Raw genomic sequence first — 121,896 nt, 5'->3', positions numbered from 1 at the left:
AGAACAACCTGTGATCCAGGAAGAATTAACTTCCAAAAGCATGTACAATTTAAAAAATTCCATGGAAAGTCTTGATCGAATACAGGAAGTTCATTCTTACGACCAAAGTGACTTCTCTGCGGTCAGGTGATCAAATTTCAGAATGCTAGGCAACTGGCATGTATTTATGATGGTTGCAGTGTCCTGGGATCATGTGATCACCTTTGCTAACCTGTCAAGTGAAGACAATGGGGGGCCTCCTGTCAACCCTGTAGCTGACCTGACCGAGGCCATTTTGAGGCTTCAGTGTTGCCACACGGAGCTGAGGGAGAGGGAAGGTGAAATAGAGATAGAGGGGGCTTGTAGTCAAAGCAAAATACTTTATCCTGGGAACTAAGGACATTCTCACAGGTGGCCGGGGAGAGGAGGAACAATGTCGTCTGACAGCCAGAGAAACTTTTACTTTTAATTAGGTGAAAACTGCGGAAATATTCAGAGTCAGTTTTCACCAGCTTATGCCAATATGATATGTCCAATAAACCAATTCTTTGAGAAACCTACTTGCCTCGGAGCTCGTTTATTATGGATGTATTACTTGGAATCCTGATACCAGATTGACTGTGTTACTAACTTAACAATTGCAGTGATTCACTTAACTGTGGCAAACAAGGTCATGAAATGGGGCAAGACTCACTTAGCAACAGAAATTTGGGGGTCAGTTGTGGTCGTAAATTGAGGTCTACCTGTATTTTTTCAAGCTTTCCCTCACCACAACCTCACCCACTGAGTTTCCATGGATGGGGCTCAGTTTTGCTTTAGGCATTAGAGGTCCAGTATTGCCTTTGAAGGTATACCCAGAACCAATGAAATCCAGTATTGGCCATAGAAATCCATTTGTACCAGATCTTACCATAGGGAGAGCTCACTTGTTAGAAATCTGGAAAATATTTAATTTCATCTCTTTGACACCTTCAGAAGGTGGAAGCTGCTGATTTTTTAATTAGTATTTGCAGCTGTAAATACTAAGAGAAGACTTTTGTTAGGTTTCCCTTCAAAATTTCACAAATATGTCCATCGTCATATTCCAGCTGAGTGTGATGGAAAATGACTTAATGATAAAAACCTCAAACTCAAACTTTGGATTTTCTTGAAAGCTTCTTTTAGATTCTTACAGAAATTTAAATGAGAACCAATGATGTAAAACAGCGTTTCTCAAACTTAGCACCTTTAAGATGTGTGGAATTTAATTATCAGCTAACTGGGGGGTTCTGGGAGTTGAAGTCCACACATCTTAAAGCATGTTGGCTAGGGAATTTTAGGAGTAGAAATCCATGCTGACTGAGGAATTCTGCGAGTTGAAGTCCATACATCAAGAGTTGCAAAGATTAAGAAACAACTAGCAAATTCTCTAAAATAATTCCACATTTTTTTTACCTATTTGTTTTGGACAGACTCACACAACTTTGTTGAAAGCACTGAATGAAACACGGCTTATCTAAATATCAGATTTTCTAGTTTTATTAAAAATTCACAATTTTTTTTAATCCAACTTTTCCCCCCTTTCATACAGTGAATGGTCTAATATGCACTGGAGGTCACACGAGCTTAGCTTTATTTGAACAATAAAAGACCTATGAGAAATTTAATATATAAAGAAAAAAACGTAGCAGCTGCTGACTGCATATTTGATCATAAAATTTAAATATTTTGGACTATTTTCTTTTAAAGACACAAAAATAAAACCTGTCGGGTCTATATAAGTCATATTAACAATTCCAGTAATGTTGAACAGGACTAAACATTAGCAAAGATGTTAATTTAACCCCCCCTTAACCTTGTAACACTTGGTTTAAAAGATTTTCCTGGCCTGTGGGTACCTACCACCCAAGTATTTTGTGCTATAGAATCGTTTATTTGGCAACCATCTGATTTTTTAAAAGGTATGTCTTCTTTTGTCTTGTGTAAACACCATCTCAACAACCTAGCAGAGTGAATCACAAGCCCTACATCTACAGGGAGGAAAAAAATCAAAGGAAAAATAAAGTGAAGATGAACGATTTTGGTTGATTGCTCAAAATACTTTGCTTTTGAACAAGAGGTTCTAAAACAGGATTATTATTATTTTTTGTAAAACATTGAGCTCCTGAATTTTAACATTCGACGTAAACAGTTGACTGTTTTTTTCTAGTTCCATAGAGTCTTTATTTGTTATTTGTTTAGCTTTTATTTTTTTGTGAAGGTAGAATACTTTATTCATTTTTTTCAAGTCATTCTTTTTAAACATAAAAGTCAAAGAGGACTTCTGTCTTTTGAGGATTATTGGTGTGTGTTGCTCGGAGAAGGTAGAAAGTTGATACTGAGGGCTAACATTTAAATATTTGTTACTCTGGTCACCCCATTCCCCCCGCCCTCCCCAAAAAACAAACCAAAAATCCCTTCCCAAAAGAACAATAAAATAAACTACATTTTGTTTGCCTGAGAGGCATTTCAGAGGCTTAAAAAGTCTTGTCATTGTGAAACTGCGTTCAACTTTCAGAGGCAAAATTAACAAGCAATAAAATCATAATTTTTAAAATTGCTAGAATTCTTTTAAGTTGTTCATTTTCCCCCTTTTTTTTTTCTTCTTATAGACCTTGGCTTGCTTTTTTTCATTTTTTCAGTACTAGTTTCTTTTTTCCTGATGGAAAGTTATTCCTCTCATTTCCTAGAGGGATCGTGTGGTGAGCATCCAAGGACACGCCATCCCATAATTATATATTGCGATATCGAAACACTTCACGAGTGTCTTTTTCACTCAGTACCAAAAACAAAACAAAACAAAACAAAAGCAGTCTTCCTTCATTCTGTTGTGTTAAGATTGTCCCCCCCCCCAGTTTTTATAGCAAAATTTCCCTGGGCTCTGAATAATTCAATTAATTCCCAAGATTAAGCCAAATGAAGGGGAGAGGGGGGGGCAAGAGCGAAAATAAATCCGGGGCAGAAGGGTGGGGTAAAATGTCTATTTCTTGGAACTCATTTCTATACATCTCGGTATACGCAGGGTGGAAATGCCTTCCAAACAAGGTTCCTGGTGTTTAAAGCTACCATACAACAGCCTCGTTCATTTCCGGCGGATGCGACAAGTGGTTGCCGTAGTTACCACCTCCGTTGACCGATATTGATGAAAATGGAGGACTTGGTCCAAAGACCTCTGCTGACATGGAGTGCAAGGAACCAGGTAAATTGGGTTCTGGGCTAGGTGAGTCTCCGGGAGGGTGGGACATGATGTCTGTGAAACGCTGAGCGTCGCTGGAAGGGTGATGTCCAGGTAAAGGGTGGTCCATCGCCCCAAGTGGGGTCCCTGATGGTCCTGAGGAGGGTACGAAGGGGAGGTCCACTGGGGTCTGCGCTTGGGAAGATGGAGGTCCTTGCGGGAAAAAATCATAATTGCTTCCGGGTCCATAATATTCACTCTGATAATCTAGGGAAAGGAGAAGAGAAGGGAAAGGAAGAGATTGATTTATTAAATTTATATAGTCCCCCAATTCATGGTGACTCTGGGTGGCATACAAAAATAAAACCCTGATACAAACCCCGATGCAGTGAGTCCTCAACTTATGACCATAATTGAGCCTAAAATTTCTGTGCTAAGCGAGATGGTTGTTAATTTTGCCCCATTTTATGACCTTTCTTGCTGCAGTTGTTAAATGAATCACTGCCGTTCCTCAGTTAGTAACACGGTTGTTAGGTGAATCTGGCTTCCTTATTAACTTTGCTCTGCAGAAGTTCACATGACCCCAGGACCCTGCAACCGTCACAAATATGAGCCAATTGCCAAGCATTAGAATTTTGATCATGTGACCAGTGGGGTGCTACAATGGTCATAAGTGTGAAAAATAGCAATAGTACTTAGACTTATACAGTGGAACCTTGGGTCACGAACGCTTCTGTTGGCGACCAAATTGGGTGGCGAATCAAAAAATCTACTCAATTTTTTAATCGGGTCACAATTCAAAAATCCAGTGGCGAACAAAATCGGTGTGGAAAGTTTCCCTTTCCATGCCAATTTCCGCTTCACTGCCATTTTTTTGGATTGCGGCCATGCATAGTCAGTCGTGCTTCCGGACACAACCAAATCAGGTTGCGACCAGACTCCAGGAACGGATTACAGTCACAACCTGAGGTTCCACTATATACTACGCGCATACTTTAAACTTAAATAGGATAAAATATATAAGAATAACGAAGGTGTGAAATCTCTTTTCTCCTATATTATTATTATTATTATTATTATTATTATTATCATCATCATTATATATTCACTATATCTTTTTATTTATTATTTAAAAAAATTATGAATGTATTATTAATTAAATAATAGTTATGAACCGAGAAGATTAGTAGAGTATTTCAAGTTATTTAGTGATTAAAATGTGATAGTAAATGGAAATGTGAGAAGTATCAGTTAGTAATGACTATTAGGACGTATCAAATTCGATATCAAATGTGAAGACGAATGTGTTATGTATACACTAGTGGTTTTGTATTTTTAAATTTGTATGTTTTTAATTCTTGTAAATAAAGTTTAATTTAAAATAAAAAAAAACTTAAATAAGATAATTCATTCTTTTTTCCAACTGACCGAAACCTCATGGCAATAGCAATAGCACTTAGACTTATATATCACTTTACAATACTTTACAGCCCTGTCCAAGCTGTTTACAGAGTCAGCTATTGCCCTCAACAATCTGGTTCCTCATTTTATCCACCTCAGAAGGATGGAAGGCTGAGTTGACCTTGAGCCTGGTGAGATTCGACCTGCAGACAGCCGGCAGTCAGCAGAAGTAGCCTGCAGTACTACATTCTAACCACTGTGCCACCGTGGCTCATAAGTTATGAAAAATGATCATAAGTTATTTTTTTCAGGGCTGTTGTAACTGAACGGTCATTAAATGAACTGTTGTAAGTTGAGGACTGCCTGGACAGCATCACCCTGTTAACTAAAACCTGCTATCCATACATTTTTGTTTTCATGGGTCCCTGCTCTTCCCAGTGCAAACTGGGGGAATAGCAACAAAAGAGTAGAGAGCTGAAGGCCACAACCGTAAAATCCAATCTCTTGGCTCCCATCCCGTCTTGATGTCTATCCATTCCCTGTGGACCAATCCTGCACGCTTACTCACCTCCATAGAAAGAAAACGGCCCGTTGGGAATGAGCTCGCCTGGCTCCAAACGGTCCACCAACGGTCTCATGCGGCGGGGACTGCGGAAAAATGCGTGCCTGCGGGCCCCTAATGCGCTTAGCTGTTTCATGCGCCTTTCCTTAGAGCGCCGGTTCTGGAACCAAACCTGTCAGGGAAGAAAGAGAAAAGAAAACTGGGTTGAAAAGTCAGTCCATTTTTTTTTCCCCTGGCAATTGGGAAACAGCCAGAGATCGTAATGAGCAAGGAACAATGCTAATTGCAGATAGAAACCAAGGAGCAAGCACACGATTGCAAGAATGAGAGGTTCGAAATTGTTATTTCTGTAAGGAGGTTTCTACAGCACTGCAGCTGCTAGAATTCTCTCCTTGCAGCTTTTCGAGTTTTCTTCAGTAAAGAAGGATCAAAAGTTCTTAACAGATAACAGATAATCAGAGTTGGAAGGGATCTTGTAGGCCATCTAGTCCAACCCCCCGCCCAAGCGGGAGACCCTACACTATTTCTGACAAATGGCAATCCAATCTTTTGGATTCTTGGAAAGAGGTATGAAGAAAAGCAAGGACGGCGCTCGGAAGCAACTCATTTTAAAAGCAGTAAACAATACACCAATTGAGGAATCTTAATTACATTAATTTACTACTGGTAGCTTGATACCCGTGCTTCGCTACAAAACTATGTGGTTGGGCTTAGTTTTGGGGGAGGAAAACAAGGGGAACAAAATTCTGCCTCTGCCTACCATCATCCATTGGTATACATCTGGCTAGCGTCCTGTCAGTGTGTGAGAGAGTTGAGGGCTGTTTGGAAACTGAAACAGTATTTGCTGTGTGAGCAAGAAGGAGACAGCAAGGAGCTTGGGCGTGGCTTAGCTCAATCGTTCTGCACTAAAGCTGCTTGGTGCTGTGAAACTAAAACTGAAGCTCCTCTCCTCTGCTTTTGGGAGAGATTTCTTTTCAGGTGGGGAGGTGGAGTAGAACTCCTTAGCATCAGAGCATGTTAATTACTGTATAAGAAATACTAATGCTCTGATGGTCGTTTGGAAAAATCCTTTCTTAGTGAGCACCTAGAAGCCAAATTTCGTGCCAAATTTCAAGTTTGTAGGCTTTAAGGTTCTGGAGATTTTTGATGATGTGTGAGTGCTTTTTCACTTTTATACATATAGATTATTATACGACTCTTCTTTTATTACTTTTATTGTTTTTATATGAGGTTTTATATTCTGTAAACCACCTTGTCATGGGCGAATAGGGGGCAATATAAATTCACTAAATAAATAAATAAGCCTCTCAGAACACTCCAGCCAATTCTGATAGGGCAATCCATCTGTACAGGTAGACCTATGACCACAATTGAGCCAAAAAAAAGTTTTTGTTGATAAGTGAGGCATTTGTTACGTCAGTTTTTTTCTCATTTTACAACTTTCTTGCCATGGTTGTTAAGTGAATCACTACAGTTCTTAAGTTATCAACACGGTTGTTAAGTGAATCTGGCTTCCCCATTGAATTTGTTTGTCGCAGTGTCGAAAAAGGTGATCACATGACCCAGGAACACTGCAACTGTCATAAATACATGTCAGTTGTCAAGCGTCCGAATTTTGATCACGTGACCACGGGGATGCTACAGTGATCATAAGAATGAGAAACCGTCACACTTTTTTCAGTGCTGTTGTACCTTTGAATGGTTACTAAATGAATTAATTCAAGGACTATCTGTATATGAACAGAGCATAAATCCCACTCCATTCTAGCACTGATGATGTTACCTAGTTGGGTAACTTCAAGAAACAACCAAGCTCAAGGAGCAACACACACACACACACACACACACACATACACACACACACACACACATCAATCCTGAACTACAAATAATCTCCTCAGTTGGTCTTTAAAAGCGTTTGAAATGTTAACAACCCATATTAAAGAAATGTTCGCTTTGGAGATATATTGGTTTTGGAAGTAAAATAGTTCATCTGCTGGAATTCTTAGAGCTCAAAAATTAGGAATATTTTTGTTCTAATAGACTGGTATGTTTCTAAGGATGGTGGGGTATCAGTGGATTTTTTTATCTGAACGGACTCCTGATTCTGTTATCAATCTGGGATGCAATACACATGGGTTTCCATGATTAAGCCGATTTTCTGGGTTACACAAGATAAACTTGTGTAACAAGAAGATAAACCATACACAAACCTTTCAGGCTGTCTAGCACTGGGTGCAAAACTAACCAGCTTCGTAGGGGTTGCTGCAGATATTTTACTCCAATCCAGTTTATGTACGTAAGTTGTTCTCCCTCCTGTAAGAGCCCGCAAAAAGCTTCCACATTTCCTGACATTTTCTCATGGGGGACTCCATCTGATCTAACTGGGAGAGCAGAGCACTTAAGAACGTAAGGCAACATCTTTTCTTGAGTGCTGGGCTGATTGATGTCTTTCTTTCGAGAGAATTCAGAATTCAAATGCAGAATTCAAATCAGGCTCCTTGCTAATTAAAAAACGGGAATAAAACGGGTCTCCCATTCATTCCCACTGAATTGCCCCCAAAACAGGCTTCTGTTTTTCTACAAAGAGCAGGTGCAGGAATTGGCTATTGTCTACTTTAATGAAAAGAAGGTCTAGGGGTGACATGATATCAGTCAACCAATATCTGAGGGGCTATGGCAAAGAAGAGGGAGTCAACCTATTCCCCAAAGCCCCTGAAGGCAGGACAAGGAGCCGTGGATGAGAAGAGAAGCAACCTTAGAAGTAAGGAGAAATATTCCTGGCAACAATTAATCAGTGGAATGACTTGCCTCCAGAAGTTGTGAATGCTCCAACACTGGAGGTTTTTAAGAAAATGTTAGATAACTATTTGTCTGGAATGGTATAGTAACTCCTACTTGAGCAGGGGGTTAGACTAGAAGACCTCCAAGGTCCCTTCCAGCTCTGTTATTCTGTATTTTCAGTCTAAATTATAATGCAGTTGCTGATCACGTTATAGTTACATGTTCTGCAGATTTATAAGTACAGAAATTTTGAGAGAGAGAGAATGAGAGAGAGTAAACACCATGATTATAAAGAGGATTTGAATATAATCTACCTATAGTGGCACTGCACACTTCTCCATATTTGCAATTCCACATCCCACAGCACCATAAATTTGTCACTTTGTAGAATGAGATGGGTGGCATATAAATGGAATCCATCAATCAATAAAATGAGAATAAATCTGCCAAAGTGCTAAATAGATTGTATGCTACATCTCCACCCCAAACTTAGCCAGGTTTAACCCTGATCTGCCACCTCTACTTGTGTGCAAGCAAACTGCATACCACTTAATGGAAATAATCAGCGGGTTCCAGTGAAAATGTCTTAAATTGTGGTCATGCAACTGCTGGGCAACGCCAATGTTTGCCGAATGGTCAAAATGTGGTCATGCGATGATGGGAAGTGGGGGGGGGCAGGATGCCAGAACTTTGAATGTGGATTGTAAGTCATTTTTTCAAGGCCATGATCATAACTTTCAACAGCTGTGAAGCAACCAATTGTAAGACAAGGAGAATCCTGTAGAATCATCTTCTTTACATGACCCCATAATCCCTTGCAGGATGGAGTCTGGGCAACCGAATGGAGCTGAGTGTTTACTGGCTGGGTGCCCTTCCTGTCACCAATATAGAGTTATATTAAGGAAGGAAGGAAGGAAGGAAGGAAGGAAGGAAGGAAGGAAGGAAGGAAGGAAGGAAGGAAGGAAGGAAGAAAGAAAGAAAGAAAGAAAGAAAGAAAGAAAGAAAGAAAGAAAGAAAGAAAGAAAGAAAGAAAGAAAGAAAGAAAGAAATCTCCCCAGCCTCTCAGCTACCATACCTGAGTGATACTGTCCTATTGTCTGAGTTGAGGGATGATCCAGTGAGTGGTTGATTACTGACCCAAAGGGTAGAGATCCTTTGAGCCCAATGGTGGGATTCAAATGTTTTTACTACCGGTTCTGTGGGCACAGCTTGGTGGGCGTGGCAGGGGAAGGATACTGTAAAATCTCCAGTCAGAGGTGGGATTTGCTGGTTCTCTGAACTCCTCAAAATTTCCACTACCGGTTCCCCTGAATTGGTCAGAACCTGCTGAATCCCACCTCTGTTTGAGCCCCATTTTGAGATCAGGGTCTCGGCTCCTGCAATTCACTTCTGGCTCCTTAGAGATCGCTGGAACAACCCAACCGTTGCTGCATTCATGCAGCAGCCCATAATATCACCCCGAGGTTGGGAAGTGCTATAAATCAGGGGTATGAAACTGCCTTTTGCATCTGTTTCTAAAATTTCCCCAAGCAGGACAAAAAGAAGGGAAAGTGGAACATTGAGTTCAAAGGAGAAGAGGACAGAATGAATACATCAAGCCGAGGTTAACCTCCATTTTTTCAAAAATTCTGCTCCCCGCTTTTCAGACGAGGGTGGAGAGCCTTGCGAAGAAGCAAACCTGGATCTCTGCAGAAGAAACTGCGGAGATTGAGGGCTCCGTCACTGGAGGTTTTCAAAAATAAACTGGACAACCCTTTGACCGGGGTGATATAAGGATTTCCTGCCTAGAGCAGGGGGTTGGACTAGAAGACCTCTCCGGTCCCTTCTAGCTGTATGATTCTATGTTAAAAGACATCATGATGTTTCCCCTTAACTTTCTTTTGGCCCAAATCCCCAGAGCCACAAATAGTTCACTTTGCAAATTTCAAGCAGTAGACAAACTTTCACCCCAACTGTTAAGTTAACTGTTTGCCAAACAGGCTTATCTGAGATGGTAAGGGACCTTCCTTCGTGAATAATACATTCATGCAACTTGAAACGTGGTGGCTGGTTGTGTGCGTGTGTGTAGTGTGTGTGTGTGTGTGTAGACATAACCTTTTCCTGCAAACCAAAGTGACTTCTGTTAGCTTACAGTAAAATATGTTGGACGTGTAACCATAAAATGGGTTAATTCAATCATGACATCAAAAGGCTTGTGTGGACAGAGCAGTTGGGTTAGATCTTGATTGCGTTTGGAAGGTGAGAAAATTATTTCAGTGGTGTGCCTTCCACACATTTCCCCCCTTCCTTTGCACCAAAGGGTCTTTGCATCACTAGATAATCCTAACATATGGGGTGGGGGGGTGGGCTTCTTTCAATCAGACCTCCCACTACTTGAAGTTATAATGCGTTTTGTTTGGTTTAGGCTTTGCATAGTTCACCGAATTTTCAGAACCACAGAATCAAGGAATTGCAAAACTGAAAGAGATTCTAAAGAGTCTACCATAGATAGAGGAAGACCATCAATCTTCCTCAGAATATGACTGTCTAGCCTTTAAAAAAAAAAAAAAAACTTCCAGAGAAGGAGAGCCTGCAATCTCCATTTAGAACCATAGGCCTGGAAGGAACTTTGGAGGTCTATCAAATGAAGCTAGCAGAATTATTATCGGATGCCTTAAAACTACCCCTCTCTAGCTGGCTTTCAGGACTTTCATCATCTTAGCAACTAAGATGATGAAAGGCCTGGAGACTAAAACAGATGAAGAATGGTTGCAGGATTTGGATACGGCTAGCCTAGACAAAAGGAGGACCAGGGGTGATATGATATCAGTATTCCAGTATCTGAGGAGCTGCCATAAAGAAGAGGAAGTCAACTTATTTTCCAAAGCACCAGAGGGCAGGACAAGAAACAATGGATGGAAACTAATCAAGGAGAGAAGCAACCTGGAATTAAGGAGAAATTCCTAACAGTGAGGACAATTAACCAGTGGAACAGCTGGTCACCAGAAGTGGTGGGTGCTTCATCACTGGAGGTATTTAAGAAAAGAACGAATAGTGTCACTTTCTGAAATGGCATAGGGTTTCCTGCTTGAGCAGAGGGCTGGACTAGATGACCTCCAAGGTCCCTTCCAGCTCTATTCGAAATTGAAATTCTGAATTGAATTGAAAGATAAGAACTATCACCTCGCTGGCATTGCCCCGCCTGCTGTTCTCAGAGAAGCATCAGTATACAGAGAGAGATTCAAACCATCAATATCTAGGCCAGCTTTGGTAACTCCAGACTTGTGGACTTCAACTCCCAGAATTCCTCAGCCAGGCTACCATTTATTAGGAAACTAGGTTTCATGATAGCTGTCTATTTACTCGGAGCCAAGCTGCACTAAAAGCCTCCAATACAGGAACACAATGTTGCCAGCCAATCAAGACAAAAAAAGCCACAAAACAGACAGAAGATATTAGAAAGACCAATCAAGCAGAACACAGCAAACTCCAAGACCAAAAAACACAGACCAAGACTCCCAACCAATCAGGATGAAGAAAAGAAAAAAAACCATTCTGGCACAGCAGTAGGCTAGCACCAAATTTAAAACAGAAATGGCTGTGAAAGTCTGACTCACAGATGAACACAATACAGAAGCCTGATGATGGCAGATGAGATTCTGCTGAAACGTTGCTACAACTTTAAAAGCACAACTATAATGACGTGGGAAAATACCCGAACAAAGCTGAATACAATACATGTAAGTACCCGCGAAAACTTAAGATATATATATATGTATGTATGTGTGTGTGTGTGTGTGTGTGTGTGTATATATATATATATATACATACATACATACACACACACACACACATATATATATATATACACACACACATACATACATACACACACACGTGTGTGTGTGTGAGAGAGAGGGAGGGAGGGAGAGGGAGAGGGAGTGGGAGAGGGAGAGAGAGAGAGAGAGAATGGGATAAAAATATAATCAGCATAATAAAAATAGTGATGATGGCTTCAAAAACAGTGCAAACCATTTCCAGCCATAACAATAATAATGAACAGCTTACATCTTACAACAAAACCATTAATATCGTGAAACAACAACATCTGCCTATCACAGGTTTTATCCCAGCTGGATAAAAACGCCAAGTCCAGTCTAAACATCTGGACGACTTTGCAATGAAGTGTAATATAAAGCCCTCCCCCCCCCAATAGAATGGCTGTGGCGAAAAAAGAAGCAAAGAGAATACCAACAGCGGTAGGCACCTTGGGCGCCATCCCAAAACATCTGGAACACCACCTGAGCACCACCAACATTGACAAAACCTCCATCTGTCAATTGCAAATGGCAGCTTTACTGAGAACGGCTTACATCCTGCAGCGACACTGTTAGCACCACAACATTTCAACATCTGCCCTATCCTAGGAACTTGGGAAGAACTCACTAGGTAGATAAAAATGCCAAATATAATCTGAGCATCTGGCTGACTGTGTCACAACCATAACAATAATATTTATTGATGTGGATAATTGACTAATTGGTTGGAGACTTGATTGATTACCTGTCATCAAGTCATTTTTGATTTGTTGCCCATTACTTTTTAAGAATTGGTGTAGAGATTTTTCTGCATTTCTCTTTTAAACATTGCAATAGCTTTTTTGTTTTTTGTTTTTTTTTAAAAAAAAGGTGTCCGTAGGAGCAGCAGAAACGGCTCCTTGTTTTGGGGGCACAGATCTTACTGCTTTCTCTTGGGTTTTCTCCATAGCCAAGGGAGGAATTGGAGTTGATGTAGCTCCTTAACACAGCCAAATTGGATTAACAGACCAATCAGATTGGATTAACAGGCCTGAGTCCCCGAGGGGCTTCTAACATTCCCCTCAGTCAGCTGGCAGCCAAATTCCTCTTTCCCCTCTGATATAAAAAAAAAACCCGCCAGTTTTGAATAATCACATTTGCCTGTCAATTTTCAGTTTTTGCCTTGATTCCAAATAATTCTTTCTCTCCCATAGCTTGCAATTTACCTGTGCTAAGCCAGCTTCATTGTTGTTGTGAAGGAAACTAGGAGATAACAAAGGAGATAACAATAACAGGTTGGAAGGGACCTTGGAGGTCTTCTAGTCCAGCCCCCTGTTCAAGTAGGAGTGGAGGAAGGTGTGTTTTGGATATGTTCACCGCTTTGAGTTACTGTTGTGACCCAAACCATTTTCCAATAAAACAAACAATAACCAAAGGGAACAGAAACCTTTTAATGAGTCTTACAAATCCCCAGTTAATTAACTAATTAACTTTGATAAGCACAAACCTCGCCAAAACTGTGCGAGGCTGCCAAGAATCACAGATAAGAAATATTTCACAACACAAGAGTCTTCAAATACCAATTAAGATACTGCAATGTCCACAAGCCTGGAGTTTCAAAACATTTTTTGCTTCCTCCAAAGAACGTCTGATTCACAGCTGGCTTTTATCTTCTTGAAGGAGGGGCCATTACCTTGCAGCCTTACTCCCGAGTCGCCTGTGCTGCTGCAGCTGCTCTTTCCTCTGTGCAATCCTTCGTGCATGCACACTTGGCACAGGCTCCTCGGGAACCTCCTCATCGCTGCTGCCAGCCTCCACAATCTCTGAAGGCAGCAGTCCACTCCCTAATGGTCCTGGCCCCTCATCTGAGTCCTGGCTCTCCTTAGCTGTCCGTACCTGCTGCCAGCTAACCACAACAGTTACAGGTAGTCCTCAATTTACTCATTCACTGACCATTCAAAGTTACAAATGGATTGAAAACATATCTTATGACTGTCTTTCATACTTATGACCATTGCAGCATACTCGTGGTCACGTGATTCTCCTTTTTGCGGCCTTCTGACAAGCAAACTCATTTGGGGAAACCAGGTTCAGTTTCCAGCTGTATTCCTAACTTAACAACCGCAGCGATTCACTTAACAACTGTGTGCAAGAAAGGTCGTAAAATGGGATAAAGTCACTTAACAGCTGTTTCACTTAGCCATAGAAATTTTGGTCTCAGTTGTAATTGGAAGACTGCCGGTGTTTTTAAAATTAAGGAAGGCGAGATACAAAGAAATAAATAAAAAACACAATACAATTTTGAAAGCTATAAAACAGGGGTGTCAAACTGGATTCCTTTGTGGGCTGGATCAGCATTGTAGTTCTCCACGAGCCAGCTGGGAGGTGGGGGGGGAGATGGGATGGACTCCTCCTGCAGCACCCTACAGGCCAAAATGGGGCACGGGGGGCATATGAGGCCCCCGTTCCCCATTTTCGGCCTAGACGCTCTCCTGCATCGCCCTGCTGGTCAAAATGGAGTGCGGGGGCCCCTTGTGCCTCATTTTGGCCAGCAGAGTGCTGCAGGAGGCCATCAAGGCCAAAAATGGTGTGTGGAGTCTACATGTGGCCCCCTGTGCGCCATTTTGACTTGCAGAGGCACCGTGGCTGGTCCTTTGCTATTTCCAGGCTGGCTCCGCGGGCAAGATTTAAGGACCCCACAGTCCAGATCCGACCCAAGGGCCTTGAGATACCCCTGCTATAGCATCTCTTCATCAAAGTTCCTACCAGCCTGCCTTCCATCAAGGACCTGTATCCTGCATGAGTCAAAAAGAGGGCTGTGGAAATATCTACAGACCCCTCACATCCCGGATATAAACTGTTTCAACTCCTACCCTCAGAACGATGCTATAGGGCACTGCACACCAGAACAACTAGACACAAGAATAGTTTTTCCCCGAAAGCCATCACTCTGCTAAACAAATAATTCCCTCAACACTGTTCAACTATTTACAAAGTGTACACTACTATTACTGTTAATCTTCTCATCACTCCATATCACCCATCCCCTCCCACGTGTGATTGTAGGACTGTAACTTTTTTCACTTGTATCCTTCCGATTTATATTGACTGTTTCCTAGTATGATTTGATTGTTGATTGTACCCTATGACTAACATTAAGTGTTGTACGCTATGATTCTTAATTCTTGATGCATGTATCTTTTCTGTTATGTATACTGAGAGTATTTGCACCAAGACAACTTCCTTGTGTGTCCAATCACACTTGGCCAATAAAGTATTCTATTCTATTCTATTCTATTCTATTCTATTCTATTCTATTCACCCCAAATTCTCTAGTCCAGATACACTAGATAAAGTGAAAGTCAATTAAAAGCAAAAATTCGTTTTGGACGTCTTGTTAAGTTTATCTATCTGCATCTGCACAGCTTAAAAATCCACTACTGTGCAGAAGACAGAAAATTCACACAATAGTAGGGCTCTCAATTCCTCGACTGACAGAGGCAGCTTCTTTCAGCCTCTTCCAGCTGTGGCAATGAAAAGGTAACCAAGGGCCATATTCAAGTACATCCATTTTATTTATTTTTAGGCCAAGCAAAGCTCTAATAAATCTGTTTGGGAGAGTCTAATTAAGACCGATAAGATCACCTTTCGTAGGTATTTATGCAAGTCTTGTATTTTCCAATGATTCTAAGCAGACAATATTGTTTTATTTTCCAAACAGCCCTGCCTGCCTGAAGTACAGGCAGTCCTCGACTTACAACCACAATGGAGCCCACAATTTATGTTGCTGAGAAATTTGTTAAGTGAGTTTTGCTCCATTTTGCGACTTTTCTTGCCACATTTGTTAAGCGAATCCCTGCAGTTCTTAAATTAGTAGCACGGCTGTTCGGTGAACCTGGTTTCCCCGTTAACATTGCTTGCTAACTGCAGCAGTCATAAATGTGAGTCAGTTGTCAATTATCCGAAGGTAAGTCACATAGGGATAGGGATAGTGCAATGGTCATAAAAATGGCCATTAAGTCACTTTTTCTCAGTGCTGTTGTAACTTCGAACGGTCACTAAACAAACTGTTGTAAGTTGAGGACTACCTGTAGTTAAATTCACACACACGTCCTTGGGAGCATCCTCCTCTAGAGATGAGGTGAACTCTATTGGCCTTTTCACGAGGCCTTGAAGACTTAGCTATGGCACCGTGCATGGTGGCCAAACTCCACAACAGAGCTCCTGGAATGGATGCTGATTTGGTGGCTTTGGAGGTTTCATCTCAGCTGCTGCTTAAGTATTTATTACATTCTTATTTACGTTGGCTATGAACTGTTATAACCATTAATCAATGTTACAAATGTTATTAACCTTTTTAGCTTCCCAGAAGCCATGGTTTCGAGGCGGGCAGCTATATCAATTGAAAGTAAATAAAATAAATAGGAGCAGCCATTGAAAATCACTGCTTGTTCCTCCTACCCATTTTAGCCTTCGAGGGAACTAGTAGCTTCCCCAAATGTTGAGGGACAGCAAAGGAAAAGAGAGGGAGGGGGAAAAAAATAGCATAATGCAACGTTGGGCAGTATTTTATTCTGGATTTTTAAAAAACAGTTTCCTTCTCCTTCCCTTTCTCCTCCTTTCTTTCTTCTTTCTTCTCCTTCCCCTTCTCCTCTTCTTCCCCGCTTTAATATTTTTAGGGTGAACAGCAGTAAAGATTTGGAATGAACATTCCAAATACATTGAGGGAAAACTTTCTAATATATCTTATGTATAAAAATACATCCCTATCTACCGTAAGAAACACAGGGTAATTTTGCTAGACTTTTGTAACAAAGGCTGGGAGAGAGAATGCAAAGTGGTTTGGGCTAAGCTACACATTGGATTCCTGTGGATTTTGCATGCTCTTTTAGCCTAAAAGGACCATTTTGCTATTAATTTCAGTGAAATGGGAAAAATAAAAGAAATATATTGTCCATAGCTGGGCTTTGGGAACATTTGTTCCTCTAAGTCTCCTCACTTTCCTCTCTTTTTCTCTTCTCTCTCTCCTCTCGCTCTCCCCTCTGTCTCTCTTTCTCTCCTCTCCCCCTTCTCTCTCTCTCTCTCTCTATTTCTCTCTTTCTCTCCTCTCTTTCTCTTTCCTCTCTTTTTTCTCTTCTCTCCCCCCTCTTCTCTCTCTCCTCTCTCTCTCCCTCCTCTGTCTCTTTCTCTCCTCTCTCTCTTTGTCTTCTCTTTCTCTTCTCTCCCCCTCTTCTCTCTCTCTCCTTCCTCTTTCTCTCCTCTCTTTCTCTTTCTTCTTTTCCTCTTCTCTCTCTCTCTCTCTCTCTCCTCTCTCTCTCTCCTCTCTCTTTTCTTTATTTCCTCCTCTCTCTCTCTCCTCTCTCTCTCTTTTCTCTCCTCTCTCTCTCTCCCCTCTCCTCTCTCTCTCTCTCTCTCTCTCTCTCTTTCTCTCCTCTCTCTCTTATTTCCTCCCCTCTCTCTCCTCTCTCTCTTCTCTCTTTCTCTTCTTTCCCTTTCTTCTCTCTTTCTCTCTCTCTCTTTCTCTCCTTCTCTCCTCTCTCTCTCTCTCTCTCCCTCTCTCTCTTTCTCTCCCTTCTCTCTCTTTCTCTCTTCTCTTTCTCTCTTCTCTCTCTCTCTCTCTCTCTCTCTCTCCCCCCTCTCTCTTCCTTCCTTTCTCTCCTCTCTCTCTTTTTCTCCTCTCTTCTCTCTCTGTCTCTCTCTCTCTCTCTCTCTGTATATTTTCAGCTGTCTGTTTTTCCTATTTTTTTCCTGATAAAACACCACCTGACAGCATACATAACAAGAGAGATAGCAAAAGAGAGCATGAGGACGGCTTAAAATCTGAATTGCCCCTGGTGTTCTGGCCTAGTGCCTGTGCCTTTAAGGATGGTGTGACACAAATCTTCTCCCCTTGTGCTGTATTGTGGTGACATTCAGGGCCTGTCTCATAAAGAGAAGGCAACCATAGAGAGGAACAAGAGTCACATTTCAAATTAAACCTAACCCCCCAAGGCTGAATTCCACACCCAGCAGCCTAACATATTCACACATAGTAATTATTGTGTTCACACAACAGCATCTTTCAGGTTGCCAGGCCAGCCAATCACAATAATTTTACTTTTAACAACTGATATTGAGATGCAATTAAGCTGGCTCCCAAGCTGGGGAGATCTGCTTCATTTCTAGATGTCAGCCGATGGAGTTTCTGTCAAATTCACAAGGGCAGAACGCAACCTTATTACTCCGGTCACTTGACAATCTTCTACAAAATTGGAAAATCTCTCCCCCTCCCGTACATAACACACAGAAAGGTGCAAGGAAACTAGAGAAGAAGATGAGCAGCAGCAAAGCGAATGGACACAGTTATGGTAACAATGAGGATTCCTTTGGAAGACCAAAAGAACCAGGTTAGCATCAGATCATCGTGGGGAAAAAATAATAATCTATCGACGAGTAATCAACTTATGACCACTGTTGAGGTATTCCCCATTAGGAGAATCAGTGCACTCAGGGAAACGTAGTGAGAGTGATGTTGAATAACATGTAGGTTTTACTTCCAGTAAACGGGTGAACAAAGTCCAACAAACAGTCCAAATCATACACAGTTAAAGCAGTTAGTATCAGTCCAGAGATAATCCAAAAATGAAGTCAAGTATCATAAACAGAGTTCAGTAAACGGAGTTTGCTAACAGTTGCAAGACTCACAGCAATCCAAGCAGAACAACGATCAGGCAAAACGGTAGAACAGGAAATGCAAAGAAAGAGAAACCAGGTTTCTGGCTCTATCTTATGGCTGTTGGAGGAACCTCAGCCAATCACAATTACAGCATTCTCTTAAAGATACAGTATTAAATGACTATCCTGGTTTACATATTGCCAACCCAACTGTTAGGTGACTATCATTCCTAACAACCACAATGGAGCCCAACATTTCTGTTACTAAGTGAAACTGCTCTTAAGTGGATTTTGCCCCATTTTACAACTTATCTTGCCACAGTTGTTAACTTAATCACTGCAGTGCTTAAGTTATTAACATGGTAGTTAAGTGGCTTCCCCATTGATTGTACTTGTCAGAAGGTCACAAAAAGTGATCACATGATCCTGGGACACTGCAACCCTCATAGATACGAATGAACTTCCAAGCATCCAAATTTTGGTCACATGATCATAGGGAGGCTGCAGTGGTTGTAAGTGTGAAAAATGGTCATAAGTCACTTTTTTCAGTTATGTTGTAACTTTGAATGGTCACTAAATGAACTGTTGTAAGTCGAGGATTACTTGTACAGGTAGTCCTCAATTTATGACTATAATGGACCCATTACCGTGGTCATTAAACAGGTCACCCCATATGACCAACTCGGTTTTATGACCTTTTTTATTCTTCCTCTTTTATTGTTTTGGGGTTTCAGGGGAAATACAAAATTCTTTTTAGAGTGGTTGTGAAGTCACTGCTGCAGTCATTAGGTCGTAAGTCACACTGGTCACAAAACAGGTCACTCACATGGCCAACCTAACTTTACAAACTTTAATGGTGGTTGTTCAGTGACCACTGAAGTCATTAAACAATTGTTCACTATGGACCAAAAACCAGAAATACACACTGGTTTTGGCAAAAAAAAATGTGGTAATACGCAGTCACATGTGATGACTGCCATACAGATGCTTCCCCAGTTATCTCCCCAGATGTCAGCTCGGAGGAAGATGAAGTAGTTCCGAGCACCTCTGGAGGAGAGTTGGTCAATGGGTTCAAGCAGCCATCTGAGGGGTGTGTGGCTGAAGCACAGCTGCAACCGGACAGCCCTGAGGCTTCAGGTGGGGAAAGCATATAGCTGCAGCCAGTCAGTGATGAGGAGGAGAAACTGCCTGCTTCAGTTGATCCAAGAACATGTAGGGCAGAGAAAAATCAGGAGCAGTGGACATCAGCCAACCTGAATGGTGGAGAATGGAAGGATTTCTATTCTTCCATCATGACCAGAGGATTGCAAGGAGTATAAATCCTTCCATTTCTCTCCACCATTCAGTCAGAACTGAAGAAGCTTCTTGGATAAGAAGCAAAACGTCTTCAAGGAAAAACAAAGAAAGTCCAGTTGTCTTTTGAAAAAAACACCTTTGGGTACTTCTACTATTGTACAAGCCATTTGAGAAAGACTCTTTATCAGGTTTACTAATGTCAACCATGAACACTCCAATCCGTATTAAGCAAACCCAATTAAAGAGAACAGTCAATCAGTGGAATGGGCTTACGTTCAGAAGTCATGGATGCGCCATCATTGGAGGCCTTCAAGAAGAGATAGGACAGTCATTTGTCTGAAATGGTAGAGGCTCTCCTGCTTGAGCAAGAGGTTGGATTAGATGACCTCCAAGGTCCCTTGCAACTCTGTTATTCTATGTTCTAAGACCCATGGAATTTACAATAGTCCTGAGGCAGAACATTTAAGCCTTCATCATAGATTGCCTAGGAATTTATACAGCTTCTCATAACCATCTTTAAAGAGGTGCGATTGGTTCAGTGGCTCAAAGATGCTAGAGTTGGTCTCAGCTCCAGTAGTTCGAGTCCTAACAACGCATGGCCGAGTGAACTCCTGTCACTTGCCTCAATTTTGCACCCACCTAGCAGTTTGAAAGCATGTGGCATGCAAATAGATAAATAGGTATCACTTTGCTAGGAATATAACAGCATTTCATATGATCACGTAAATCCAGCCACTACCAGACTTTCCCCAATGCAACACATGAGCACCAGGCGACACTGGTGATGAGAGAAGGCCACGGCTGATGCCACAGGATGCCACTTGTCTTTTTGGTGCAGACCTAGTTCCCCCCCTCCCTGTGGTACATGCTGAATAAGTCTGTGAGCACAAACTGAACCAGCCAGCACTCTTCAACAACCAAATATCTACAGAGGGATAAAAACATGATCATGTGAACTTAATACCACTTTATAATGCCTTGGTAAGGCCACATTTGGAATACTGCATCCAGTTTTGGTTGCTATGATAGTAAAAAAGGTGTTGAGAGTCTAGAAAGAGTGCAGAGAAGAGCAATAAAGATGATTAGGGGACTGGAGGCTAAAACATATAAAGAATGGTTGCTGGAATTGAGTATGTCTGGTTCAGGAGGCTCCAAACTTGGCAATTTTAAGACTTGTGGACTTCAACTCCCAGAATTGCCCAGCCAGCATAGCTAGCTGAGGAATTCTGGGAGTTAAAGTCCATAAATCTTAAAGTTGCTAAGTTTGGAGACCTCTGGTCTAGTTTGATGAAAAGAAGGACTAGGGGGTGACATGATAGCAGTGTTCCGATATCTCAGGGGCTGCCACAAAGAAGAGGGAGTCAAGCTATTCTCCAAAGCACCTGAAGGCAGGGCAAGAAGCAATGGGTGGAAACTAATCAAGGAGAGAAGCAACTTAGAACTAAGGAGAAATTTCCTGACCGCTAGAACAATTAACCAGTGGAAGAACTTGCCTCCAGAAATTGTGGGGGCTCCAACACTGTAAATTTTTAAAGAAGAGAATGGAGAGGCATTTGTCCAGAATGGTTTAGGGTCTCCTGTTTTAAATAGGGGGTTGGACTAGAAGACCTCCAAGTTCCTTCCAATCCTGTCATTATGTTATGAAAAGACCCAGGCAATCCAAATCCTTCAAGTTGCCACCTCTGTGCAATACAGTATATACAAGAGTTTCTGGATCCAATTAAAATTGCATCGTACCTGGAAGGTGATAGTGGCTGGCAAATTCATCCCAGCAGTTTTAATAAAGGTAATAAAAACATTTAAATAAATAATAGACTGAAATAGCAAAGACCTTAAGACCACTCCCACCAACACTGTCAGGGAAAGCCACTAGAATACAGGTAGCCCTCAACTTATGATTGAACCTGACATTTCTGTTGCTAAGTGAGACATTTGTTAAGTGACTTTTTGCCCCATTTTACGACCTTTCTTGCCACAGTTGTTAACTGAAACACTATGGTTGTTAAGTTAGTAACATGGTTGTTAAGTGAATCTGGCTTTCCCATTGAAAACTGCATCCAGTTTTGGTCGCCATGATGTAAAAAAGATGTTGAGACTCTAGAAAGAATGCAGAGAAGAGCAACCAAAATGATTAGGGGACTGGAGGCTAAAACATATGAAGAACGGTTGCTGGGACTGGGTATTTCTAGTCTGATGAAAAGAAAGACTAGGGGTGACATGATAGCAGTGTTCCAATATCTCAGGGGCTGCCCCAAAGGAGGAGGGAGTCAAGATATTCTCCCAACACTTGAAGGCAGGATGAGAAGCAATGGGTGGAAACTAATCAAGGAGAGAAGCAACTTAGAACTAAGGAGAAATTTCTTGACAGTTAGAACAATTAACTGGTGGAACAAATTGCCTCCAGAAATCGTGAAAGCTCCAACACTGGGAGTTTTTAAGAAGAGATTGGACAGCCATTTGTCTGAAATGATATAGGGTCTCCTGCCTGAGCAGGGGGTTGGACTAGAAGACCTCCAAGGTCCCTTCCAACTCTGTGATTCTATTCTATTCTGTGCTGTGCTGTGCTGTGCTGTGCTGTTCTATTCTATTCTATTCTATTCTATTCTATTCTATTCTATTCTATTCTATTCTATTCTATTCTATTCTATTCTCCATTCTGTTCCATTCCATTCCATTGACTTTGCTTGTCAGAAGGATGCAAAAGGCAATCACATGACCCGGGGACACTGGAAACGTCATAAATATGAGTCAGTTGCCAAGCATCCAAATTTTACTCATGTGATCATGGGGCTCCTGCAACAGTCGTTAGTGTGAAAAATGGTCCTAAGCCACTTTCAGGGCTGTTCTAACTTTGAACGGTCACTAAACGAAGCATTGTAAGTTGAGGACTACCTGTATAAACGGAGAGAAAACTCCACTCCTTGCTAGCAATGATAATGTTACCCAGTTTGCGTAATGAAACGTCTGCAAGGAAATAACCAGGCTCAGAGAGCACCAGGGACCCCTCATTTCAACCCTGAGCTACAAGCACTGTATTCTCTTTTATTGGTACTTTAGGTCTGCCTATATTAAAAAAACACGAATTGAGCAGCTCGCAACAATGGCATAAATGCATGCATCATGAAAAAAAGCAAAAAAACAATAAAAGTGGCTCCCCTCTCAATGAAAAACCACCTCCTGTGATGCTAACACCACCATCTGCAGGCTACAACCCCACCAGGGCTCCTAGTTAAAGGTGAGCCAGGCAGGGGCTGTAGCTGCCAAAAAAGCCAACACAATTCTAGGGATAGAAAGAGGGATAGAAAGAATCAAGATTAAAAAAAGTAAAAAAAACACAAAACTTATTTTTGACCTATACCTTCCGTATTTTTAATGTCTATCCATTGATACCAATTGTTCCAAGTTGCAAGTCATGTTGTATATGTAAGTATATGATTGATGAGAACCTGTTGAAATGAATCAACGTTTGGAATGTATGAATATAGCCAAGATTTGTTTTTGTACGGTCAGAGAACGATGGTGAATTGGACCGACTCATTTTCCTTTTCATAGATACATTTGTATTTTAACATTTTAATTTCAATAAAAGCTTTTTAAAGTAAAAAAAAAGAAAGAAAGAATCAAGTTCACGGGAAGTGTGAATACCACTTTATAATATCTTGGTAAGACCACATTTGGAATTCTGCATCTGGTTTTGGTTGCCACAAAATAAAAAAATGTTGAGAGTCTAGTAAGAGTGCAGAGAAGAGCAACCAAGATGGTTAGGGGACTGGAGGCTAAAACGTATGAAGAACGGTTGCTCGAATGGGGTAGGAAAGGAAGGGTTAGGGATGACATGATAGCAGTCTTCCAACATCTCAGGGGCTGCCCCAAAGAAGAGGGAGTCAAGCTATTCTCCAAAGCACCTGAGGGCAGGACAAGAAGCAACGGGTGGAAACTAATCAAGGAGAGATCCAGCCTAGAACTAAGGAGAAATTTCCTGACAGTTAGAACAATTAATCAGTGGAACGACTTTGCCTCCAGAAGTTGTGAATGCTCCAACACTGGAGGTGTTTATGAAGAGATTGAGCAAACATTTGTCTGAAATGATATAGAGATTTTTTTCCTTGAGCAGGGGTTTGGACTAGACCTCCAAGGTCCATTTTCTATTATTCTACATATCTTGGCTCTTTATGGCATTCCAGAAGATGGAGGTTTAAGAGAGTCAGGTCTTCTGGTCACCAGGCTCCTAGATGGAAGGAGAAAGGAGAAGGGGACGGGAGAGGATGGAGGTGGTTAAATGATATCATCGATGCAAAGAACGTGAATTTGGGCAAACTTAGGGAGACAGCCGTGCTGGATTTCACCCAAGGCAATTATGACTACAGGTAGTCCTTGAGTTATGATCACAATGAACTCCTGAACTTCTGTTGCTAAGTGAGACATTTGTTAAGTGAGTTTTGCCCCATTTTAGGACTTTCTTTGCCTCAGTTGTTAAGTGAATCACGGCAGTTAATACGTTAGCAACCTGGTTGATCCTGGGTCACAGCAATGGTCATAACTATGAACCAGTTGACTAGCGTCTCAACGTTCATCACATGACCACAGAGATGCTGCAAAGGTTGTAACTGTGAAAAATGGTCATGTCACATTTCTGATACTGTTGAAATTTTGAACAGTAACTAATCGAACGGTTGTAAGTCGAGGACTACCAATATTCATACCATCCCTGTTTTCTTTTGGCAAAGTCGAAAGAAGATTTTATTTGCAGGTTTTTATGTTTTAGTATCTTCAGTTCCTTCTCTTCTTATTCTGCTGTCTCCAGCTACTGCCACATCCACTATCCAAACTTTATTTTCTTTCCTACCAGCGATTGTGAAGTCTGGCACGTTTTGCGGCAAGGGCCGGTTTATTTGAATTCTAAAGTCCCAGAACACTTTTTTCTCTATTACTTTCTCTATTTTATGGTCCCATCAGTTCTTGCTTGCAGGCAAATAGTATTTCTTGCAGACCTTCAGAGGCTGCTCCATCACTGGAGTTTTTTAAGATAACAGATAACAGAAAATCAGAGTTGGAAGGTACCTTGTAGGTCATCTAGTCCAACCCCCTGCCCAAGCAGGAGACCCTATACCATTTCTGACAGATGGAAGTCCAATCTCTTATTGAAGGTCTCAAGTGATGGCGTTCCCACAACTTCCGAGGGCAACCTCTGGTCCATTGGTTGATTGTTCTCACTGTCAGAAAGTTTCTCCTTATTTCCAGGTTGAATCTCTCCTTGTTCAGTTTCCATCCATTATTCCTTGTCTGGCCTTCAGCTATTTAGAAAATAGCTTGACCCTTTCCTCCTCCCTGTGGCAGCCCCTCAAATATTGGAAGATTGCTATCATGTCTCCCCTGGTCCTTCTCTTCACTAGACTAGCCAGGCCCAGTTCCTGCAACCTTTCTTCATATGTTTTGGGCCTCCAGTCCCCTAATCATCCTGGTTGCTCTTCTCTGCATTTTTTCTAGAGTTTCAATATCTTTTGTATAGTGTGGTGACCAAAACTGGATGCAGTACTCTAGGTGTGGTCTTACTAAGGCTTCATAGAGTGGTATTAGTACCTCACTTGATCTCGATTGCATCCCTCTGTTAATGCAATTTAGGATTGCATTAGCTTTTTTGGCTGCTGCCAAAGAGATTGGACAATCACCTGTCTGAAATGATAGAAAGTCACCTGCTTGAGCAAAGGGTTGGACTAGAAGACCTCCAAGGTCCTCCTCCAACTCTGTTGTCTATGGAGATTCTCAGTCATCCAGGTCATGGTTGTCCCAAAGGTGCTTTTTCAGTAGGCAACTGGACTTTCTGTTTTTTTTTTTTCTTTGAAGACATTTCACTTCTCATCCAAGAAGCTTCTTCAGCTCTGACTGGATGGTGGGGAATGGAAGGGTTTATACTCCTTGCAGACAGCTGGTCATTTGCATCCTTTTTAGAGAGCCGTTGTGGCCACTTGGAGGTTTATCTGTGTTCTCAGGGTGCAAATGAGTGTGAAGCCTTCTTGGAACTGCTGAAGGGACTGTACTGTAGACTGGAGATTCCAACTCTGTTATTCTGTTATTTCTATTTCTGAAGTTACCTTCCAACACACCATTGTTGCTACTTTGTCATGCTGTTGTCCGTAGTCAGTCTGTGTGATCTTCTTGCAGCACGTAATCAGGTTATCCCCTATTTCTTCAGCTTCTTTGCAGAGGTGACCCTTGCTGTCGGTTGCTGCCTTCTCAATTCTCGCTTTGTTCTTAAGGCTTATGGTCTTGTGCAGCCACAGAGTTAATCCTTCTTGTCTCTTTAGAACTACCAAAAACCTCACGGTAACTACAGGGAGTCCTCGACTTACAACCACAATTGAGCACAACATTCCTGTTGTTAAGTGAGACGTTGCTTAAGTGAGTTTTGCTCCATTTTGCGACCTTTCCTGCCACAATTATTAAGTGACTCACTGCCATCGTTAAGTTGGTAACGCAGTTTATGGAGATGCTCAGTCCTCCAGGTCATGGTGGTCCTAAAAGTGCTTTTTTCTTTTTTCAAGAGGCAACTGGACTTTCTGGACTTTCTTTGAAGACATTTCACTTCTCATCCAAGAAGCTTCTTCAGGCTTGGTGAAGTGAATCTGGCTTCCCCATTGACTTTGTTTATCGGGAGGTCGCAAAAGGGGATCACATGATCTCTGCAATTGTCATAAGTATGAGTCAATTGCCAAGTATCTGAATTTTGATCCTGTGACCATGGGGACGCTGCAACAGTTATAAGTGTGAAAAACGGTTGTGTCACTTTTTTTCACTTCTGTTGTAACCGTGAACGGTTACTAACCAGTTGTAAGTCAAAGACTACCTGTATTGGTACTACCCTCCGCTTTCTTTTGGCAAAGACAAAAGAAGGTTTTGTTTGCAAGTTTTTATGTTTTATTAACTTCAGTTCCTTCTCTTCTCTTCTGCTGTCTCCAGCTACTGCCATATCCACTATCCATACTTTCTTACCGACAATTGTTAAGTCTGGCACGTTATTCAGGAAGTGCTGGTTTGTTTGAATTCTAAAGTCATAAGTCACTTTTTTCAGTGCCATTGTAACTTTGAACGGTCACTAAATGAACTGTTATAAGTCAAGGACTATCTGTACTCCTGGATCTTGGAGTCTTAGTGGACAACCAGCCAACAGTGTGTGGTGGCAGCCCAAAAAGCCAGTGCAATCCTAAATTGCATAAATAGAGGGATACAATCAAGACCAAGGGAGGTACTAATACCACTCTGTAAAGCCTTAGTAAGTCCACACCTAGAGTACTGCACATCCAGTTTTGGTCATAACACTATAAAAAGATGTTGAGACTCTAGAAGAAGTGCAGAGAAGAGCAACCAGAATGATTAGGGGACTGGAGGCTAAAACATACAAAGGATGGTTGCAGGAACTGGGCATGGCTAGTCTAGTGAAGAGAAGGACCAGGGGAGACATGATAGCAGTCTTCCAATATTTGAGGGGCTGCCACAGAGAGGAGGGGGTCAAGCTATTTTCTAAAGCACCTGAAGGCCAGACAAGGAATAATAGATGGAAAGTGATCAAGGAGAGATTCAACCTGGAAATAAGGAGAAATTTTCTGACAGAACAATCAACCAATGGAATAGAAGTTGCCCTCGGAAGTTGTGGGAGCTTCATCACTGGAGGCTTTCAAGAAGAAACTGGACTGCCATTTGTCAGAAATGGTGTAGTGTCTCCTACCTGGGCAGGGGGTTGGACTAGATGACCTACAAGATCCCTTCCCACTCTGTTAATCCTTTCCAGAATGAGAAAAGAGAACCAGTAACGAGCAACATTTTCCAAAATTCCTTTCGGTGCTGATGGGGGGAGGGGGGGGCGGGCATTAAGAATGTCAGAACATCTTTTTGCAAGATGCTAGAATAAGAGGAGGATTTGGTTTGCCTAATTGGGAGTTGTATTACCAAGCTACAAATTTGATGTGGGTTAAGGAATGGATAACATGATCTGTTGTTGGGGTGGCATGCTTTTTTATGGTATAAAGGAACTAAAACACAGGGGTACTTTAGAAGACATTATATACGGGAGTCTCTGTGGTTAAATTGGGAGAAGATTAAAAGACAATGTTATTTGAAAATTCCAGTCTGGCTATCGACTATTGAAGCATTTTCTTATCCTATAATATACAAGAAGGAACAAACAGTTAGATATGGTGAAATATTGAATGAAAAGGGTGAACTTAAATCTATACAAAAACTAGAGGGACAAGGTATAAAGATGAATTGGTTTTCATATGCGCAAATACATTCAAGGTATGATAAAGATTCTAAAACAGAAGGTTTCAATGATAAACTGACTGACTTAGATAAGATCTTGACAGGTACTGATGAAAAGGTGATAAAAAAATTCTATGGATATTTATTAGAAATTAAACTAGAAGAGGAACAAGTTAAAGAAACTATGATTACTTGGGGAAAGAATTTTGGATATGGGATTGATCTTGAGAAATGGCAAAAATTGTGGTCTCAAAATTATAAAATGACAATGTCAACAGCATATAAAGAAAATTTATATAAGATGTTTTACAGGTGGCACTTTTCCCCTACAAGAATAGCAAGAATGTTCAAGAATAAATCCGAAAAATGTTGGAAATGTCATCAGATACCTGGCTCATATTACCATATATGGTGGACTTGTGCGGATGCTAAAAAATGCTGGACTAAAATCCACATGTGGTTGGAAAAAATGACAAAAAAGCATATAGATTTGAAACCAGAAATATTTTTATTGGGAATTTTACCTGAAATATATAGTAAAGACTTGAAATACCTGATTGTAAATGTGTTAACAGCGGCTAGGATTGTATTTGCTAAAAACTGGAAAAATGAGAAAACACCATCAGAGGAGGAAATCATTAAGAAAATATTGGAATGTGCTGAAATGAGTAGATTGACATTTGAAATTAGAGAACAAGATGATAAACAATTTTATAAAATTTGGGATCTTTTCTATCAATGCTTAGACAATAAAATATAGTAATGAAATATGTAGACTTTTAGAAAATAATAAATATATAAAGATGTATTCTTTTCTAATTATATCTACAAAATGATTCTAGGATAGATCAGGGACGATGATACGAATTGTTATAAAACAAATTAAGTAAAATATGATCATTTTGGAAAACATGAATGAATAAAAGTATAGTCAAATGATTGATTAATAATGATATTAATGTATTTAATATATTGATTGAAAATACGAGATTATATACAATGTAATTATAATTGAAGACTATGAAATGGAAGCACAAAACAATTTGTAAACCAACCGGCACACTGTATGGACATATATGGAAGATGATTTGATGTTTTTATGTTTTCTTGGTTTATGTTTGTTTTAAAAACCAATATATATATATATATAATATTTGTTTTCTTAATATATATATATATATATATATATATATATATATATATATAAAGAATGTCAGAACTCTTCTTCCGTCTTTGCCAGCGTTGTGTGTTCACCTGCGGCATGGTTTGCTTTAATCGTAGTTTGCAAAACAAATGGCAGGAGTGTGGGATTCCCCTCACACCTACACACACCAAACCAAAACCAAACAAACTGTTATGACTTAGAGCAAAAAGACAAGCCTTCCATCTGGCACCTCTTCTACGGGGAGTCTGCAGGTTGCATGTCAAACAACAGAAGTCAATTATTTCTCATCTGCAAACAAAATTGCTTCCTTTTTTTTTTCCCAGGGATTATTTGACCAGGTGGCTGCTTTCCAGGTTGAGCGAAGTTCCCATCACTTGCTACCTGATCCAAATCAGATCCCGTATTGAGCTGAGCAGACACCTTCTGCTTCAAAGCATCTGCTCCCACTTGGAGGATCTCCCGACAGATGTTTTCCACGCCGTTGTATCCCCCTAGGTTACAATCATCATTATTAAAGCCAATTTAAGGGCCAGGGAGGCACGGCTAATGCTCACCTAGAGGTGTTTGCAGCTGGAATATGGAATCGGAGGTGTGGGGGAGGGGGGGAGGAAGCAAAATGAATTTAGTTCAGTTTTGGCTACATCTCCTCCAGCCTAATGCCCCTTTCCTGACAGTTTGAACTACAGGTCCCATCATCCCAATGGGAGCTGGGATTGGTGGAAACTGCAATCTTAAATGCTCTGGAAGCTTTGCAGGAAGCAACGTATCTGGAAATCATAAATACAGATTTGTAGCCCTTGCCTTTTTATTTGTTTATTTATATTCCATCTTTATTATTTTTGCAAATACCTTAAGGCAGCAAACACACCTAATATCCCTCCCTCCGCCTATTCTTCTCACAACCCCAGCCCTCTGAGGTGGGTTGGGCTGAGAGAGACTCAAAATCACCCAGTTAACTTGTATGGCTAAGGCAGGACTAGAACTCTCCATTTCCTAGTGATTGGCCCAAGGTCATCCAGTTGCCTTTCGTGGCTAAGGTGCTTTGTGGCAGCCCCTGAGATATTGGAACACTGCTAGCATGTCATGCCTAGTCCTTCTTTTCATTAAACTTCTTTTCATTCATATCCCCTTAGCACAGATATTTTTGAATATACAAGCTCAAATTAAAACTTGCAACAATTACTGTAGGAGAATTTAAATAAGTAAGTAAATTATAGCCAGGCAAGCATTATTCTTCCATCCCATTGTATATTTGTTCCGTGTGTATTTGTTAGCCATCGTTGTTCATTTTAATGTTTACTTGTGCTTTTAATGTTTTACATTGTCATTTTTATTTTATTTTAAGCCAGTTACGCAGTGGCCAGGTGAGCAACATATAAATTGAATACATTCTAGATCTAGAAAACCTAGAACTACGCCTCCTTTAGTCCGATCTAAGTATAGTATATAAAATCATACATTGCAATGTCCTACCTGTCAATGAATACTTCAGCTTCAACCGTAACAACACAAGAGCAAACAATAAATACAAACTCAAGATTAAATAAATAAGGCACAGAGTATTGCCTGTGTCCAACTTAATAATTCCTTTGATTAGACACTAATTTAAGTTGTGAGATAGTATTGGTATGTGGTTTTCTAAGAGCCATTTTAAAAGAAATCCCATTGTCTTACCAGAATGGAGAAATGAATGAATCCCTCTGCCTTAAATTATTTATTTTTTAAAAACATTCCCAGCCTTTATTTTGGGTAAGCTCAAGGCAACGTACATACCTGATGCTCCTATTTTCCCCACAATGGCAACATTGTGAGATGGTTTGAGTGGAGAGATAATAATTTGTAGAAAATTCACCTAGCATTAAATCAAACCAAATCGATTCGTTTTCTTAAAATATTGGAAGGAATATTCCAAGTATAGAAATGACTAAAAAAATATGCCACATGGTGCTGCATGCAAACATATCCCTCATGCTGTTCATGTTTAGAATTTGCAATACTATCAAAGAAAAGGATGAAATTATATTCCAAAGAAGTTGGATGTGCAAGATAAGAGAAAATAGAGCCAAATTTGAATTAATGAGCATAATGACTTGAGTTTATAAATTACGGGATGGGGCTATAGTTTAATATCTCAAGACGTTTTTGTGACTACTGAAATGGCAAAGCTTCACTGATTTTTCAGATTGAAGACTTTTTCCAACTAGAACTAAGGTGAAAATTTCCTGACAGTGAGAACAATCAACCAGTGGAACAGTTTGCCTCCAGAAGTTGTGGGTGCTCCATCACAGGTGGTTTTTAAGAAGAGATTGGACAGCCATTTGCCCAGAATGGCTTGAGCAGGGGGCTGGACTAGAAGACCTCCAAGGTCCCTTCCACCTCTGCTATTCTGGTTTTAAGGACTATGCACATACTTTAAACTTAAATAGGATAATTCGTTCTTCTTTCCAACTGACCGAAACTTCATGGCAATAGCAATGGCAGTTAGATTTACATACCACTTCATGGTGCTTTACAGCGCTCTCTAAGCAGTTTACAGAGTCAGCCCATTGCCCCCACAACAACCTGGGTCCTCATTTTACCCATCTCGATAGGATGGAAGGCTGAGTCAGCCTTGGGCCTGGTGAGATTCGAACTGCCAAATTGCAATCAGCCAGCAGTCAGCAGAAGCAGCCTGCAGTACTGTACTCTAACCACTGTGCCGTCACGGCTCATGAAGGAACCTTCTCCAACCAGGTGCCTTCCACCTATATTGCCTTACAAATCGTATCATTCTCACCTCAGACAATGGGAGCCTGTTTCTGGAGTCCCTTCTGGAAGAGCAAAAATGGACTATCTGCTCCTTGTCTCTCAAAACTCATCTTTTCTGATCCAACGTTGACTCAATCGTTTCCCTACAACCCCAAACTAGAACCTCACTGCTGGGCCTGCCTTGGGTTGGACTAGATGACCCACAAGACCCCTTCCAACTCTGTTAGTCTGTATCTAAATCACACTTAAATGCATATTACCAATTGATAGTAGTACAAGTGGAACAGGTAACCTACACCTACAAACGTCAATAGGCTAAAACAGTGTTTCTCAATCTTGAAGATGTGTGGCCTTGAACTCCCAGAATCCCCTAGTCATGGGCAGGGGGGGATTTTACTGGATTGGACTGGTTCAGGCAAACCGGATGTTAAGTTTTCATCCAGTTTGCCGAACCAGTATTTCAACCAACTGGCTGGCCCTGCCCACCCCTCCCCTCCCCTTCTCGGAGTCTCTACACAGTGCAGGTAAGTGCAGGATCTACGCAGAGGCTCCGGGGGGCAGGGGGAACAGCCTTCCGGAAGGCCAGAAGCTGGCCTGTTTCCAGCTTCTGGAGGGGCTCCAGAGGCCGGGTGTCAACTCCTAAAATATTTCTCTGGTGTTTTTAGAGTTGCCAACAGAAAGGGAGGGGGGAGCAGTGCAGCATGTAGTTGCAAAACCGAAACTGCATTCCATAAATGTTTTCAAAGATAGGAACTAGGTGACTGAAGTTTCTGCCATGCAAAATTCTAACTGGAGAGCATGATTGATGACTCTTAGCTATGGATGTGTCCCATTGGTGAATATGAATTACGATACATCCAGGCAGTACCGGTATGTTAACTCTCAATAAGTCCTTCTTAAGTTTTGGAAGTTTGGCTCGAGACTCATGATTTAAATGTGGGTAACTGCTGAAATCCGGACAAGTAGCCAACTCTGAGACACAATAATTCATCATCGTTACTGGGACACCTGACACCCAGCCTCTTCAATTGCTTCCAACACTGGGGGGAGGCCATTTTCGCCCTCCAAGAGGCCCGGGGGAGGCCTCCGGACCTTTGGGAGGGTGAAAAATGGCCCTCCTGGAAATTCCGGTGCAAACTCCGAACTTCAGCTTTTATTAGAGGTAGTCACACCTGCTGATGATTAATTGACCAAGGGCACTTGATTAGCAGCACCTGGGTGCTGCTTCATACCTATGGAAGCAGTGAAGGTGTACTTAAGTTTTGCACGCACGGCTTCTCCATTTTGGCTTTCCTTTCGTAAGATAAATGATGAGGTGGTGCAACATGCCAGGCGTTATAGTTCCTCTGAGGTTGTATTTATCTACTTTTAAGAACTGCTAAGGGAAATATGGTTTTTACTTATGCCCCGATACTTAAAACCGCAGAACTGAAAGTGGGCATACAGGTAGTCCTTGACTTACAGCAATTAGTTTAGTGACCGTTGAAAGTTACAACGGCACTAAAAAAAGTATATACATCTATATATCTGTTTTCTTAAGTTTCGCGGGTATTTACATGTATGGTATTCAGCTTTGTTCGGGTATTTTCCCACGTCATTATAGTTGTGCTTTTAAAGTTGTAGTAACATTTCCGCAGAATCTCATCTGCCATAATCAGGCTTGTGTACAGACAAATTCAATACACATGATGTGGGAAAATACCCAAACAAAGCTGAAAACCATCTGTATATCTGTATATACACATATATACATCTATCTGTCTGTGTCTATCTATCTATCTATCTATCTATCTATCTATCTATCTATCTATCTATATCATTATCTATTATCTATCATCTATCATCTATCTATCTCTATCTATCTATCTATCTATCTATCTATCTATCTATCTATCTATCTATCTATCTATCTATCTATCTATCTTATCTATCTATATCATTATCTATCTGCCTATCTTCCTCAACTTACAACAGTTTATTTAGTGACTGTTATTCAGTTACTTTAAGACATTGAAACAAGTGGCTTATCACCATTTTTCACACTTACGACCATTGCAGCGTCCTGACCATCATGTCATCAAAATTCAGAGGCTTGGCAACTGATTCCTATTTATGACGGTTGCAGCATCCCCAAGGTCACGTGATTCTCTTTTGCGACCTTTTGACAAGCGAAGTCAATGGGGAAGCCAGACTCACTTAATGACCAGGTTACTAACTTATCAACGACAGTGATTCACTTAACCACTGTGGCAGGAAAGGTCGTAGAATGGGGCAAAACTCACTTAGCAAATGTCTCACTTAACAACAGAAATTTTAGACTCCCTTGTGATCGTATGTTGAGGACTGCCTGTATATTCATTTTGTTCTAATAAAATTAGTAATCCTATCTCTGACGTATTAAACTTATTTTCTCTAAGAGCCCAAGGCAAATATAGGCAAATTATAGGCAAATATTTGCCTTTATAGGCAAATATTTATTTGTTTGTCTCTTGACTTTTATTATTTTCACCAATAACTCAAGGCAGTGAACATATCCAACACACTTTCCGCCTCTCATTTTCCCCACAACAACCCTTTGATGTGGGCTGAGAGAGAGTAAATAGTACAAAGCCTCCCAGTCCATTTTCATGGCTAAGGTAGGATTAGAACTCACAGTCTCTTGATGATTGGTCAAAAGTCACACAACCAGCTTTCACAGGACTTGAACTCATAGTCTCCTGCTTTCTAGCCTGGTGCCTTAACCACTAGACCAAACTGGCTTTATCCCTGCATCTTTTCCTCACAAAAATAAGCCGGGGCAGTAGCCTGGGATAGGTTGATTGAGGTTATTTCTTCAATTTATTTATTTAATAAAAAAACTAGCTCGATACCTGTGCTTTGCTACGAAACTATGTGGTTGGGCTTAGTTTTGGGGGAGGAAAATAAGGGGGGGAAATTCTGCCTCTGCCTACCAGCATCCATCGGTATTCATCTGGCTAGCGTCCTGTCAGTGTGTGAGAGAGTTGAGGGCTGTTTGGAAACTGAAACAGTATTTGCTGTATGAGCAAGAAGGAGACAACAAGGAGCCTGGGCGTGGCTCAGCTCAACTGTTCTGTTCTACAGCTGCTTGGTGCTCTGAAACTGAAACTCCTCTGCTTGCATTTTGCATTTGGAACAGATTTCTTTTCAGGTGGGGAGGGGAAGTAGAACTCCTTAGCATCAGAGCCTGTTAATAATAATAATATAGGAAATAGTAATGCTCTGATGGTCATTTTGAAAAATCCTTTCTTAGTGAGCACCTAGAAGCCAAGAGGAACATATGTGCCAAATTTCAAGTTTGTAGGCTTTACAGTTCTGGAGATTTTGTGATGATGTGTGAATGGTATTTCGCTTTTTTATATATATATATATATATTTATTTATTTATTTATATACCTGCCCAACTCACTCATGGTACCTTGGAGCATCTTACAGAAATAAAAGCTCCAAAATAAAGCCCAATGTATCCCTGCCCTCTCCTGGTGACCACAATCAAATAAATCACTGCAGGAAATGGACTGAACCTGGATCTCCCTAGATTTAATCCAGTATCTTCCCACTGGAAAAAAAACCTTTAAAGTCTGAGAATCTTTTGCAAAGGAATTACTAAAACTAGATACGATTCTAAGTGCGTTGATGCTGCTATGAAACTCCTTTTCTAAGGACAGCAATTATTTTTTGAACGTTCATTCTGCTTTTGACCTTAAGGAGCTGGGTGCGAGAAATGTTTAAAAAGCAAACCCAAAAACCAGGTTTCCAAACAATCAATTCCGCCAATGATGGGTGAAGATCTGAAAGTCTTCCATCATACAAGCCGCTGTTAGAAGTCCCAAATCTGAAATCCAGCCAGTCTTGAACCAACTTCAAAAGATCTGGACCGCGTGGTTGGCTACCCCATATCAGTCCCGCCCTCCCGCCATTTTCCCCCACCCTACCTGGATGACACGCATGTTGAGGCCGGTCTCCTGCGCCAGCTGCTCACGGATGTGCCGAGTGGGTTTGGGAGTGGCGGCGAAGGCGGCTTTGAGGGTCTCCAGTTGCTTGGCTTTGATGGTGGTGCGGGGCCCTCTCCGTTTGGCCCCCAGGTTTTGGTCATCATTCTCATTGCTGCCCACCTCCTTGTCGGAGATATTGGCGCTTTCCAAATCCTTGGCGTCATCCTGGCCGGGATCCTGCGAATCCGGGGACAGGCTGGGGTCGCTACCGGTTGTAGCTACAAGAGGAAGAAGCAGAGGTATACATAACAAAGGGGTAGAGGTTCTGCTGCAAGGGCCATGCAATCATTGATATACACAACACTAATAAAACACATACAAACACAAATATAAGTTTATGTACAGCATCAGCATATACGAGGGCTATCCACAAAATAGATTACGTTTTCGTCTGTAGCAAGAAGGGGCGGAGCTAGCACGGCCATCTTTGGTCTGTGCGTCCGTCGCTCAGTCTGCATCTAGTCGTGCTAGTGGGAGGTTCGTATCGTTGCCCGTTATTTCACAGCAAACCTTTGAAATGTGTGCTGCAATTGAAAATCCCGCAAGATGTGAGGTGCGATCAGTGATAAGGTTTTTGTTTGCAAAAAAACATAAACTGATTGAAATTATTGTGAAACGTTGCAAAAACTAAGAAAAGCAATTCAGAACAAGCATAGAGGAAAGTTAAGCTCAAAAATTTTGTTTTTGCATGACAATGCCCGACCACACACAGCAAATCGCACTCGAGAAGTCCTGAATGCTTTCAAGTGGGAGATTTTTCCTCATCCGCCCTACAGCAAGATCAGAGCTGTATCTCGCGGGATTTTCAATTGCAGCACACATTTCAAACGTTTGCTGTGAAATAACGGGCAACGATACGAACCTCCCACTAGCATGACTAGATGCAGACTGAGCGGCGGACGCACAGACCAAAGATGGCCGCGCTAGCTCCGCCCCTTCTTGCTACAGATGAAAACATAATCTATTTTGTGGATAGCCCTCGTACATATCTATCTATCTATCTATCTATCTATCTATCTATCTATCTATCCATCCATCCATCCATCCATCCATCCATCCATCCATCTACACACACACACACACGCATACATACATATATGCCAGTGGTGGGATTCAATTTTTTTTGCTACCAGTTCTATGGGCGTGGCTTGGTGGTCATGGCATGGCTTGGTGGGTGTGGCAGGGGAAGGTTACTGCAAAATCCCCATTCCCTCCCCACCCCACTAACCTGCTTTCCAGCTCCGTTCTCCTGTGCAGGGCAACAAAAGAAGATCCAGCCGATCATCTGGGACTCAATGGGAGGCAGAGAATAGATGGGGCGGGGCCAGTCAGAGGTGGGATTGGCCGGTTCTCCAAACTACTCAAAATTTCCACTACCGGTTCTCCAGAACTGGTCAGAACCTGCTGAAGACCACCTCTGATATACACACACATACACACACACAGAGATGCACACACATACAGAGTAGAGGGGGCGTGCATTAGTGAACTTATGTGCCTATCGTCCCCATTATTGTATTTGTATTCTCTTATTCTTGTTTTTGTTTAACAAATTCCAATCAATAAAAATAAAAAAATAAAATTTTAAAAAAATATGCGTGCCTGTATAATATGTAGACAGCACAATATAAAATATTAAAGTGAGGTAAAGCCGTGATAAAAATCACCATAATACGGGGCTACAGAGTCGCAATAGGATCGATGTTATAATTCAATATCTAAGGAAGCTAACCATGATCTATGGTGGGTGGTGTCAAAATCAAGGCCCGCTGGCTGCTTAGATCTGGTTCTGGGAACAGCAAAGGATTGGTCCAAGGTGCCTCTGCCAGAGCCTTGCAGGATGCCACTGCAGGCACAGGTGGGATTCAGCAGGTTCTGGAGAATCGGTAGTGGAAATTTTGAGTAGTTTGGAGAACCAGCAAATCCCACCTCTGACTGGCCCCGCCCTCATCTATTCTCTGCCTCCCGAGTCCCAGCTGATTGGCTGGATCTTCTTTGGTTGCCCTGCACAGGAGTACGGAGCTGGAAAGCAGGCTAGTGGGGTGGGGAAGGAATGGGGATTTTGCAGTAACCTTCCCCTGCCATGCCCACCAAGCCACGCCCACAGAACAGGTAGTAAAATTGTTTGAATCCCACTACTCTTGCAAGGCTCCCAAGCTCCATTTTCACTGGCGTAGGGTTGCAGGAGGCCGTCGCAGCCGAAAATGAAGCTTGCAAGGGCCCATTTTTGCTGGCAGACGTCCAGGCCACCACAGACGCCCCCAACACAAGTGATATCAAGCTGGCCACAACCACCCTGGCCACACACACACACACACACACACACACACACGGGGTCAAACCCAACCCTAACACGGCCTTCCATGAAATAAAGTTTGACACCCCTGATCTGTGGTATGCCCCCAAGCAATGTTCTGTCCTAACAGAATGGCTAAAAGTCTACACCAGGGGCTCCCAAAATTTGGCAACGTTAAGACTTGTGGACTTCAACTCCCAGAATTCCTCAGTCAGCAATTCTGGGAGTTAAAGTCCACAAGTCTTAACTTTGCCAAGTTTGGGGATCCCCTGGTCTACACACATGATGGCCAACCCGGATATTGCAACTCTCACGGTCAAAAACTACAGAGGCAGCAATTAGAAATCTGCAAATCATTCACCAAGAGCTTCTGATCCCGAGTTATGTCAGAGCGATGTGTTCAGAGAGATGCCCCATCTTAAAATAAGCGGGGGAAAAAAGCTTGAACGAGGACAGAGTTAGTGACAGGGAATCAAGGCAGCGTTTTGGGGTCAATATATTGGATTTGAGGCTCCATCTTAATCAACAGCTGAACTAAACTTCTGAGAAGAACCATCCATTTCACTCTGAAATCCTCACGCCTGTATTTTGCAGTGGTTGGTGGATCTTTAGTAACATTAAGCATGGTAGATCCTGAAAGACTCTGCTTCCCCCTGATCTCCGCTGGCTAAAAGCAGTGGAACAACCACTTTGATTAGCGACATAAATTCTGTGGTCATTAGTACTGATGGCATTACCTAGTTGGGTAATGAAACGTCTGCAAGAAAACAACCAAGCTCAGAGAGCACCAAGGACCCCTCAGAGCAAGGTTTTATTTGATTACTTAAATGTTGTTTTTGTTTTGACTTAAATTTATGGGCCACCCAACTTTGGTGGACTTTGGAGATGACCTGCAGCCTTGGATGACAAGCAGCCTTTGAGAATGGCAATACGTTTTGCTCCAAGCTAGCCACACAAGATGTTATGTGGGAGGATCCTATACATTTCCATACTAAACACCCCATCAAATATTCCCATGAGATTTTCCCTCAGGAAAATGTAAGGATCATTTCTGCTTAAATATATATTTTAAGCATTTTTCCTGGAGGCCAATGGAATTTGCTAGCACGTGATTATTTAGAGAGCCAATTTGATCTAGTGGTTAAAACACCAGGCTGGAAACTGGGAAATTATGAGTTCTAGTCCTGCCTTAGGCATGAAATCTGACTGGATGACTTTGGGCCAAACACCAGGAGACAGTGAGTTCTAGTCTCGACTAACCATGAAAGCTGGCTGGGTGACTTTGGGCCAATCACCAGGAGATGGTGAATTCTAGTCCTGCATTAGGCATGAAAGCTGGCTGGGTGACTTTGAGCCAAACTCTAGGTGACAGTGAGTTCTAGTCTCAACTAACCATGAAAGCTGGCTGGGTGACTTTGGGCCAATCACCAGGAGATGGTGAATTCTAGACCTGCATTAGGCATGAAAGCTGGCTGGGTGACTTTGAGCCAAACTCTAGGTGACAGTGAGTTCTAGTCTCAACTAACCATGAAAGCTGGCTGGGTGACTTTAGGCTAATCACCAGGAGATGGTGAATTCTAGTCCTGCATTAGGCATGACTGGGTGATTTTGGGCTGGTCCTTCTCTCTCAATCCAACCCAATTCACAGGGTTGTTGTAAGCAAACTAGGTCAAAGGAAGAAGTCATGTTCTCCAGCTTGAATTATTTATAAAATCATAGAGGCCGAAAAAAATAAATACCGAATATAATTAAAAAATAAAATAAAATGCGATCTCTGCCAGACCATATCTTAGATTTTATACAAAGAAATTCCTCCTTTCCTAAACTTCCATCTCCATTTTTCTGTTTTTTAACTTAAGAGAAGAAGGATTGTGTTAACAATTTCTCACATGGGAGTGAAAATGGTTCCCAAGTCGCCCTCCTTCTTCTTCCTCTCGCCCCACAAGCCTTCACACTTTACACGTGTACACACTGACACGTGGGTGTGAAACTGACCCAGGCACCTCTGTGTTAAGTCTGCCTGGCCAAACATCGGCCTCTGGCCTGTGAATGAATTTCTTCACCGCTGTCACCCAACGCCTGGCTTCCCCCTCCTCCTCCCCAAACATTTTCCAACAAAATCCACATTGGCCCGTCTGCCTTCTCTGATCTCCCTGGCATTTAAAAATGGAAATCCAATTTTCAGTCCCCCCCAGTGCTGCTTTTCCAAAAGGAAGGGACCCATAGACACCTCATGGCTTGCTCCACCCCATAGTTTACAAGCAAGTGTGGATGGCGAGTTGCACATCTCCCCGACCCTTGTGATCTGCATCGTCTGGTGTGACTTTATTAACACACACACACATACACACAGCAGCAAACTGAAAGAAACAAACAAGTCGGCTGAAATCAGACTCGGCAAGCAACACCCACCCCATCACTTCAAATATTTGTCTGACATTCAGTCAATCTTTCCGGGCCACTGAAGCTTTGATTCTCATCCGCGAGAAAGCTTACAGCCTTTTCTCCAATTTAAACACCCCCCCTACTCACCCCCTCTCCATTCCTAAATAACAAAATAGTTTTCTTTCCTAACTGTGATGCATAGAAGGAAGCCAAAGAAAGGGGCAACTACAAAGAGAAAAGGAGAGAAGGGGGGAAACCCCCCGTGAATGACAAGAAGGAAAGTGTGCAGAAGACTGAGAAATGACTTAGATGGAGAAGAAGGGAATGAAGAAAAGCCCAGCCAAGAAGACAAAATGGAATATATATCTATATATCTCTATCTCTATATACATGTACATCTACATCAATATCTATATCTATCTATCTATCTATCTATCTATCTATCTATCTATCTTCTTAAGTTTTCGCGGGCACTTACATGTATGTTATTCAGCTTTGTTCGGGTATTTTCCCACATCATTGTAGTTGTGCTTTTAAAGTTGTAGCAACGTTTCGGCAGAATCTCATCTGCCATCCAGAAGCCTGATGATGGCAGATGAGATTCTGCCAAAACGTTGCTACAACTTTAAAAGCACAACTATAACAACGTGGGAAAATACCCGAACAAAGCTGAATAACATGTATGTATGCATGTATGTATGTATGTATGTATGTGCATATATTGAAGCATCTCTCTCCGTTTCAGATACATTTTCTTCCAAATTAATGCCTGTAGAATTAAATATGCAAAGAATGGTTCTAACTGTTAAAGTATTCTAAAGCTTGACCTTTTTTCTAAGCATGGCCCAGCTCTAAATTCAGCATTATTATTATTTATTGTTTATTTTATTTATACATTCTGCACTATTATGGTTGTATATTGATCTATTTTACTTATTAATTACATTTCTCTACCACCCATCTCACTATCAAGCTTACAATATGAAAAAAAAACCAATAATATAATAATGTTTTTTTATGTTATCCAATTTACAGGACGCTGGGGGAGGGAATCCAGTTCAGACGTCCCTAAATTTATGCAAAATGAATATGGGAAAAAAAAAACCACTCCAAGAAGGAAAAAGAGGCAAATGAGGATACACCATTGACAATAATTAATCATGTCTCACAGGTCTCCCGATCCCCATGCCGGAGAGAATTGTTGTTGATATTGGTGCCGTTGTTATTATGATAATGTTTTTATTTTTACTGCTGGTATCCCTTTGAACGACTGATAACGGTGTAAGTGCAAAGGGTGATAAGTGATAAGGGTGATAAATTTGGGGAGAACATGTGGATTTACTGATCAGCTCATCAGGAATGTGTGATAGTTCGACAGGGTTTCCCAGTTTGGGGGTGTGATAGTCACGAAATCGCACGCACAATTTATCCCTCATTCATCTCCTTAACGTATCCATGTATCCTTAGATTTATCCTCACTTTATCTTTAACATAAGGATGCATCTTTAAATTTATCCTTAAATTATACAAAAGAAATGAAGAAAGCTTTCCAGAAACCAGGAGAGGAATTTGGGGTGGAAAGCATTTAAACTCTTCCAGTCCCCTAAAATAAATCCCTGGTATGAAAATATCACATCTTAAAAGCTTCTCTTTTTTGGTACGGCTTCTTGAGATTCTTGGATAAGAACAAGGAATCTCCCAAAAGTCTAAATCATCTTCTCCTGGATTAAAGAGAGAAGGGTTCAAATCACTTTTTGAGCTTTAAAATCACTGCTTGATCTATGTTATAGGTTCACTGTCAGAATAAAATGGAATATCCCAGATAAGCCATCCTGAGCTCTTAAGGTAGGTGAGGGGGAATAAAAAAACAGAAAGAGGCTATAAGTATGAAGAATAAATGTACCACAATAGCAATTGTAGCTATTGTGCGCTTATGAAATTCTAGATTTGGGATTTAATATTATAATGTAAAGTGTCATTTCTTGATAAAAAATATATAGTAATTTAACATAATATATAAAAGATATGTTTCCCTTATTCAGTTTTGTTGGACTCTATTATATATAATAATTAAACATAATTTAATGTGTCTTCTCTTGATGGAAATATGAATTTCATGTGTGATCACTCCCAGTCATTTATTCATTCCAACATTTTATTCACTCCAACATTCCCCCCGCACCCCCACTTCAAAAATATTTTTTTCCTCAGGGCAGCGCGCAATATTTTAAAATCTGCACTTTATTTTAAAAAACAATAAAAATAGAATTTAAAAAAAATCCTCATTGGTGAAAAAGATGCAGCATATCAAAGAGAGCAGGATTAAAATGAGATAGGAGCATCACAGTGATGTAAAAGAATTGAAAATGAAGTCCTTGCAAAAAAAAAAAAATTAAAAATCAGAGAAATTCAAATGCCTGGCAAAAAAAATGCCCTTGTGGCTAGAAAGTTAAAGAAATGGTGGCTAGAATTAGGTGTGTGATTTATTAGGGAAGTTTTCCAGAAAGCAGGAGGGGTAGCAGGAAGATGTCAATTCTAGATATTCACCTCTTGTGCTCCAAATTAGAGATCAAACTTAGAATCTTAAATCTTAAGGCCTTTGCAGTGATTTCCAACCTTGGCAGTTCTGTGACACGTGGACTTCAACTCCCAGAATTCTCCTGCCAGAATGAAATTGCCAAGGTTGGAAATCACTGTCTCAAACTCTCTCAGATCCACTACCAAATTTTATTGCTCTTCCAAGCTTGCAAATGTATTAACTGTCTCCTGATCTTTTTCATGGATTAGCAAAATCTTGATTTGGGAGTCTTCCATTCAAATAATGCTGTTTGTATCTAGGAACATCTGTGTTAATTTGAAAGATAATTTTCAAGGATGATGTGGAAGACAATTATTTGGAGAGCCACTTTGTTCTAGTGGTTAAGGCGCCATATAGAAGCCAGGAGACTGGAAGTTCTAGTCTTGCCTTCTCTGTGAAACCCGGATAGATGACTTTGGGCCAAATCACTAGGAGACAGTGAGTTCAAATCCTGCCTTAATCATGAAAGCTGGCTAGGTAACTTTGGGCCAATCACCAGGAAATGGTGAATTCTAGTCCTGCCTTCGGCACGAAACCCAGATGGATGACTTTTGGTCAATCACCAGGAGACTGTAAGTTCTAGTCCACGAAAGTCAGCTGGGTGACTTCGAACCAGTCACTCAACTCTCTCAGCCCAACCCACCTCACAGGGCTGTTGTAGAGGAAAACAGGAGGGGGGAAATTAGGTGTGTTTGCTTCAGTTACTTAAAAAGTAATGAAAGTGAGATTAAAAAAAAAAAAAATACAGCCAGTCCTCGACTTACAATAGTTCATCCCCTCCAAGTCTTACTCCCGAGTCGCCCCTTTTGTCTCAGCTGCTCTCGCCTTCTAGCAGCTCTGTGCATACACGCACTGGGAACAGGCTCCCCTTGTTCCTCTGCCTCGCTGCTCCCAGACTCCGAAGGCTCCGGAGGCAGCACCCCACTCCCAGATGGTCCTGGCCCCATCTCTGCATCAGATGCAGGACCCTCGTCCAAGTCCTCTCCAGACTCCCAGACGGGTCCTCGTTCTTCCCCACTGTCCGATTCCGCTGCCGTCTGCACCTGCTGCTGGTGAACCACAACACCGTTATAACTTGGAACAATCACTAAATGAGACTGATGTAAGTCGAGGACTACCTGCGCTGTGGAAATTGGCCATCCTTGAGAAATTGTGCTGTTGTTACAGGTAGTCCTCGACTTATAACCGTTCGTTTAGTGAGCGTTCAAAGTTACAATGGCACCGAAAAGAGTGACTTAGGACCGTTTTTCACAGTTACAACCTTGGCAGCATCCCCTTGATTGAGTGATCAGATGCTTGGCCGCTGACTCACATCTATGACGGTTGCAGCATCCTCGGGTCACCTGATCCCCTTTTGCGACCTTCTGTCAAGCAAAGTCCATGGGGAAGCCAGGTTCACTTAACAACCATGTGACTAACTTGTCAACTGCAGCAATTCCCTTAACAACGGTGACCGTAAATGTTGTAAAATGGGGCAAAACTCACTTAACAAAGGTCTCGCTCAACCACAGCAATGTTGGACTCAATTGTGGTCTTAAGTCAAGGACCACCCGCATGAAGGAGCTCCTGGCTGCTTGTTGAGGGATTTGGGGATCACCTTGCTTGGTGTGGATGCTTTTTATATTATGCTTTTAACCAGGGGTCCCCAAACTTGGCAACTTTAAGCTCTGCTGGCTGGAGAATTCTGGGAGTTGAAGTCCGCAAGTCTTAAAGTTGCCAAGTTTGGAGACCTCTGCTTTTAACTAATAATAAAGCTTAAAAATAAAATCCCTTATTTCCTGGCATGGTTGTTTTTTCCCCCTCTGGATCCAAAAAGAACCAATTGCCTGGACACCTCATCCCTGCTCTGACACTGGATGAAACAAGGGTCCCTCAGCACCTTTTCTGAATGGCAACTTTTATTAACGGCTTCGGTGAGCTGCGTTTCATTTCATGCAAAGCATAGATTGGCTCGACGGGTGAATGCCTCAGACGGAGCTCACAAAAGACGCTGCGGCCTTTTTCATAAAGTTTCTTAGTCCGACAACCTGCCGTGGGACTCCGTGTTCTATTTTGTTGTGATAAAATGCCGATATGTTCTCCCTCCCTTTTGGAAAACCTCTGCTTTTTTTTCTCTCTTTCTCGTGAAATAATCTTCTATATAGAGCAGGGGTGTCAAACTCAAGGCTGGATCCGGCCTGCGGGGCACTTAGATCTGGCCCATGGGGTTGCCCTGGAAACAGCGAAGGACCAGCCCGCGATGCCTCTGCCAGTGAAAATGGAGCTCGGGAGGGTTGCAGGCGGGGGGTTGCAGGAAACCGTTGCAAATGGAGCCTGCGGCCTTCCCAAGCTTTGTTTTCACCTGCAGAAGGTTGCAGGAGGCCATCACAGCCGAAAACGGAGCTCAGGAGCCCGTTTCCACTGGCGAATTCTCGGGCCACCACAGGCGCCCCCGACATGTCCACCCCAGTCCCCCAAGGTTAAACACAATCCTGATGCGGCCCTCAATGAATTCAAGTTTGACTCCTCTGATATAGAGGGTCCTTGGTTGTTTTCTTGCAGACGTTACATTACCAAACTAGTAAGGTGACCAATCGTCCTCCTTTAGGGGGGACAATCCTCCTTTTGTAAGTTCTGTCCCCCCTCGAAAAGTGTCCTCCTATGTGTCCTCCTTTTTGATATTTGAAGACTAATCTGTAAATCCCCATATTTGATCAATGCCGATCCGATCCGTTGTGTGTGATGTGACGTATTTATATTTGACATGACGATTCATCAAGGCTCGATACAGTGTGGCGAGACGCAATTATGAGGCGTATGAACTCGACAGAGGAGAATTGTTTTGAGAGAATGTGCCGTGCACAAGAGTGCGCCACGCGCAAGTGGCTTTATTTTTTTCCTTCAATTTATTTGTGTCCTCCTTTTCATTATGAAAAAAGTTGGTCACCTTAAAACTAGGTAACCTCATCAGTGTTGGGAGGGAGTGGGATTTGTTCTTGTTTTATATTCTGGTGGCTTGTCCTGTCAGTAAGAGTGGGAATAGCCTTGGAGGTTCTTTGGTTGGGCTGTTTACTGTTAGCCTGTCTGGGATATTGTTTACTTCTTGATTGTTGGCCTAACAATGGTTTAATACCAAAATTAACATTTAACCAATGCTCAAGAAGTAAATGATACCCCAAACAAGCTAACAGTAAACAGTTCAACCAAGGAACCTCCAAAACTATTTCCACCCACACTGACAGGGCAAGCCAACAAAATATAAAATGAGAGCAAACCCCACTCCTACTAGCACTGACGATGTTACCGAGTCAGGTAATGTAATGTCTGCAAGAAAACAACCATGCTCAAAGAGCGCCAAGGACCCTTTCATTTTAAGCTACAAATATCGATAATCTCCTATATTGTGAAAAACTCCAGTTCTGGTCCTCCATTATACAATGCAAACTTTAGGTCTGTTCAATATAAAAATCCTTCTCTTGCATTCCAGCTCCAAGCCGGAAATTGGATTCAGGAGCTGAAACGAACCCTTCTCATTCAATGATTTTCACTGACTTTTCCCTCCATTCTCCTGTGACTTGTTAATTATTTTTGCTTTCCTAGCTTTGCAAAGGCATCCCACCCCTCAGCGCTGTTCCATTGTTTGATGTGGTGTTTGGATGGTACATTAATTTGAGAAAGGAAAAGGAATGTCTTAGACAGTACACTGTTAAGCACGTATTGTATGCAAAGAAAAAACCTCTCTCTATATATATAGCTCGATACCCGTGCTTCGCTATGAAACTATGTGGTCGGGTTTAGTTTTTGGGGAGGAAAATCAGGGAAAAAAATTGTGCCTCTGCCTACCAGCATCCATCGGTATTCATCTGGCTAGCATCCTGTCAGTGTGAGAGAGAGTTGAGGGCTGTTTGGAAACTGAAACAGTATTTGCTGTGTGAGCAAGAAGGAGACAGCAAGGAGCCTGGGCATGGCTTAGCTCAACTGTCTGTACTAAGGCTGCTTGGTGCTGTGAAACTGAAACTCCTCTCCTCTGCTTGTGTTTTGCATTTGGAAGAGTTTTATTTTCAGGTGGGGAGGGGGAGTAGAACTCCTTAGCATCAGAGAGTGTTAATAACAATATAGGAAATACTAATAGCTCTGATGGTCATTTCAAAAAATCCTTTCTTAGCGAGCACCTAGAAGCCAAGAGGAATATACATGCCAAATTGCTTTAAGAAGTCTGGACCTCAAGTGATGCTGGCTGGGGAATTCTGGGAGTTGAAGTCCAGACTTCTTAAAGTTGCTAAGGCTGAGAAATATTGCTGTATACAAATGATACCAAAATAAATATTGGCCAGGGGTTTGTGTCTGGAAAAGACCATGCTTTGCGCTAACAGATTGAAAATCTTGTTCCTCTGATAAAGGGGAAAAAAATCAAAGTCCCAAAGGCATGCTAGCATTGGGCTCTGGGTCAACTTTCTGCAAGTCCACACAAGTATCACAGATGAGCCACAGTGGCGCAGTGGTTAGAGTGCAGTACTGCAGGCTAATTCTGCTGACAGCTGGCTGCCTGCAATTTGGCAGTTCAAATCTCACCAGGCTCAAGATTGATTGATTCAGCCTTCCATCCTTCCAAGGTCGGTAAAATGAGGACCCAAAATTGTTGGGAGCAAGAGGCTGACTCTGTAAACCGCTTAGAGAGGGCTGTAAAAGCACTGTGAAGTGGTATAGAAGTCTAAATGCTATTGCTATATTCCAAGATAGACTGCCTCTAACTCTGGGAGTTCTACTTATCTCGGTAAAAAAAATGGAATCTACACTTTTCTTTTTCTTGAGCTAATCTCCTTGTCAGTTCTTCTAAACTAGGGCTTGATTTCACCAACACCAGAACGTAAGCTGAGTTCTTTTTTTTTTTTTGTCACCGTAAGACGTTTGAAACCAAATTTCTGCCTTTGATTACCAACCCGCATCCTTGGATCAAGCAAAGTGAAATCAGCTTGGGTAAAGGTCTTCCCGGCCAAGCAAAATGCCTCACCTGAGTGCAAACTGTTCTCTTTGGCAGAGTTGCTGTTGCTCAGATAATCTTCTTTGCAGACAAATTTGTTCTCGTCGATGATATACAGTTCCTCGCCGGTCGACAGTTGCTTGTTGCACATCATGCAAGTGAAACAGTTCAAATGAAAGACTTTGCTCCTGGCCCTCCGGACCAAATCGCTCGGAGAGATGCCCTGCGCACAGCCGGCACACTTGGTACCAAAACACCTGGATGGAGGGGAAGGGGAGAGAGGGAAAGAGGGAAGGGTGGGAATAAGGAAATGGGAGGGGAAAGGAATGGAATATAAAGGGGAAGGAAGGAATGAAGGAAGAGAGAGGGAGAAAGAAAGGAAAAGAATGGAAGTTGGAAGGAAGGAAGGAAGGAAGAAGAGAGGGAGAAAGAAAGGAAAAGAATGGAAGTTGGAAGGAAGGAAGGAAGGAAGAGAGAGGGGAAAGAAAGAAAAGAATGGAAGTTGGAAGGAAGGAAGGAAAGGAGGGAAGAAGGAAAGAAGGAAGGGGAAAGAGGGAGGAAGATGAAAAGGAAGGAAGGAAAAAAAAGAAAAGGAAGGAAGGAAAAGGGGGAAGAAAAGGAAGGGAAAGGGGGGAGGAAGGAAGGGAGGAAAAGAAAGGGAGAAAGGAAAAGAATGGAGGTTGGAAGGAAAAAGAAGGAAGGGGAAAAGAGGGAGGGAGGAAGATGAGAAGGAAGGTAGGAAGGAAAAGCAGGAAGGAAAGGAAGGAAAGGGAACGAAGGAAGGATAATGGGGAGGAGGGATGAGAAGAAGGAAGGACGGAAGGAATGAAAAAAACAAATCACTAATGAAATTGACCAGAAATAATTTTGATTCAGATCAACCATTTTTCTGATTTTAAAAAAACTGAAGCAGAATAGCCATGAGTCCAACCCAATTAGACCTGTCAATCTACCCACCTGGTGCATCTCACATCTGTTGTGTCAACTCCGTTCATTTATTGGATTGATAGCCTGCTCTTTTATTTAGGAGCTGAGAGAAGAAAGACTAGCACCTCCCTCATTTTCCCCGCACAACAGCCCTGCAAGGCTAGGCATTCTACCTGGCCCGAAGCCACCCAGGGAACTTTTGTGCCTAAGGGAAAATTAAAATTAAAATTAAAAGAATTAAAAACCAGGTTGCTTTAAAAGATGATTGGAGGACTTCAGACTTAAGATACATCTTAAGGAGAAATCCACACATCTTAAAATTGCTGAGGCTGATAAAACTGTTTTACAGATACACAATATTTCCCTAGAAAATATTATCTTAAGCCAAATTGCTCTGGCTTTGCCCTCTTTTTGTTTTTTGAAAATCTATTCCCATAGGTATTGTCAGCTGAAGGCATTAAAAAAAAGAACACCATGAACTTGGGAGCATCAATTGTCGGTTTTTACAAATAATTTTCTTTCCTTTTCTTTCTCATAGCAGCCAGAAGACACATTCATAAAAATTTCATTTAAGGAAGGGTGAAATACAGCTGGGGGCAGCATCGAGCCAGTGTTGGCAAGTCTCAGGAAGAGAAACTGAACTGAGCCTAGTTAATATGGAATGGATACCACTAGGAGATCCCAAGGCCACAGAGTGGATCTGGGAAACGGCAAAACGCTCTTGATATATTTTGGTTCTGTTTCCAAAAAATAAAGGGTGTGCCTATTGCACCTTTTGGGGGTGGGGGCGGGGAACAGGACAACAATGTGACATTTTAAACATGCGTAGATAAATAAATTAGGTTGCTAAGTGCACATTCACTCAAAGGGGAGACTATTTCTCTCCTCCAGCTACAGAAAAAAAGATATATAGGAACAGAAAGAGGATTTCTGCTTATTAGCACCAAACTTAAAAACAAGATGGAGCAAAGACTAGTTACTTGCTGAGAGCATCTTGACAGCAAGAGGAAAAAAGAAAAGAAGAAAAATTCAATATAGAATAGAAGCCCAGACGTAGTGTTATTTTTATTCTTTTCTTTCCGATCCAACAAACACTCAAAGCAAGAAGTGAAATGGTAAAATACAGTAGAAAAAAAAAAATCTAAAGCATAAAATTAATGCTTCAATCCGTTAACTAGTAAGAACCCGGTGATACGAGATGGCTTTTCTAAATACCAAGAGAAAATACGGCTTAAACCAGGCCATCCTGTTAAACTCTGAAAGGATTTATTTGCATGTGTATAGCATGTTACATGAACCCAACGATGGTATTTTGATCATTCCGATTTAGAGGTTTAGCATCGAGCAGTCATAACGGAATACAAATTACAGTTTCCATTACATCTAATCAAATGCACGGCGCTACCTACTTACCAATAATAAAATCCCCGTGTCCGCGAGATGTATTTATTTATTCATTTGTTCATTGCATTGATGGCCCTTCTTTTTTTTCCAGAGCGCGGTTCTCTGAATCCAATTCCTTTTTTTTTCTTTCAAAAAGCAATTTTACAAGAGACTCTCTCTCTCTCTCTCTCTCTCTCTCTCTCTCTCTCTCTCTCTCTCTCTGTTTTATCCCGCGAAAACAACCCTGCGAGGTAGGTTGGACTGAGAGTTGAGCAGCTGATTCAAAAACACAGTTGAGGCTCTTGTAGCTCAAGAGGAATCAAAGCCACAAGAGGTTTTAATAGAAACTTAAGAGGTTTCTATTTGGTGTATTTGATCCTAACGGAAAGAAATCAACCATGGAATCAACTTTGGAAGGGGACAGATCCCGAAACTCAAATATTTTGGCCACCAAATGAGAAGAGAGGACTCCCTGGAAAAGACTCTGAGGTTGGGAAAGATGGAAGGCCCACAGAGAAGGAGACAGCAGAGGATGGAGATGGTTAGAGAATGTTATCCATTCAAGGAACGTGAATTTTGGCAAATTCCAGGAGACAATGGACGATGGGAGGGGAGAGCTGGGAACTGTGGTCCAGGGGTTGTGAAAAGTTAGACAAGACTTAGCAACAAATCTATTGTCTTGTCTGGTTTGTTCTTGGTGATCGTTTATTTATTTGCATGTATATCGCATGTTAACTTTTTATTCCACTAATATTTTCCCCCATAGAGTTTTAATATATGATTAGCCATCCAGAGCTTACGATGGCAAGGGTGGGCAAGCTGTATAAATCAATTGAATGATTGGACGACTGATTGATTCAATGGTTCAACCCCATCAGTCTCTGGATGAAACAAGCTGAAAGTGGGATGCCTGGAGCCTCTTTTGGTCACCAAACTTTCTAAATCCTTTGTGAGCTCCTAAAGAAGACAATGACCAGATGTTGGAGAAGCCTAGCTACGTCAATCCATTCAGCCACAAAGCCAAGTTACTGTTAATCTGGCCTGCCAATCCATAATCCACACCCTGGAGACTCCAGGCCTTGTTGATCTTGATGGATTTCTGGAAATTAAGCAAAGTTGGACCTGGCTAAAGTGTGTTAAAAGTGACCACCAGGAGATTCAAAAGCTGTAAGCTAGATTCAGTAGCCTATAGAACAAAGCAAAAACCCCAAAGCGTCACTTCCTAATTATTGCTAAGAAAACAGCATTGACGTGTCTGCAGAGTCACCAGAAATGAAGTCCAGAATTTATTTATTTTTAGGGGAGGATCATAATCCGAATGACATACTAACAGCATTGCATTGCTGTTAGTTAAATTAAGAATGTAGAATTACGTTCTTAAACATTAACACTTACAACTTTTACTTTAGCGATATCCTTCCAGATCCCATTTGAGAGCCAAATTTAAAATAAATTCAGCAGATGAGCAAAATTTCCAGATGAAACCTCTTTTTTTTCCTATCTTATCTATGGAGAACGGAAATAGGGTGCATGACAAGGCTGAAAAAGAAGAAAGAAAGAAAGAAAGAAAGAAAGAAAAGAAAAGAAAGAAAGAAAGAAAGAAAGGAGGGAGGGAGGGAGGGAGAGATGGGGGGAGGGAGGGAGGAAGGAAGGAAGAAGGAAGGAAGGAAGGAAGGAAGGAAGGAAGGAAGGATGGAATCTAGACAGTTGCAACCCAGCCCCTAAAAGCCACGTGGAGTCTTGGTAAATTTATTTATTTGTTAAATTATTTGTTGCTCATCTTGCCACGGGGAGGAAGTTCTGCATTTGGAACATTTTCAGTAGCATCCATATTTATTCCTTATCTGTTTCTAACCCCCATTTACTATACCTATAATAACTGTGTAATGCATATTAGTGCAGATTTGACTTCAAATTCTATCAAGAGGTAAGCAACTTGACCCCCAGAGCCAGATGCTGCCCCAAACATCTTTGGGTCTCCCTTTCCCTCACATCCACCGCAAACTCTGGTCCTAATTTCTGAAAATTGGTGCTTTATTTTCCTTCCATTCTGAGATGGGAAACTCTTTTTTTTTTTTAAATAGCCTAAGTGAGGCAGCTTTTCTCAAAAATGGGAACTACTCCACAACTGGGAAACATTTAGGTAAAGAGACCAACAAGAAATTCAGGAACCGACTTTAAAGAGATTCTTAAAATGCCCTTATTTCTAGCAGCATGTTCCATCTTAAGCGCCAGGAACTTAGCACAAATCAAGACATGTTGACATTCCCATTTTCCAATGTTGTTTTTTAACTATGCACCAATCCGCCCACAAGAAAGGTTGGGGAGAGGACATAATTGCAATTTTAAAATGTATTAGAGATGTGAATAAGTTTCTAGGAGCAATATTTCCAACATTAAGCAAAAAATCAAGAATAGGGAGACATAGCCTCAAACTGACAGGAGAGAAGTTCAAAAGTCCTGTCAGAAAGTATGACTTCACAGAAAGAGTAGTGGGAGTTTGGAACCTACTTCCGGAAGAAAGAAAGAAAGAAAGAAAGAAAGAAAGAAAGAAAGAAAGAAAGAAAGAAAGAAAGAAAGAAAGAAAGAAAGAAAGAAGGAAGGAAGGAAGGAAGGAAGGAAGGAAGGAAGGAAGGAAGGAAAGAAGAGAGAGAGAGAGTCAGAGACAGAGAGAAAGAAAGAAGCATTAACATGTACAACTTTTACTTTAGCAATACCCTTCCATATCCATTTGACAAATTCAGCAGATGAGCAAAATTCCAAAATAAACCTTCTTCTTTCCCATCTTATCTATGGGGATGGATGCACGACAAGGCTGAAAGAGGTGAAAGAAAGAAAGAACGAAAGAAAGAATGAACGAAAGAAAGAAAGAGGGAGAGGGAGGGATGGGAGACACACAGAGAGAAGCATTAATACTTACAACTTTTATCTTAGAAATATCCTTCCAGATCCATTTGAGAGCCGAATTTAAAATAAATTCAGCAGATGAGCAAAATTCCCAAATAAACCTTCTTCCTATCTTATCTATGGAGATGGGTGCACGACAAGGCCGAAAGAGGTAAAAGAAAGAAAGAAAGAAAGAAAGAAAGAAAGAAAGAAAGAAAGAAAGAAAGAAAGAAAGAAAGAAAGAAAAGGAAGGAAGGAAGGAAGAAAAGGAAGGAAGGAAGGAAGGAAGGAAGGAAGGAAGGAAGGAAGGAAGGAAGGAAGGAAGGAAGGAAGTCATGAGTAACTGAGTTTAAACATGCTTGGGATAAACATGCCCATCATCCAAAATTTTAAAAGTTAAATAAAAAACCTCAAAGGGCAGACTTGATGCCTCACTAGGTCTTTTTCTGCCATCACTTTTCTATTTTTCTGTAGTGTCCTCATCCCAAGGACAGGGCCATCCAATGTGTGGGTTTTAAATATTTTTATCGCTTCCTAGCCATGGATCTTCAGCAGCTGCTTTCAAGCCCTTTAGCAATTGTTCTGGAACTAAATTCCATGCAGATCTGAATGATTGACAGCTAACCATTTGCTTGACCCCAGCTCCAGAAGGAGAGGGGGGGGAATAAACCCCCAGAGGTTTCCTTGTTGAGGGTGAAAATGGGAATTGTTATTAGTTCTCCAAGCGGCGATGGGGCACATGCAAGGACTGAAAACGCCCCCCGCCCCATCAGAAGATGGTAGAATTAGAAGTGGGGTGCACAACAAGGCCAAAAGGGGCAACGGAATGGCTGCAGATTTCTTGCTGATAAAGAAAGAAAGAAAGAAAGAAAGAAAGAAAGAAAGAAAGAAAGAAAGAAAGAAAGAAAGAAAGAAAGAAAGAAAGAAAGAAAGAAAGACAGGACAGAGAGACAGACAAAGAAAGGAAGGGAGGGAGGGAAGGAGATACACAGAGAGACAGGACAGACAGAGAGAGAGAGAGAGAGAGAAAGAAAAAAAGAAGGAAGGAAGGAAGGAAGAGAGGGAGGCATTTGAAGCATAAATTAAGACTTGCAGCCAGTTACCATACTGAAAATAATTAAATATTCCTCACTCCACAGGGGTGCTGGAAAAATATCAAGAAAAATAAAGATGGTGTACGGTAGGTATCTGCATATATTACAATTCTCCATCAATTATCTTATTACATGGTTCTGGGCATGTTTACTCAGAATTGTACCCCATAGTGTTTAAGGGAGTTTACATGGGCAAATACATATTGAATAACAGTTTCCTTTGTTATTGTGACTATTCCTAATAGCTCCTTTAATCAAGAGGAATGCACAAAAAACAATGCACTGGTTGCCTTGAAAATATTCACAGGCATTGCCACAGTTTTAGGACCCAATAAAACAGATACTCCAGTCAGGAGTACAAAGCATGTCTACGAATAGCAAATACAGGATGGGTTTTTTTGGAGGGGTAGTTCTCTGTAGAATCTATTCAGATCTACCTCCCTCTCTATGAAAGAATAACTGGGCGCCGGGATCCAGAGTTGCCCAAAATTGTCTCTTTATTTTGTGCTGGGTTTTTTTAAAAAATATTTTCCGTACTGTTCTCTCTGTCCCCCACGCTTTAACAATTGTAAACCACTAAAAGTTACTTTTATTTTTATTTATTTTTTTAAAAAATATATAGTTTTCTCCCACTGTCTGTGTAGAAGAGTAAGTCCATTTTAGGGGTGTGTGTGTGTTTATAAGAAGGCATCAACAAGAACTTCCTCAGTCTTGTTGAAATCAGTGTGTGTGTGTGTGTGTGTGTGAGAGAGAGAGAGAGAGAGAGAGAGAGAGAGAGAGAGAGAGAGAGAGAAGGAAGGAAGGAAGGAAGGAAGGAAGGAAGGAAGGAAGGAAGGAAGGAAGAAAGAAAAGGATTCAGGACTTTCTTCTCGCCTCTTCGAGCCCATTTGTTTTGCCAGAGCCCTTGAATCGAAGCAGAAAAGCCACCCCTGTTAAAACTCTGCTTCATTCCAGGAAGGCAGCTATATCCTGAGTGATCAAACCTTGATGTTTGATATGGCGGCGGGAACCCTGAACCATTGTGGCTTGTTCAGCAAACCACAATGAAGCCCCATCCTTACAATCTAGGAATTCAGAGTCGCCTTGAACCCACAGGCGGTCGGCAAATAAATTCGATAAACAAATAAAAAAACCCAGGGGGATCCTTGCTGGCTCTCTCTCAGCTCCGTTGCTCTCTTGTCGAGGTTTCATTACCCGAACTAGGTAACATCATCAGTGCTAGCTGGGTCATTGTAACGTCTGCAAGAAACCTACCAAGTGTGGGAGAGGACCAAGGACCACTCATTGCAATCCTGAGCTACAAATACTGTCCTTTAAATAAAAAAAAAAAACTCAGTTGCATAAACCCAGGCAGGGGGACTGTGATGGGAGATCTTATCTACATGGTTCTCTGGCAGCAGATTCTTAATCGATCCCATCTTTGGATGGAATTGACTGGGAAGGCGGTGATCACCCCCGGAGCTTTGCGGCTTTGGAAGATGCCTTGGATCGGGTGGGATCTGGCTGGGATCTCAGGAACAAAAAATGGCTAGGAAAGGAAAGTTTCTCCTAACCATGATTGGGGACCCCTTTTCCGCCCCAAGGGACAATCCTGGTTCATCCTTGCTTCTGAGAATCTCAAGCAAACAAGGAGAGATAGCCTCGATGCCAGGGTTTTCCTCGCAGCCAGAGAGGAAACACACCATCACGGCTGCCATCTTGACTTTTTTGCCCACAGCGGGCAGACGTCCTTCTAAAAAGAACCAGGGCCAGAAGCTTCACACATTACTTTTATGGGCACAAATCCAAATTTGCAGGAACGGCTGGGCTGGCTTGCTAACCTACCAGCAAGTCGCATAAGCGACTTCCTCCAGCACCCCCTTCCCAAATCCTTCCTTTGAGGGGTCCCAGTGGAGGTGGGTGGGGCTAAAGTGGAGCCCAGTAACTTTTACACCTGCCTTACTCAAACCCGGCAGTATTAACCAAACCGGCTTAAGGAGTGAGTAACCGCGGGGATAACCGGAGAAGGGAAGGAGGTGGGAGAAGGGGGGTCTTTCAATTTTTCCCTGCTCTTTTTAGAAAGAGCTTTCATTGTCCACACTAGAGATATTTTGTCTAACGTCTGTGCGTTCACACGTACGTTTATTGACTCGCTTCTCCTTGTAACCTAAAAACGCCGCCACTCACCCCCACACCCCCCAAAATAAAATATTAATTTCAACTGCCGTTTTGCCTTCCTTTGCGCGGTCTTGTAGCCTAATCCTGCCGCTGGGCGAATCCCACAGTGGGCGATCCAAGCCTGTTCCTTCATCCACGCGTATTCTCGGAACAGTGGGGGGGATCTGGGACTGGCTAGCGGTCCCAGTTGAACCCGGAGATTGTTCGGTCTGGGCCGCCCTGCCTTGTCCCATCCTCCAGCCAAGCCAGAAGTTTAGGAGAAGGCAGGGCGGCCTGGAGAAAGATGTGGATCGGGGCCACCTCCAGCCCTAGGCGCTTTCCCAAAGCCACGCGGGTCATTTCCACACGTTCCCCCCTTGAACCCGCGGGCATGCAGTTCTATCGCCCGGTTTCTGCGCCGGATGGATCCCAAGTGGAAATCCCGGCTTGTGAAACGAGCCAGGCCGATCCGATTTTCCATTTTGTGGCCAAGTCGTCGAAGTCGGCGTTTAACCACAAACCACCATGGCCCAGGAAGCGGGGACAGTTCAGACAGAGGATTTGAGCGACGGCTTCGTGATGAAGATGGAAAAACCCCTCCACCCTCCAGCCAATATCCTCTTCGCTTGTGAGTCAGACCCCTCGGGCGAGCTACTTCTGCCCACCTGGCTGATGCCCACGACCGCTCCACCAACGCGCGTCCGGCCGCCCTTTGGCAGAACGCAACGGGGGCTCGATTGCTTCGTAATGCGGAAAGCAGAGCGACTCGCCGAGCGACCCGCCCAAAAACCGGAGCAGAAGCGCGGTGGAGCCTTCGCAACTTGTCTTTTGCAAGACTCCCGGCCTGGTCGGGTGATAACGGAAGGGGTGCGAGTTCATACGTGCTTCCACCACTGTGGGATGCAGGAGCGTCGTTAGAGGATCATAGAGCTGGTCTCTTATCATTCAGACGACTGGGCCAATCTCAGGAGAACTGTTAGACACGTGTCTTTTCTAGGCCAGAGGATAAGGCTGTTTTCTCCTACTCCCAATAGATTTCCTAGTGGCCTCCTTTCCAGATTCTCACCGGAAACAAAAATTGCTTGGCTTCTAACGAGGTCACAGGGGAGTGGGTGGGAGGGGACCCCGAAAGGCACCCTCTCAACATCGAATAGACTACACGGCCTCTAACCATCCCCACGTCCGAGCTTGCGAAGTGCCCGGATCCCTCCGGCCTTTACCCACTGGCCAGGATCCGGGACTCTCCGTGGCCCGTGGGTAGGACCCCCCTCCCGCCCCCAAGTCTGTCTCGGGGCTTGGTCATGGGCCTCACCTCTTCTTTCGCTTTGGTGGTGGTGGTGGGGTCTTGGGTTATATTCCTGCGGGGCAACGGATGTTTTGAGGCCTTAAGGAAAAGAAAGTCGATCCCAAAGGATCGCTTGCCGGGAAGCCCCCGGGTAAAAAAAAAAGCAACCAAGCGCTCGCCCGGGGCTTTTTGCCAGAAGCGAAAGCAAGACGCGGCGTTGGGGATCCCCCAAGCAAACGAAGCTGCACGACAAAGGACTAGAAACTTGAAAAGCGAAGCAAAGCAAAGAGTCAGGAAAGAAATCTGGGGAAGCGCTGGGAAGAATTGGAGGTGCGTCTCTAATTCCCTAGGACAAATTGGGCTCAAGACTGAGCGAAAATGTTCTTGGGGGAAGGGAAAGGAAGGAGGGAGGGCGCTCTGGTCTGCGGTGGGGTGAGTGGAAAGCCATCGGGAGTGGCGGCGGCTGCGCTTCGCTCGGAGGTCCTGGGTTGCATCCGTCGGCAACCCGGAGCCCTTCCGCTGTGCTGGAGGCGAAGGCCCGCATTTGGAGAGAGGGAGGGGGAGGACCCCCGCCCGCCCCAGGGACGGTGACCTTCCCCGCCCGCCCTTCTCCTCCGCCTCCTCCGTTGCTCCCGTCCCGCTCCTTCTCCTCCTCCCGTCCTATTTCCTTCACCTCCTTTCGCACGACCTTCAACGGGGCGTCTCTATTCCCCCCCCGCCGCGCCCCGTCTCTTTCCTTTTTCGGCTAGCCCCGTTCTTTTCCCCCGCCACACATAAAATCCGGGGTAGGGTTGGGGTCTCTAGGGAACAAATGCAGGGTTGCCCCAAATCAGAAGGAATCCGGGAATGCTTTAAAAAAAAAAACCTAATACATTTTATTTCGTTGCTGCTTTTGAATAAAACGTGTTAGGTCGTAAAAGGCGCCCCCGCACCCCCGATTTCTGATTTTTGGCTGCCCAAACAGTAGCCCCACCACCACTCTCCTACAAATACAGGATGAGGGCTATACGCTCCGCTTTCTATTTTGACACCTCGCTGCCACAACAACAACAACAATAACAACAACAAAGACTTTATTTTCACAGACTCTGGAAAACTCAGCTTGGCCTTCCAATCCTTTGCTTCTCCAACTGACATCATTGGCCGCCCTTTCCTCTATTTATTAAAAATGCCCACTTTTTAAAGAGTGTTCTAGGAAAGCGAGGCGGGTTCACACAACCAGCCTAACCCCGCTGGGTTCGCGAAGCATCCCTGGCTAAAAACCTCACCAAAGAAGACTTTGCCGAAATAACTATTTAATGTATTGAAATGCGCTCAATTTTAGGGAACTAAGGGTTTTGCCTTCCCAAGACCTCAAGTTCCCCGTTTCAGGTAGGTCCGGCCTCCCACCTCCAAAACCCGGAAAGACCTTGGAGCCGCCCAAATGTCTCGAGACCCTCCACCAGCCGGTCCTTAATTCATACTTAATTAATAGCATGGGTGCGTCGTGGGAATAGAGGAATCCGGGTTAATTCCAGTTTAGTTCAGCTGGGTTAAATTAAATGTAGGTCCGTTTGCTTTTGCAGGAGTCGCCATCGGGATTCAGAAACAGAGAGACCAAAAGTCAATTAGAATTCGTTTTTTCCCCGCTCCTCTGCTGGGCTGGGGAACACGCAAGTTTTGCAAAGTGGGGTTGGGCGCAACCGAGTTTCCTCCCACCCGCCCCTCCTCCTCCTCCGAAAGGAAAAAAAAAAGCATTTTTCCTCCCACTTATTTCAATTTTGGCTGAATAAAAACCTTATCAGCCGGTGAGTTTTCTTCTGTGAATATGCTAAAAATGGGCACAAACACCCAACCGCTCCAGCAAGGGTGGTCGCATGATTGGGTGTGGGGTGGAGGGATGTGTGGTTGTCTGAATTAGAATCCACTTCTTGCCTTATCCCAGACAGGGACCCGGAGATCGTTAAGAAGCGAGTCAGAGACAGTGCGAAGCCGGATGTTCCAATTCAGCAAAGCTGACAGTAAACTCAAGCTGGTGTTATCCAAGTAGGCCAATGGATGGTTGCTTAAACGTGGTTTACAAAATAAAACCCTGGTTTCTAAAACAGGAGGTTCCCCCCAATCTAGTCAACGAAAAATAACCAACATTCCCTCCACACGTTAACGAAGGTTTTGAATTTTGCTTAGGGCTGGCGTGTATGTTTGTGTGGTTTAGCGTTGCTGTAGATCCATTGGATTCGTTTCTGGTCCGAGGCAGCGAGGGAATGAACTCAGGGTCGAGCAAGTCGTGTGGACGCGGCTGCTGGGGAAACTGGGAGGCCACGGTTTAACCAAGGGAACCCAGCTTCAAGAGCGGTTGAAGCTGCGTTCCCCCCCACGAGGATAAGCCACGGTTTGCGGAATAGACTCTCTTTGGCTGGACTGACCCACGGCAAATCCAACTCCCCAAAGCTGCTTTTACAGCTAAACTTGCGGGCTAAAAGATTTGAGCTGCCTCTGCCGTAGCAGGCGCAAAAAAACTCGCCCAGCGGTCAATTTTGGGAAGGGGGCTTGGATCCTTTTGGGGGAGAGACGCCGGAGGTCATTTTGGCGTGGCAATGTCCCCCCCCAGGTGCATAAGGGGGACAGCTTTCGAGGCAGGTGCGAAGCGGAAAGAGAAACGCGTGTATTATTGGTTCTATTATTATTTATTCGGAGTATGTCGGCTTGCCTCGATATACACGCGAAGATCCTTCGCTTTAGACAAGACGCTTTAGAGAACCCGGTTTCCAGATTCCAACGCTACCCGGGACATATAAATCTCCCCGAACCTCTCCTGATCACACACACACACACACACACACACACACACACACACACACACACACACAGAGTCTCCCCCGATTTCAAGCCCGCAAGGCAGATTTCACAGCCCCCCTCATCCCCAACCCGTTGTGGCCGGGCCTGGCGGTAGCCTTTTTGGAAAACCATCTTCCAAGCCGAGAATTGGTCAAATCGCTTCAGAGACCTTTTGGATCCGTCTCCTGCCCATGGCAAGAAGAGCCGCATCGGGGCGGGGGGGGGTTGGGTGGGGAGGCCCGCGGCGGTACAAAGAGACAAAGCCCAGGCCGAGTTAGTTACCGACCTTTGCGCTCTTCTGGGAGAAAACCCGCATCCGCGCGCAGAACCGCGCGGATGCGGGTTTTTTCCTTAGAAGAGCGCAAAGGGTCGGGAAGCAGCAGCCCGCGTCTTCTTCGGAGGGGTCCCTTCCTCGGCTAAACCTCAACTTTCCCGCCGGGGACGAGCAGGCAAAGGGGTCGCTTTATATTTAAAAAGCGGGGGAACGGCGGCTTGGATTAAAAACTCCCTCTCGCCTCTACATTTCCTGTTTCATGTAGGTTTTATTACTACCTTTATTGTCAGAGTACAACATGTGTACAAAGAGATCGGCTGAACCTCCCTTCATGCATCCCTTCACCCCAACCCAACTCACAGCCAGAACAGAAGTCCCTAACCCAGTCCCAATCTTATGACACTATGGGGACCTTGTTGCACAACGCGTCGCCCGCCCCCTCCTCTTTAAACCTTTTTATTTAATTTGAAAATGTTTCTGCACATTTGCGCTTTCCCTTTTTCCTGTTTTTTTTTTTTTTTTGCCCAGTTTGGAGGAGAGCGCGCGCCTGTCTCTTATTTTCCCGAATTCGTTCGGTTTGAAAAGCGGGGTTCGCCCAAGTCGAAGGAAGCCCGGCCCATTCGCTTCGGGGTCCTTCTCTGGAAAACGCGCAGATCCCCCCCATCCCCCCGGTCTTTCAATGAGACTTAGCGCCCCCGTTAAGCTTTCATTCCCGGCTCGCCCTTCCAAACGAGCGCGCTCCCTCCCATGGAAAGCAATCTCCCCCCTGCTCAAACAAGGCCCGGAGGAAGGCGGCTCGGGCAGCGTGCGCGGACGGAGTGGATGGGTAAACCTGAAGGCGAGGCGCCGATCCTCCGCGCTTCTCCCAGGCGCTTCTCCCCTTCATCAGCCGCGTTTCGCGAAACCTTTAAAGGATCGGCGGGCGGAACGATTTCCTAGGGGGAAAATTCAAATAAACAAAGGGAGCCGGGTTTAATAAGGAAACCACCACCAGGCTGGGCTCAAGAGACGAGGCTGGTTTTCCCGAGCAGGGATGCGCGGTTTTCCAGGCCAAGCTCGATGGGGACTCCAAATTTTCTCGGGGTCAACCGAAAAGAATTTGCTTGTTCGCATTTTTTTTAAAAAAAAGGAAAGAAAGAAAGTGCCGTCCCAAGCGACAAATGTGACGCCCACCTCAGCTATCTGAAGCTCAAGGCCGGCCGGGACCTATAGGAAGTGTAGTCCACCACCCCGCTTTCGAAAGAAAGCTGGCGGGATCACTCCCTTCTCCAACCCGTATCGTGAAATAATTCTGACAAGCTTCAAAAGACGCGGGGATGGCGGACTTGACCCTTTCCTTAATTTGGGGCGCTCCAGGGCCTTCATGACCTGGCATTGAGGAATTCGGGCGGAGGGCAACGGTTGAACAGAGGCCGGGTTCCTCCGTGGGCAAAAAACCAAAAACAAAAACCCCAAAAACCCTGGTGATCGCGCATCCCGTTCCCACAACCGAATGGACGCGCTTCCTGGTTCAACTTTCACCTGGCTTTGGATTCGCGGACGCGACTCTGTTCGCCTCTAATTCTACATTTGCACAGCCTTTATTTTTACACGCATATATGGGTTCGCACACTGACCTCTATTTCTACACGCATATCCAGGTTCGCACATCCGCCTCTATTTCTACACGCGTATCTAAATCCACACACCCACGCGCCTATCGTAACAGACTCCGCCGTAGGTGAAAGAAACTATTTGTCCGTTATCTACACCGGCCGCTGCCCCTTTTGCGGCTTCCTTTGTGGGGAGCTCAGCTGCCTCGTGGCGCGGTTGCCCGTGCGGCGCCGGCTTGGTTCGGATCCCAAAGGTCGCCTGGCTTGGTCCCTGGAAGGAAAACGCGGCTAAAAGGACGAGGCCTTTCCTGCCCCGCATTTCAAAGCTTTCTTCCCTTTTCTCGCCAGGCCGACGGAGGCGACTTGAGACACCCGGGAACAAAGCCGAGTGCCGACCCCAGAAATAGGCTCTCCGTGCGCTCGCTCGCTCGTCCCGGCCTTTTTCCTAAGAGAGGAGCATCCTCTCCGTGCGTGCAAGGCGCTGGACGAAGCCGGGCCGTCGTTGGTCCGAGAGCTTCCCTTCCCTTCGTCCACCCCTGGCCCCGGTCGGACTGGCCCTCAATCCACCTGGCCGTGGGAATCCCCCAAGAGGAAGAGGAAGGGGAAGGAAAGCGCTTTGCAGGAGCTCAGAAGTGCTGTCTACACCCCGGGCCAGCGGAGACCTCCCAGAGCCTTTGAAGCGGAACCTCAGGCCCAAAGGTTTCCCCCCCCTCTCTCTCTCGCCCGGAGAAGCGACTTTCGCTTGGCATACATCTCCCCCACGAAAGGAGGCGTCGGACTGGTTTGCAATTGCAAGTGGGAGTCGAAGAGGAGGGAAAGAGCCACGGGACAAGTTTCCAGGGCGCGGAACAATTCGGGAGGCGGCGGGGGGGGGGGGGGGGCGATGCCAAAGACGACCAGAAGAACCCAATCCCGCCCAGCCCAGGTAAGAGCAGCCGCCGGCATATTTACCCAGAAGTAATCCCCACCGACTCAATAGCTTTTCCTAAGAAGGAACAAGCCTGCTTCCGGATTCCCACAAGGCGTTGGACCAGGTCGGGGAAGGACCTAGCACAGCCTGCGCCCAATCCGTGACATTGTTGATTTTTTTTTTTTAAAGATTTGGGAAGTCTTAGCAGCCTTATTTGGATCCCAGCCCTCCAGGTTACTCTCCGCTCCATCGTCTTGCGGGGAACACACCTGAACCCGGTTTAATTCAGGAAGCAGGTTAAGCGAGCCTTGTGAAGGCAGCGGGAGGCTGACTTCCGTGTCAAAGAGACGTAGATCAATGCCGTGAAAAAACGAAAGGAGAGGCGGAGGAAGCGGGCACGAAGCCCTTTGGGAAACTTACCTAAAAAAGTCGTTTTTACAGTAGAGTTTTCCTTCTCGGGAGAAGCATTTCTCGGTCAAGTTACATTTACATTCGCAACACTGGACGCATTTCACGTGCCAGGCCCGATCCAGGACGTTGAGCAGGAAGCGGTCCAGGATGGGTCGTTTGCAGCCGGCGCAGTGAACCATTGTCTTTGGCTAGAGGTCGTGCTGGCGGGGGGCAGTGGGCCTGGGGTGGGTGGGATGGAAGGGGAAGAGGGGCCGGAGGAGACGGCGATTCCGAAGTCGGCCGAGAGGAAAAAAGTCCGTGCTTCAAAAGCCCTTCCCGGACTGCAAAAGAGCAGAGGCCCGAAACCAAGGCGAGGAGCCCACAAACGCCAGCCTCAAACGAGACCCCGATGGGGGCAGGCCCCCCAAAAAAGTGGGGGGGGGAGAGAGAAAGGAGCCCCGCCCGGCTCCGTTGGTTGGCAAAGCCTGAAAGAAGCTGGCAGCTGGTTTTGAACAGGATCGGGGCAGGATCGCGGAGCGGGGGAGGGGTTGCCCCTCAGACGCCCCTCTTAGTGCATCTCGCCAACCGCCTTTTCCTTCTCAATTGTTCCAATCATCTTCATCATCATCATCAAAACCAGCGATTTCCCACCCGGGTCCAGAAGTTTGGTGAGTCGAAAACCAAAAGAAGAAGATAAAAGTTATTAATAAAAATTGTCCTTTTTCTTTCCTTCTCGGCTGTATGAATGTTTTTGCAAGAGAAGTTCTTCTCCTAAAAGGCCGGCTAATAATAATAATAATAATAATAATAATAATAACAAGAGTCAAGTCGAACTGAGCAGGACGAAAACTCAGAAGAGGAAGGACCATCAATCAGGTGTGGAAAAAAGAAACAAAGGCGAGGGATTCTCTCAGGTTTGAGGTAGAACAGTCCGAGGTCAAAGTGCAATCAAGGACGAAATAAATTTTTTAAAAAAAAAAAAAAATCCCGCTTCCTCCTCCTCCTCCTCCTCCTCCTCTTCTTCCTCCTGGGGAAAAATAATTCAGCAATAAATTAAAAAGCGGGGCAGCGGGGACCGCAGGCGAACGACAAGTCAACGACACAGACACGGGAGCGAATCTTTCACACCTGGGCCGGATGGGAAGAGCCGAGCCGGGGTGGGGGATGGGGGATCAGAGACAATTGGGGTCCCTCCTTCTCTACAAAGAGGGTTTCATTTTTAGGAACGGAGGACAAGACAAGGAATGACCGACTCTCTTTTTTTTAACGGTCCTTTTCTCCTCCGTGGCTTTTACGAATTTTTTTAAAAAATCGAATCATTTATATACACACACAGACACACACACACACACACACACACACACACACGTATATTGTATACATATACATACACACACACACACATATATATATCCCAAAGTTGTCCTAAAAAGACGCGGCCCTTCCACCCTCTTTCCCCCGTCCATTTGCCTCTATTAAAGTAAATAATAATAATAATAATAATAATAATAATAATAATAATAATAATAATAATAATAATAATAATAATAATAATAATAATAATAATAATAATTCCTCGGCCTGGGGGTGGGAAGGGAGTGGGCGAGGGGGGAGGGTGACGGGGGGGATAAAGAGGGGAAGAGAGCAAGGAAAAAGCAGCAAGCGACCTACCCCTCACGGGTGCCTGGGTGCTGGGCTCCCCACCTCTTCGCCTGGTCCATGGGGGCGGCTCGGGTGCTGGGTCGAGGCTGCGTGCCGGGTATGGGGGCGCAAAGGAAAAAAGGGGGCTAGACCCCGCGCTGGACGGGGGTGTGGGGTGAGAAATGCCTAGAAGTCCCCCTCTTTTTGCTCCCCCAATCCTCTTCCTCTTAGGGCAGCGTGGCTGCGGGGGAGAGTGTTCTCCCCCTACCTGGCTGCTTCGCCAAGCGCGCCCGCGCGCGTCTGTCTGTCTGTCTGTCTGTCTGTCTGTCTGCCTCCCTGCCTTCTTCTTCTTCTTCTTCTTCTTCTTCTTCTTCTCCTTGCCCCACTCCGGCTTGGCTGGCGTTTCGGCTCTTGCTTTGGCCCGGCCGGCTTTAGAACTGCGGCTTGGCCTCGGCCTCGCCTCCGAAGCCTTATGCAGCGAGGGAGACGTCACGGCAGCCGCCGGCCAATCGGCGCCCGGCTGGATGCAGCTGCCCCTCCCTCTTCCTCTCCCCCCTCCAACGCCTGGCTTCGGCTCCCGAAGCTCCGGAGCATCTTTGGCGGCTGCCCGCAGAGCCGGCTGCTTTCCGAGGGGCGGAGAGAGGAGACCCGTTGCCCCCCACCCCACACCCCGCGCCCCCTCTCCGAGAGAGCGGTACGTTTGGGTCAAGCCGCGCTGTCAACCCCACCCCACCCCTGTCGCTGGAGGGTTGGGTGGGGAAGAAGGAAGGAGGAAGAGGATGGAGAGATGGGGCGGGAGGGGTTCGAGCACGCCTGGGAAACGCCGGCCTGGAAGTTTTCGACGGGGCGGACTGGGAAGAGAAGCCGGGCCCAGCGAGAGTTGGGCGGGGGGGAAGGGATCCGATCTACGCTGGGAGGAAGATCGAGAAAGTCTTTTAAAATTTCCCCTTCCCTTTTTCTGTCTCGCTTCCCTTTTTCCCCTTTCTCTCTTATCTCCCTGTTATCTCTTTCTTGTTTTAAAATTTTCTTCTGTCTTCCTTTTCTTTTCTCAGTCATCCTTTCCCTCTCCTTCCTTCCTTCCTTCCTTCCTTCCTTCCTTCCTTCCTTCCTTCCTTCCTTCCTTCCTTCCTTCCTTCCTTCCTTCCTTCCTTCCTTTCCTTCCTTTCCTTCCTTCTTTCCTTCCTTCCTTCCCCCGGAAGAGGTGAAGGGAGGATCAAGCAGAAAAGTCATTTCCACGTTCAAATTCCCTGTGTGGATATCCCAAGAAATCCAGCTGGGGCGTCTTTTTCGGTCAACAGAGCTTCCGTTCAGAACAGAGGGTCTCTTCCGTGTTCCCAAAAGTTTCCACCCTTCCCAAAAAGGAAAGAAAAAAAAAGGGGGGGAGGCAGACAAAATTAAAGAAGGGGAAGAGAGCGCTCGAGAAGGAAGCCAGGTCCTATGAACCGCCCAAGAGAGGAGCGGGGGCGGCGTTTGCAGGTATCCCCTCGAAGGCAAAGCTAAAAGTTTAGAATTGGCAAAAGGGAAACAACTGCGACCGAGTGTAATTTAGGTCCCCGTGTGCATGGTGTGTGTGTGTGTGTGTGTGTGTGTGTGTGTGTCTGCCAAAGCGACGGGCCGCGTAAGTGGAACGCGAGCCTCTTGAGGGCTAGAGCCTTGGTCCTGAAAGTTTTGCAAGTCGGAGGGTGCTGCGTTCAAGAAACCCTGGCTTTTCAGTGGGCGGATGGTAAAGCCAGGCGGGCGCAAAATGTGCGCGCCTACCTGAGGCTTATCTGAGCTTCCCCTTACCTGGGAATCGGCAGACAGGACTACCTTAGGAGCATCGCGGGGATTCCCGCCGCCGGCTGGCTGAACCGCTGGCCAATCAACGGAAACAATAAGAACCCCCCCCCCTCCGGAATGTCTAAGGGAAACCTTCCGTCTTTGCGCGTGGGAAATGCGGATTAGTGAATACAGCTTTCTTCCCTCCGGTCCATTTTTTTCTTTTTGGAGAAATGACCTAAATTTCTTTTCAAAGGAAAGTGTGAAGCTGACTCCCGCCCCCCCCCCAGTGAAAATAAAGGCGAAACCTCTGGGGAGGATGCGATTCCACGCATCCCCTACATGGGGATAAGGCCCAGGGGTCACCGTGGGCTTCTTTTGATGCCCCTACCAACGAGAGTGGAATTCACTGATAAGGGTTTATATTTGCCGCGTTTTGTTTATTTAGGACGCTTATTCTCGTTTCTGTCCTCTGTGTGTGAGAGAGAGAATGGGGAGGGGGAGAGAGAGGGAGAGAGAAAAAAGTGTGGGGAATGGGAGAGGGAGGGAGATAGAGAGAGAGGGAGAGGAAGAGACGGAGAAAGGAAGAGAGGGAGCAGAGGGAGAAAGGGGAGGGAGAAAGAGAGATGGTGGAAAATGAGAGAGAGGGGAGGAGAGGAAGAAAGAGGGGGAGGAAGAAGGAGGGAGAAAGAGAGGGTGGGAGAGGAAGATAGGGAGAAAGGGGGAGGGAGAAAGAGAGATGGTGGAAAATGAGAGAGAGGGGAGGAGAGGAAGAAAGAGAGAGGGAGAGGGAGAAAGAGAGGGGAGGAAGAGGGAGGGAGAAAGAGAGGGTGGGAGAGGAAGATAGGGAGAAAGAGAGGGGAGAGGGAGAAAGAGATGGTAGAAAATGAGAGGAGGAGAGGGAGAGAGGGAGAAAGATGGGTATGGAAAATGGGGGAGGAGAGGGAGAAAGAGAAGGAGAGAAGGAGAAAGAGAGGGAGAGGGAGGAAGAGAGGGCGAAAGGGAGACAGTGAGGGGGAAGAGGGAGAAAGAAGGAGAGGGAGAAAGAGAGAGGGAGTGAGAGAAGGAGAAAGAGGGGGAAAGGGAGAAAGAGAGAGGCGTGTGCCAGCTTTGGGAAGTTTTGAGAAAACGGAAGTCATTTGCCTAATTCAGGGCGGACAAGGGGCGCCCGCCAACCTCCACCTCCACCCTTATCTTAAAAAAGCCGACGCTGTAACACATTTTAAAATCCCCTGCCGCTCCTCCCCCCACCCCCGCCGCCCTGGTCTACTTCGCATCTCTTGTTTCCCAAACATTTCTCACTCTTGGACCCGAAGCTCAGCCTGGGGCAGTGAAGGCCAAAGGTTTATTTGAGGGGTGTGGGGGGGGGGGAGGAAAGCTAGATTTAAATCCCCCCCACCCCAATCTCCCTCTTTCTCTTCCCCACTTCAAACAAAGTTAAAAGTCTGTTTTAGACAAACCGCTGAGCCAAAGATTCTCGCCGACCTACGGGATATAAAGGCGGGACAGACCCCAAGGAACGTATTTATAAATCGTCCTTATCCTCCTTAACTAGGAAAAAAGCAACAACCCACGAACAGATCTATTAAAAATATAAATAAATTAATTTTAGAAAAGCCACGTTGTCCATTGTTCAGGAGAGAGACCCTCAAATGAACCGGTTTTATTTTTATTTTAGAAATGTGGCTCGTTTAAAGGAGAAATTCAAGAGTTCTCCTCCCCTATATTCCCCCCCCCGCCCCGCCCCCCGCTAGTTATCTATTCGGTTTTTGGGCAGATTGAAGCTTGTCTTCTTGTTTGAATGTTCCCACCGAACCATCCTTTGGAGCGGAAAATAGAAATCCGGGCGTCTGCCGTGGATGGAGAGTTGGAAAAGAGGCTAATTCCTTAACCTCCAACCCCCGCCCCCCGTTTAAAATGGTTAGGATGTGGTTCCTTAAAAAGATCTCTTTAAGTGGCAGGCAAAACGCGCGGCGTTAAATCAAACGAGATAAAGATAAGGTTCGCGAGCTCTTTTTGGGGAAATCCCACCGTGTCATTCGCGGAGTTGATCGATTAATGAGGTTTATCAGAAAAGCTCGATCGGACTCACAGCTCCCTCCAAACCCGCTCTCGTTTTAGCATCCCTTTTTGGTTACCTGATGAATATTCCCACCCACCCCCACCCGCCCAACCCCCAGTTTCTATAATCTTCCAATTGAACGAATAAATCCGCCCTTCCGCTTTTTTAAGTCACCCGGCGGGGGCGGGGGGAGAGAGAGAGAGAGAGAGAGACCTCTTGGCCTCAGGTAACCCCTTCCCCAAGCGCCTTAATCCGGAGTGAAAGTCGTTTTAGCCTGGACCATTCCAAAAACGTCGTTCGTGGTGGGGGTGGGTGCCCACCACGAGGCCTGTCGAGGCTTCGTTTGGAAATCGTGTCTTTCTTTCTTTCCCAGTAACGAGTTCTAATTCGGGCCCGGGGTCTGAATCCTCAAACCAATTAAGCCGAAAACCCTGGGTTTGGAGGAGGAGGGGAAGAGGAAGAGGAAGAGGAAGAGGAGGAGGAAGAAGAAGAAGAGGAAGAAGAAGAAGAAGAAGAAGAAGAAGAAGAAGAAGAAGAAGAAGAAGAAGAAGAAGAAGAAGAAGAAGAAGAAGAAGAAGAAGAAGAAGAAGAAGAAAAATTTAGGGATAGATTTGGCTGAAAGCCACTGGGATTTGCTGTTGGTTGGAAAGGCGGTTCCTTTTGACAGTGGGGAAAAAATATTTGGGGTGACAGAGCTAATTTGGACACTCCAAAACCTGATTTACGGTTCATTTCTGAGCAAACGGGCTTCCCTTAAAGTATGAGGCACCTACGTTGCAATTTGGTCCTCTAAAGGCACAGTTGGCCCGGTCCAAGCGGGGATCCGGCACAATTTGGGCTGTGGGGGTGGGGTGGGTTGATTTTTGCTTTCAAAATCCGTGCGGCAAAATGTGCACAGGGAGGCTGACTTCGAATGACGGCCACGAGAGAAGGGACTTCCATTCAATCTCTCTCCAAGGGCGTTCCCATTGAAATCAACCAAGCACTGCTCTCCTCTGTAGCTTTTGGCAAGCGGAAAAGCAACGGGAGGGTTCCGAACAGTATTGTAAGGAAGGAAAGGCTTGTGATTTGAGCACTGGAGGAGGGGGAAAAGGTGGGGAGGGGAGCAGAGAAAGGAGAAGAAGAAGGGAAGAGAAAAGCGAGCAGGAAAGGAATGAAAGGGCAGGGAAAGACAGGGAAGAGGAAGCAAAGAAGGGAGGGTGGGAGAAAACGCATCAGACAGATGGAAAAAGAGTGGAAGATAAAGGGGAAGGAAGGAACTAAGGAAGGAAGGAGGGAGGGAGAGGGAAGAAGGAAGGAAAAGGAAAGAAGGGAGGAAAAGGGAAGACGAAAGGAAGGAAGGATAATGGGGTGGAGGGATAAGGAAGGAAGAATAATAGGAGGGAGATAGGAAGGAAGGAAAGAAAGAAAGATGAATAATGGGAGGTAAGGATAAGAAGGAAAGAGAGAGGGAGGGGGAAGGATGGATAATGGGAGTGAGGGATAAGAAGGAAGGAAGGAAGGAAGGAAGGAAAGAAAGAGAAAGAAAGAAAGAAAGAAAGAGAAAGAAAGAAAGAAAGAAAGAGATAACGGGAAGGAGGGATAAGAAGGAAGGAAGGCAGGAAGGAAAGGAGGAAGAGATAAGGAGAAGAAGGGATAAGAAGGAAGGAGGGAGGGAAGGAAGGAAGGAAGGGTGAATAGTGGGAGGGAGGGATAAGAAGGAAGGGAGAGAGAAGAAAATAGGCGGTAAAGAGGAAGGGCAGTGATGGGGGACATAAGATGCGCCCCTCCTTCTTCACCTCTCCAGAAGGCCAGGCCGCATCCTCCCCACACCCTCCACCCGGACGGCCTGCCTCCCGTGTGGCGGGCAGAGAGCTCGCTTTCTTCCGCCAAGCGCTGGCTGGGGTGCCGGCGGCGGCCCCGAGCTCGCTCGTTCCGGCTCTCCAACGCGACAGCTGCCCCGGCGGTGCCAAGGGACACCTTCGCCTTTGACTCCAGGCGCCCAAGTGAAAAGGGCGGTTGGCGGGATGAATGAGGCCTGGGGGATGAGCAGGGGGGGCGCAGGGGATGGATGGGTGGGGGCGACCGACTGGGCGAGAAGGGAGAGACCAACAAGCCACAGCTGGCTGACTCTGGAATCGGGTCTTGGTTTTCTGCTGGTGAAATAAATGACTTGGAATTCCTTCCTTCCTTCCTTCCTTCCTTCCTTCCTTCCTTCCTTCCTTCCTTCCCCTTTATCTTCCATTTTTCTTCTCTCGTTTCCTTCCCTTCCTTCCCTTTCTTCCCATTTATCTTCTCTTCTTTTTTCTCCCTCCCTCCCTCCCCCTTTATCTTCCATTCTTTTATCTTCTCTCTTATTTGTTTTCTTCCTTCCCTTCCTTCCCTTTTATCTTCCATTCTTTTTTCTTCTCTCTTCTTTCCTTCCCTCCTTTCCTTCCTTCCCTTCCTTCCTTCCCATTTATCTCCTATTCTTTTTTCTTCTCCCTCCCTCCCTTCCTCTTTATCTTCCATTCTTTCCCCTTCCTTCCTTCCTTCCTTCCTTCCTTCCTTCCTTCCTTCCTTCCTTCCTTCCTTCCTTCCTTCCTTCCTTCCTTCCTTCCGTCTTCCTCCCTCCCTTCCCCATAAAGACCAGCTTAGCTCTTTCTCCCTTTCTCTTCCAGTCACAGAAAAGAACAGAAAACGCTACAATGGACCCGTCAGAAGTGGAGAAAAGTGTCCCCCTCACAAAGCTAAAACCAACCAGCCTCACTGATGCCAAATTGAGATATTTATTATATTTATCTAGAGCTCCGATGGGCACCCGTTCCTCCTTTATGCGGTTCCACCCCCTTAAGCACCTTGTAAGGCGGGGGGGGGAAGGTGTCAAACTTGATTGCATTGAGGGCCACATCAGGGTTGTAGTTGACCTGGGGGGGGGCAGGATGGGTGTGGCCAGCTCGACGTCACTCGTGTCGGGCCGCCTGTGGTGGCTCAAGTGCTCCGCCAATGAAAACAGGGCCCCGAGCTCCGTTTTCAGCTGCAAGGCCTCCTGCAACCGTCTGCCGGTGAAAACGGCCGCATGAGCTCCGTTTTCTCTGGCAGAGGCACCGTGGGCTGGTCCTTTGCTGCTTCCAGGATGTCCCCAGGGCCCAAATCTAAGAACCCCGTGGGCCGGATCTGGCCTTGAGTTTGACACCCCTGTTGTTAAGGGAAGGGCTAGGCTGAGGGGGAATATCTGGCCTGGGTTTGGCAAGGAAGCATCGTGATTTTTTGACAAGAGATTATACGTAACATCTCCAGTGTTAGGTCAGTGAGTGGGCACTTGGTGGACCCAAAACTCTGTGTGAGAAACATCAGGAAGCTTCTCTTGTTGAAAATCCGTCAGGGTTTTTCCTCTGCCCTGATAACCTGGGAAACCTATGAAAATTGATCCTACAAGACCCCCTCTAAAGGCCAAAACCATACAGGGAGCATATTCGACTTACAACCATCCCTTTTAGTGACCATTCAAAATTACAAGGGCGCCGAAAAGGAGCCTTAACAAACAGGGTTTGCGCTTATGACCCTTGCAACCTCGCCTGATCAAAATTTGGACACTTGCCAATTGGGCTGTATCCGGTAGCCCTCGACTTACGGCCACAACTGAGCCCAAAATTATTGTTGTTAAATGAAACATTTGTGAAGTGCATTCTGCCCTGTTTCGTGGCCTTTCTCGCTACAGTCGTTAAGCGCATCATGGTAGTTGTTAAGTTGGCAACACGGTTGTTAAGTGAATCTGGCTTCCCCGCTGACTTTGCTTGTCGGAGGGTCGCAAAAAGGAATGACGTGAAACCGGGTCACTGCAACCAGCGTAAATATGAACCAGCTGCCAAGCATCCGAGTATTGTTCACGTGGTCGTGAGAATGCTGCAAAGGTCATAACTATGAAAAAGGGTCATAGCTTACATTTTCCAGTGCTGTTGTAACTTTGAATCGTCAGATCAGCCCCAAAGATCTACCTGCTCTAGATTCCTCCAGATTTGGGGCAGGGAGGAGGACAAATAAGCAGATCACTCTGGGATGTGTGAAAACAGCGGGCTACCTCTGTTGATTCACCCGCCTCATTTTCATGTTAGGGTATCTAGTAGATGTTTCCTTTGATGTCTGGCGGAGCATTTAAGCTTCTCCTCCCTTGTCTGCTTCCCGAGCAAAGATCCTGGGGAGAAATGGCCCTGGGGATGCTTGCTGGGGCTCCCTCCCCCTTCCCCAAATTCTGTGAAAAGTGACAAGCCCACCACATCACTGGAGGTTTTAAAGATGAGATTGGGCAGCCATTTGTCTGGAATGGAATAGCATCTCCTGCCTGAGCAGGGGGTTGGACTAGAAGACCACCAGGGTCCCTCCCAATTCTGTTATTCTGTAGTTCTGTTATTCTGTTACTCTGTTACTCTGCTACTCTGTTCTCCTGTTCTGTTATTTTGCTATTCTGTTGTTCTGTTGTTCTGTTCTTCTATTATTTTGTTATTCTGTTGTTCTGTTACTCTTACTCTGTTCTTCTGTTCTGTTATTCCGTTATGTTGTTCTGTTACTCTATTACTCTGTTCTTCTGTTCTGTTCTTCCGTTATGTTGTTCTGTTACTCTATTACTCTGTTCTTCTGTTCTGTTATTCCGTTATGTTGTTCTGTTACTCTATTACTCTGTTCTTCTGTTCTGTTATTCCGTTATGTTGTTCTGTTACTCTATTACTCTGTTCTTCTGTTCTGTTCTTCCGTTATGTTGTGCTGTTACTCTATTCCTCTGTTCTTCTGTTCTGTTACTCCGTTATCTTGTTCTGTTACTCTATTCCTCTGTTCTTCTGTTCTGTTACTCCGTTATCTTGTTCTGTTACTCTATTACTCTGTTCTTCTCTTCTGTTACTCCGTTATGTTGTTCTGTTACTCTATTACTCCGTTCTTCTGTTATTTTACTGTTCCATTCTTCTGTTGTTCTGTCATTCTATTAATAGATCTCTGGACTTTTTATTTATTTGTTTGTTTGTTTGTTTATTCAATTTCTATAACCCTGCCCCCCGCCCAACTCAACTGAACGACTCCAGGCGGCTTACCATTCTAAAATGACAGCATCATTAAAGGCCCCTCTTCCTGCTCTTGGTGTTTGGGGGCAGAGAGGCGAGAGGAAGCGGCTGAATCACAACATCTAGAAGGGGGAGGGGGCGGAAGGGCGCATCAGGGGTCTCTTGGAAGAGCTTGCCATGAGTCAGTAAGGAGGTATAATTACACCACCGGCCCTCCCACCCCTCCCCTTCCTTTAGAAGGCACACGTGCGCACATATTCTCTTTCATGGTTTTTTGGGCGCCTGGTAAGAAGCATCGGCCTGGAAAGCAAGGCCCTTCCCCAGACCAAACCATAAAGCAAACCTGCCTTTTGATCAAATGGGTTTTGAAAGCTGGCATTGATTAATTGTTTCTTCTTCCTGGCAAAGCCCCCTTCAGGTTTTGGGCAAATGATTTGGGAAAGAAAGGAAGAAAAACCCGCTTCCTGCTTCATGCAGGCTGGTTCTTAGGTAGTTGGGTCATTAACAGGATTGGGGCTTCACTGGCGCAATTTGTGTGTGTGTGTGTGTGTGTGTGTGTGTGTGTGCGTGCAGGAAGAGGGGAAGAGAAGAGGGGAAAAAAAACTGTGCAAGGATCACCTTTTCGCGAAGAAAAACCAGAATGCCCCCCTGTGTTTAATTATGAATTATTAGGAATTCTTTTAAAGATTTCTCCTAATGTTATTTTGATGCTGCCTTGGACAAAGCAAAGAGCAGAATGACACCTACCCTTCACTCCTGAAAAAGAGAGGGGGTGGAGAGAGAGAAACAGAGAGGAAGAGAGAGTGAAAGAGAGAGAGAGATAGGTAGAGAGGCAGAGGCAGAGAAAGAGAGAGACAGAGGGATAGTAAGATAAAGAGAGAGAGAGAGAGAGAGAGAGAGAGGGACAGATAGAGGCAGAGAGGCAGAGAGAGAGTCAGAGAAAGAGAGGCAGAGAGAGAGAAAAAAGGAGAGAAAGAAAGAGGCAGAGACAGAGAGAAAGAGAGAGAGAGACACAGAGGCAGAGAGGGAGAGAGATAGGTAGGTAGAGAGGCAGAGAGAGAGAAAGAGAGGCAGAGAGAGAGAAAAAAGGAGAGAAAGAAAGAAGGCAGAGACAGAGAGAAAGAGAGAGAGACACAGAGGAGAGATGGTAGGTGAGAGGAGAGGAGAGAAATAGGAAGGAGAGAGAGGCAGAGAGAGGCAGAGAGAGAGAGAGAGAGAGAGAGACACAGAGGCATAGAGAGGGAGAGAGATAGGTAAAGAGGCAGAGAGAGAGAAAAAGAGAGAGAGAGAGAGAGAGAGACAGAGAGAAAGAGAGAGAGACACAGAGGCAGAGAGAGAGAGAGAGGTAGGTAGAGAGAGAGAGAAAGAAAGAGGCAGAAAGAGGCAGAGAGTGAAAGGAAGAGACAGAGGGAGATAGGGAGGGAGGGAAGGAAGGATGGAGAGGGAGGGAGGGAGGGGAGAAGAAATAGTCAAATTCTTACTAAACATTACAGGAAGACTGAGCACAACTGATCTCAGTCCAGAGTTGAATCTGGCTGCCTACGATTTTTAAAAATCTCCCTCCCTAGGAAATCTGGGCTAGTTATTAGAGAGAACAATATTTTTGAATTTTCATGTGATTTCATCGGCTAAAAGGTAGATGATTCATCTTGTGGGAAAGCAACCACGAGAGGCAGACAGGCCACGGAAGCCAATCTATACGGTTCACTTTACAGGCAATGATTCCCCTGTGTGGTTTGCAATGAAATATTGGTGGACACTTGTCTACAAGGGTCCACCCTTGTGTGTAAGGAAAATGTGGTACAATTATCCCGAACGCAGTGTGCATTTAAATAAGGAGTGAACCAGGCTTAAGGTGAGCTAGGAACGGTCCTGAAAGCATCATGCACCAATACCCAAAAATACATGCAGCCCATGAAACAAGTGGAGGATTTAGATATTGTGAAGGCATATATAGATAGTCCTCGTCTTACGACCACAACCGAGCACAAAGTTTCTGTTGTTAAGTGGAATGTTTGTTTTGCCCCATTTTACGACCTTTCTCGCCACAGTTGTTAAGCAAATCGCTGCAAGTTGTTTGAGTCATTAAGTAAATCTGGCTTCCCCATTGACTTTGCTGGTCAGACGGTCGCAAAAGGGGATCATGTGACCCCAGGGAACGTGGCAACGGTGGTAAAGATGAATCACTTGCCAAGCGTCTGAATTTTGATCACATGACCACGGGGATGCTGCAATGGTCTTGTGAAAAACAGACATAACTCACTTTTGTTCAGTGCTGCTGTAATGGTCACTAAATTTAACTGTTGTAAGTCGAGGACCTACAACATAGCTGAAATCCGTTATTGCTTCTATTCTTTGTTTCTTTTTACTACTTTTAATCTATTCAGAGGACCAACAAGAACAGACAAAGTAAGATCCTAATGAAGAGAGGATACAAGGGGTCCTTGGTGCTCTGTGGTTGTTTTCCTGCAGACGTTTTATTATCCAAACTAGGTAACATCATCCGTTCCAATGAAGGAGAATATTTGTATCTCGGGGTTGAAATGAGAGCTCCTTAGTGCTCTCTGAGCTTGGTTGCTTTCTTGCAGACGTTTTATTACCCAACTAGGTGACATCATCAGTGCTAGAAGGGAGTGGGGATTGCAGATGGGGGGAGGAGGAGGAGGAGGAGGAAGGACTGTGTGGGTCCTTGGTGCTCTCTGAGCTTGGTTGTTTTCTTGCAGACGTTTCATGACCCAGCTAGGTAACATCATCAGTGCTAGTAAGGAGTGCTGTTTGCTGTCAGTTTATATTTATATTAAGGACTTGCTAGCACTGATGATGTTACCTAGTTGGGTCATGAAACGTCTGCAAGAAAGCCACCAAGCTCAGAGAGCACCAAGGACCCCTCCTGTCAACCCTGAGCGACAAATATTCTCCTTTGTTGAGAGAGAAAACCGAAATTTAAACCAGAGAATACCTTTGCGGGGCATATCCTTTTAAGTGCATTAGAAGTCTACCAACTTCACAGGGTGATGTTTTCACAAACCGCCCCCTCCCCACTCCTTACCAGTTCCTGCCACTATTAATCTGTGACATTTATCACCCCCTATGCCTTCTCCGAGCAGGAAGATGCCAAAAGAAGAAAAGTCTAGCACATTTTTTGGTGTTTGTTTGCAGCCCGTACAGAGAAAAACACAAGCTTTTCTAGAGGGAAAGTTGAAGCAATGTCCCACTATCCTCACTCAATTTGTAAACATAAGACAGTCTGGACAAATTTAGCCATCCTGGACAATGTAGTTAAGGAGCACTCGACCTCTCTGTTCCCTTTAGCAATGGGATATTTTCTAGGAGGCTTTCTTGCATCAGTGGGAAGAAAGAAACTGCAGAAAGTTCTGATGTGAAATTCTGAAAAAATTGCAAATATAGATATTTCTCCATAGCTTCTGCTAACGATGAGGTTTTGGGGGCAACCTTTTTTTTTTTAGTGTTTGGGTGGCCAAGGTCTTGAAGAAGGACCAAGACTTCACAGAAGTGATCTGAAAAAAGGAACTGGAAAACTAAATCATTGGATTAAAAAAAAAACCCTATTCCACCCCACCCCCACCCAAAAATGGGCCTCGTTTTTCATTTGACAATCGATGCAAAACGTCTATTTACTTTCGCCTAGTTCCTTCCTCTGTTATACTTTGAATGCCGATCTCTATGCATGAAAGGGGAAAAAAAAATAGCTTAATGGATGGTTTGCAATAAACTGAGAAACATTAGCTGGGAACCACCTAGACTTTGATCAACTGAGTGAGACTTAATAGTAAGAACAACAACAGAGGCTTTGGTGGCATCAAGAGTCAACAGAGCAAGGAAACAACAGCCGACATGAACATAAGGAAGGGAGAGTGTTTCTGCAAAACCACCACAACCAGAGGTGGTATTTAGTAGGTTCTGACCAGTTCCGGAGAACCGGTAGCGGGAATTTTGAGTAGTTCAGAGAACAGGCAAATCTCACCTCTGACTGGCCCCACCAAGCCCCTCTATTCTCTGCCTCCCAAGTCACAGCTGATGGGCTGGGTCTCCTTTGGTTTCCCTGCACAGGAGAACGGAACTGGAAAGCAGGTTAGTGGGGTGGGGAGGGAATGGGGATTTTGCAGTAACTTTCCTCTGCCACACCCACCAAGCCACGCCCACAGAACCAGTAGTAAATTTTTTTTGAATCCCACCATTGACCATAAGCATAATTTGCCTTGGTTGTGAACTTCTGTAAAATGGATCCTTGCATGAAAAAAGAATGCCATATCTGGTCAATGCAGGTAGTCCTTGATTTACAATTTTTTGTTTAGTGACTCTTAGTTTCCTCATTTTCCCAATATTGTGCAAATACAATTCTTGCTGCTGTCAAAATATGTAATATTAAGTATGTATTCCCTTTATTATAGTTTTCTGGTATTATCCCTTGCAAGAATATTTCTGGCTTTAAATCTATAGGTTGGCTTTATCATTTTTTATAACCACATGTGTATTTTCATCCAAACTTTTTTTTTTTTTGCCTTAGAGCATGCCCACCACATATGATAGTAAGAACCCGGTATCTAATTACATTTCCAACATTTAGCATCCAAATTTTGATCAAGTGACCACGGGGATGCTGTAACGGTTATAAGTGTGCAAAATGGCCGTAAGTGTGAAAAAGGATCAAAAGTCACTTTTTTCAGTGCCGTTGCACCTCCGATCAATCCCTCAACAAATGGTCGTAAATCGAGGACTATCTATATAGCGAAGGGAAAAAACTATAAAAATAAGCATGATAAGAATATGAAAGAATGCAAAGTTAATGAAATCTGAATAATATGAAATTAAGAAGAGGGGAGGAGGGGGAGCAGGAAGAAGAGGGAGGACAGTGAGACCAGCTAGTGCAAGGGTATCAAACTTGATTTCATTGAAGGTCGCATCAGGGTTGGGTTTGACCTTGGAGGGGTCGGGGGGGCGTGGCCAACTAGATGTCACTCATGTCAGGGGTGGGGCATCTGTGCTAGCCCAAGCATTCTGCCAGCAGAAAAGGACTCCCGGGCTCCGTTTTTGGCTGCAACGGCCTCCTGCAACCCTCTGCTAGCGAAAATGGAGCTCGGAGGGCTGTCTGAGGCCCTCCCGAGCTGGCACTGGCAGGGCGCCGCGGGCCTTCACTGTTTCCAGGGCAGCCAGTTCTAAGTACCCTGCAGGCCGGATCTGGCTCATGGGCCTTGAGTTTGACCTCCCTGAGCTAGTTAGTCCAGCAGCCACCTCCAGTGACATACTCCCGTAAATGACTTAATAACCATGGTCCCGATTCTCGTCGTAAATCGAGGACTACTTAAAAAAAAAACCAAGAAAAACAAGAAAGGAAAAAAAAAACAGCACTGCCAAAAAAGCATTAAGAATTCTTAACCTAATTTTGCGAAGCTTCTTCTCTGGTAACACTGAACTGCAAACCAGGGCATATAAAACCTTCGCCCAACTAGTTCTTGAATACAGCTCATCCGTCCGGAATATCCATGTTGTATAACGGACATTAATACAACTGAGTGGGTCCAGAAGTATTTCACTAGAAGAGTCCTCCACCCCACCAAGCTCAAAATTTTGGACCTGGACAACTAGAACTACACCACCTATGGTCTGATCTAAGCTTAGTACACAAAATTATCTGCTACAACGTCCTACTTGTCAACAAGTCTACTTCAGCTTCCACCGCAATAATACACGGGCAAACAATAGATACAAACTCGATGTAAACAGCTCCAAACTCAATTGCAGAAAATACGACTTCAGCAACAGAGTGGTCAATGCCTGGAATGCACTGATAACAGATAACAGTTAATCGGAGTTGGAAGGGACCTTGTAGGTCATCTAGTCCAACCCCCTGCCCAAGCGGGAGACCCTACACCATTTCTGACAAATGGCAGTCCAATCTCTTCTTGAAAGTCTCAAGCAACACCTGGCTCTGTTGTCACATCCTCAAACCCCCAAAACGTTAACCTTAATCTGTCTGCTGTGGACCTCACTCCATTCCTAAGAGGTCTGTAAGTGGGGGCGTGCGTAAGCACACCGGTCTGCCTACTGTCCCTGTCTTATTGTACTCATTTATTATGTACACCTGTTTATACTTATATGTTTATATGTTATGTTCATACTTATAAGTGCTTTCTTATACATGCTTGACCAACAAACAAATAAATAAAAGGAAAACCCCCGCCCAAAGAGCAGAATGAGAAAAAAGGTGGAAGGAGGGAGGGAAAGAATGAACAATAAGGGGCAAGGAATAAAGGAGAAGGGACCACAGAGCAAAACCCAGAGAATACGCGCCATCCTTCCTCATTCCCTTTGTATGTGGAAGAACGGCCTTTGCATAAGGGAGAGCTACTATCCAACTCTCAGCTTTATTTTATATCCTATAGATCAGGAGGGAGGCAAAGCTTTATTTTCGCCCAGAGACTGATATTTTATTTCTCTCTTACGGTTTTATGTGTGAGAGATGTCAAAAAGCTAAAATAGATTGCTAATACATAAGCAAAAGGAAGCCGTTTTGGCATGTTCGGTGTCTCCAGGTCTCCCTTGGAGAACAGCCTGGGGATTTAAGGCTAAAGGAAGACCTTGGGGAATTTTTCCGCTAAAACATCTCTCTTCATAAATTCAACAGCATGGCCGGCTCAGGAGGGAGAGGGGATTTTGCCAGGGGAAAGGGCTGGAAACGAGGTTTAAATGCCTCTGCGGCAGATTGCAACCTCCACACAAAGGGATCAATTACTCGCCTTTCAATCTACATACCCCATTGGTGACATTTTACTCAGAGGCTGAAGGACAGCGGAGTGGGGAGGGGTGGGTTTGTGTGTGTGTGTGTGTGTGTGTGTGTGAGAGAGAGAGAGAGAGAGCGGGGTGGTTGGGGGCTGCACCAAGGGCTTCACAGGCTGGTTAAAAGCAGAATTGCACTGACGGAACCACACTAGAATAGAATAGAATAGAATAGAATAGAATAGAATAGAATAGAATAGAATATAGAATATAGAATAGAAAATATGGAATTGAATATAGAATAGAATAGAATAGAAAATATGGAATGGAATATAGAATAGAATAGAAAATATGGAATGGAATATAGAATAGAATAGAAAATATGGAATGGAATGGAATAAATACTAGAATAGAATAGAATGAAGCAGAAAAGAAAATAACAGAACAGAACAGAAAATATAGAATGGAATGGAATGGAATGGAATGGAATGGAATGGAATGGAATGGAATGGAATAGAATAGAATAGAATAGAACTGGAAGGGACCATGGAGGTCTTCTAGTCCAGCCCCCAGCTCAAGCAGGAGACTCTATACCATTTCAGACAAGCATCCTCTGATGTTGGTCCCAAATTGTATAGCTAAAAGTCTGTAGAAATTCTCAGTCATCAGACAATTAAGAGACAATGGGACTATTTGTCTCTTAATTGTGCAGGAGTCCTGTTGCTTGGCCAAGTAGCCCTGAAGAGATGCTTCAGGTCTTCCCTGAAACCCCAAACCTGCCCAACTCCGTTACATCTAGACAGATCACATGCAGAAACCTTGCGGCGGCTTCCTTAAAGGGTTTTTCTCCCTTCACGGTAAGAGGAAAGAAGGGAGGAACTGGCGCAGCAAAAGGACAGAGGTATCATCCCATCAGCAGGTTTTTGTTATGGTCCAGTTCAGTTCATGGAAATGTCCAAACGGAGGTAAGTAATCTAAGAGGTGGTGTTTCCACGACTCAGGCTATTTGCACACTCGGCCTGTATCCCTGTTTCAACGAGGAATGGATGATTCTCTAGAGACGTGATGTTGAACCTGTGGCACACGTGCCAGAGGTTGCACGCAGAGCCCTCTCTGTGGCCATGAGAGCTGTTGTCCCAGCACAGCGCCACCGTGCATGCACTCGCACCTCCCGCCTCCCGCCTCCCACTGGCCAGCTGGTCTTTGGGTCTCTGCTGTCCATGTGGGGGGGGAGCAGGGCGCATGAGCAGGGGATGTGCATACATGTGCTGGGAGGCAAGGCACTTACTCCGGGGGATGTGTGTCCATGCATGGGGGTGGAGCGCATGTACGGGAAACATGCACATATTGCATTTTGGGGATGTGCACGTGCGCGCTTTGGGCACTCGGTGCCAAAAAGGCTAGTCCCCACTTCTCTAGAGCAGTGATGGCGAACCTTTTGTTGCGGTGTGCCAAAAGCATGCGCACGTGTGAGACACCCAGAATGCAATGCGCTTCCCCCCCGTGCATGAGCATGCAACATCCCCTCCCCTTATCTGCACTGCACATGGACACGCCTCCCAGCTGATTTTTGGCCCGTTTGAGGCCTTTTCCATCCTCCTGGAGGCTCAAGGGAAGTCTCGGCAGCCTCGGCAGCCCAAAAAATGGGCCTTCTGGAAATACTGAAAATGTCCATTTTCAGCCTCTGGAGCCTGGGGGAGGCCTTTTTTGCCTTCCTGGGGCCTTGAGGGAAGCCTCCGCAGCCTTTGGAGGCCGAAAAATGGACCCGTTTCGGCACTTCCGGCCAGTAGTGGGATTCTATTTTTTTTACTACCGGTTTTGTGGGCCTGGCTTGGTGGGTGTGGCAGGGAAAGGGTACTGCAAAATCCCCATTCCTTCCCCACCCCACTAACCTGCTTTCCAGCTCCGTTCTCCTGTGCAGGGCAACCAAAGAAGACCCAGCCGATCAGCCGGGACTCGGGAGCAGAGAAGAGATGGGGGAGGGGCCACGGGTGGGTTTCAAATTTCTTAACAATCGGTTCTGTAGGTGTGCCCTAATTTGTGGGTGTGGCTTGGTGGTCATGTGGCTGGTTGGGCATGGCTTGCTGACTGGGCGTGGCTTGGTGGTCATGTGACTGGCTGGGCGTGGCTTGTATGTAAATATTGTAACTATTTATGTAAACGTTGATTTTTTTTATTTAAAAAAAGAGCAGCTTTTAGCCAAAATGAGGCAAAGCAGGCAGGCAGATTGAGTTGCTTGCAGAATCACAGAGTCACTCGCAGATCTACCTTTCTGCAATCTGCTGCCTGAGTCTGCACTGAAAAATAGAAGTTTCAGTCCTAAGGAAAGTTCAGCTCTGCTCTCAGGCCAGTGGTGCAATTTGCCGGTTCTCCGAACTGTGCAGAATCGTAACAACCGGTTCCATAGAACTGGTCCGAACTGGTAGAATCCCACCCCTGGGGGTGGGGGCGTCAGAGGTGGGATTTGTTGGTTCTCCGAACTACTTAAAATTTCTTCTACCAGTTCTCCAGAACTGGTCAGAACCTGCTGAACCTCCGCCTGGGATGCTGCAACCATTATAAATACACACCCAAATTTTGATCACATGAATAGGATGCTGCTGCTAAGGTTGTAAGTGCAAGGACTTACAAGTAAGCAATGTTTTTCAGTGCCATTGTAACTTCAGTTACTAAATGAGTCATTGTCAGCTGAGGACTGCCTGTACTTGAAGGCTCCTAAATACTAGGTGAGTTTTAAAAAGCAAAAGAACCAACATAAAAGTGCCCTTGAATTTCGCCTAAATTTAACCACCAGGCATTACATTTTTTTTTAGGGCAGCTAAATATAAATACAAATAGGCGTTCTGTGTTCAATTACCAGGAATAACCAGGCTGACCCATTTTCAACCAGTTCCAATTTTGGAACAGTTTTCAAGAGCAACTCCCAGGGCTGACTAACAATGGATTTTATAAGATACAATCTGTTTCTAAGGAGTTCCTGATGAATTTTGCAACTTGTCTTAACAGAATCGCAGAGTTGGAAGGGACTTTGGAGGTCTTCTAGTCCAACCCCCTGCTCAAGCAGGAAACACTATACCATTTCAGACAAATGGTTGTGCGATCCCTTCTTAAAAACCTCCAGTGATGAAGCCCCCACAACTTCCGGTGGCAAGCTGTTCCACTGGTTAATTGTCCTCACTATGAGGAAGTTTCTCCTTAATTCCAGGTTGCTTCTCTCCTGGATTAGTTTCCATCCATTCTTTCTTGTCCTGCACTCAGGTGCTTCGGAAAATAAGTCGATCCCCTCTTTTTTCTGGCAGCTCCTCAAATACTGGAATACTGCTATCATGTCTCCCCTAATTCTTCTTTTCTCTAGACTGGCCATACTCAATTCTTGCAACCTTTCTTCATAGGTCTTTAATAATATTAGTTGCTCTTCTTTGCACTTTTCCCAAAGCCTCAACATCTTTTTTGTCATGCGGTGACCAAAACTGGATGAGGTATTCCAGGTGTGGTATTCCAGGAAATGTCTAGGTTGGTTCTCTCCTTGATTAGAGTCCATCTAATATTTCTTGTCCTGCCTTCAGGTGCTTTGGAGTATTGGCTGACACACACACACACACACCCTCTTATTTGCCTCATGGAGATTGGGAAAAGAGAACACAAAAATGAAACAAAATGAAATTTAAGGCCTGGAGACACAAATATATAAAGAACGGTTGCAGGATTTCAGTTTGGCTGGTTTAGAGAAAAGAAGGACTGGGGGTGTGTGGGGGCATGATAGCAGTATTCCAATATTTGAGAGGCTACCAGAAAGAAGAGGGGGTGGGGGTCAATTTATTTTCCAAAGCATTAGAAGGCAAGAAACAATGGATGGAAACTAATCACGGAGAGAAACCATGTAGAATGAAGGAGGTGTTTCTTTACAGTGAAGACAACTAACCAGTGGAACAGCTCGCCACTAGAAGTTGTGGCTGCTCCATCGCTGGAGGTTTTTAAGAAGAGACTGGACAGTCACTTGCCTGAAATGGTATAGGGTCTCCTGCTTGAGCAGGGAGCTGGACTAGAAGACCTCCAAGGTTCCTTCCAGCTCTATTCTATTCTGAATAAAATGTGTGGAAAAATCCCGGTCGTAGGTTTGCAGGAACCTTTGGTAGAATTAAAAACATCCCGCTTCAGCAATGGTGATTTCCATACCATTTTAATCTGGGGGATCTACGTAGCCCATTAAGCTGACGGCTCAGAGGCCCAAAGGTATTGTTCCAGGTTTTTCCCCCGATCCAAACCTACCGTACTACCTCAGACTCCGTATTTTATCATGCGACTCCTTGGGTTTAAATTCAGGTTATGGCAGATAATAGATGGTAATGTTTTCCCCCGTTCCTCGTGTGAATGCCATTTTTTCAAAGGGAACCTCTGCAAGTGGGGGTGATTTACAGATGCCCTCCAAACCTTTCCTTCTCCTGGGGGTTTGGGAGAACAACATAAAATAAAATGGCAGATGCCCCCTTCCTTATCTTGCCTCTTCCCCTGTTTTTTGAAACAAGGTTTTCAGTGCCTTTGTGTGTGTGTGTGTATAAATTAAGAACGGTCATCAAAGCCGGAAATCAGCAAGTCAATTAGAAAGAGAATGGCTATCTTGAAGATTTACCGGCTGAAAAAGTACATGCAGTTCTCGAGTTTATTTAGTTTATTTAGTGACCATTCAAATTTACAACAGCACAGAGAAAAGTGATGTAGGGCTGCTTTTCACACTTACGACTGTTGCAGCGTCCCCAGGGTCACATGATCAAAATTAAAATGCTTGGCAATTAATTGATTCATATTTATGACAGTTGCAGTGTCCTGGGCATGGCTAGTCTAGTGAAGAGAAGGACCAGGGAAGACAGGATAGCAGTCTTCCAATATTTGAGGGGCTGCCTCAGAGAGGAGAAAGGGGTCAAGCTATTCTTCAAGGCACCTGAAGGTCAGACAAGGGAATAATGGATAAATCTTAAGGAGAGATTTAACCTGGAAATAAGGAGAAACTTTCTGACAGCGAGAACAATCAACCAATGGAACAGAAGTTGCCCTCGGAAGTTGTGGGAACGCCATCACTTGAGACCTTCAAGAAGAGATTGGACTTCCATCTGTCAGACATGGTATAGGATCTCCTGCTTGGGCAGGGGGTTGGACTAGATGACCTACAAAGTCCCTTCCAATTCTGTTATCTGTTAGCTGGGTGATCACCTTTTGCGACCTTCTGACTAGCAAAATCAGTAGAATTTAATCCTAACGAGTAATTGTTTATTTGAAATGTATTTGATGACAGTTAAATTATTTGTTTAATAATTGCTATGTTTTTTAGAGATTTTGTGGAGAATCCTGGTGAAAGATAGGCTCCAAATACAGAGAGAGCGACACAGAGAGAGAGAGACAGAGAGAGACAGAGAGGCAGAGAGAACATATATAGAGATAGATAGATAGATAGATAGATAGAGAGAGAGAGAGAGAGAGAGAGATGATAGATAGAAAGAAAGAAAGGGGGGAGGCAGAGAGAGAGAAAGATGGAGAGAGAGAGAGATGCAGAAAGAGAGGCAGAGAGAGAGAAAGGGAGAGAGAGAGTGAGGGAGAGAGAGACAAAGAGAGAGAGACAGAGAAAGAGACACAGAGAGAAAGATGGAGAGAGAGACACAGAGAGGCAGAGAGAGAGAAAGAGAAAAAGGGAGAGGGAGATATAGAAGCAGAGTGGCAAAGAGGGAGAGAGGGAGAGAGAAAGAGAGAGGCACACTCACACAGAGAATAAAATAAAATATAAAATAAAATAATAAAATATGAACTTTGTGTATTTGATTTAGTAGCTACCATTGTCAGCCAGGCTTTAGCAGCAAGTGAAAAATCAATGCTTTAAAGTTTGGATGCAGAAAATTTTTGCTACTTTAGTTGCAATTGTTCATGGTTATATTGTTATGCTGTGTTTTCGTTTTGTTTTGTTTTTATGAGTAGAATGTAAGCCATTCACAGTCCTTTTGGCCGAAAGCAGCATATAAATCCTTATATGTTTTTGTAAAATAACTAAAGCAAGCATAGGCACACAAATAAATTTTACCTTCAGAGCTGAAGAAGCTTCTTGAATCAGAAGCAAAACGTCTTCAAAGAAAAACAAGAAAGTCCAGTTGCCTCTTGAGAAAAAGCACCTTTGGGTTTTGGTGACTAATTCTGAGTAGCATCTCAGGTGTTTCTCAATCGCAGGAATTTTAAGGAATGTGGACTTCAATTGGCTGGGGAATTCTGGGAGTTGAAGTCCACACTGTTTAAACTTGCTGGTTGAGGATGAGAAAGGGATAGAGTATTGTAGTGACACCCAACAGCATCATGGTCTGGTTTCCAAAATTACAGTTAACCAAGGTTTGTTTTTTACCCTAATTTAAAGGACAAACCATAAGTTTGCATTGCTGGAGATTCCCAGGTGATGCTAAAGAAACAACGAAACTTCATTCTTACCTGTGCACAGCTGCACTCGCTGACAAAGGAAGTGGCTAGTTTGGTGAATTTAAAAGGGGGTAAGTCATGACCATTTCTACACACAGTTAATCCTGGACTTACGACTACAATTGAGCCTGAAATTTATGTTGCTCTGGGAGACATTTGTTAACTGAGTTTTGCTTCATTTTATGACTTTCCTTGCCAGAATCGTTAAGTGTCAGAAGGTCTCAAAATATGACCCAGGGACATGGCAACTATCATAAATACAAGCAAGTTTGTCACGCATCTGAATTCTGATCGCAGGACCATGGGGATGCTGCAAACGGTTGTGTGAAAAACAGCCTCCTAAGTCATTTTTTTTCAGGGCCATTGTAACTTTTGAACCATCACTAAATGAGCTGTTGTAAGTCGAGGACTCCCTGTATTTCCCTATATGAATCTGACCTTAATGGGAACCTGGGAAGAGAAGCCAGAAGGTAATGTGTGGCAGGTGAACACATTTTCCTATGGATAAGTTTGCAAGCATGATGTGCCCCTTTGTTACACAAGTAGAAACGAAAATTTGCACCTCAAACTAAAAAGGTCTCAAATACCAGATCTGAAATTTTGGGCTTGGGCAACCTTGAACCCTATGGTTGGACTTAAGCATAGTACACAAAATTATCTGCTTCAATGTCCTACTAGTCAATGACTACTTCAGCTTCAGCCACAACAATACAAGAGCACACAACAGATCCAAACTCAATGTAAACTGCTCCAAACTTGATTGCAGAAAGTACGACTTCAGCAACAGAGTGGTCAATGCCTGGGATGCACTACCTGACTCTATTATTACATCCTCTAACCCCCCACTCTTTTAACCTTAAACTATCCACTATTGACCTCATCCCATTCCTAAGAGGTCTGTAAGGGGCGTGCATATATGCAGAATCGTGCCTGCCGTTCCTGTCCTTTTGTTCCCATTTATTTGTACCTATTTTCAGTATTCTTACTCATGTTTATACTTATTTATATTATCTTGTAAGTGATTGACAAAGCAAATGAGCAAAATAAAAATAAAATGCTTATCTAAGAGATGTGAAATTTTGTATTGGACTTTAAAAATTGGTTTTGAAAAATCAGTAAAAAAAAAATCAAAACACCCTGCGCTAAACACCACTTTATTTTTTTATAGCTGTACAGTATAGTCTGTTTTTATTGTTTGTCCTTGAACTGTACAAAGCAAATAAAACTGTTTGCAACACTCTGTGTGTGTTTGTAGACGATTATTGCACAACCAGGGAACTAAAGTTGTCAAGACCTAAATAATTGATTAAAATTATAAACTACCTCCTCCTTTCCCAAAAGTCCAATTTCTCTGAAACCTCTTGTCTGGTCCGTAAGAAATCCAGTGGGGCAATAAAGGGTGGCAGAAGAAAGAATAAGACAACTATTCAGCTTTTTGCAGGCCCTATTTATTTCTGTCCCACCTTTATTACTTTAAATATAACTCAAGGTGATGAACATACTTTATATTTCCCCCTTCTTCTATTTTCCCCCCAAAACATCCCTTTGAGGTAGGTTGGGTTGAGAGAGAGTGACTTGTCCAAAGTCACCTAGCCAACTTTCATGCCTAAGTTGACACTAGAACTCACAGTCTCCTGGTGATTGGCCCAAAATCACCTACTATAGCCAACTTTCATGCCTAAGATGACACTAGAACTCCAGTCTCTGGTGATTGGCCCAAAGTCACCTACTAGCCAACTTTCATGCCTAAGATGACACTAGAACTCACAGTCTCCTGGTGATTGGCCCAAAGTCACCTACCATAGCCAACTTTCATGCCTATGATGACACTAGAACTCACAGTCTCCTGGTGATTGGCCCAAAGTCACCTACCATAGCCAACTTTCATGCCTAAGATGACACTAGAACTCACAGTCTCCTGGTGATTGGCCCAAAATCACCTACCATAGCCAACTTTCATGCCTAAGATGACACTAGAACTCACAGTCTCCTGGTGATTGGCCCAAAATCACCTACCATAGCCAACTTTCATGCCTAAGATGACACTAGAACTCACAGTCTCCTGGTGATTGGCCCAAAATCACCTACCATAGCCAACTTTCATGCCTACGATGACACTAGAACTCACAGTCTCCTGGTGATTGGCCCAAAGTCACCTACTATAGCCAACTTTCATGCCTAAGTTGACACTAGAACTCACAGTCTCCTGGTGATTGGCCCAAAGTCACCTACTATAGCCAACTTTCATGCCTACGATGACACTAGAACTCACAGTCTCCCGGTGATTGGCCCAAAGTCACCTACTATAGCCAACCTTCATGCCTAAGATGACACTAGAACTCACAGTCTCCTGGTTTCTAACCTGATACCTTAACCACTAGTCTCCTGGTGATTAGCCCAAAGTTACCTAACCGACTTTCATGCCTAAAGTAGAACTAGAACTCACAGCTTCCTGGTGCTTTTACTACTACATCAAATTGGCAAATATTCTTGCAAATTTGTAAGGCAGTGGTGTTTCAGTGGTCAAAAGCCATCAAATAAAAAAAACCTGAATTATTGGAAGAGGGAAAATAAATCATAGCCAAATATTGATATCAAATTTTGCTTGGTACCTTTCCTGTTATTAGAAGTCAAGATCGACCATACATTTGGTCCAGATGGCAGTCTGCAAACCTGGTTAAACTGAGGCTTCTTCCAGTTCCTCCATGAATTTTGAATTTTGTCTGGAAAGGGCGCTCTAATCCTGAAAGACAAGAAGAAAATGATGGTGCATGGAGGGTATAATCCTGATCCCTTGAATCTCTCTGACTTATGAGCTTCGGGGTACAGGGGCCACATTTCAAAGGATTGCATTAAAAAAAACATATTTGAAAGGATATTTTTCCTACCCAATCCTACAGCTACTCTCACAAGAAGACACTATCTTTTTATATAAATAAAATTTAATTGAAATAATCATCATATAAAATGTAAAAGAAAATGAAGATAATAGGAAATGGGAAAGGGAGAAGAAAGGGAAAGAGAAATGTGGGGTAAGGGGAAAAAAGAAAAAAGATTTTCAAACATTTTCAGCACAATAGAATAAAAATAATAAAATACAGCCTCAACTTTTAAACTTTTACATATTTAGTACAGGCCGTTTTCAACCACAAGTGAGTCCAAACTTTCTGTTATTAAATGAGACATTGGTTAAGTGAGTTTTACCCCATTTTACGACATCTCTTGCCACCGTTGTTAAGTGAATCACTGCAGTTGATAAGTTACAGGGTTAAGTGAATCTGGCTTCCCCAATGATTTTGCTTGTCAGAAGGTTGCCAAAAATGATCACATGACACCTTGGCCACTGTCATAAATATGAACCAGTTGCCTAGGGTCCAAATTTTCATCACATGACCACAGGGATGCTGCAATGTTTCTAAGTGGGCAAAATGACCATGAGCCACTTTTTTCAGTGCCTTTGTAACTTCACATGGTCGCTAAAAGAATAGCTGTAAGTCAAGGACTGCCTGTATACACCAGCCATTTTTTTTAAACCCCGAAACTACCTAATCGGCGAATCCCAAAATTTAAATTGCATTTTTGCGTGTGCCTCAAGCACAAGTCAATCAATCCGAATACGGCTGGAAGGAACCTTGGAGGTCTTGTAGTTCAACCCCCTATACCAGTGATGGCTAACCTTTCCATCTACCCATAAGGCAATGCACGTGGCCCCCTCACACCCCCTGCGCATGCATGCACAATCCCACGCGTGCACGTCACCTGTCTCTGCACATGGATGCACATCATGCATCCCTGCATATGTGTGTGTGACCCCCTGCACGCCCTGCACCTTTCTGCGCATGCGTGTGCATCTCCCATGCACCCCTCGCCTCCCGCACATGCGCAGTAGCTACCCGACGAGTGGACTTCTAGCACGCTTCACCATCATGGACCTGTACCATTTCAAGCAGTCTAGAAACGCTTTTCAAATAGACCGAGAAAAGAAGGTCTCTCTGAGCATGTAAAGACTTCCCTTGGCTTTTTTTTTTTTTTTTTTACCAAAGGGGCTTTTTCAAAAGTGACTGGACTTTCCTTGTTTTTCCTTGAGGACGTTTGCTTCTCATCCAAGAAGCTTCTTCAGTTCTTCAGTTACCAGCTGAAGCAGCTTCTTGGATGAGAAGTGAAAGGTCTTCCAGGAGAAAAACCAAGTTGTCTTTGGGAAAAAAGAAAAAGCACCTTTGGGACAACCATGCCTTGGATGACTGAGGATCTCCCGTCAACATTTTCCTTGCCTTTGCGAAACCTCCTTTGCTCCTTTAAGGAGCGTCGTTTCCAGGTCAGATCTGACGGCTGGCAGAAATCTTAGCGCCTCCGAGCCTCCTGCTTGTAGAAATTAAATGCTGTGGCCACCCACCACCAAATCGACTTTGCCATCATGAACGCTAATCCCATTTATTCTCCTGACAACGGAGAACCTGTCTGTCTGTCTAAGGCCGTGACAGCACTCGTGGCATTCCGATCTCTCCACTCAGCGGACCAGGGGCGCATAATGCCGGCTTGCCTTCGGCGTGCAGCTTTACATAATACTAATCAATAGCATGTTAATTCAAAAATAAATCTTTTATGTACACCTGCTGGAGAGATTATGCCTCCCTCTGAAGTAGGCAGAAGAGCACGGCTCATGATTTGGCCTTTTCTCCCGCTGGCCGGTTTGCCTCGTCGGAATAAGAAGCGCAAAAATCTATGGGTCAGAAGGCCAGGTTCAGTTTTAGAATAACAGAGTTGGAATGGGACCTTGGAGGTCTTCTAGTCCAACCCCCTGCTTAGGCAGGAAACTCTATACCATTTCAGATAAATAGTTATCCAATCTCTTCTTAAAAATTTCCATTGTTGGAGCAACCTCGAAGTACGCCGCCTATGATTTGACTTAACCACAGTTCACAAAGTTATCTGCCACAATGTACTACCGGTCAATGACTTTTGTTGCTTCAACCGCAACAATACAAGAGCACACAACAGATATAAGCTTAATGTAAACCACTCCAAACTTGATTGCAGAAGGTACGACTTCAGCAACAGAGTGGTCAATGCCTGGAACACACTACCTGACTCTGTTGTTACATCCCTAAACCCACATTCCTTTTCCCTCAAACTAACCACTGTTGACGTCATCCCATTCCCAAGAGGTATGTAAAAGGCATGCATAAGTGCACAATTGTGCCTACTGTCCCTGTCCTATTGTTCCCAATTATTTGTACCTATTTCTTGTATTTATATTTATGTTTACTCTTATCTCTATTATCTTGTAAGTGATTGACAAATCAAATCAAATAAAAAAATAATTTCTTTTACAACTTCTGGAGGCAAGTTGTTCCACTGATTAATTGTTCTGTCAAGAAATTTCTCCTTGGTTCTAAGTTGCTTCTCTCCTTGATTAGTTTCCATCCATTGCTTCTTGTCCTGCCTTCAGGTGCTTTGGGGAATAGGTTGACTTCCTCTTCTTTGGGGCAGCCGCTGAGATATTGGAAGACTGCTACTGTGTCACCCCTAGTCCTTCTTTTCATTAAACTAGACATACCCAATTCCTGCAAACTTTCAGTCCCTGAATCCTCTTGGTTGCTGTTCTCTGCACTCTTTCTAGAGTCTCAGCATCTTTTTAAAATCATGGCAACCCAAACTGGATCCATTATTCCAAGCGTGGCCTTCCCAAGGTATTATAAAGGGGTATTAACAACTTCACGTGATCTTGATTCTGTTGATGCAGCCTAGTTTTTTTGGAAAAATGATGCTGGTTCAGGCCTATGCAGTGCACTGGCACGGCAGAGATGCTTTATTTTTATTTTTTTCCGTAGGACCCTGTGTGGCCTTGTCACACATGTTCTTTTGCAGGAGGGTGGAGATTTAAATAGGTTTAAATAGGAGGAAGTGATGCGCTTGTGTGGAAGTACATGTGGAACTCTCAAACGTTGCTCTGTGGTGTTCCAAAGCTATTGCTGGAAAAGAAAATAAATCAGGGAATTGCTGAAGACAATCTGGTGAGGAGATTGTTAGAAGCTTATGGACCAACCTCTTTTTATTTTTAAATGTAGGTGCTGTTCTCCTTGGAACCCTGGGTGCTGTGAGTTTTTAGATTGCAGACTTTGCACTTCCTGGAACCAGGTGACCCTGTGCTTACTAGAACTGGAGGGTGTGGTATTCAGATCGCAAGTGCTGTGCTTACTAGAACTGGAGGCTGTGAGTTTTAGAACCAGCTGCTACCCTTGGGTGGAAGGAGATTTTTTTAAAATTATTATTTAGCTATCTGAAGGTTGTACCAGGTGGAGCAATGATGCTGTGCAATTAGACAAGCAAAGGGATGGGATCGTTTTTAATCAAGTCAACCTAATGATTTAGACTTATGTATTTGTCACAGAATTTCTGCCTAAATGGCAACATCTGGATGGCCTTGCTTGATGTTGAAAAGCTAAGCGGCATTTAACCTGGTGAATATTTGTGTGGAAGATTATAGACTGGAAATTTTAAAGAAGTAACTGGATGACCATTTGTCTGCAATGGTATAGGATCTCCTGCCTGAGCAGGGGGCTGGACTAGAAGACCTCCAGGGTCCCTTGTTATTTTGTTATTTATATCCTAAACTGGGAAAAAAAACAGACCCCAAAGAAAGCATTGTAGAATTATTGCCCACCAGAATATAGACATGTTTATTGAACTTGATTGGAAAGAGTCTTTACAAATGGATGGGGAAATAGCAACATTATTCAATTATTTTATTAAAATATCAAATATTGATAATTAATTTTTAATTGATATTGGCTTAAAAGACACAAAAAAGGCCCTCAATGTATGCTCAGGATTCCTTTGAAATATCTCAAAGACAGCCATTGTTCCTTCCTGAGGAACAAGTAAATTATTGCTTAATGTAAGAATTAATCTTATTAATAATGACAATAGTAATAGAACCTTTGGTCTGCCCGAAAGAGGTGGAGCACCACTGGAACACCACCGGCATTGATAAAATCCCCTTTGGGTCAATTGCAAAAGGCAGTTTTACATGGAACAGCTGGCATCCTCAACCCAATCAAATGATTAACCCAATCAAAGAAGAACACCTGCATATCCCAAATCCTTGGGAAGGATTCGATAAGGGGACAAAATTACCAAATCCACTCTAAGCATCAGACTGAACTCTGCAACCAATCACCTTCATTAACCCAGACTCTACCACATACTGGATTGTATTGAATACTTGATCGGCCTACTGTGGTTTTTAGACACAAAAGGAATTTGCCTTTTGACTGGATTCAGTGCTTTCGATATCGGATCCCCAGGAAATATATTGTCATTGATAGATGTTATCAAGTGTCTTGGGTGTTCTTTGCCCTTGGTTATTTGCTTGCAGATGTTTCATTACTTATTAGGTAACAACATCAGAGTGAGTGTGGAGTTTGCTTCCTTTTTTTTTACACAGCGTAGCTTGCCCTGCCAATCCTGGCAGAGATTTGGTTATTCTCCTTGGTAGTTCTTTGATTAGGGCATTGTTTTCTGTTTGATTGTTTGTCTGGGGCTAATCATTGCTTATCTGTAAGATTATCCTAAGATTTCAAGTAATGCAACTTTTGTACTTTAGGTTTTATCTGTTCCTATTCTGTTCCAGTGCTTCCCCAGTTCTCATAAAGGAGACTATTTGTAGCTCAGGGTTGAAATGACGGGTCCTTGGTGCTCTCTGAGCTTGGTAGTTTTCTTGCAGATGTTTCATTACCCAACTAGGTGACATCATCAGTGCTAGTAAAGGAGTGTTATTTGCTGTCAGTTTATATTCTGCTGACCTGCCTGTCTCTGTGGCGGTGGTTTTAGGAGATTCTTTGGTTGGGCTGTTTGCTGATGGCTCTTCGGCAATTTCTTGATTGGGGTATTATTTACTTGATTGTTGGTACGATGTTGACCTTGGAGTTAATCTATACTGATCTGGGTACTGATTACTGATGAAGAGATGCTGGAATCTTTTTGTTCTCTTTTGGGCTGGTTGATTGTTTCTTTTGCATAGTCTATGGATGTTGTTCATGTATATGTGTCTATTGGTGACTGATTTGTCAGAGTGGCTAGGCTTCTAAAAATTCCCTGGCATTTTTTGGACTTGGTCTAGGACGGTCACATTTTCCCAATTTAAACTGTGGTTAAATCTGTCTATACCTTGTGAAATTAAAGAATTTTCGTTATGCCTTCTGACTGCCGGTTGGTGTTTGTAGTTGCATTCTGCCTATTTGTCCTACACCAGTGGTCTCCAAACTTGGCAATTTTTAAGACTTGTGGACTTCAACTACCAGAATTCTCCAGCCAGCATAGCCAACTTTGGGGACCTCCTGTCCTACACAGTGGTTGCTGCAGTTCTTACATTGTATGTTGTTCCACAGATCTTTTGGCATGACACCAACCCCAGATTGCATCTCTACAACGTTCTTCTTCTACATTCACACGATCTCTGGTTATTACATTTTCCTAGATTTTTCCTAGTTCTTTCTTAGGCCTTCTGTTGCTGGCAACTGCAATGACAGTGAATGTCAGTGGCATCATTTTTCAGGAAGATATCTGGAATTTGATGTGATTCACACCTTGAGGCCTATCATGTCTTGGCTCTTAGGTTGTGTCAATGATAACTGGGTGATGGGAATGGTAAATGAACTGAAGACACCGTTTTTAGATCTGTTATTATGAAATGACTTAGGGATGAGCAATTACTTCCCTTGAGCTATTTCAACTGGATCCTGAGTATATACCCCTTCTAGTTCTCTCTTTTTTGGGGTGAGGGGGTGAGTTTTGAATCACTTTTTGACTCCAGGTGGTTGCCTACACAAGTCCCTGCAATTTTCAGGACATGTTTTTCAGAATTAGTTTGCCATTACCTGTTTCCTAGGGTTGAAAGAGATGGACTTTCAGATAACTTTGTGCCTAAGGTGGAATTAGATCAGATTAACAGAGTTGGAAGGGATCTTGTAGGTCATCTAGTCCAACCCCCTGCTCAAGCAGAAGACCCTACACCATGTCTGACAGATAGTGGTCCAGTCCATTCTTAAAAGCTTCCAGTGATGAAGCTCCCACAACTTGTGAAGGCAACTTCTGTTCCATTGGTTGATTGTTCTCACTGTCAGAAAGTTTCTCCTTATTTCTAGGTTGAATCTCTCCTTTTTTCCATCCCTTATTCCTTGTCTGGCCTTTGGGTGCTTTAGAAAATAGCTTGACCCCTTCCTCTCTGTGGAAGCCCCTCAAATATTGGAAGACTGCTATCCTGTCTCCCCTGGTCCTTCTCTTCACTAGACTAGCCATGCCCAGTTCCTGTAACCGTTCTTCATAAGCCTTAGTCTCCAGTCCCCTAATCATCCTGGTTGGTCTTCTCTGCACTCTTTCTAGAGTCTCAACATCTTTTTTTATAGTGGGGTGACCAAAACTGGATGCAGTACTCTAGGTGTGGTCTTACTAAGGCTTTATAAAGTGGTATTAGTACATAGAACTCACCGTCTCCTGGGTGATTGGCACAAGCTCACCCAGCTGTCCGGTGTGCCTAAGGCAGGACTAGAATTTAAAGCTCATGGTTTCTAGCCCTGTGTCTTTAATCACTACATCAAACTGCCTCTCCCTAACACAAGTAGTCCTCAAACTATGACCATAAGTGAGCCCAACATTTCTCTTGCTAAGCGAGACAGTTGTTCAGTGAATTTTGGCCTGTTTTACAACTTTTCTTGCCTCAGTGGTTAAGTGAATCACTGCATTTCTCCAGGTACCAATATGGTCGTTAAATGAATCTGGCTTCCCCATCGACTTTGCTTGTCAGAAGGCTGTAAAAGAGCACCCCATGACCCCGGGGACAATGCGACCGTCATAAATATGAGTCAGTTGCCCAGTGTCTGAATTTTAATCGCGTGACCATGGGGATGCTGCAAAGCTCATAAGCGTGAAAAAGGGCCACAAAAGTCACTTTTTTCCAGTGCCGTTGTATCTCTGAATGGTCACTAAATAAACTGTTTTATGTTGAGGACTACCTATATTGCTGCTTATTCCCATTTTCTGTGGGGCTGTGCCAATAAATCTCGCAATCCCCATGCAGTGAGGACTCCATCCCTCCCTCCATTACATCCATCAGGCATTAAAAAAAAGGCAAGGTTTCCCTAAGATGCCGCCATCTTTCCTATTTTTGACCCCCTGTCCCTTCAGATACCTCAGCGATTTCCCCCCAAAAGGCCTTTTCCGTTTCTCTAATACTTCGGGAAAGGCAGCCAGGCTTCATGGTTTTTTTTTAAAGACGGCAGCCTAGTTACCAACCAAGGATATCCGGTCGGGTGGGATACAGTCTAATAAAAACACAAATAAAATTCATTGAATTGTTAACCTAACCTCAAAGAGCTCAGCTGGAGTCCTTCCCTCACCCCCCCCTTTCTCCCCCACCCCCCCAATCTGCAAAATATAATTAACTCAGTGTGAGCTGCGGCTTCTTCTGTTTTTTTTTTTTTTTAATCCTCACTTAGTCCAAACCTCCTGCATGGATAATATTGCTGGCTTGCCAAGGTTGCTTTCCCATAAATGTTAAGCAGACCTCTGTAAAACTAATTGGAATTTACTGCACACGTGAATAGTTTGCATATCAATGAATGTTGCTCCTGTATAGGCTTAAGAACTTTCAAAGGTGGGGTTTCTCTCTTTGTAGCGATCAAAGGTGCGTGTATGTGTGTATTTCCTGATAGGTGAGGTGGTTTTATCATGAATTAAAACAGAGATGGCAAATGTCCAAAATATGGGATGCCCTTTTAAAAAAATTCTCTCCAGTTTCTCCCCCCCTCTCTCTTCTCTTTCTGCAAAGGATGCACCCCAGAATAAGAGAACCTCCACGAAAAGTGGTGACACACCCTTATTACGATAGGTAGTCCTCAATTTATGGCCACAATTGAGCCTAGAAGTTCTGTGGAGGTCAAGCTGCTTTCCAAAGCACCCGAAGGCCGGACAACGAATAATGGATGGAAACCGAACAAGAAGAGATTCAACCTGGAAATAAGGAGAAATTTTCTGACAGTGAGAACAATCAACCCATGGAACAGAAGTTGCCCTCGGAAATTGTGGGAGCTTCATCACTGGAAGCTTTCAAGAAGAGGCTGGACTGCCATCTGTCAGAAATGGTATAGGGCAGGGGTGGGATCCATTTTTTTGAACAACCGGTTCTGTGGGTGTGGCTTACATCTGTCAGACATGGTGTAGGGTCTCCTGCTTGAGTTGGGGGTTCGACTAGATGACCTATAAGGTCCTTTCCAACTCATTCTATTCTATTCTATTCTATTCTATTCTATTCTATTCTATTCTATTCTATTCTATTCTATTCTATTCTATTCTATTCTATTCCATTCCATTCCATTCCATTCCATTCCATTCCATTGTCTCCAGCTTGACTTGAAGATTTCCAAGGTCCCTTCCAATTCTGCTATTCCGTTAAACCGAATGCATTGCTGGCTCAAGGTATACTATATCCATGACATCCCCCCCGTCTATTAAACCAGATCATCTCTCTCTTTCTCTCTATTAAATCATTTCCCTCTGTGATTAAAACATATATCCCGGCACACAGTGCCTTTAACTCGCCTTCCTGTGGCTCCCACGACTAGTCTTCTTGCCGTGATGGGATGAGATTTAGTATTTATTTATTTTATTATTTATTTATTTGTCAGGCAAGATTTATTTATTTGCTTCTCCCCACCACCCCACAAAAGGCTGCTCTTTATGTCGAACTCTGACCTGCTCCTCGGAAAGAAAATACTGAATCAACACCTCTTCTCTTAGCCCCAAATGTTTTTTCTTAAAGTTGTTGCTGTTTTGGAGCAGAAGATATCAAATAAACACTCAGCAGGGGCTTTTAACGCCTGCAAGAGGGCAGCGACCCCAAGACGAGGGTCCAATTCTCCCCCTCCCAAATAAAGAGAGGGGAGCGTGTCTATCATTCCACCCTCGATCTCTTTGATATGGGGAGGAAATGGAAGAAGCGAAGTGCTCCTAAGGAAATACCCAACTTACAAGGATATGAGAAATGGCTTAAAAGGTGTCATATAAATAATATGTTTTCCTTAAATATTTGCCAGTTGGATAGAGAAGGTTAGAGACAGTGTACAGGTAATCCTTGACTTATGACCACAACTGAGCCCACAATTTATATTGCTAAGCGAGACATTTGTGAGTTTTGCCCCATTTTACAACCTTCCTTGCCACCGTTTTTAAGAGAATCACTGCAGTTGTTAAGTTAACCGCATGGTTGTTAAGTGAATCTGGCTTCCCCATTGATGGTTCATCAGGAGGTCGCAAAAGGGGATCACGCGATCCAGGGACCCTGCAATGGTCATAAATGTGATTGGTCTGAATTTTAATCATGTGACTACAAGGATGCTGCAGTGTCGTAAGTGTGAAAAACGGTCATAAGTTGCTCTTCTCAGTGCCATTGTAACTTTGAATGGTCACTAAATGAATTGTTGTAAGTTGAGGACTACCTGTGCAGGAGATACAAGCGAAGGAAAGAAAGGACAGGCAACAATTGGGAAGAGGAAAACTGGGGGAACAGAGAACCAAGATATGTGGGGTGAGTACCAAACCCGCAAGGAAGCCTTATTTGTTGTGGTCCGCTGACAGTGGGGAGGAACACGGGCCAGACTGGGAGTCTGGGGAGGATTTGGATGATGGTCCTGCATCCGATACAGAGTTGGGACCAGGACCATCTGGGAGTTATTTGCTGACTCGGAGCCTCCAGAATCTGACAGCAGCGAGGCAGAGAAACAAGGGAAGCCTGTTCCCAGTGCGTGTGTGCGCAGAGCTGCCAGAAGGCAAGAGCAGTTAACACAAAAGGGGCAACTTGGGAGTAAGGCTTGGAGGTGGTTGCCCCTCCCATAAGATATAAAGGAAATGCAAAGGGACAGGAACCTTTGCAGGAAGCAACGTTTGCTCTGGTCGGTTTGGAACCTGAAAGGTCCGTGGTGAATTTGTGCTCCGTTTGGTTTTGAAAGACTAATTGGCACGTTAGTCCTTGGCAGCACTTCAAGAAAGATAAAGTTGTGTTCTTATCAGACTTTTCCCAAAGAACTTTGGCAGACTTCCATGGGACTATTTATAACTGGTTGAGATATGGGCTGTGTGTGAATGACGATAATTCATAGCCATTGAATTAAAATAAAAGGTTTTCGGATTTAATGTGTGCTTGTTGGTCTCTCAGGAAGCCTTGGTCAGAAAACTATTTGACCTCCCGATAGTGAGAGACGAATGAACAAACACGAGATTTCTGAAATGGATCCCCCCCGGTTCCTTTTGCATGGAAGGGAAGCCATTTTAGAATTACAGGATAACAAGAGTTGGAAGGGACCTTGGGGGTCTTCTACTCCAACCCCCTGCTCAAGTAGGAGATACTGTATACCATTTTGGACAAATGGCTGTCCAATTTCTTCTTTAAACCCTTCCAGCGAAGGAGCACCCACAACTTCTGAAGGCAAGTTGTTCCACAGGTTAATTGTTCTCATTGTCAGGGAGTTTCAAGGTGATTCTTTCTTTGATAAGTTTTCATCAGTTGTTTCCTGTCCTGCCCTCATGCACAATGGAGAATAGGCTGACCCCCTCTTTTCTGGGACAGCCCCTTAGATATTAGAAGGCTGCTACCATCTGCCTGGAATCCACACTGTATAACGGACATTAATAAAATTGAGTGCACCCAGAAGTATTTCACGAGAAGAGTCCTCCTCTGCTCGCAGTAGAATGCCTTATGCCACCAGGTTTGAAATTTTGGACCTGGACAACCCCAGAACTATGCCGCGTACGGTCTGACCTAAGCTTAGTACACAAAATTGTCTGCTACAATGTCCTACCTGTCAACGCTTACTTCAGCTTCGACCGCAATAACACACGGGCAAACAATAGATACAAACTCAAAGTAAACTGCTCCAAATTTGATTGCAGAAAATACGACTTCAGCAACAGAGGGGTCAATGCCTGGAACTTACTTCCTGACTCTGCTGTCACATCCTCAAACCTCCCAAACTTTAACCTTAAACTGTCTACCGTGGACCTCACTCCATTCCTAAGAGGTCTGTAACAGGGCGTGCATAAGCGCACCAGCATGCCCACCAACCCTGTCCTACTCTTCCTATTTATTCATACTCATTTATTATGTATATATTCATAACTTTTTATACTTATATGCTTATATGCTAAGTTCATACTTATACTTGTTTTCTCATACATGCTTGACAAACTAAACTAACTAAATAAATAATCAATCAATCAATCAATCATGTCACCCCTTAGTTCTTCTCTTTGTTAGAGTACACCAGGAGTGGGGAACCATGGTTCTTTTATATCTTAGTGGACTTCAACTCCCAGAATTCTTCTGTGATGGCATGGCATAAAAGCAACACAGCCAGAGAACTGGTCTAATTTCCCTTTATTGCTCCAACTTTGCCTCCAAACATCCCCACGCTTATTACAAGTCCTGCGGCCAACTCTCACATGCACCTTCAACAGCTTTTGTCTGCAAGTCGTCCAGTAAGCCAGGTTAGCCAAACAGTAACCAGGGCTAGCAGTCCAGTAAACCAGATTAGCCAAACAGTAACTGTTCCGGACTAGCAGGCTCGAAAGCCTGCAACTCTGATTGGCCCGTGAATAGCAGATCGTGATTGGTCACCGCAGACTGATCCGATTGGCTAGTAAATGGGCTGCCGTAATTGGCCCAGCCAAGAGTGGCAAACTCAAATCGCCTTCATTGGCTGCCTAGCCGCAGCCAGCCCTATATAAGGGGCTGCTGCGGCTGGGATTCTTCACTCAGATCTGAAGTCACTAATAAAGAGCTGTTGTTGTTATCTGAGTCTTGCCTCCGTTCTTGAACCATCCTCCCAGATCTAACAGTAACCAAAACCAGCAGTCCAGTAAGCCAGGTTAGCAAACAGTAACCTGGGCCAGCAGTCCAATAAGCCAGGTTAGCCAAACAGTAACCAGGACCAGCAGTCCAGTAAGCCAGGTTAGCCAAACAGTAACCAAAGCCAGCAGTCCAGTAAGCCAGGTTAGCCAAACAGTAACCTGGGCCAGCAGTCCAGTAAGCCAGATTAGCCAAACAGTAACCAAAGCCAGCAGTCCAGTAAGCCACATTAGCCAAACAGTAACCAAAGCCAGCAGTCCAGGAAGCCAGGTTAGCCAAACAGTAACCTGGGCCAGCAGTCCAATAAGCCAGGTTAGCCAAACAGTAACCAGGACCAGCAGTCCAGGAAGCCAGGTTAGCCAAACAGTAACCTGGGCCAGCAGTCCAGTAAGCCAGGTTAGCCAAACAGTAACCTGGGCCAGCAGTCCAGTAAACCAGATTAGCCAAACAGTAACCAAAACCAGCAGTCCAGTAAGTCAGGTTAGCCAAAGAGTAACCAGGGCCAGCACTCCAATAAGCCAGGTTAGCCAAAGAGTAACCAGGGCCAGCAGTCCAGTAAGCCAGGTTAGCCAAACGGTAACCAAAGCCAGCAGTCCAGGAAGCCAGGTTAGCCAAACGGTAACCAAAGCCAGCAGTCCAATATGCCAGGTTAGCCAAACGGTAACCAGGGCTAGCAGTCCAATATGCCAGGTTAGCCAAACGGTAACCAGGGCCAGCAGTCCAGGAAGCCAGGTTAGCCAAACAGTAACCAGGGCCAGCAGTCCAGTAAGGCAGGTTAGCCAAATGGTAACCAGGGCCAGCAGTCCAGTAAGCCAGGTTAACCAAACAATAACCAGGGCCAGCAGTCCAGTAAGCCAGGTTAGCCAAACAGTAACCAGGGCCAGCAGTCCAGTAAGCCAGGTTAGCCAAACAGTAACCAGGGCCAGCAGTCCAGGAAGCCAGGTTAGCCAAACGGTAACCAGGGCTAGCAGTCCAGGAAGCCAGGTTAGCCAAACGGTAAGCAGAGCAAGAAGTTCAGCGAGGCAGGCAAACTGGACAAGCCCCACAAGACAGAGCACAGTAATCTCCAGGCATAGGCAAGTGCACACGAGACTCCACAGATTCCATGCTTGTTCCTGACAAATGCCCCTCCCACCAGCACCTCCTTTCATCTTAGTCTGTGCCTTGTGAAGAGAGGCGGGGTACTCTCCTCCCAAGAAGTCAGCTCAGCCTGCGTTGTTCTTGCCTTCTTTCTTCTCTCCTGGCTCTAGGATCAGGAGGGGATGGTCCTTGCTAGTTAGCTGAGCGCTCTCTCTCCTGCTCCTCCCTGTTCACAAGCCTTTCTAATCCTGACAAGCTCTGCCCAGACTGGCTCTGCCATTCTCCAATTTCCTCCAAAGCCAACGGAGCCACCCTCTTGATCTCTGTCGACTCTTGTTCCAGCTCTTCTCCCCGCCCGCAGATTCAGACTCCGACGGGGGCATGACATCCCCGGTCAGCCATGTTGTAAAGTACAGGTGGAGAACAGTGACCCTTAATGACCTGTGGACTTCAACTCCCAGAATTCCTGAACCAGCATGGAATTCTGGCAGTTGAAGTCCACAAGCCATTAAAAATATACCCAGTTCCCATAACGGTTCTTCGTATGCTTTAGCCTCCATCCCCTAATCGTCTTTGTTCAACGCCAAGATGGCTGATGAAACTAGCCAGGAACTAACCCTAATGCGGCCTGCAGTGTATCTCCCATAATTTTTTGCCTCCTCTTCCCTCTTCACCAGCCTCCCTTGATCTCCTCTCCTTAGCTCGATCTGGCGCACGTCTTTAATGGCACCTTCGGAGGACTGTCGCGCTCCCAGCTCCATGCTTAAGTCTTTCAGAGTGAAGTTTAATCGATAAAGGTGCCACTGACAGCAGCAACGGCAAAGGGCAGCAGGGAAAGAAAGGGCCGAAGCTAGTATAACAACAGGGTTGGGAAGGGGCCTCGGAGGTCTTCTAGTCCAACCCCCTGCTCAAGCAGGAGACCCTTAAACCGTTTCAGACAAATGCCTGCCCAGCCTCATCTTAAAAACCTCCAGGTTCGAGCAGCACCCACAACTTCTGAAGGCAAGTTGTTCAGTGTGTCTATCACAATTAAAGTAATACATGACAACAGAAAATGGCTCAAGACAAGACATGCTGAAACCTGTGAATTAAGTCGAGGACTACCTGGGGTTGAACTACTCGTTTAGTGACCATTCCTAATGATAAAGCATTGAATAAAGTGGACTTACGACCGTTTTTCACACTTACGATCGTTGCAGCATCCCCATGGTCACACACACAAAATTCCGATGCTTGTCAACTGACTCATATTAATGACGGTTGCTAGTGTGTCCTGCGGGTGGGGGTCACATCATGATCCCTTTTTGCGACCTTCTGACAAGCGAAAAGTCCACAGGGAAGCCAGATTCGCTTAACAACCGTGTTTCTAACTTAATAACGGCAGTGGTTCACTTAATAGTTGCAGCAAGGAGGATTGTCAGATAGGGCAAAACTGTTTCCCTTAGCAACAAAAATGTTGGGCTTGGTTGTGGTCATAAGTCGAGAACTTCCTGTATAAGATATGTGGACTTCAATTCCCAGAATTCCCCAGCCAGTCACACTCCCATTATACATCGTACCACAAAATGTCCACTGTGTTCTAGCCTCTTCTATGGGTTTCAAAGTCTATGAGATGACAGGTGTAGCATACCAATCAAAACTTTGCCCACCCCTCCCCAATGCAAAAGGGGCAGGGCTTTGATTCCAGGTGTGCCTGCCATTTGAAGATTTTGACCCACCTAGTGGGCACCCCTGTCCTCTTGTGAGTGGTACAGACCTTAAATCTCTTAAATCTGACTTGAGGATAAATAAAGCAAGCTTAACCTTAACCTTATCTAACCTTAAGGTTGGTAACCAACCTTACCTTGGTTTTGTAAATGTATTTATTTGTTTTTTGAGATTGAGATTTTACCTAGATTTCAGAACCTCCAGGAGGTCTAGATAGTAAGACCTCTTCTGTTTTTGTCCCCACAACAAATAACCCTGCAAGGTAGGTTTGTTGTGAATGGGATGGGTCCAAAGTCATTCAGGGAGGTTCTGTGGCTGACGGTGAAGGTATGTCTCCTTGGTACCAACCAGGGGTGGGATTCAAAATTTGTAACAACCGGTTCTGTGAGTGTGGCTTAGGTGGTGAGTGTGACTTGGTGGTCATGTGACTGGGTGGACATGGCTTGGTGCTCATGTTATTGGCTGGGTGTGGCCAACTCAATATCACTCACATCGAGGAACGCATCTCCTCGCCTGGCCTCTCATGAGTGTGGGGATGCTGCAACAGTCGTAAGTGTGAAAAATGGTCATAAGTCACGTTTTTCAGTGCCATTGTAACTTTGAATGGTCACTCCACACAAGCAAAGTACCAGCAAAAGAGGGGAAAAACTCCAGAGATGTTCCTGAGACAAAAAGTCTAGTCCTGCCAAGAATGTAATAAGGGTTAACGGAGAGGCAGTTTCTGTAAGCAACACCAGAATGTTTCCTTCCTGCCTTCCTTACAGGATTAGGCCAGTAATTTCTTCTAACAACTGGTTCTCCGAACTGCTTAGAATGTTAACAACCGGTTCTAGCGAATAGGTACGAACTGGTAGAATCCCACCCCTGGTACCAACCCAGATTTTTAGCACTAGCCCACAGTGGCTCAGATAAATTGAAAACAGTGCTGGTTGAGAAGGAAAGGAAGGAAGAAAAGAAGAGAGGAAGAAAGAAAGAAAGAGGAAGGAGGAGAAGAAATGAAGGAAGAAAGGAAAGAAAGAGAGAGGGAGGGAGGAAGATAGGAAGAATGAAGGAGGAAGGGAGAAGAAAGGAAGATAGTGGGAAGGAGGGAGGAAGAAAAAGAAGGGATGGTTGGTGGAAAGATGATAGGGAGAATGAAGGAGGAAAGAAGGGAGAAGGAAGGAAGGAGGGTAGAGGAAAGGAAAGAGGAAGGGAGAAGGATAGAAGATGGTGGGAAGGAAGGTTGAAGAAAAGGAGAAGGAAGGAAGGAAGGAAGGAAGGAAGGAAGGAAGGAAGGAAGGAAGGAAGGAAGGAAGGAAGGAAAAATAGGAAAGTCAGTTGACCAGGTGAGTCCTGAGGCAGAGGCTGCCAGAGATCATCTATTCCCTTCCACTCATTCTTCTGCATAATTCAAAGCAATTTCTAGTTTTGTTAAACTTACTTAGAATTATCTATTATGGCCCTTCAATATTTATGACATTGATTTCGTTTTAAATGCTTTGTAAATCATTGCTGAAAAAAATAAAATAAAACGGAGCTCCAGCTGAGAACTGTATATACTGCAATAAACCAGAAAGCTATATGGGGTTCTAATTTAAAGACTCCCTTTGTGTGTGTGTGTGTGTATGTGTGTCTGGGTGTTTGTGCGCATGCATGCATCCTTGTGCGTCTATGTGTGTGCATGGAAGTGAATGAGAATCTCATTTAAATTAAGGCCAGGGGATGTGATTCACATAGTAAAAGCAGTGAGCAAATTTGTTAAGCTTTCAAATAGAGTCGAGGCTGATTGTGTTAAATCTTATTTATTTGTTCCAGGTTATCTTAGGGGCTCAAGTGGCTTAGCATATGTTAATTAAAAGCAGCAAATAAATGAAAGCGGCCACCAGACCAAATACAGGGAGTCCTCAATTTACAACCACAATTGACCTGTGAATTTCCATTGCTAAGTGAGACAGTTGTTAAGGAAGGTTTACTGCATTTTACCATTTATTGACACAGTTAAGTGAATCACTGTGGCTGTTCACTTAGTGACAGAGTTGTTAAGTGAATCTGTCTTCCCCATTGGCCACAAAGGGTGATCACATGACCCCGGGATATTGCAACCGTCATAAATATGAACCAGTCGCCAAGGGGCTGTGGGGCTGTTGCAACGGTTGTAAGTGTGAAAAACAGTCATAAGTCACTTTTTTTCAGTGCCTTTGAATGATGACTAAATGAACTGCTGTAAGTAGAGGACAAGCAGTAAATATATTGCTATTCTAGGTCAGGGATGGCCAATCTTGGGCCACTGTAAAACCTGTGGACTTCAACTCCCAGAATTCCCCAGCCAGCTGTGATTCTTACAGGATCTATTCAACATCACAACCACAGGAAAGGTAGAAAGAGATGGATTCAGCCAGGTGTTGCACGGAGCACACCTGGACATAAAATTTTCAGGTAGCAAGCCAGGAAGGGATGCTTGTGGGATGGTTAGATCACCACTGGGTAGCCCTCTCTATGCCACAATATTTTAAACCAGGGTGGTAACCAGGAAAAACAGTCATAAGTCACATTTTTCAGTGCCATTGTATGGTTAAACAGTCACTAAACGAACTGCTGTAAGGCAAGGACTCCCTGTATGTTTTAATGATAACTGGCCTATTGGGAAAGGAACTAATTTAACTTACCTGGGTGCCTTTACTTTAACCTAAGGCAGAGGTCTCCAAACTTGGCAACTTTAAGACTTGTGGACTTCAACTCCCAGAATTCTCCAGCCAGTTATTCTGGAAGTTGAAGTTCACAAGTTTTAAAGTTGCCAAGTTTGGGGACCCCTGACCTAAGGAGATGAGAAAATTTTATATTATTTATTTGACTCACACAGGCATTCCTCTCCCTCAACCCCGCTGGTCCCCACTCCCCCAGTTTTGGGGTGGGGAAGATTGCCAGCTCTAGACATGATGACTTGGTAACTTTCTCCTGCTTTAAATCCTTCCATTGAGAACGTGTGAGAACAATCAAACAGTGAGACAGACGGCTTTTGTCTTCAGGAGTTGTGAGAGCTTCATCCCTGGAAGCTTTCAAGAAAAGAATGGACTGCCATCTATCAGAAATGGTGTGGAGTTTCCTGCTTGTGGGGGTGGGTGGTGTTAGATCGGTGGATCGGGTCACATAAGAGGCGAGACGCGAAAGTGAACAATCAGCTCTTTATTGTAGCTTCTGAACAAGGACAGTTTAAGTGTGCGAGCCGCTTGGCTTTATACAGCCGGCTGGCAGCTCGGCGGCCAATGGCAGCGCTTTGAATCTCCCGCGATCGGCTCGGCCAATTGCGGTAGATTTTTAGCGCTCCAATCACAGTCATTCAGTGGACCAATCGGGTTGCGGTCCTGGTGGACCAATCAGAATGCGAGTCTCCAAGAATGTTAATACAGAACACCCCTCCCCTCATGGTTTCGTTCGATGCAGCGTCGTGACGTAGTCACACAGGTAGGTGGGGCTCCGAATCTGTCTGGCTGACCTGCGCGGTTCAGTCTGTGTGTGATCATCGGCCGGTTCGGACGGGCTCCGCGTCGCTCTCAACTTCGTTGATGGAACCGCCTGGAAGGGTGAGCCGGGCCTGTTGCCGCAGCTCCCGCCCAGACTACCTGGGTTGATCGAGTTGCGGTTCCTTGTTGCTCTCGCTCGGTCTTTCCGGGCTGGTTGAGCTGGCTTGGCTGTACCTTCCAGGTGAAGATCCCGTCTGCGACAGTTCGAGGTCTGCTGGTGAGTATGGCTGGTTTGTTTGGTCGTTTCTGTCTTCTGGTGGGGGGTGTTTGGCTTGCGTTGGGGTGTGTGCTGTTGATGATTCCGGCCTTTCGTCGTTTGCCGGCTTGGTAGTTGAGGCTTCCCCTGCCCCTCTGCTTTCCTTGGTTGTTGTTGCCGAGGCGTCGGGGGTGTTGGTGGCTAGTCTGGATCGTAGTTGGTCGATGTGCCGCTTCCAGCTCCTTCCGTCTGTCGTTTGAAGTCTGTATGATCGGGGCCCGGTTACCTGCGTTATTTGTGCAGGTACCCAGAGGGGGTCTCCCGTGAAGTTCTTTGCATAGACCGCATCCCCAATGTTGAATGCCCGGTACCGGCTGGAGGAGTCCGGGGTTTCTCTGGGTTGTAGGTGGTGTGTAGGCGGTCCAGTGGAGATCTTAGTTTCCTTCCCATCAGTAACTCCGCTGGGCTCTTGTTCGTGGTAGTGCTCGGCGTGATGTGCTGTATAAACAGTAGTTTGTTTATTTTCTCCTGGATGTCGCCGGTTTCGATTTTTTGGATGGCTTTTTTTGTGTATTGGACCATCCGTTCCGCCCTACCGTTCGCCGCCGGGTGAGCCGTCGAGGTTAAGGCGTGTCTGATGCCCCGTTCGGCCAGGTATTTCTCAAATGCCAGTGCCATGAACTGTGGCCCGTTGTCTGACACTATGACGTCCGGTAGCCCGTGCGTTGCAAAGAGTCTGTTGAGCTTGTCGATGACCGCTTCTGTCGTTGTTGCCCTCATCGTGCTTACCTCCAACCAGTTGGAGTAAGCGTCTACGGTGATGAGGAATGTATGCCCCTTGGTTGGTCTGGCGAAGTCTATGTGTATTCGTGACCATGGTCCTCTCGGGGTTTCCCATTCCAGGACCAGGGCGGCGGGGGGGTTGGCTCTTGACTCTTGGCACCTGCTGCAACCGGCGACCCATGTCTCGATTTGCTTGTCCATCCCTGGCCACCAAGCGTAGCTTCTGGCCAGGGCTTTCATCTTGACGACCCCCGGGTGTCCCTCGTGCAGCATTGCCAACACTCTGTTTTGCAGCGCTTCCGGTATGACCATCCAGTCGCCCCAGAGTATGCACCCCCTTTGTGAGAACAGCTCAGTTTGGCGGTTTCGGAAGGGTTTGAACTGCTCGCCGCCATCATCTTCTGGCCACCCCCATTCTACCCAGCTCAATACCCACGCCAGCCGTTTGTCTTTATTTGTTTCATGGGCAATGATTGGCGTGGTTAAGAGTGGGCTGGGTAGGGTCTCGATCTGTAGGGTTGTAGTTGTGGGCGCTGGGTCGTCGTCTAGGTCTGGTAGTGATGACCGGCTTAGTGCGTCAGTGTGCAGAATGTTCTTGCCGGGCCGGTGTGACAGTTTGTATGAGTATGCGGCAAGGAACTCGGACCACCTCGTCATCCGGGGCGACAGGATGTTCGGGGTGGCCTTGTTCCCTGCGAGTATCCTGAGCAGGGGTTTGTGGTCCGTTATGATCGAAAAGTTCCTGCCGTAAAGGTATTCGTGGAACCTTTTTACTCCGGCGACGATGGCGAGGGCTTCTTTGTCCAGTTGACTATAATTTCTTTCCGGCTTGGCTAGTGTTCGGGAGAAGAACGCGATGGGTGCTTCCTTCCTGTCGGGTAGGGTGTGGCTGAGGACTGCTCCGATGCCGAAGGGTGATGCATCTCATGTTACCGAGAGCGGGAGGGTCTCCCTATACTGGATCAGGACTGCATCCGATGTTAGCAGGTTCTTTGTTCGTTGGAACGCAGTCTCCTCCCGCTTCCCCCAGGTCCAGGTGGCCGCTTTATCAAGTAGCCGGTGTAGGGGTTCTGCCATGGTCGCCTTTTGGGGTAGGAAAACATTGTAAAAGTTAAGCAGTCCCAAAAATGCCTGTAGTTCCGCCTTGTTTGTTGGTGTGGGGGCTTCCTTGATGGCTCTGAGTTTCTTCCCAGTTGGGTGTATTCCGTGCCAGTCCAGGAGGTACCCCAGGAACTCGACCCTCTCGGTGTGAAGTTGGCATTTGTTTCTTTTGACTTTAAGGCCGGCGTCTTTGAATTTGTTAAGCACCGCCCTTAAACGGGTCTCCAATTGTTCTCTGTCGGCGGCTGTGATCAGCACGTCATCAAAGTAGGGAACCACCCCTTTTATGCCCTGGAGGAGCCTTTCCATGAGGCTTTGGAGGACTCCTGGGGTGATGCTGACTCCAAATTGGAGTCGGTTGCACCGAAAGGCCCCCGGTGTGTAACAATCGTTTGCGCTTCGGCTGTCTCGCATCGACCAACAATTGCTGATACGCTTGTGCCAAGTCGAGTTTTGCGAAGACCCGGCCTCCCCCTAGTGAGTGCAGAAGGTGCTGTACTACTGGGACGGGGTAGGCGCTTTGCTGCAGCACGTGATTGAGGGTGGCCTTGTAGTCTCCGCAAATTCTTATGGAGCCATCGGGTTTGATGGGGGTGACTATGGGCGTTTCCCAACGGGCATGGTCGATGGGCTCTAGTACCCCTTGCGCAACGAGCTTGTCTAGCTGCTCGTCGATTTTCGGTTTGAGCGCAAAAGGCACTCGCCGGGGTTTGAGGCGGATTGGGGCGATGTTGGGGTTAAGGTTGAAAGATATAGGGGGCCCTCGGTACTTGCCTAGCGAGTTGTCGAAGACCTCCTGGAATTCTTTTACGAGAGTCGCTTCCCAGTTGGCCTCGTCTGTGTGATGGATGCCCGTCACCTCGATGCCCAGCGGGGCGAACCATTGCAGGCCGAGCAAGCTGGGGCGGTCCCGGTCCACGATTGTGAGTGGCAAGATGTCGGTGTGGTTCTTGAAGGTGACCTTAAAGTGCCCGATGCCGGCCACAGGGATGCGGTTTCCCTGGTAGTCTTTCAGGATTAGCTTCTGGTCATCTAGCTCGTTGCGGCGGATGGTCGGGACTAGGCGCTTGATTGTGCGCCAAGAAACCATTGAGAGGTAGGACCCGGAGTCCACTTCCATCTCGCAGGGCTGGTCCTCGATGCACAGGGCCACGTGTACCTTCCAGGCGTCCGTGGTTGATGAATAGCCGATGACGACCGTCTGGTGGGTTTCCTCGCGCCGCTGTGCTTCGCTGAGTCATCTGCTGCGGCTGTCGTGGCTCCACCGGCTCTCGGTTGGTCGGTCTCGGTGCCTGGGGGGGGTGCCGTCTCGTCGTCATGGGCTGTCACCTCGTCTCTGCGGGCTGTAGCTCTTTTTGTTCCAGCACACCTTGGCAATGTGCCCCCGCTTCTCACAATGCCTGCAAATGGCGTTGAGAAAACGGCATTCGGAGCGGGGGTGATCGCTGCCGCAGCCGGCGCACTAGAAACCTGACTTACGTCCCCGGCGGTCCCAGCGGTCACGCTCGGTCTGCAGCCGATGGATTTCCTCGTCCTCGTCCTCGGTGTCGGATTGGGGTTCGAGGTCACCGTGATACATGGTCGTTTCTTGCCGGCTGGTTTCCCCGGGCTTCGCGTTGGCTGGGGTCGCTTCGTTGGTCGGTGGCCATTCAGTCGCGTTGGCTTGCCTCATCCGAGCTGCTGACTGGCGGGTGGCCTCGGCGAGGGCGTCGGCGAGGGCGTCGGCGAGGAGATGTTGCCTTTGGCCATCAGCCGGCTCTGCAGCACGGGGTCTCGGAGTCCGAGGACGACTCGGTCCTGAAGTGCCTGGTCCAGGTCGGGGAATTCGCAGGGGCCTCCCAGGTTCCGCAGCTGGGCCACGAAGTCGCCGATGGTCTCGCCTTCGCGCTGATCTCGGCGGTAGAAGTCGTACCTGCGAATGAGGATGGGCACGGTAGGGGCGTAATGGCGGCGCAGGATGGGCTCGAGGTCAACCCAGTCCATCTCCTTGACGTCGGTGGGCTTCACCAGTGCCTTGGCCATTTTAAACACCGCGGGCCCGCAGTGTGTTAGGAATACTGCCCGTTTCCTCTGGCCGTTGGCGTCCTTGAGGTTACTGCATTCCAGGAACATCTGGAAGCGGTCGATGTATGACTCCCAGTCTTCGGTTGCTGGGTCGAATGGAGTGGGCGGCAGGGTGCTGGCCATTTTGCAGGGCGCTGATCACCGTTTGCCACGTGCTAGTTGGTCCTCGCCTCATGATCCCACCTTCGTCGCCAGTGTTAGATCGGTGGGTCGGGTCACAGAAGAGGCGAGACACGAAAGTGAACAATCAGTTCTTTATTGTAGCTTCTGAACAAGGACAGTTAAAGTGTGCGAGCCGCTTGGCTTTATACAGCCGGCCGGCTCGGCTCGACCAATGGCAGCGCTTTTGAATCTCCCGCGATCGGCTCGCCAATCGCGGTAGATTCTTAGCGCTCCAATCACAGTCATTCAATGGACCAATCGGGTTGCGGTCCGGGTGGACCAATCAGAATGCGAGTCTTCAAGAATGTTAATACAGAACAGGTGGGGTTGGATTAGATGACCTACAAGGTCCCTTCCAACTCTGTTAATCTGAATCCTATTGAATCGGTGATACCCTGGAACAAGAGTATGGAACTATGGCTCCTTTATGACCTGTGGACTTCAACTCCCAGAATTCCTCAGCATGCCTGGCTCAGGAATTCTGAGTGTTGAAGTTCACCTGATCATAGTAATACAGTAATAAATGCTGTAACTTTATTAAGCAACTGTGAACTTCCTGGATATTTCCTTCCCCACTCCACACTGCAATTTAGTGCCTTCTCAAAACATGTAAGAAACACACACACACACACACACACACACACAAACAGCCTGGTCTCTGCGTTTGTTTGTTTTGGGTTCAATGGCAACTCATTTACACGTGTTAATTGCAACTAATTGGCACTAATTGGATGAACAGGAAATCCTCTGGGAACACTCATACCTTTAATTTGTAGTAAATATCATTAATTAACATATGCTAATTAGAACCAATTAACACTGATTAAGGGTTGCCAGCTCCTTGGAAAGTACAACTATCCATGCTGTTTTAAGTCAGAGCACATGCAGGCAGAGACAGGAAGGAAGGAAGGAAGGAAGGAAGGAAGGAAGGAAGGAAGGAAGGAAGGAAGGAAGGAAGGATGATGGAGATGGATGGATAGATAGATAGATAGATAGATAGATAGATAGATAGATAGATGAAATGAAAGCTGACAGGCAGGAAGGAAGAAAGAAAGGGAGGGAGGAGAGAAGGAAGGAAGGAAAGAGGAAGGAAGGGAGGGAGGGAGGAAGGAAGCAAAGAAAGGCATAGAAAGAGGTAGGAAGGCAGGCAGGGAGGGAGGGAGGAAGGAAGGAAGGAAAGACGGAAGGAAAGAAAGAACAGAAGGAAGGAAAGAATGAAGAAAGGGAGGAAGGAAGGGAGGAAAAGAAGAAAGGAAGGGGAAGAGGGAGAAGGAAGAAAAGAAAGAGAAAGGAAGGAAGGGAAAGAAAGAGGAAGGAAGGAAGAGAAAGAAAGATTAGATGGATCTGTAATCAACTGATATTTCTTAAACTTTTTGGCATGAAGTTTTACAGATTTGGCGTGGCTTTTCCAGAACATTTTAAACTGAAACCTGGGGCTTCACTCACCTGGAGTTGTCCATATCTGTCTGGACAGTCTTCAGGTACATGCCAGAAATTGTACAAGTAGAAGCCTACATGCATCTGACATGGACCGCATGTGCAGGAAAGATCAAAATCTGAAAGTATTGGCATCATTGCATGTAAAACAAACAAACAAATGATGGGTTTTGATAGCAATGCTGCAGTTGCCTTGTTCCAGGTATTGAAACATCCCCCCTCTGTACACACAACTGGATGTTGGATAAGAGCCAGGGTTTCTCAATCCACAGCCTGTCATTTCCAAGCTAAGAAGTGCAAGACTTGTTTGTTTGTTTGTTTGTTAAGCTGTAGGAAAAGCAGGAGAGAGAGACACGTCAAAATGAAATATTGGTAGAGCCTCTTTTAACATGGATAGATAGAATTCTTTATTGGCCAAGTGTGATTGGACATGCAAGGAATTTGTCTTTGGCGCATAAGCTCTCAGTGTACATAAAGAAAAAATAAAACACATTCATCAAGAATCATAAGATTACAACACTTAGTGATAGTCAAAGGTTACTAAATAAGCAATCAAATCATACTAGGAGAAAACAAACAAAACAATATAAATTGTAAATTTATATAATAATTTATAAATTTATATAAATTTCACCAGGCTTGAAATTTTGGGCTTGGACAACCTTGAACTATGCTGCCTAAGGTTGGTCTTAAGCGTAGTACACAAAATTATCTGCTACAATGTCCTACCAGTATTGGTGGAGTGTGTGTGTGTGTGTGGGGGGGTCGGTTCAATGTGTGGAGTATGAAGGATGTGTGTTTGTGTTTCTTTTCATGGTCATGATGTGCACTGAAGATGGTGTTTGATTTCGTTGTACGAGGTGCAATGACAATAAAGTAAACTAATTAATTAACTGTCAAGGATTACTTCAGCTTCAACCGCAACAATACAAGGGCGCACAACAGATGCAAACTCAATGTAAACCGCTCCAAATTTGATTGCAGAAAGTACAACTTCAGCAACAATGCCTGGAATGCATTACCTGACTCTGTTCTTACATCCTCAAATCCTTTAACCTCAAACTAACCACTATTGACCTCACCCCATTCCTAAGAGGTCTGTAAGGGGCATGCATAAGCGCACAATCGTGTCTACTGTCCCTGTCCTATTGTCCCCATTTATTCATACCTATTTCCTGTATTCTTACTCATGTTTATACATACCTATTATCTTGTAAATGATTGAAAAATCAAATGAATAAAACAAACCAACCAACAAACAAACATGCGGTCCATGTCAGATGCATGCAATCTGTCATAAGTGGGAAGATAGGTAATAGGAAGAATAATAGTAATAGTCTTACTAAATAATTTGACAGTGTTGTGGGAATTAGCTGTTTAGTAAAGTGATGGCTTTCAGGAAAAAAACTGTCCTTGTTCTGGTGTGCAGTGCTCTATAGCGTCATTTTGAGGGTAGGAGTTGAAACAATTTATGTCCAGGATGTGAGGGGTCTGTAGGTATTTTCACAGCCCCCTTTTTGACTCATGCAGTATACAGGTCCTCAAAGGAAGGCAGACAAGAAGACAATTAGCTGCTCAAAGTGGTTTCATCCTAACAAACATTAAGAGTCTTATCTGGTCCATCCAAGTCTAGAAGCTTTGGGATTTTAATTTTTTTATTTCTATTTTATTGACTTATTCAATTCATATAACCAGCCATTTCACCAAAGTAGCTTACCATAACACAGAGAGAACGAAATCAAATACAAAATATAAAATAGGAACATACAGCAGCTGAGCATCATAAAAGAACCACCAATATGGTCAAGCACTGGGTACTTAGAATGAACTTTCTTGAACCCAGTGCAGTTTTGAGGCTGCTTAAGGCTGTTGGTGCTCATTGGCTGGGAGATTAGTCTGTGGCAATATCATGGGGACATGACCGAAAAAAGAGGTTGCTGGAAGGAAGGAAGGAAGGAGGGAGGGAGGGAGGGAGGGAGGAAAGAAAAAAGAAAGGACAGAAAAGGAAGGAAGGAAATGGAAGGAAATAAAAGCAAGGAAGAAGAAGGGAAAGAAAGGAAACGGAAAAATTGAACGGAGGGAGGAAAGAAGGAAGGGAAGGGAAGAGGAAGGAAGGAAGGAAGAGCATGAATGAAATAGTTCATTATTATGCAAGAAATTTGGCTTTCAAAACTGGATGTTATCTTTTACACAATACTAATTTGCAAAGGGAATTTCCCCATGCTGTTTTTTATTTTGTCTTGCAAGTGATTCTGTGGCTTCCTTAAATAGTTCAGTAAACACCTTGGCTGAACTGACATCTGGCTAGAATGGCTCGGGAGAAGGAGGTTTAGGACCTGGGTGAACAATGAAGAAGAAATGTTGATTCCCTGTAAAGGTTTTGCTCAAAACGATGTTCACTGTTTGTTACCCACCATAATGAGGCAGTCAGAAAAAGGAAAAAATAATGGCTGCCTTTTTTTAACAGGCCCCACTTTAATTGGTCTTTCCCAGGTCTCTCTTCACAGGCCATCAACACGTCCAGATCATGGCACCTGCTCCCCCTGAACAACAGGGCATAAGTTTGGGAAGGTCTCAGTGGTGGATAAAAATGACAAACTAAACATCTGGTTGACTATGTGGACCAATCCTCCTCCTCCTCTTTCTGCCTTTTCAATCTCTTTTTCCCTTTTTCCCATTTCTCTTTCTCTTTTTCTCGCTTCTCTCCCCCTTCTCCTCCTCTTCAAATGCTTCTTCCCTTTTTCTTTCTTTCTTTCTTTCTTTCTTTCTTTCTTTCTTTCTTTCTTTCTTTCTTTCTTTTTCTTCACCTCTTTCCTTCCACTTTTCTTTTGCTTCCCCTTTCCCTTTTCTCCCCTTCTCCTTTCTCTTCCTTTTCAATCTCTTCTTCCCTTTTTACTTCTTCTCTTTCTCATTCTTCACCCCTTTCCTTCCACTTCTCCTTTCCTTCTCCATTTCCCTTTCTCCCTTCTCCCTTCTCTCTCCTCCTCCTCCTCCTCCTCCTCCTCCTCCTCCTCCTTTCTCTTCCTTTCAATCTTTTCCCCTTCTTCTCTTTTTCCTTCTTCACCCCTTTCCTTCCAGTTCAGTGGTGGGATTCAAAAATTTTTTACTACCTGTTCTGTAAATGTGGCTTGGTTGGTGTGGCTTGGTAGGCATGGCAGGGAAAGAATACTGTAAAATCCCCATTCCTTCCCCACTCCTGGGGAAGGTTATTGCAAAATTCCTATTCCCTCCCCACCCCACTAACTTGCTTTCCAGTTCTGTTATCCTGAGCAGGGCAACAAAAGAAGACCCAGCTGATCAGCTGGGACTCGGGAGGCAGAGAATAGATGTGGGTGGGGCCAGTCAGAGGCAGGATTTGCTGGTTCTCCAAACTACTCAAAATTTCCGCTACCGGTTCTCCATAACTGGTCAGAACCTGCTGAATACCACCTCTGTTCCACTTCCTCTTTCTTTTCTCCTCCTCCCTTCTCCCTCCTCCCCATGAAATCGGTCCCTGGTGCCCAAAACTTTGTGGGCCACTGCTGTAGAGAGTAAGGAAGGTAACCTTGATGGAGATATATAAGCTCTGGCCTAGGCAGGAGGGACTGAAGCATTTTAAAGTTCAGAATGTCCAAATAACATTCAGAAGAAAAAGATTTTGAGACTCTAGAAGAAGTACAGAGAAGAACAACCAGGATGATTAGGGGACTGGAGACTAAAACATATGAAGAACGGTTGCAGGAACTGGGCTTGGCTAGTCTAGTAAAGAGAAGGACCAAGGGAAGAAGGATAGCAGTCTTCCAATATTTGAGGGGCTGCCACAGAGAGGAGGAAGGGGTCAAGCTATTTTCTAAAGCACCCGAAGGCCAGATAAGGAATAATGGATGGAAACTGAACAAGGAGAGATTTAACCTCGAAATAAGGAGAAACTTTCTGACAGTGAGAACTATCAACCAATAGAACAGCTTGCCCTCAGAAGTTGTGGGACCGCCATCACTGGAGGCTTTCAAGAAGAGATTGGACTGCCATTTGTCAGAAATGGTATAGGGTCTCCTGCTTGGGTGGGGGGTTGGACTAAATAACTTACAAGGTCCCTTCCAACCCTGATTACCTGTTATGATCTGTTAAGTGGCCCAGACAACTTGGCTGGGGAATTCTGGGAGTTGAAGTCCACGCATCTTAAAATTGTTCAGGTAGTGAAACATTGCTGTACACACTGAATGTTTCTTTGCAGTTTGCCATCCAAGTCTTACCTTTGAAATTCAGCCATCCTCAGCTAGTTCCTATCAGCAATTCAGCCAACCTGAATAATGTTTCAGTTGCAACAGACCTGGACAATTAGCACTGAAGAACCTGACTTTTACCCAACTATTGCTGTTTATATTTATTTCCTTGAATACCGATACTTCAAAGAAAAGACAATAAATAAACATGACACAGCTGTAGAATATTCTTCTCAAGTTCAGGACAGGGACAGGCAAATGGGACTGCTTCATTCTGCCCATTTGATTAAAACCTACATTTATGCTACTCATGATTTACTAATGAACCTGTGATTCAATATTGCCACAGTTGGCTTTAAATCCAAGTTTATTGTATGGAAGAAGCATTGTCAATAATGTTTACAGTGACTTAATTGCCAGAATGATTTTACTTTATTTTCATTAGTCTGGATCTTCTTTGCCAATTAATTGAATCCTACACAAAAGGCCCTGTTGTCAGGATGGGTTAACATTCACTGGACTTCCACAGCTTGTTTGTGGTAACAAGATGCCTTGAAGAAATTTGTGCAAATTCAGGCACCATCTAGATCAGTGTTTTTCAAACCTGGCAACTTTAAGATGTGTGGGCATAATGCTACCAGGGGAATTCTGGAGTTGAAGTCTGAACTTCTTAAAGCATGTGGGCTGTGGAATTCTGGGAGTCGAAGTCCACCCATCTTAAAGCATGCTGGCTGGGGAATTCTGGGCATTGAAGTCCAAACATCTTCCAAGGGAGGATAGTGGGTCAATCATCAGTAACTGAGTTTAAACATGCTTGAGATAAACTCATATCTATTATCTGATAATAATTTAAAAATAAATAAAAACAAACAACAATAAAATAATAAACACTTAAACAATGAAGAAGTTAAAAAGAAAATAAAGAGAAACAAGAACTCAAAGGCCAGACTCAATGGACTGTTGGGTCTTTTTCTGCTATCAATTTTCTATTTCTAAAAGGCGGTGCCACAAATATAGTCTTTAAGTTATGACCACAACTGAGCCCAAAATATCTGTTGCTAAGAGAGACACTTGTTAAGTGAGCTTTGCTCCATTTTACGACCTTTCTTGCCAAGTTGTTAACACATGGCAGTTGTTAAATGAGTAACACAGCGGTTAAATGAATCTGGCTTCCACATTGACTTTGCTCATCAGAAGGCCGCAAAAGGGGATCACTTGACCCCTGCAACCATCATAAATATGAACCAATTATCACGTGTCTGAATTTTGCTGGTGTGACCACGGGGATGCTGCAATGGTTGTAAGTGTGAAAAAAGGTCCTAAGTCACTTTTTTCAGTGCCGTTGTAACTTTGAAGGGTCACTAAATGAATGGGTGTAAGTGGACTGGTACTGGTATTCAAACCCGTACTGGTTTGAAAACCTTCATAGCTGCATTCCAACCCATTCAGGCAAAACTAAGCAAAGTGGAGCAGTACCACCGATTTAAGAGAGCGATCTGGAAAATTGCATAGCAGCTCCAAACCTTCCCCCTCCCAAGGCAAGGCAGATTTTACCCTTAAATTATAGATCTGGTTATAATTGTTGTTCTTGCTGTCATTATGGTTATTCATTAGGATGATCTGGCCAGATTTTCGCTTCTCCAGTTTGAAAAAAGTAGGTCACCTACCACCTTGGCTTCGGTAGTTACACAGCAAGCATTTGTTCCCATTCATTCTTCATCACTCACCACGGATTATATTATCTAAGCGGAAAAAAAAAGGGCTTTGAATGCCACTGGGAAAAACAGCCACGGCCGGCCTGTTTTTTTTAAAAAAAAAAAGAGAAAAAGAAGAAGAGAAAAAAAAGTGTGTTTTATTTTGTCACTTTTGTCAGGCTTCATTAAAAGAGAGGCGAGCCACCAGGGCTCTGATAAGACTCGGAGAGATAAATTCCCAATTGTGCTGATGGGCTGGCAGAGTTGGTTACACGAACACTTCAGTTCCACTTGTCATGACCTCACGTTAATCCAGCCTACTGGTCTGCCTGACACACACTTGCTCTTAACATTTTCTTAGAGACTCCATAAATGAGATCTCTTTGACCTTCAATCCTTAGCTAATTTGCTGGCTTCGTGTACAAGACCGGCTTAATTTTACGGCCGTAATTACCTGCAAAAAGACGCTATCCCGTACAAGGCTGGGGACAGGCTTCAAATGTCAGGAGGTTGGTAAAGTGGAAGGAGGTGAGATGATCTGATCCTGGATAATTTCCGCCCAGAAAGGGAAGATTTGAGGCTTGGGGGGGAGGGCACACTTTTAGGTTAAAACTGCACTAAATCCTGTTTCAGTTTTCAGTTTGAAAACACAATGGATGTATTATCTACCTGCTACTTGGATATCTGTTTTCCTCAATCAGTCTTGATGTAATGGTATGTGAGAAAGACCTTGAGGAACTGGGCAAAGAGGACAGTCAAAGAGCAAAGCCTAGGGAATGGTCAGATAATAGGGTAATACAGCTCACAGCTGCATATAGGTAGTCCCCAACTTTACAACTATTCATTTAGAGAAGGTTCAGAGTTACAAGGTACTGAAAAAAGTGACTTATGACCATGCCACATGCTTACAACCACTGCAGCATTCCATGGTCATATGATCAACACTTTAAAGTTCACGGAAACTGCTTTAAACTTGATTGTCCCTGGTTTCCCTGAAAATACGACCTACCCTGAAAGTAAGTCCTAGCTTGATTTTTACATGTGTGCCCAAAATAAGCCCTAATTAAGATCCCACCCATTCCAGAGTGCATGGGTAAAAATTAAGCTAGGGTAGGGATGGGTGGTGGTGGAGCTGCCCTACTACTTACCTTTGGACAGTTGTAGTCAGGCCTCACACACCCCGACATCTGCCTTGCCATTTCTTCTGCAGCTGGCAAGGCTGGCAAGTCTTTCCTGAAGGCCTCTGTAGCTGAGAACAAAGCTTTGGATCAATCCTGAGCTCTGTTATCAGCTGCAGAGGCCTTCAGGAAAGCCATGCCGGCCATAGAAGAAGAAATTCTTGAAGGCCTCTGAAAGCAAGGCTGGGGGCGACGTGTGCAAATGAGATTAGTCAGTGAATTACATCCCCTGAAAATAAGACCTGGTGCCTTTTGTGGTGGCAAAAAAATATAAATCAGGGTCTTATTTTCGGGGAAACATAGTAAAAAATTCAATTTTTGTAACAGTTGTCAAAGTCTGGAAAACTTGATTCAATTGTCTCAGGTACTAACTTTCACTGTTTTAATTCCAACTTAACTTCTGTGGACCTCATCCCATATTTAAGAAGTTCCTAAGGGGGCATGTGTAAGTGCACTAAAGTGCCTATTGTTCCTGTCAGTTTAATTTTTTAA

The 121,896-nt window shown here is 44.4% G+C and overlaps 1 protein-coding gene across 1 annotated transcript; it reads right to left on the bottom strand.

Annotated features, from left to right (window-relative positions):
* Positions 1-1,530: 1,530 nt before the first annotated feature.
* LHX1 (LIM homeobox 1) lies at positions 1,531-63,966 on the bottom strand. Its single transcript, XM_026710241.2, has 5 exons — positions 63,771-63,966; positions 48,077-48,303; positions 35,768-36,045; positions 5,142-5,307; positions 1,531-3,439 (listed from the first exon to the last, which is right to left on the bottom strand). Exons 1-5 carry the CDS (start codon positions 63,938-63,940, stop codon positions 3,060-3,062), a joined length of 1,221 nt encoding a protein of 406 aa, XP_026566026.1. The 5' UTR covers positions 63,941-63,966; the 3' UTR covers positions 1,531-3,059.
* Positions 63,967-121,896: the final 57,930 nt, after the last annotated feature.

The sequence above is a fragment of the Pseudonaja textilis genome, chromosome 1, assembly GCF_049901715.1.
Source record: "Pseudonaja textilis isolate UNSWEBS1 chromosome 1, rPseTex1.2, whole genome shotgun sequence".
Classification (NCBI taxonomy): domain Eukaryota; kingdom Metazoa; phylum Chordata; class Lepidosauria; order Squamata; family Elapidae; genus Pseudonaja; species Pseudonaja textilis.
This window is presented reverse-complemented; position numbering and strand designations above follow the sequence as displayed.

Coding starts and splice junctions, on each gene's coding strand:
- LHX1 (XM_026710241.2), bottom strand. CDS start 63,940: ATGGTTCACTGCGCCGGCTGCAAACGACCCATCCTGGACCGCTTCCTG. Junction 5,308..35,767: donor TCAACATGCGTGTCATCCAG/GTAGGGTGGGGG, acceptor CTTCCCTGACAG/GTTTGGTTCCAGAACCGGCG. Junction 3,440..5,141: donor GCCGTTTTCTTTCTATGGAG/GTGAGTAAGCGT, acceptor TCCTTTCCCTAG/ATTATCAGAGTGAATATTAT.